The sequence below is a fragment of the Capsella rubella genome, unplaced genomic scaffold (genome assembly GCF_000375325.1).
Source record: "Capsella rubella cultivar Monte Gargano unplaced genomic scaffold, Caprub1_0 scaffold_7, whole genome shotgun sequence".
Taxonomy (NCBI): domain Eukaryota; kingdom Viridiplantae; phylum Streptophyta; class Magnoliopsida; order Brassicales; family Brassicaceae; genus Capsella; species Capsella rubella.
Genome location: NW_006238917.1, coordinates 1,792,610 through 1,894,578, shown reverse-complemented (window position 1 = coordinate 1,894,578; position 101,969 = coordinate 1,792,610). Strand labels below are relative to the sequence as shown.

Genomic DNA, 101,969 nt, shown 5'->3' with positions numbered 1-101,969 from the left:
GATAAAAAGAAAAAGCTTCTACAACTTTAGATTTAGTGATAAGTTTTCAACCAACAACTTTAGATTTAGTGTTAGTTTCCATTTTAAAACATTCATTGTAACGAGACCAGATGAATCTTATTCACTGTATGTCAATAGATTCAATGGGCCTATCTGCAAGATATTCATTCCCTTGAAAACTCTATATGTATAAATATTATACCGTCGGGAATGAAAATAAATGTTTATACGAACGGTTATAATGTTTATACTGGTACGTTTTAATGTAATAAATGATACGGGAAATGCGAACAAAAAAGCCCAATTACTCAAGAGAACATATGTAGTAGTCATGCTTTACCTGAAATCCAAAACAATAGATAGATCATCTTAATTATATATAATTGTCATGCAAAAATCATACTATATGACAAATGTCCAAAATCTTAATGATGTTAGGTGCAGAATATAAGAAGAGCCTGTTGATTCAGAGGTAAAGGATATTTTGAGAAAGTTACTTTGGTCCCCTACCAAACTTCAATAAGTCAATTGATTGTTATATTTTGGGGAAAGAGTGAGGAAGTAAATACGATATAGTAGTACTACTTGAAGTGTTTCTAAATGAAAAATGTCGAAGTAACTTTTTAAAAAGGAATACATTTAACAGTACTTTGCTAAACATTAAATTGAATGCATTGTGACGTCGTCCTCTTCTTCTTCTTGTCCCTATCATCCTTCTTTTTATTTCCTCACTTTCTTTAGCTTATCAAGTTAGGCACGTTCAAGCTCAAACACCATTTTATTTGCCCTTTCTACATAACATTATCCTTTTTATTTTTGTTTGGGCAAAACATTATCGTTTTGTTCTCTCTCTCTTTCTTTGGCTTATAATGAAGTTACAATTTTTATTTTTATTTAATGCACTTTTACGCTCTATTATGCTTCATTTGTATCAAAGTAAAATTATTTACTGCTTTTTGGGCATATACTTTGTCAATGTTGTGGTTTTGTTGTAATGATAATAGCATAGATTATTCTCCTTGACCCTGACTTATTTTATGTACCAAACGGTACTTAAGTTTCAGCTTTTTAAGTTAAATGACAGTCTGACAGATTAGTTTCTTTTTATATATATAAAACTTTGCTTAAAAATGTTTTTCGCATTTCACCGTAATTGATGATGATTTGGCTGGAAAATACAGAGAAGGGAAACGTCAATATCGCAGACCAAAAAAGAAAGAAGAAAACGTCAATCAATTGAGTAAGATGAGTCATCTTTTTTTTGTAAAGCATAAAACATAATGAAAATATCACCTTTAGGCATATTCCGGAGATTCTAATAAGTGTTGTGCTTATGATATTAATTGGGTTACAGTTTTCATATGTATGTAACGTTGGTAAAAACTAAAAAAAGTTGAGTTCTTGTTAAGGTAACGGTTCAATTTAAGGAACGACTCTTATTCAACAATATTTGATATATTCAATGCATGTGTAACTCTATTATAATAGACAGATAAGTTCTGATTTATTTATACCTAAAACGCGATCGTAGATGTCAGTGATAGATTAATTAGGAGGTAATACATAGTAGTTAATAACGGATATATATATATATATATATATATGTGTGTGAGTTCATGAGTGTCAGAAGAAATCTAATACTAGTATAATCCATACAACTATTTTTATTCCTCTGCTATATGTTTTAGTGGGTTTGGAATAAAGTTGTGGTAAGTAAATTAAATATATTTATTGTGTTATTACTTATTGTTGTGATGGCCATTACTGGAAGTGGACTGATGAGTTTAGGGTTTATAGGAAAGAATACGGCACAGAATAATTGGGCGACGACAGGTGACATGTGACACACATTTCACTGGCTATTAAAAGGCTATACACATGCTTTATTTATTTATTTTATACCTCCTATTTTTTTTTTATGTATAATAAGTGTGTATATCATAATATATAGTCTTAATTTGGTCTACGACGTATACTAGTTTCTTTGTCATTTTTATGCATGCATTACAACATCAAGATTTCAACAAGGAAGTTTCGAGTTTTTTATATATCGTTCTTTTCTTAATTGACATTAGTTAAGAATTGATGTAGCTAGCTAAGATTAAACTATAATTGATGCCTGTTGCTATCTTTTTTATATAAAAATTATTCTATTTAAAGGAACTTGACAATGTTTCTTTATAAATTTGAGTCTGAATTTGTAGGATTTTGATTATTATAGTTTCCTTATTTTCCAAAATTTAATTTAATTTTTTTTTTCACTCATGGAATATTTATTTGTCTGGTGGTTCGACAAAACTTTCATGTGCTATGACTTTGGGGTGTCTTATGTTTTCGATAAAAAGAACCTTTAAGAAGGAAAAAAGAGAAAATACAAGTGTTGTGAATTATAAGGGAAATGTTTCCATTGCTGCGAATGTTTGGGTGGCTTGATGTGATCGACGACTGCAAGAAACTCTCTCCTAGCTACTATATACATATGATAATAGTGGATGAGCTAATTTTTGCTTTTCAATAACAATCACTGAATATTTACTATTCCTAGAACATATATATCTTTTGCTTTTACACACACAACATATGGAAACACTTGTAAAGTTATATATTGTGGCATCGTACTGGTTAAAGTATTTTGGTAAAATGTGAACATGTTTTCCATTTTTTTTTTTTTTTGAGGGAACTCTTTTGTTGTTGTTGAGTTTTGGGTTTTGGGCATCTAATGAGTTTGAAATGAAAGTATTTACTAGTCATGCTCTGGTGAAACTTTCACTTGGGATTGAAGTGAGGCAATATAAAAAGTCTTTGAACCATTCTTCTATCACACTTGGTCCAATGGTCTTCAAGTTGTGAGATTACACCAAAAGTCCAAGCTTTAAATTTGATAGAGAAACCACAGAGGTGTGACCACTAACCCACTTAGGTTTCTCATAAATAACTTTTGCAAATCTATATATGTATCACGTATGAATGAGTCTCTTCTCTTTAGTCTTTATACTAATTAAAGCCGCAATATATCACATGGCAAGTCCAAATTATTAAAAAAAATTCCCATTTATTCAATGCCTTCCCATTCTTGCGAATATTGTATTCGACATTACAAGAAAAACAATGGTCAAGGAAAAACAAAATACATTACGAGAAACGATAAAAGGCAGTGTATTATAAAGCTACAGTAAACTATATTTTTAAATAAACGGTTTAAAAACCGAGGAGTATATTCTCGTAAAGTTAACTAATAGAAAAGTTTCGTTTTTATCTGTAAAGAAAACAAAAATAAAATAAAAAAAAACAGAAATTTCAACTCGAAAGAATGGGTTTGACTTTTTTTGTGTTCCTCCTTGAAACCAAAGATTCTTCCGGTCAAACCTTTAAATCTCTCTGCTTATTTTTTTTTTTGGCATTAGCCATTAGGTAGTAATCACTTATTAATAAAAATCATAAAATTAGGTTGCGAAAGTATGGAAAGGTTTAAATATTTATGTGAAGTTAGGTCAAAATGTAAAAAAAGAGAATATAATAGAAAGCAACTGTTCTCTCCCAATATCTAATTAAGAAAGTTATATATATATTAAAGAAAAATAATGACTGGTCTGATCTGATTGTGAAGACTGAAGAGCATTCATTGGATTTTTTTATCTTCTTTTCTCCGCCACTAGAGTTATAGATCACTACTTGGTTCATCATGCCACTTATATATTTCCACGTGTCTGTATTTTTTTTTTTTTTTTTGTTTCTACTCTATTATTGAAATTCTTATTCCTCCTACGTTCGACTTTCAAGTTGATGAGAGAAACAATACAAAAGATCTGAAAAGGTTCTAAACAGAACAAACGTACCTTTGACAATTTGGCATTTGTGTGTTGTGAGATTTATCAATAATGCATGCATGCCTAGTCTTTTTACTTTATATGGATGGAGTACTCAGTTTTTTTTTTTTACCTACTGGTATATATAGTAAATTCATATTTGTTTTATTGTGGAATTCTAATTTCTTGGTCCATAGTCTAGTCGGATTTGTTTAGGATCGTGTTGGTGGCTAATGAATTTCCAGCCAAATGATGTTGGCATACTCGAATTCAAAACCAACAACATTTACTTTTATCTTTTGTACTGTTGGTTGAGCTACTCGTACAGTACTTAAGTTGTTAACTTAACGAATTTTGATCGGAAATATGTTAAAACCATTGCAAAAGATCAAACACTAAACCAAAAAAAGAACCATTCTAACTAAGAACTTTATTCAACTGATGTTTTTTTTTTGCTTACATAATTCTTTCTATATAATCTCCAAATTTACTTTTGTTGATGAATAAGTGATAAAATTTTTTTCACAAGAACAGAAAAGCTGTTGCAAAAACTTTTCAAGGCATCCACTGATCCAGCTAGCATCCACGATTTTGTGTGATGAGTATAACTAATTAAGGAACAACTATATAAACATTTCGCTGATAAAATCAAGAACCAATGAGTGTATAAAATAATGTCTACTAGAGTAACATCACATGTTACAGATAAGGTCGTTTGTTTATGTATTTAACGGATAGGATTATATGAATAACGCACAAAAAAACTTAGTAACTTATATGTAAAAATTTCGCATCCACTTGTAATACACTGTAGAGGTTTTATAATGCATATGATATATATTAAACTAAAATATGGAAGAAACTATATAAAAAATAACAATTTTGAATAAAATGTAACTAATATTTACATATAAAACGGACCGTTTATAAATTGGTTGAAGTAATCGGGGTATCTGTCGAGGTAGGCCAGAAACAATTTGGGGAGAACACAGAATGTGAATTGTGGTTTCGAGGTTTCATGTTATTATTTCTTCTTCCATTATTTAAAACTGTACTATAGTATCAGTGGAATAAAATCAATGAAAATATTATACGAAAAGACATAGACAAGACAACCTAAATGATGATCAACGACCTAACCCTATGATTAGAGTCCACACAAATAAATTTCTTCCTCTATATAATTGCTTTACACTTTACAGATTTTGATTTGTTAAACATGATCGTACCATCCCAATATATGTGTGTATGAGTGTATCTCTACTAACGCGATATTAGCCACTAGCATATCCTTAGATAGTATTCGTGCAATGAAAAAGATTTTAGTGTATACTGGTATTGACAATAGGTCGTCTATGATTTAAGATACTGATTTAACAACTCAAAACACCTTTTACAAACACTTATTACTTCTGATCTTAAAAGCGATTTTGCTAGTCTAGATAAGAAGGTGAGAGCAAATTTCAACCATAGATAATGAATGATCTTGTTCCACTTGCTAGGTTCTCAAGTTACATTGGGACTTAAGACTTGCATTTATTTGATATTTACTATTCGTTTACCAAAAGCTTTCTCTCTTTATTCACACATTAACAAGAACCAATAAATTAGAGAAAGACTTTAAGATGAAGAAAAAATAGTAACAGGAAGCTCACAGCCCTAGCTTCTAACAAAAGTTAAAAGAAAAAACAGAGATGGTTCGTAAAAGGAATCTCGTTATCTTTTCACCAGTTGGTTTCTCTTCAAGGCAACAAAGAATCTCTCTGGGTACCTCAAGCTACATTTACATTACAATAATCTTCTTTAATTACAGAAAGAACCATTTGAAGAACAGAGCAACAACGAAGCTCACAGTATGGATGCAAATGCAGTTTTAAAGTAGTCTTGAATCTTATTAACACACCACAAGGTCAGAACTCAAAAGTAAATGTCTGATTGCTTGGATTGCGCCTTTAGATCCTTTAGTTTCTTCAATATGTTGCTGAAGTAATCCTGCAAGTACTTCTCTAGCGTCACCATATCCTTCTGATCCACACCTAGTAGACTATTAGTCTCGGTCATAGGAGCAGAGAACACCGTGTCACTCGAGAGAACCTAAATGTGCCCGTGTCACATATATGTTAGAAGCGTTGATTTCAGTTTATCTGACAAGCTACTATGAAACTAAAAGCATCATCGTTAGGTGATAAATGCCGAATTTTACCTCTGAGAAGGCCAGTCTATCCGCGACATCATTTGTCCATTGGAAGAACCGAGTTAACTGCCGTGTGACTCTCAATACAGAAACTGGAACGGTTGTTACATTTGCATCTTGCCCAGCAAGTCTCTCGCATAGTGTTATCACCTGACAAGACAATAGGGTAGTGAAAAAAGGATATGCTTTAGTAACAATTCTCTATTTATTTCATACAAAAGAGGCGGTAACTATGGCCCTGCTTACTTCTTGGGTTGTCCATGCACGAGGGCCAGCAAAAGTTAGAAGCTTTCCGTTGATTTTCTCATTGCGTAAAGCAATAAGTGTCAGCCTAGCAATATCCTGTTATAGCATGAGGAACATGTTTAAACATTTTGTGTGCTTCACTAACATTTTGACACAAAGAAATGAATTACAACTACATTGTCCACACACCTGTGTATCCATGTAAGCAACACGAGTTGGTGCATCTGTTCCCCAAACCGATTTTTCCTCAAGAATTGGAACTGCATACTGCCCAATAAGACCCTGCATACGCATAGTATATACTCTGGATTAGACATCAATCAGCCATTACCCTCAGTTTCAGGAGTTAAAAAGGCACAAGAGATAGATAAAGGGAGAGAGAGGCTTACTTGCATGAAACCGCATAACCGGATGGTGATGTGGTTTAAACCAGAATCCTGAAGAAACTTCTCAGTACAATACTTAATCTCCATGAGAGGAACCTCAGGATGCTTATCGCAATTGTGGATTGAGTAGAAGACATATTTCTGAATCCCCATTGCCTTTGCACATTGTATCAGAGCAACTTTTCCTTCCCAATCTACCTAAACCGAACACACATAAATTTCCAATCACATTGGAACCCTCAATATATATATCTGTCTAGCAAACTTGCATAACTAAATTCACCAATCAAAATTGAATCTTTAACAAACAAAAAAAGAAGAAGCATACCGTCTTGATGGGTTCTTCGGGACGTCCGGTTGCACAATCAATAACAGTGTGGACACCGACCAAAGTCGCCGGAATTGTCTCCGGTTTACTAAGATCCGCCTACACCACACAAAACTCCGGTATAATTCTCTCTTGGACAAAAATAAATAAAGGAGAGGATGTGAATACGTACGTTGACGACGGTGGCGCCCCAATCACGGAGGAAATCGGCGGGAGCTGGTCTAGGTCGGACCAAGCACCTAACGTCATACCCTTCATCTAAAGCTCGGCGGACGATTTGTCTTCCCAAAGTTCCGGTGGCTCCAACCACCAAGATACTCGTGGGTCGGACAGGTGTCCCCGGAGCAAGATTAACCGCTGCAGCACTGCATGTAATCGGGACTACCGTTGATAGTTTCCGGTTAAGGGACGAGGATGAGGAAGATGGGAAGCTCGGAATCGAATTGTCCGGAGTGAGAGAACGTCGGCAAGAGAGACGCTCGGAAGAGTTATGATGGTTGAGAGTGCCACGTGTAACAAGCTGAGCGGGGAGCCTGAGAGAAGCCATCATTACCAGTGTGGAAGACAAGAGAAGAGAAGAGAAGAGAGGAGGACAAGTGAGAGAGATAGGAGAGACGACAGTTGATGTGTGTTTGGCCACGTCAGCTCCTGGATTGGCTTTCATTTGTTGCCACGGAATTAATTATATCCAGCTGTAAAGTCAATCTGGGCTTGATGTCCAAAACTATAGAAGTCAATTTGGGCCTGTTAAAACTAATAGGCCGGTACGTGAGCTATTATTGTTTTTACATGGAAACCCTAATGTAATAATACGTCAACGCAGGAGCAAGATGATGAAGCACACGCAAACAATTTTCGCAAAGGTGAGCACTTTGATTTTTCATTCATCTTCTGGAATTACAAAACCATTTTAGAAAAAAACGTTTGCATATCCCGCGTACAGCGGTTTAGATTTGAAATGAGGAAAGCCGCCAACAAAGGTAGCAACATAAATTTATTTAGAACATGTTCTTTTTTCTTATCGAAATATTCGACGACTAAAAGAATATTAAAACTCGAGGTACAAAACCAGATAAACGGTGTGCATTGAATTGGATCATACCCCATATTTTGGCAAACACACAAAATCTGTAGCAGGAATTTGATGATTTATGCAGACAAGGAACACGTAATTTGTCAAAGTCAGTCTAGTTTTGCAATGACCGCATCAACTACCTCTTGAGTCGTGCTTGTTCCACCAAGATCTTTCGTCCGGCACTTTCCTTCAGCGATGACTTTTTTCACTGCTGTTTCAAGCCGGTCAGCAAATGACGGAAACTGAAGGTGTCTAAGCATCATCGCTGATGAGAGAAGCAATGCCACTGGGTTTGCTTTGTTTTCCAATACTATCTTGTCTTTCCCAACATTACCTGCTGATGCACCTTGCTCAAATACTGCATGGTCAGCCCCAACATTTCCTGTTTTTTTTTGTATTTAATGTCGCAGATTTAGAATAATTCTTTATCCAGTAATGTATAGCTAGAGGGCGTAATGAGATAATCAATACAGGACGTATTTACCTCCAGGCATGACTCCTGTGCCTCCAGCAATACCAGCAGCAGTGTTTGCAACTAAATTCCCATAGAGATTGGGTGTTACCTGCAAAGGATTTTATAAATTGCCGTTATCAAAGGGGAAAAAAAACTAAAGGAAACTAGTACATACAGTAATGAGAGAGAACATAACAATTAACAAGATAATGTTAATAGCAACAGTGAAAGCTACTGCCATACGGAACAATAGTTAATGCGAGTCGAAGTTAAGTTCAGCATCCAGCACTTGTATATTCATGCTCAGTTGGAGCTTATCTAAAACATAGAGCTAGAAGCGATATAAAGGTAGCTATACTAGCAAACCAAGACAACATAAACAAACAAACAGGTTGTTTAATTAGCCGAGAATTCCGTGCTAGATACATTTAGCTTTGTCCCCAACTTATTTTCAGCAGAGTAAATTAGTAATTATATAAATAGACAAGGCCACATAAGTACACTTTAACAGATTCCCGGAAAGCCTGATATGCAAATGACGAGAATAGTTAATTAGAATGTGGCAATACAGTACCAGTCCATTCCAATATGCAAATGGGGCAATTAAGTAGTATACGAGAACACAACATCAGAGAATATCATAAATTGCCAGTGGATAGCTGAGAAAATTCTTATGTATATAACTCCGAAACATACCATGACATCGAATTGCTCTGGTTTCGCTACAAGTTGCATACAGCAGTTATCAACAATGATTTCATTGTAGGTGATGCTCGGATATTTTTTAGCAACCTCCCGACAAGATTCCAAGAACAAACCATCCGCAAGTTTCATGATGTTAGCCTTATGCACCGCTGTAACTTTCTTCCTGTTGTTCAGGTAGGCATACTCAAAAGCATACTTTGCAATACGCTCCGAACAGAACTTCGTGATCACCTAGCAGAAGAATAGGATCAGAACAATCACGCATAATATTAAAAAAAACCACTTGCAAACAAAGGTGATAAGCAACACGTATCTGCAAATATACACGAAACGTATACTCACACAATAGTGATAAGCAACTAGCTTAGAGAAACCGCACTAAGAGGATCATGTTTAAGAAGATGGTAAGTAACCAAGAATTAGGAATAACTTTCCATCATAGCCAGCTAGTCCATAATCATCAAATTAGGTATAAAATGTTCATCCATCATGGTCTTATTTTCAACTAGATGGATCATGTCAAATTAATCTTAAAGAACATGTCAGATCAATCTAATTTGATGAAATATACCAAAGTTAACCTAAAACGCTAATCTCCAAGCTCAGATTCCACAAAATTCAGATTAAAAACCCATATATCTTAAGGCCATAATCCAAAAGAAGGCTAAACTAAGAACAAAAATCGGAATTCTCACCTTAAGACTCTCAACAACACCAGGAACAACCTCATGCTCAAGCCCCGCATACTCACCTTCAGTGTTCTCTCTGATGACAACGATATCGACATTTTCATGGCGAGTAGGTAAACCAGGCAAATTGAAACAGTTGACCAGAGACGCAAAGAGGTCAAGCTCTTTCCTAAGCTGGACGTTAAGCGAACTCACACCACCACCAACAGGAGTCTTAAGCCCACCTTTCAAACAAACCTTGTTCTTCCTTATGGACTCCATCACTTCCGGAGGCATACGGCTCATTTCTCCGTGAACATCGTACTTCTCGAAGAAGATCGGCGCGTGCATCGCTTCCATCACCTGCTCCACGGCGTTCGTCACCAAAGGACCAATTCCATCTCCAGGAATCAGCGTCACCGCTCGTGGTGCTCCGTCACCGGGTCTAGGCATGTAAGTCACGGATCGGGTCTGGATACCAGATCCATTCGCGTTTCTAGCGAGATTCTTGAGGAGAGTTAGCGATCGGCGAGACATCTTTGCTCTGCAATTTTGGGTTTGAATCTAAAAAAAAAAGGATTTGATCGACAGAGAAGAAGAAGAAGAAGAAGATTCGCCCTTTGGCCTTTGGGAGCTGGAGGCGGACGAAAAGCGTTTATTGTTAAAATTTAGGTATTTACACAATTCGCCCAAACATCTTAATCTCATTATGATATTTCCATAAAATAATTTTATATTTGCTTCTTAGACCATATTTACAAAACCGTCAATTTAGCTATTTATACAACTGTCCCCATTAGTTTTATATTTGCTTATTCTCACCTCAGTTATTTACAAAAATTGTACCAAGCGTATTTAATCAGGTGTGAACATAAGATAGCATTTGTAAAATTATCACTTGCACCCTCGTATCTTTTGGTTAAAGAAGACGAAGAATCGGGGATTGGCAAATGGCAAGTGTTAGACTCCCTTGGTCATCGTTTTGCTTTCTTGTCCAGTTGAAAAAGAAACAAGTCTTTTTATCTTCTCATAGTCGTCTCAGTAGACAGTAGTCCCCAAAAAATGGAATCTTCTTGACAATGCCTTTTACTGAATTGGTGCTGAAGTGGACCACTTGGACTTTTCTACATGACATTTTTACCAAATGTTACGAATCAGGTACTTAGTCTAATACTCTTGGATTGACATTACCACACTCTCATGTAGAAGAAGACGATATAGCCTCATTTTATACAATGTTTGTGGTGAAAGTATTTGCAAAAGGATAGTGTTTGAAGTTAAAGTGGTAGGAATAATAGATGCAGGATCAATATCTTCCTTTACATTCCTCTCTGAACGAGCATGTGCAAGAAGCCAAGAACAAGAACAAAACCAATACAATAACCGTTTGTCTGCAGGCTTTCTTGTTTCCTTCAAAAATAAGGGTTTTAAGTACAGAACAGAGATACTCTGTTAGAATTTAGAAACTTGGAGGACCACTAGATGGTTTTGATATGACTATCATTGCCTGAACAAGTAAAACGTCTATAACCTATTCTTACTTTCAAACTGGGCGTAGTGTTTATTTTCGTGTTTCTTTCTGATTGCTAACTCCCAACACACAAGTTTTTCTGGACACACAGCGTCCTATAACTAGACATATGTTACCCATTTGTTTCTTGCTATGGCTGCAATGTTTGTGCATAGATAACTTTTGATCTTAAAAGCAACTAAATTCTTACTGAGACGTATATAAGTTAGTGTCCTACCACTATAAATCTTTCTAGAGCCTCTCTTGATGCCCCCAAAAGGCACTCTCCTAGTTTTCACCTTTTCCTAATGAGCTTTAAATCTGGAATTTTCTTGTAGCTGAAGAAGGGAAGAGGGAACTGCAAGACTGAAGTTTGATATTTTATGCATAATTTAGAAAGAAAGCAAATGCAAGTGAAGATATTTCAATTTGACATACTTGCAGAGCTTAGTAGAATCCAGATGACAAATGATGTACAGACAATAAAAAATACATACATATAAGCATGTTTCTGGTACGCATCGCCTTATTATACAAAAAATCTGCTAAGCCGATGCAGGAAACCAGTCCACTACTGCTGCTTGCAAAATGGGTATGATCCAGGGCACTGAAAATATGTTTACAAACGATGCCCATTGCTATAAAATGGTGAGTAATACTTTTCTAACACACTAGTAAATTAGTTGGGTCTCTTGGTCTTTTTTTTTTTTTTCTTTTTCTTTTGCAGGTACAACCTTATACCTGTTTGATTGATTGATTACTTATAACGAAGGACCAAGAGCGATGCTACCGAAAGAACCTCCCATCTTCCCTTGAGAAGCTTCATGAACGCTGATCTTGATCGTGCGGCTCTGTGATGATCTATAAATGTCGATACATTCCTCAAGATCCGCTTCACATGTCAGAAGAACCCATTCCTTGTCATCATCCAGGTACTTAAGATCAAAGGGTGCAATATTATCTATGTTAAAACGCCTAGCAATCTCATGCTGCAACTCTCTGAACCCCCAAGTAGGGAGCAAGGTAAACCGTACTTTAGCCTCGCCAAATGTGGCTTTCACTTTAGAGGCCCCTTCAGCCTTCAACTTCCGGGTACTACTCTCCGGTAACCGAGGTAAGTTTTCGAAAAGAGGATGCTCACTGAATGTTTTGTGGCTCAGGGTTCTAGAGAGGGACTTTGTTTCCTCCTGATTCATGGTATGCAGTCTTACCTCACTACGAGCTCTCTTCAAGATTGCGCTAGCATTTTCAGCCATCAGAGTGGTTACTGTATTTGAGGTATTTCCAGTGTTGGTACTTTGATTAGCTCCAGTTGAACAACATGTGCTTGAACCAGAGCTGTGACTACAAGATGATGATGGAGGTGACCTTGGAGCTGCAGTAGTTACCTGTGCTGAAACACCGTTCTCAGTCTGAGCAGTTAAATTCCTTGACTGGTCAGTATTCTTGAATGAAGTGCCAGTACCAGACATATGTGGGGAGCTCAATTCTGGGAAACTTGTATAGAATGAATCAAGTTGAATAGAGCCTTGAACACCTTGAACAGAGTCTATAACAAGTTGGAGTTTCTTTAATGAATGCCCCACTTTCTTGATCTTCCGAGAAGGCCATCGTGTTATCCCATGTTGCCTGCATATTCTTTTTAAGGTTGTTGGACAGACTGCAACATAAGAATGAAACTGTGTGAGCCATCACTATCAGAGAAGTTGATCAAATGAACATAATAACAAGAAGTTTTCTTACCACCAATGCTCTTGGCTGCATCTTTGAGGCTTCCTGCAAAGTATTGTCGAAGAACTTGCAAACCAATTGTCTTTTCTGTTTTTGTTCTTCTCTTCTCACCTGGTCTTCTACTGCCTAATAATGTCTGCCCCACACCAAAGGAAGCTGATTCAAAACTTGGATCCATGTCGATTCTGAGTCCTGAATTTGACACCTTCTGAAACTGCTCAGCTTCTGAAAGAAAGTTATTGTGGCCTGATCCAATCTGATTGTTATCCCATCCAGAGGTGAGCATGAATTCTTCTTTTGGCTCTTCTTTCTGGTACTCCCAAGAAAGAGACACGCCTTTACCTTTCTCGTTAGCCTTGATCATGTGTGAGATCCATGAAGAGTCTTCTTGAGAAATTTCTTCCAAAGGCAAAGGTTTCATATTCTCTCCGGTTTGTGCATTAATAAGTGGGGTTTCTGCAAATACTACTTCCTCTCTAACGGGAAACACCACTTCTAGCTCTAGTTCTTTATCAATGACAAGATTTAAGCTCCTGAAATCTTGCTGCAGGGTCACAGACAGAGACTTGAGCATGTCTTGTTGCGCTTCGGTGTGAAGGCAAGTTTTTGGAAAGAAAAACTCCAACACAAATTCAACGGAACCATTGAATTTGCTTTTCAATGGGACTGCTAAAGCAGCATGTAGACCAGAGATCTTAGCATGGTGTGCAAGAGGATAGTTGGTCTTGCTAAAAGTGATTACTTCAGGCACGAAAAACAGTTTGGTTGCCTTGAATGCCTTTCCCACAATACCTTCCCCTTGAAGCAGATGGTGTTCAGAACATGCCTCTAGAAAATTACGACTCTGATGATCAGGGACAATGCAAGCATCATCTACAGTTGAAACACACTCTGAGAAGTTCTCATCAGAATGCCGGGATCCAACTTTTCCTTGCCGAGCACACGGTGCCCACGTTAAAGCCAGAGGCAGATCATATAATCTGCAGACCCATGTCAAAAACTCTGATACCTCAGGTAATGCTGCATAGTAGAATTCATTATAGACCTGCAGAAACTGAAACAAAAGGGAATATGATATTTAGCAACAAGAGTTCAAAGTTTCTGTGTGTTGAAATGTAAAAGTTTTGGTTTATGGGACCATTTTGACACACCTCTCTGCTTGGAGATTTCAAGTTTCTTGAACTCCTTAGATTAACAGACTACAAAAAACAAGAAACCTCTTTAGGCTACAATACACAAACAAAACTTCTCATTGAAGGATCTGGGATTAAATAATAGAAAAAAATAGGTAATCCAAGTTGGTTAAACATGTAACTGGATGATTTAGAGACATCAAGGGAAGAGAAAAACCTCGAGGGCTTTACATATATTGTCCAGCTCTGGCCTGTAATTCATCTTCTGAGTTGTTGTAACAATCTCAACAACACCCAAACAAGTCCCACTACCTCTTTCAAATACAGGAAGGGCTAATGATCCACGAACATCACATTTCTCTGCTTCTTTGATGCGCGGATACTCTTCGCTTCTAAAGAACCGCACATCAGGTGTCCACTCTGGTAATTTCCTAAGAAAAACACGGCCAGGGAGACCCACAGACTCAGTAGAATCCTCATCAGCTGGGAAATTATAAGCTACTGAAACATCTCTGTATCTTTTAAGACTTGAGTATTTCGGGTTGAAGAAGTGTGGCTGCTCCAAAGTGGTGAGAAAGTTCTTGCCTTCCTGTTGAATTGGAACCCATATCTGTATGAGGAAGTCTTTATCTTGCACTGCCTCGTCAAGTCCCTTTATAGCTTGTACTAATCTATCTTTCACTGATGAAGAAGGGCCTTGACTTGTTCTTGGAGCAATCCAATATCTTCTTCCTCCCTCAGTTTCTTCAAGGAGAAACTTCTCTGCTTGAGCAGAACTCATGGCTGCAGACTGGTCAAAAGGTGCCTGATTCATCGGCTGATTGGAGAGATCCTCGATCTTGAGAAAGCCCGGTGCTATTGGAGGAAACTTTTTCCCTGTTTCTTCATTGGAGATATGATCTTGTGAAGTGTTCCCAGCAAATTGATAGCCATAAAGGAAAGAGTTGTTGTTGTTGTTGTCATTCATAGTGGTAGAATCAGAAACTTGTTGTCCCATAGTCTGCTTCAAGCTCTTACCATCTGTAGTCTCAAGCCAACATCCATCATAGAAGAGTTCCTCCATGAAATCCATATCCATAGCCGTTTCAGAGAATGCACCAAAGCTAGAATTGGGTAAGAAACTGCCATCTCCACCACCACCTTCCATATCAAAAAATAAACTTCTTCTTTGTTTTAAAAAGTTTTTCAACCCCAAGACTCGTATCCACCAAAGGCTACAAAAACCCTCAAAAATTGTTCAGTGACTTGTTCTGCGGTGTTGGTACTTCATGAACCAGCAAGACCAAGCGTCTTTGAAGTCCCCTTAAGGTTCTTTTCCTCGTTGTCTACATAACCGATCTGCAAAGTTTGCAGAAACATGATCAAAAATAACCAAACAAGAAGAAGAGAGAAGAGAAGAAACAAGATAAGAGCAAAGAACTCAGTCTTTTGTCAACTGCAAGATCAAAAGTGCATTTCAAACATGTATATAAAAGAATTTAAGAAGAGATGTGAGATCATAAGAGAGGCTATAAAAAAAAATAAAAATAAAAGCTATAGAGAGTTGACTTGAAAGGAGGATTCATCAAGTACTAACATCAGCTTCAAGTACAATATTCCCCAATGGACATGGAAACGCTCCAAGAGGGCCAATTATTGAAACAATTACAAAGAAATTTCAAGCTGACAATAAATGCCACACACAAGAAGTAAAAGAAAAGAAAAGATAATAGAATTATATAAATTAAGAATCTGATGCTTCATGACATCAGTTTCCGAAGAACAAAAAAATCTTCTGATGCTCTCTCCATAAACAACACAAGTATCCAAAGAACAAAACAATCTTCCGACAAAAACCCAGAAATAGTTAGTAACTAGTCTATACACAACCCCACAGAAACACACACACAAAAGTAGCTTACTTTATCAAGATTCCTCGAGCAAGTAGAGAGAATTTCAGGGAAAAAAAACAAGAAATTGACTTTGGGGTTACAAAAACTCAGAAAGAAGTAAGAGTTACAACAAATAAGCTGACAGATTTAAGTAGTGCTCTGGTTTTGTTTTCAGTTATTAAGAGGTTTGTTTGTTCGGTCTCTGTTTATTGGTACACATAAATGATAGAAAAGATTCTGAGAAAAATGGAAAAAGGAAAAAAAAAAAAGACTCCTTTTGCTCTCTCTCAAATAGATGATATTATCATCACCACTTCTTTTTTATCTCTCTCTTTCTCTTTCTCTTTCTGGAGGAGGACACACAGAGACACAGCACAAGTAGGTCGATGGAAGGGTTAGTAATAATAATTTAAATTCTCACCATGTGGGCGTGCAGAATCTTTCCCAAGGAACTAAGTGGACCCTCTTTTTTTTACCATCCAATTAGATCTCTCTACTGTTTTCTCTAAAATCTCCACTCTTTCGTTTTCTTATAAATATATATATATATAAGAAAATAAGATCTTTTGTCTCCTCTGTTTTCTTCTGCAAAAAGATGTAAAAATAGAGATGAAGGAAGAAGAGAGAAAGAAAGAGAGGGTGTTGAAGTTATGGTTTATAAAAAGAGCTGTTGTTTGTTGTGTTGTAGTGGTGGTGTTAAATTTTGTTTCTCTTATTAATGATGATATGTAGTTGGTGATGTGTTTCTTATGGCCTATTTGTTTTGAGATTCGTCCAAAACATATAGTGATTAGTTTATAATTAATGAATTGATTACGTAAGCCGAAATGTGTACTTTGTTCTGTTTGATTGGTTAAAACAGCTTGTTGATCTCTGTATCTCAATATTGGAAGAGGGAGAAAGATTCTTTGCACAAGACAATGTCTGTCAGTTTTCATTTATTATTTTGACCTTCAAGATTCTTTCTTTTAAAACCTTCCCTTCCTATTTCTCTCACTCAAACAATCATCCCCTTTCTGACCTCAGCCCTAGTTTTCCTTTTTTTAAAACCATAAATTGTTTGCTTGATTAATGTTTGTTAAAAGTTTGAATTTTTCTTAAACGCCCTTTAGTATATATAATTATAATTATAAGAAGACATATATATAGATGTGTATGTGTGTATTATGCACATAAACATAGACTGATAAGATGCAAATTAAACTAATCAGCCAATCGTTAGTTAATTACTCTTCTTCTTTAAGATTGAGTTTTGTATTGATTTCAGTACAAAAGAGGTTTCTTTATATATTCATTAAAATTGTTTAACTTTAATGCTTTTCTGAAAGTTAATTTCTTGCTTTCAAATGGCATCCATGTGAGCTCGATTCATATATGGAAGAAGAGACGGACACAAGTTTTTTTTCCTTAATTCCTTTCGAACTATAATACAATGATTCCTTCACTAGCTAATTCGCCTAATTATAATTGTTATTTTTTTATGATCAAAAGTTTTGTCACGCTAATTGATCATAGCAAACTTTTTATAAACTATATATAATGATTTACGTACTTTCCATTTTTCATGATGGCTTTAAAAGTGAAAATCATCTATAGAAATTACTTGAATTATTGAAGTTCAACAACAAATTGTTGATATATTTGACCAAAACAGTTAGTTTGGGATTGAAATATCGTGAATTTTTACAGTGACAAAGAAATTTGTATATATGTGTATTGTACGGTGATAAAGGAATTTGTTACAGATGTATATAGTTCAATCACATAGTTATATCTTATATGTGTTCATACGTACGTTGCAACATATATAAATGTGAAACGTATTTCTCTTGTTAGTTCATCACTGATCTTAAATCATTTTCATATATGTTTTTAAATTTTAATAATATTTATAAAAATCATGTGTAGACAAACCCATGATCAAAAACATCGATGACAAGTCTGTCTACTGTTATATTGGGGACTGCCTCGAATGCCTAATAGTGTGGTTGGTTAGTGGTTACTCACATGAGTTCTTGGTCTTACTTAACAGGATATTTCTTCTTTGCGCTTGCTAATTTCCTCAGTTTGATCAGTTACTAATTAAACACAAAACTTTATAGCAATCGACAATTTGATCGGTTGAGATCATTAATTAAAGATAATATTTTTCTTAATATTTGAAAACGTTATATTATCTTTGTTTGTGCGGTAGCTAGGCATTGGATTCTTCTACTATAAATAAGAGGAAAAGTATTAATCCTTGCAAACACACACGTACAGATAATATATGACAAGATATCATGTTGAAACAAATTAATATGAAAAGAGAGCTCAAACTTGAAGCATCGATGTAAGCGATCGTGCTAATAATGATACGATTTCCATATTAGAATACTCGTGTGGTGATTGGTGAAGAAAGCATTTTGTTTTAGAACTTTAAAAAGAGATATATTGTTTATAGTGTAAGAAGCACAACTACAATAATTTTTTATTTTTTTCCGATAGATATGTAGATTAAAGATTAGTGAAAGTTTTAGAAATCATACGGTACTTATAGAGGAAAAAGGAAATTTAAGAACGAAACTACGAGATGAGTTTTCTCACTAATTTACCTCAATATGATATCCAAAAATATGATAAATGTCCTCTGGAATATATATATTTGTTTATTAGAACTTTGATATGCTTTTAAAGAAGTGCTGTTAAAACTTCTTTTTTTTTTTAAAACTAATAATAATAACTTCAAAGTTGCTCTTAAGTTATATGCATATGAAAATAAAGTCATAAGTTTTTACATTTTGATTACCAATGTGCGAGTTCAACATGAATCGTTGAGAATTTCAATGTACCGATCCAAGTCCAAGATATACGGCAAATCCAACATCCAATCCAGTCTTTAACACATGCTCTACTCAGTTCTTATATAAACATAGTAAATTATATAATTAAAGTATAATCTAAAACTAATATCCAAAGGGGTCAGGCTTTGAGAGAGGGGTGGGGGGGAGAGAGTTGGGTTAAGTAGTTAAGCCACTTTGCTCCAAAAAGTAAGGATCAAACGGCTCTCAGTGATCTGAGGAGCCATCGTCCCTTCCTCATCGTCCGATCCCCGACTCGCCGCGTCTTAAGACATCACTAAACAAATGGTTTCATTATTTCATTGTAATCGGCTCTTTTATGTACTTTTAATCTTCCATTACTTTCCTTATATTTCCTAAAGACTCAGTTGGAATCCATGTGGGTTTGTGATAACTTATCAGTTTTATCGTATACACACAATTTATTTAATTATTTAGTTTGCAAATTATACGATATATATTGTCGTGCACGAAATATCTCTCTATTTTTATTTATATAAAAACAGAACGAACCATTTGTTTCACTGCAATACTTTGTCTGAATCCGGCAGGCCCTACACATGTCGCTTTTCTGGAAACAATAATTCCATTCCTTAATTACAAGATTAAACCTATAGCTCTCCTTAATTATTAGCTAGACTTTCATATTATAACAAATATCAAAATCATGAGTGTCATGTAGTTCGTATGTTTATGTGTATGTGTATGTACGTCTAGGAAAATTAGCTAGTGGTGGAAAAACTCTCTCAAGGCAAATGTTAATTAGTAAGTAAACTACTTTACTAATATATTATCTCATTTGTATGTACTTGCATAAATAAACTAAGGATATATTAGATATAATATACTTTTTCTCTGAAGCAAAGCCCGCGATAATGGAAGGTGATGTCACACTGTTTAATGACTTTTTAAATGAAAGCCAAAGTGATTAAATATTATTGTTTGTCGCCACCCATTGCGGCATCACACTAGAAGTTAAATTACATAATTGTTAATATACTAACAATTTGCTATTTTTGATTTTAGAATTATAGTTTGATTAGGTGTAAAGCCTGGATTAAAAGATAGATTAATCTCCTTCCAAGAATCCACTGAATATATTTTGATTACCCTAAAAATAATTAGGATGCAATTTTTAATTTTTTTTTACTCAATTAGGGTGCAATTATATTTGCATATAAATTATTAGTTCTCTCTATGTTTTTTTTCTCTATAAAAGAATCACGATGACGTGCTTCCCACATACATATAGTTAAACCTAGCTAGCTATACGGTGTGACTTTTTTTTACTTGACTATATGTTGTATTGGCTGGTTTCTAATCTCAACCTTTACTACTTATTTTTTTCTTTCTATTACGAATCTGAATTTTAATTAACAAGTTACAATTTACAGTACATAAAGACATATATATATATATATATGCTTGGTCAAATATATATATATATTGTAATAGTGTTTATCATTTCGTTTTTAATTTCTGTTTAATCTATATATAGTAATAAAATAAAAACAACATCGTATTGCAGAATCGCCAAGCATCAGCAATCAGGAATTGTCAAAATTCGTTCATTTATGTATATGTTTTGTTGGATCTATCTGACATTTTCTTATGACGTCAACCCAATTAATAAATATATATGTATTTAAGTTGTAGTTTCTGACTAAATATAATAAAATTTATGTGGGAAAAACAAACAAGAAATATATCATCTTCGTTTGTCAAAGCCAAATCTTATTTTGTATCAGCTAGAGAGTACTAAACAAACTGAATATGCTAAACTAAAAATATAGGTCGATTTGTCTATCTTATGAAATGTTGTTAGTACTTTCTAATTTATTCTGACATTCTATAGCTAAAATACGTCATAATAAAATTAAATTTGAGCATGTTGGGAAAAAGAAACTATAATTTGGAGCATAGAATATATATATAGTTCACCATATATATTTGGACGATGGAGTGCTAATTTGAGATACAAAGAACGTGTGGGGAGATTAATCGGTCAACTTCAGCATACGTAAGCCTTCATATCTACCATTTTTTAAAACATACATAAATAAATCAAACTAACATATAAAACTATTTTATTTGATGCAGATATACATATATATATTTTTATCAACATGTTGCAGATGTAGACATATGAAATTAATCGTAATTTACGTGAACAGATTTATTTCCATATTTCTCACGCGCGTATGACAAACACGAGCCAAGTAGAATCAATCAAGAAACAAGAGCTAGAGAGATTCATATTTGATATTTGCGAACAAGTTTTTTTTTTTTTTCAAAACAAAAAGGTTTGATAAATTTTGCATTTTTACATACAATATAATATGTTTTAATAGAAATTTAAAGAAAATAGCAGAAGCAGATTCTCTTTGTTGTTTTTGATGTGAATATAGATATATACCTAAAAAGCATCGCTGTAAACGATAAGTACTAATGTTATTAAAAAGAGTTCGTAGTTGAATATTCGTGAAGGTTGTGTGTCGCACTATTTTGATAAATGTTTGAAAGTACAATTGATAAAATACTTGTTTAATAGACTCGAGAAGATTAATTGCAAAACTGTCTCGGATTAGGGTTCGTGCATGTTGTAATTAGTTCCGCGTGCTTACCTATATTGCATCTGAATCTTCAGATTAGTATTACTTTTTTAAAGATTCAATCTTATAATTTATACTTTATGTTAAAGGCTAGCTGGTGAAAACAAAGGTTATCTTAGAAATAAGTAAGACTAAGATTCTTTTAGCAGAATAAGATCTAATCCATATATATGATAGAATGGGTAAGAATAGTCATTAAAATATAGAATGGTTGGAGTGTTGGAGATCGTGGTGAGTTTGAGATCAAGTCAAACAATGTAATTTGGCAAAAACATGATACTACCAATTTTAAGCTGCGGCTTAACATTTAGGTTAGTTAGTGACAGGATCTCAACAAGTTTCTTTTGAGATAAACTCTGTTTTAGTACTGTGTGGTTAGATATACGTTTGAAACTTCTTTTACATTTTGACGACACACAATTTTGTATTTTTGGTTTTCCACCATAAAATATTTTAAAAAATCCACTATTTTGCGATCGTCACAGTTATATTAACTCAATGCTTTGTTACTATAGGTCAAAATTAGAAACTTATACAATTTAATTACATGTAAGAAGCTACACCAAAATATTCAAACTAACAATTTGAAAACTTGTTACAATATACAAAAATATCAGTTTTTACATTTTGAAAGCGAAAAGCTAAACATTTATTATTAAGCATATATATATATATATATATATACACCAATATCCTAAATACATTAATACATACCATCAAATCACAACACTAACCAGTTAGAAGCAAGCATCTAATATAATTACAGCGCAGATATTACATATATACTAATTAAAGTCTTAACCTAAGATCCAAAGAACACTCTAATGTGTCTGAAATAGAAAGATCATGTATTGTAGCAGGAACATTCAGATCCAAAGCACCTCCATTTATCGGCTCCTCTTCCCTTTCCCAGTGACATCTCATGTGACCTCCTAAAGCCTGACCACTAGAGAACACTCTAAAACAGATATTACACTTGTGGTTCCCTGAAAACGTAACGATCTTTCCCTGATGATCTTGATGATCACTAGAAGTAGTACTCGTCGTCATAGGATCATCGGTTACGTTTGTAATTGCGAAACATCCTTTAACGTTCTTATGACTTGCTCTGTGTCCTCCTAAAGCCTGATGTGATCCAAACCTTTCTTACATACTCCACACTCGAACCGCTCACTACTCGATGACGATGGTGTGCCACTAGACAGCAATAAGAGACAAGAAGCAACTTCATGATCTTCCTCGGACATAAATGAGACCCAATCTGGTGATCTCTGGCTTAGTGGTTTTGATGAAGCCGCGGTGGTGGGGCTGCGGTAGTTAGGAGGAGGATTGATGCCACGCCATTGACGCTCAGGGTGACATCTCATGTGACCAAAGAGGGCTTTCAAAGACCAGAACTGTCTGCCACATTCGGTACACGGACGCGTGATTTTGGCGGCATTAGGGTCTGGTTTTTTTGTGTATCTTGGTTTTAATGCGGATTTTGGTGAAAAACTAGGGGATGAAGCAACGGTTTTGGTGCGTTTCTTCTTAGGACTGTGATCGTAACTTGGGGATAAAGCAAACCGGAGATTTGGATTAGGGTTGCTTGCATTGGAAGGATGAAGTGGAATGTGAAAGTTGGGATCATAAAAGGAATTGTTGTTAGTCATCGTGATCACGTAGAGAAACTGATCGGAGAAAAAGAAAAAAAAAAAAGTAGGAGTCAGAGAATGGACTTGCTTAAGTAGAAGTAGAAGTAGAAGAAGGAGACGGTTACGTAGGAAAGAAGTTATGGAGGAACATGGAGACAGTTAACTTCAGTTGAGGAACAGAGCGGTTTACTATGTAAGGAATAGTTTGAAAACCACGTTTTTTATGTGTCAGTTTTGTTTTATTCTTGGCCCAAATATATCTAATGGGCCTTATAATACTAAAGTCCATTTTCTCAAGTAAACAATAAAAAAAATAAAGATCTGAGTGGAAATTGAGCTTCCAATTACCCAATTTCGGTGGAGCTTCCACATAGCGAAAAAGCAAATTTCCACTCTCCCATGATACAACAACACTATGGAATGGAATATTATAGTAAATTTTATTAGGATTTGTTGCCTAGTTTTTTTTTTGGATTTTATAACCAACAATAGATCCATTTAATAAATACAAAAAAGCCTTGATTTTTCTTCATCCTGCGTTTTTGTTTTCTAAAACCATATAAATGACAACAACTTTGCTTCTTTTTATAATTAATAAATGTGTCTCTCTTTTTTTGGTAACAAGGTTTAAACTTTAAAGGTTGTTTATATAGTACAAGTGTACAACAAAACAATATTGGAAGGGCCAATTGTTATTTTTTTGGGTATATGAAAGTTACAAATAAAAAGAATAAGTCCAAACAACATATTTGGAGATATATCAGTATGTGGAACATGGGAAGATGGATATTTTAAATTGTGGAATACCTGAAGCAAAGGATATTCGTAATATACGTATCAAATACCACAAAATCTATTTTGTATATCACTTTTCCAAAAAAAAAAAAAAAGAACAATAACATAAAAGGAGAGTCATTGGATCATGGATTTATAACGGAATCCAAAAATACAAGTATACAATATTGATTAAATAATCAAAAAGTATAATCAAACAACTCCATGACGCAAAAGATATATAGATTAATGATTTCATTAGCCAATAAAAGATTAAATCAAATAGTAATCAAGTTCTCTCATCATCTTCTTTCTCCTCTTTCCTTTTTCCTTTGGCTGGGAACAGAAAGGGTCACTTCGTACAGCTTGCAAACACAAAACATAAAGTTTTCATTTTTCACTGTAAACAAAAACAGAAACTTTAGATTTTCACATAGTTATTGAGATTATGTCTCATTATCGATGTCGACGAGACCACAATCATTGTTTAGTTTAGTCTATCTAGTTTCCTTCTTTAAAAAAAAAAAACCGTTCTCAGCCTGTAAATGTGCCTACTGCATGAATTTCACTTGGAAGTAATCAAATCTCACCAAAAAAGCTCAACACTTTTCCCAAATCTTCAAGCATACCCATGATTTCACTTTTATCAATTTAACTCCGTTTTTGTGTGTTTGTTGGAGACCCACACCCACTCGTTCTTCCCTTTTTTTATAATATATGTAGTCAGTCCTCTCTTGCTTGTTCCTCATGCCTTTGGTTTTCCTACGCTGACGAATCTGCTTTTCTAAAAGGATGGTTTTGATTTTGGTCTTGTTTTGGGTTTTAGCATCTTTCTGCCACTAGTTTCTTGCCTTTTGCTGTCTTCTCAATGTTTGAGGTAAGGGTTTAATCCTCGTGACACTTTACAGTTCTGGTAGAAAGCTACTTCCTTTACTCATCTTTCATATTTGTTTGTTTCTTAAAGAAGTTTCTAGCTTTCTCTTCTTATGTTACTCTTTGCTGTGACATAAAAGTATAAGTATCCCATTTTGTTTCGGTTGAACTGCCTCACAAATTATCTCATTTTGTGACTTTAATGGTTTGATCACAAGTTTCTGTCTGATGTTGTTTGTATCAGGATCTGATTAAGCTAAAGCAATGTTTTTGGTTTTGGTTCTATTAAGCTCCATTTTTCCTATTGGTGATGGAGCTTCAAGGCCTCGTAATGTTGATGTTGGAGCCATCTTCAGTTTAGGCACTTTACATGGTGAAGTTACAAAAATTGCCATGAAAGCTGCTGAGGATGATGTAAATTCTGATCCTAGCTTCCTTGGTGGATCGAAATTGCGTATAATGACCTATGATGCCAAGCGCAATGGATTCCTCACCATCATGGGAGGTGAAATAAAGTGATCTTTTTTCATTTAATATTGTTTTGAAACTTCTTAACTTTAACATATCCTTGTGTTGGTTTCATTTCACAGCATTGCAGTTCATGGAGACTGACGCTGTGGCTATAATTGGTCCTCAGACATCAATCATGGCTCATGTACTGTCTCATCTTGCTAATGAGCTTAATGTGCCTATGTTGTCATTCTTAGCTTTAGACCCTAGCCTCTCGCCGCTCCAGTTCCCGTTCTTTGTACAAACAGCACCTAGCGATCTCTTTCTGATGCGTGCCATTGCAGAAATGATAAGTTACTACGGTTGGTCAGATGTGATTGCATTGTACAACGACGATGATAGCAGTAGAAACGGTATAACAGCTTTAGGCGATGAGCTTGAAGGAAGGCGCTGCAAAATTTCATACAAGGCTGTGCTTCCTTTAGATGTGGTGATTACAAGTCCTCGTGAGATCATAGATGAGTTGGTTAAGATTCAAGGGATGGAATCTCGGGTAATCATTGTGAATACTTTCCCTAAAACAGGTAAGATGATCTTTGAGGAAGCCAAGAAGCTTGGCATGTTGGAAAAAGGCTATGTTTGGATAGCTACAACTTGGTTAACTTCTTTGTTAGATTCTGGTAACCCGTTACCTCCCAAGAATACTGAGTCTTTTAGAGGAGTGCTCAGTCTCCGTATTCACACGCCAAATTCAAGAAAGAAAAGAGATTTTGTAGCACGGTGGAACAAGTTGAGTAATGGGACTGTTGGGTTAGACGTATATGGACTCTATGCTTATGATACCGTCTGGATCATTGCTCGAGCTGTTAAGTCACTTCTAGATAGCGGAGCTAATATCTCCTTCTCTAGCGACCCAAAGTTAACCAGCATGACGGGAGAAGGGTCACTGAATCTAGGTGCATTGAGCATATTTGATCAAGGATCACAATTTCGTGATTATATTGTGAATACAAAGATGTCTGGTCTTACAGGTCAAATACAGTTTCTGCCTGACAGATCAATGATACAGCCTGCATATGACATCATAAACGTGGTTGATGAAGGGGTTAGGCAGATAGGGTATTGGTCTAATCATTCTGGGCTCTCTATTATACCTCCAGAGTCACTATACAAGAAGCCTTCAAATCGTTCAAGCTCAAACCAACATCTCAACAATGTGACTTGGCCTGGTGGAACTTCTGTGACGCCACGTGGATGGGTTTTCCCTAACAACGGGAGAAGACTGAGAATTGGCGTACCCGACAGAGCAAGCTTCAAGGACTTTGTGTCAAGAGTGGATGGAAGCAACAAAGTGCACGGGTATGCCATTGATGTTTTTGAAGCTGCTGTAAAAATGATTTCTTATCCAGTTCCTCATGAGTTCATCCTTTTTGGAGACGGTCACAAGAACCCAAACTTCAATGAATTTGTCAACAATGTCACTACCGGAGTGAGTAAAAGAATCATGAAAATATCATTTGCTTACAAAACATTGTCGAAACTGATTATGAGTTGTTCATTTTTGCTTTCAGGTATTTGATGCTGTTGTAGGAGACATAGCCATTGTTACAAAACGAACAAGAATTGTGGATTTCACTCAGCCATACATAGAATCAGGACTTGTCGTGGTTGCTCCTGTCACAAAGCTAAATGATACTCCGTGGGCATTCTTACGCCCTTTTACACCTCCAATGTGGGCTGTTACAGCCGCCTTTTTCGTCATTGTTGGATCAGTAATATGGATTCTTGAACATAGAATCAATGATGAGTTTCGCGGACCTCCAAGAAAACAAATTGTTACAATTCTCTGGTTAGTAAACTGTCACTGAAGATGCATATAATCGATATGTTGACATATAACATAACATATTTAAAGACCACACAAGCTATTTTTATTTTTGCAGGTTCAGCTTCTCGACCATGTTTTTCTCCCACAGTAAGTTACATCTAAAAATTGCAGCTAAGTTACTACAGTACATGTGATGATGTCCCTAAAATCTTTATGCAACTAAACTTGCAGGAGAGAATACAGTGAGCACACTGGGTCGTCTTGTGCTGCTGATCTGGCTTTTTGTGGTATTGATCATAACGTCAAGCTACACAGCAAGTCTTACATCGATTCTTACAGTGCAACAGCTGAACTCACCGATCAAAGGAGTTGACACACTCATCAGCAGCAGTGGACGAGTTGGGTTTCAGGTAGGTTCTTATGCTGAAAACTACATGATTGATGAGCTTAACATCGCCAGATCCCGACTTGTACCACTCGGCTCCCCAAAAGAATACGCTACAGCTCTTCAAAACGGAACTGTTGCTGCAATTGTCGATGAACGCCCTTACGTTGATCTCTTCCTCTCGGAATTCTGCGGATTTGCCATTAGAGGCCAAGAATTCACCAGAAGCGGCTGGGGTTTTGTGAGTACCTTTCATTTGAATCTCTGAATCTTTTTCTTTCTTTCTGGACTCGTTTGAACATTAACTTGATCATCTTCATTGCATTTTTTGTTTGTTAAAAGGCATTCCCGAGAGACTCTCCATTAGCAGTTGACATGTCAACCGCTATCTTAGGTCTATCAGAGACCGGACAGCTTCAAAAGATCCATGACAAGTGGCTGTCAAGATCCAACTGCAGTAACCTCAATGGTTCAGAGTCAGATGAGGATTCAGAACAGCTTAAACTCCGTAGCTTCTGGGGATTATTCCTAGTGTGTGGGATAGCTTGTTTTATCGCTCTCACTATCTACTTCTTCAAGATAGTCCGAGACTTTTGCCGCCACAGCAAGCCTGAGGAAGAAGCTGCTGCTACTTTACCTTCACCAGAAAGTTCGCGTTCTAAAACATTGCAGACGTTTCTAGCTTATTTCGATGAAAAAGAAGAGGATTCCAAGAGAAGGTTGAAGCGTAAACGAAACGATGATCATTCTGTAAGGCCTCCCAGACCAGTATGACAGATCCATGATTAATCAAGCCATTTTCTTCAGGCATGAAAGATGAAGAAATTGCATATACATACCTCATACATATTGCAGTAGAATGGAGATTTTGATTATAAGTATTATACTTCAATTATAAGCCTTGAAGTATACGGAACATTGTTAACCTCTGGAAATTGAAGTATACACACTTGTAAAACAAAGTTGTACTTATCATATCATCTTGAACAAGAAATTAATTACGTTGTCTTCCAATTGCGTTGCGTACCAATTGAGAAATTGTAAAATCTACAAGTGCCAATCCGGTTTAATTTCTGAACCGAACTGTATCCATTATTCGCACGATTTTCACACTCACTACTCACTAGATAAGTAGATTTTGAACATTTCATAAACCCTAACAAAGAAACATTAACAATTAGGTTAATCACATTGTTCATCTTGGTCTCTTGTTATTGTTGTATTGTGATTAGAAAGGTTTTGCTTGAGTTCCATCAATGGCGACCATATGTTTTCAATCTCCTTCAAAACCCTTTTACAATTTCCACTCAAAAACCAAAATTTCATCGCCGTTAATCACTAAAGTCTCGATCTTTAAACCCAGAGCCTCCGTACAATCACAAGGCCTTGACATCGCCACCGAGCCAGAACCAATTTTCACCTCCGTCAAGACTTTTGCTCCAGCGACTGTTGCGAATCTAGGTCCAGGCTTTGATTTCTTAGGATGCGCCGTCGACGGTCTCGGTGACCACGTCACTCTCCACGTGGATCCCTCTGTCCGTAGCGGAGAGATCTCAATCTCTGAAATCACCGGGACAACTACTGAACTCAGCTTTGATCCACGCCGTAACTGCGCCGGAATTGCAGCTATGGCGGCGATGAAGATGCTTGGGATCAAATCTGTTGGTTTATCGTTAGCTTTGCATAAAGGTCTTCCTTTAGGGAGTGGTTTAGGTTCTAGTGCGGCTAGCGCCGCCGCAGCAGCTGTGGCGGTTAATGAACTATTTGGCCGGAAATTAGGAAACAACGAGCTTGTTCTCGCCGGATTAGAATCGGAAGCGAAAGTTTCAGGCTTTCACGCTGATAACATTGCGCCGGCGATTATGGGTGGATTCGTTTTGATCAGAAGCTACGAGCCGCTTGATTTAAAACCTTTGAGATTCCCATTAGAGAAAGATCTCTTCTTTGTTCTCGTTAGCCCTGATTTTGAAGCTCCAACTAAGAAAATGAGGGCAGCATTAGCCAAAGAGATTCCAATGGCTGACCATGTTTGGAACAATAGCCAAGCAGCGGCGTTGGTTGCGGCGGTTTTGGAAGGTGACGTGGCGAGTCTGGGGAAGGCGCTTTCGTCGGATAAAGTTGTGGAGCCGAAGAGAGCACCATTGATTCCGGGAATGGAAGCTGTGAAGAAAGCTGCTCTAGAAGCTGGAGCATTTGGTTGCACCATTAGTGGAGCTGGTCCAACGGCGGTTGCGGTTATCGACACGGCAGAGAAAGGTTACGAGATCGGAGATAAAATGGTAGAAGCATTCTTGGAATTCGGAAACTTGAAGTCTATTGCTTCGGTGAAAAAACTTGACAAAATTGGAGCTAGACTTATCAAAAGCATGTAATTTTCCGAGTTTCAAGGATTTGCTCTGTGGGATTCTTCTGCAAATGGTAAATGATAATAAAGAGATTCGTAATTGAAAGTTTGAAACTTTTTTTTTTGTTCTCCCCACACGAGGAAGAAAGCGAGAGAGAGCGAAATGATTATTACTGCACAAAGTAATAAAGGACAACAACAAATCCACATGAACATGGAAACATTACACAAACTTGACCTCAAGTCTTTCAGATTTTAGTTTCTCAGTCGAGTTTAGCAGCTTCAGCTTGTCTAGCTCCAACAGAGAAGAACTCAGTGATTACTTCAAGTGGCATGCCTTTAGTTTCAGGGACTTTCATAAACACAAAGACCCATGAGATGCAACAGACGATTGCGTACATTCCAAACACACCAGCAAGTCCAATGGATTTAAGAAGCACAGGGAGACTGTAGGTGACGATAATGTCACAAATCCAGAAGGTGAGTGCACAAATAGCGATGCAGATTCCGCGGACTCGAGTTGGAAAGATCTCTGAACAAAGGATGTTTGGAGCAGGACCAAAACCCATCACGAAGAAACAGAAGTAAAGAACGACGCTTACGGTTGATAAGACTGCGTGCACAATGCTGTTCATGTGAACTAGATTTGAGATTACTAATACCAATAGAGATGCTATCAAGATTGGTATCGTGGTGAGAAGCAAGGTCCTGCAGAAAATAAAAAAAAGGAAAGGACATTACGTAACACATTTTAGCTTGTTTTGTTTTGTTTTGTGTATTGTAAAATACTATGAATCAGTAACAAAGGAAGTTTAAGTTTAATCACCTTCGACCTGAGAGATCCATGAGTCTCATTGCAACAGCTATTGCAGGTAACATCACAAAGGTTGTCAATGCACTTATAAGTAAGGATGCAGAGGAAGAACTAATCCCCATGTTTGATAGTAAAATCCCGACACCCGCCTGCTCGAGGATTTGAGGTGTGTAGTAAAGAACTCCATTGATGCCTGAGAACTGCCTTTCCAAAAAGACACAGAAAAACATAAAGTTACCATAAACTGCATAATTTTCTTATATGATTCACTAATCTTGATGTCTCTATCTAGATTACCTGCTGAAGTATTTGAAGTCCGACTCCTACAACTAGCGCACGTTTGACTCCAGGATCATGAAGATCATGCCAAATCGACCCTTTAGCTGTTTCCGACGGATGTACCATAGCAGGACCAATTGTATGTTCTTTGAGAAGGTCTTTGGAATAAAGAGCTGGTTGGCTAACCAAAGCAGACGCTTGTACAAACTCTGCCTCACCAGTTCCATCACCTCCAGGCAATGAAACAATTGAGCCACGTCGAGATCCTGGGAAACCTTCTTGATGCAAGTATATTCGCTTAAATCCACCTTCTTTTTGTCCTGATTCATCTTCTCTTTCAGTCCATTTCCATGCCACTTGCCATCCACCTCCAATCCCCAAACTACCCGCTCCTTCCCCCTGAGCTCCCTGCACTTGACTCCCATGTCTGAAGGTAGAAAGAGTTCCATGGGCAGTAGTGTGAGGCATGTCTTTCTCCATGCTTGTCGTTTGACGTGAGATCAAAGGAGAATGAAGATCATCATCAGAATCATCTCCATGGTCGGATGGATAATCCTCACCTTCTCCAACAAGATTCTCTTCATCCCAATCTTCATGTCTTGGTTGATTCCCTCCCACACTGAACATACTCCCAAAATGAGGAAACAAGGCACTCCTCATGCTTCCAGTTTCCGGCATCTTCTCGTGAACGCTCCCAAACAGTGTGACAAGAGGATCAATTAATGAGCCTTGTCTCCTGCTCATTGTGCTTCCATGACGAGATAATACACTCACAGTGCTTCCTCCTTTGACTGGCCTAGCAACCCAACTCAGGCCTTCTTCTGCACCATACAACTTAATTTGATCCTTATCCACAGCTATATCCTGATCATCAGTGACTTCATCGGCAGGACCGATTATATATTCCTCTATGGTTGTTTCACCTCCAATTCCAAGACCCTCAACCAACAAAGCCATCTCACCTAATCATTGCCACATAAGAACATTCAATAAAAAAGTAATTTCTTCACTGAAAGAATAAGAGGTAGAATGATCTAAAGACTAACCAGACACATCTTCCCGACCACGTAGTCTCTGCAGTACCCGCTTTGCTTCAAGCATTCGACCTTTGCTTACGAGCCACCTGGGGGACTCAGGCAAGAAGAAGACTGTGAGGAAGAAAAAGATAAGGGAAGGGGCGAAAAGGACACCAAGCATCAGTCTCCAGCTAGGTGATGGCATCAACGACATTCCGAAAACCATACAGTAAGATAAGAACATCCCTCCAGAACCAGTGAACTGTGGAAGCGTATTCAACAGACCCCTTATCTCAGGAGGTGCAGTCTCGGATATATATATAGGAACAAGTGTGACCACAAGACCAACCCCAAATCCATCTAACAACCTTCCTAAGAGCAACACGTAAACGTTCGGAGACCATAGCATTACTAGAGAACCAACAAAGTAGAGAATTGAGGACAATATTAGCATGGGACGGCGACCAAGCCAATCAGCTACGCCTCCAGAGCATGTTGTAATCAGAGTAGCACCAATAAGTGACATCGCCACAATTAGACCTTCCACTGATGGATTACTCTCCAAATTAAATTCCTTTTTTATGTACAACACAGCTCCTGCAGAGTCCAAAAGAAAGCTTAAAATCCATCACACAAGCAAAAGAGATCAGCTATAAGGATGATACAGAATCTGTGAATTGTATCAAATACCCTTCAAAAATCATTTCTTTCTCGATCCTGAAATTTCATAAACAGAGTTAAGGATTTAGAGCATAAGGAACAAATCAGTCACCTGCAATTGTGGCGTTATCCCATCCTTGTAACAAGTTGCCAACAGCAGCAGCAACAGCAACAAGCACCGCTCCACTCATAACTCCGTCTCAATCTTTTTCAAGAACTCTGAAGCGAATTTCGAAAAACAGAGTCACTGATCAACGCTGCGTGAGACAAAACCCACCTGAAAAATGAAAATCAGACACAAACACAAGTGAGCTAAAAGATAAACAGAGAGATAACACCAAAAAGCATGACCAAAGACTATAACAAACCAATTGAAACAAACCCATTAGGTGACGTAAAAGACACATACCCAAAGAGGTTCTGGAAAAAACAGAGGTAAATAATCCCCAGATGTAAAAAAAATCGAAACTTTGAATAAAATTTGACTACTTTTTATCTCTTGTTCCAAGTAGAAGAGAGAGAAGAGGAGAGAAAGCAAGAAAGCGCGAGAGAATATGATATATAGAGAGATGAAAACTAGGGTTTGCAACTTGGAATTGGAGGCAGAGTGAATAAGCCACTATCAGTGAGCCGCTGCTTCAATGGCGTCACTACGCAATCAAAAAGCATTTTTTTTTCTTTTCTCTTTTGGTTTAAATTAGAAAAGAAAACGAAAGCAAGATTTCGAAATAACCGTGAGAATATAAAAAGGATTACTTTTATTTTGCGAAAGGACTGTGAACAGAGAGAAGCCTATGGGATTAGTGACACCTGCCTCTTTGCTCCTGTCCTCTCACAGCACGTATGTGTGTATATGCTCTCTCGTGTTTGCGTACAGAGTTTTTTTCCAGAGAGTTAACACTCAGCGCCAATAAAAAATCTATAAATTTGTGATCTTTTCGATTTGGGTCCACGAGTTTGTAACATCATTCACTCACCGTTCAAATTTCTCGAAAGGTTGTTCTTTTTACCATATTGGGTTGGCGCATTCAAGAAGTAAAGGTCAAAATTTTAAGTTAGGGTATTTTTTGGACTTTTTTATTAAATCATACATAATCCAGACTTCTAAATAAGTTATAGGATTATAATTGTGTTTTATATAAACCTAATAAACCCATTATAGTAATTAAATATCTGATATAATTAGAATTAAATATAGCTGATTAATTTAAAATTTGGGGTTTGATATAAGAAAATTGAAATACTATTTAGTAGTTTTGTAATCCATTGCTAACTGATATACAATTTGATTAATTAATAAATTAAACTCTACAAGATTAGCTTGTTTATCTAATTAGTCGAATCAGTTTAACATATTATGTAAATATATCTTTGTGTTTTTAATATTCTTTCAATGATCTTGGCATGCAAGAGGTAAATATAAAAATATGAAATTAGGGCATCAGTTTTTAGGTAAAAGGATATAAATTTGGACTTCTTATGTCGGCATAATTGGGGAAAAGGATTGGTACTTTGTTTTGTAAATATGAAAGAAATATAGGATTGACTTCTGAAATCTTAGATTCATTGGGACTATAAGAGGGAAAAAAAAAACTAGAGATAAAATATCTGATTTTATGTAAGCAGCATATATAACTTGAGTTTTTAGCTGAAAATAAAGTTATAGGTAAAGTAAAAGTTTAGTTTGTTTACATCCGGAAAGCATCTACAAATCATTTCAACTTTGCATAATTAATCAAGAAAGAAAGAAAAAAAAAATGCAATAATGGAGAATATTGTCCAAACACAATGAGACACTTTAAACTTTAGTTAATCGTGAGTCGTATTCGAATGTTACAATGTAATGATTAGTTTATTTCTTCAAATTACTATAATCTTTTTCCCTTACAGATTAAAAGGAAAGAAAAAGAAGGCATATATTTTGATTCGTATGATTTTTTGTTTTGTTTTGTTTTAACAATAAATATTTTGATTCGTAAATTCGTTTTTTAAAATATACAAATTCGTTGTGTACGTTTGCATCTGTAGATTGGTTTAATAATAACTCATCATATTTTTAGATTTTTTCTTTCCGGAAATGAAAGTAGTATTACTGTATAACACGGAAACAGAATCTTGTAAAAAAGTTTATCGGCATGTGAATGCGAATATAAATAAAGATTCTTGTCCACATCATCAAAACTAATCATCATGTTTGCTTCTTATAAAATTCCGTAGAATGGGGAGAAACGGACCATTTCACTGATGTTTGTCACTGGTTAAGATATTTCTCTTGGGACAGGAGGAACAGTCTTTAGTACTGTTTTAAAGGACTAATACGGAAAAGTGAACAAAATAATAATAACGTTTTATGTTTTGTGTATGTGAAAACGAACTCAAAACCAAAGTTCGAGATTCAAGAAATCATCTAGCGAGAGAGTTTGCTAAGAAATCTGTCAGGAAAATGATAAATGTCCCAAAATATGTTTTTGCCTGTGTGAAGGTCTCATTGTGTGGATGTCTCATTGTGATCAATCCGAGTTTTTTTTTGTTTTTTGTTTTCTTTCTTGTAGGAACTGAAAGTAACGATATCGGGCCTGAACAATACAAGTGATACGGCATTGGGGGTGTGAGTTTGAATATTGGGCCAGATCAGTCGATAAAAATAGGCCCAAAATAGATTTTTTTGTTAATGACCCTGGTTTTACGGTCTTTTGATGTTTCTTCTCTGATTACTCACAAGTTTCCAAGTTCTTGGAAGTATTAATTTTGCATGAATGCATTTAGGATACACTTACTTGTGTATTCAATCATATAAAATCCTTCACTCAACTGGGGATTGTGACATTGTGTTATGATGCTTATATGCATGGGAAAAGTCAAATCTATCAGGTCATGTTAGTCAGTGACGTCATAATTGATATTAATTTTATTTAAAATCTGCATAACATTATTTTGAGAAAAAAGTCTCAAGAGTTTACTGTTCCTAGGACATTCCCTTGAATGAATTGAATTAAATCTTCTCGTATTAGAATATAACCATTAATTACAAATTATCTTGACACCATATACTGTATAGATTAGATGAATCGAAGCTTCCTACTGTTTAGATGAAATAAAACATGTTTGGTGCTATATCTTTTACATGTTACAAGTATATATAGTCGAGGAAAGCAAATGAACACAATAGTTAAATTATAAAATGATACTAAAATCGTATCCAACATTATAGTTTTTTTTTCCCCCTCTATAATATGGTGCACCACTCCAATAAAATCAGATGAATTATTGGCAACATAACAAAAACAACAAGAAAGCATGATTGTGTTTGTGAAGGTCAATGCCCAATGGTCATCGACTTACAATCGAATATTCAAAAAATAATAATATTCTCTCTCATATCAAAAGAGAAAGAACTGGTTTTTGAATTTTAATAATGCAAAAGTGAAGAAGGTGAGAGGAAACCACAGAGTTGGAGAGAGTCAGAGAGGTGTAGCTGGTGAGCACTAATGAAGAAGGACCTTTCTTCGCTCAATCGCCGCCGTAAAATAAAGCCATCACATTCTCATCCAACGAATCTTATTTATCCGACCAAACCAAACTAAAACAACAACAAAAAAATCTATTCTTTTTTTTTCTTTTTATATATAAAAGTTTACTTCAATCTCGAAATAAATCGTTTTTAATAATAGTATAAAATATTGTAGCTTTCCCTTCTTGTTCGACTCTCTTTTGTCTCCCAAAATTTACTTTCTCTTTTTTAAGTCAGATTCCTAATCCATTCTTTCTTTCGGTCTTCTTCTTCTATTTCGCCGTTCTGAGAGTACCTTACTACTACTGGTAAACTAGATCCTCTCTCACCTTTTTTATGCTTTTTAGCTTTATTTCATTCTCTGTTTTGTGATTCTTATCAAAGATCCATTGAAGAAACTTCTTAGCTATTTTCTTGTTTGTCTTTTTGGTTAGTTTGACTATTTTGATCTGATGTGGGTTTTTTGTTTTCCTTACTTGTGATTGTTGAAGTTCGTTGTTTAGCTTCTGGGATTTGGTCTGCTTGTGACAGTGTTTTGAATATATTTTATTATTATTTATGAACAGTTCCCTTGGATGAAGAACAGAAAGTGAAAGTTGCAGTCTTTAAACTAGGATTTGGTCAATTCCCATTGTTTCATGGGCAATTCATGCCGTGGATCTTTCAAGGACAAAATCCACCAAGGCAATAACAATAAGCCTGAAGATAGTAACTCTAAAACCTCTACTACCAACGTTTCTTCTAATTCCGACCATTCTCCGACCAACAACGCTGCTGAAACCATTGCTCAAGAATTCTCCAAAGAAGTAGCTCACAAGAAAGACAACAGCAAAAATCCAGCTCTTCTTATTCCTTTAAGAGAACCAATCATGAGGCGTAACCCGGACAATCAAGCTTACTATGTTCTTGGTCATAAGACACCAAACATTCGTGATTTCTACACGCTTAGCCGTAAGCTAGGACAAGGTCAATTTGGAACGACTTATCTATGTACAGAAGTTTCAACGGGCATTGACTACGCTTGTAAGTCAATATCCAAGAGGAAGTTGATCTCCAAGGACGATGTTGAGGATGTTAGGAGGGAGATTCAGATAATGCACCACTTAGCTGGTCACGGTAATATCGTGACGATTAAAGGAGCTTATGAGGACTCTTTGTATGTTCACATTGTGATGGAGCTCTGTGCTGGAGGTGAATTGTTTGATAGGATTATTCAGAGAGGGCATTATAGTGAGAGGAAAGCTGCTGAGCTGACTAAGATCATTGTCGGGGTTGTTGAAGCGTGTCATTCGCTTGGTGTTATGCATAGAGACTTAAAGCCTGAGAATTTCTTGTTGGTTAATAAGGATGATGATTTCTCCCTCAAGGCTATTGATTTTGGACTATCTATCTTTTTCAAACCAGGTATAATGTTTGTACCTGATTAGAGAATCTTATGAAACCAAAGAACATACTTTTATAGTGTGGTTCTGATCTGCTTTATTTTGATCTATCTTCATGTGATTTTCAGGTCAAATATTCACTGATGTTGTTGGAAGTCCTTATTATGTTGCTCCTGAGGTTTTGCTCAAACGTTATGGGCCTGAAGCTGATGTGTGGACTGCTGGTGTTATATTGTATATATTGCTAAGCGGAGTCCCGCCTTTCTGGGCAGGTAAATTCTGATTGACGTTTGGCATGTAAGCCCGTTTCTTAGTCATTTAGACAGTAGTAGTCACCTGAGATATGTTTTGTTTTGTCTTATTTGAATCAGAAACACAACAAGGGATATTTGATGCTGTGTTGAAAGGATATATAGACTTTGAGTCAGACCCGTGGCCTGTGATATCCGACAGTGCTAAAGACTTGATCCGCAGAATGTTATGTTCCAAGCCTGCAGAACGTTTGACCGCTCATGAAGTCTTGCGTATGTATTCACATGAATGGTTACTTATTGCAACAACCAAACAGCATCAGACTTATATGTTCTTGTTTTTTGCAGGTCATCCATGGATTTGCGAGAATGGTGTTGCACCAGATAGAGCACTTGATCCGGCTGTTCTGTCCCGTCTCAAACAGTTCTCTGCAATGAATAAACTAAAGAAGATGGCTTTGAAGGTGGGTAAATTTTTTGCATATAAACCCCATATCTTCTACTGTGGTCACTATTTTCACTTTTAATGAAACTGTTTGTGTTTTGGGGTCATCAGGTTATAGCTGAGAGCCTCTCAGAAGAAGAGATTGCTGGTTTAAGAGAAATGTTTCAAGCAATGGATACTGATAATAGCGGTGCAATCACATTTGATGAACTCAAAGCTGGGCTGAGAAAATATGGGTCTACCTTGAAAGACACAGAGATCCATGATCTTATGGACGCGGTAAAAAATCTAACCTTGCTTTGGTAAATACATTGACAATGAAGTACAGTACGTTCTAACGCTGAGCTCTAATATTGACCAGGCTGATGTGGACAACAGTGGGACAATAGATTACAGCGAGTTCATTGCAGCGACTATCCATCTCAACAAACTGGAGAGGGAAGAGCATCTTGTCGCTGCGTTTCAATACTTTGACAAAGACGGTAGCGGTTACATAACAATCGATGAGCTGCAACAAGCATGTGTTGAACATGGCATGGCTGATGTTTTCCTTGAAGACATCATTAATGAAGTTGATCAAAACAATGTAAGCTTATATTAACTCTGTTCCACAATTCTCTCTAGGCTAATGTCGAAGTATCATCTCATAACTGGTTTTTATGTTGGTCCGAACAGGATGGAAAGATTGATTATGGTGAGTTTGTGGAGATGATGCAAAAGGGAAATGCTGGTGTTGGAAGAAGAACGATGAGAAATAGTCTAAACATTAGCATGAGAGACGCGTAGAGAACCTGCTTGTGCGATTGAGACTTGGTAAATGTTCTTACTCATGGGATCAACAATCTCAATGCTCGGTTGCTCCCCACGTAAAAGGAGAGAAAAAGAAGAAGACCAAACTGGATTCATCGGTTCGAGCTAATGTTTAACGACTGTGTTATTAATTATCAAGTAGCTTTGGAGGTTTTATTCTTTTCCTTTTTGTTGTCTGTATGTTTGGTTTTTGTTTATTATGGCCATTGTTGAAGTTAGTGAGCTTTGTTCATCATCTTCAATTGTGTAACTTTGTTCACTCTTTGTATTTGAAAAAACAAGAAAAAATGTCTTTGTACGTTGTGTGATTTCTAAGCATATTTACTTTGGAAAACTCTTCTTCTTTCTAGACGACCACGACCCTTCATCAATCTCAGACTACACAACTCTGATTTTGAAATAAACATATTTATATGAAAACAAGCATCTGCCTATGATGTGGAAGATGATGATTGATGAGCTAGCGAGTCTCAATCATGCAATCAAAGTGCTCTTTTCTAAGTAATCTGTATTAATTAAAACTCAAAGGCTGTTCGAACACAATCATTCATTGGCCACAATCTGTAATTTTTGGAACATTATACCAAAAACTATTTTAATATCATTTACATTAACATATTTTCTGGCAGTCCTCATATTCTCACATGCTTTGTAACGCCGCAACCTTTAACATAAACTATTTATATTAATTTATTTTTGGTCTCATTTTTAATTTTATCATACTTGAGTTAGTTAGTGTTAACCTCTTCTTGATAGTTTGAACTTTGAAGGTAATTGAAACAAAATACGATCATTTTTGGGGTCAGATCACCAAGTTCTTTTTGATATATAAAGTAATCCACCCTGAAGATGAAATCCAAGTTTAGTTATAAATTATAATGAGAGCAATAAATAAGAATTCGCCACCGACGATACTGCTGCCACCGACAAATGTTATGTCGGCCACACACGTTCTCAGTTTAATGGAACCGAACCGAAGTTTCGTTAGTACCACCATGTCTTCTTTTTTTAACCATACTCGTTGAAAAAACCCACAAACTGGGGGAAAATATTTTGGTGAAACAGTTTATGATTAAATGTTTGAACCTAGTTAGTTAACTTTATAAAATTCTTGCTCTTGTTCTCATTGTTATAATTATCATCACCGTCATCAATTATCATTTGTGATCAATGTGAAGATATGGAATAATACAGCAAAATTTCATATATGGCGCGTAAAAAAAATAACGGATTTCTATATATAATTGCATGGTTATTAAAATACAAAATACAACTGCACATAGCACAAACATGAAAATAAAAATAAATAAATTGATTAATGATCTAGGCAAAATACAACATTCAAATTTAGAAATATAATACTCCATTGCGTAAAATGTAAAGAAGAAGAAGAAGAAGAAGTGACAAATCACAAAATCTCAAACCCCATGTGAAGCAAGCTTCAAGAATCAAGAATCATATATGTTTATCGTTGACGCTTGTATTTGCAAGAAAGAGGAAGAGAATCAGAGGAAGAAGAACCCATGAGGTTACGGATCTGAGACCGGAGCTTGAAGAAGACGTGCATTATACTTCCTCTGTTTTGAGAACCAATAGATTTAATTTCGTCTTTGTTAAGCTCAAGATCTCTGATGAATATAGGTTTTCTTGACAGGATCCACGACCATCCCCATTCCCACCATTCTTTCACAGAGCTCCCTGCTTGCTCTCCCATGGCCGAGACAGATTTGGATCTCGGGAACCTAGCTGCTATCGCCGCTGGTTGGTTTGAAAGGTTTAGGGAGAGAGAAGAGAGACGACGGCGGATGAGACCAGGCTCATCTTCAGCGGTGGAGGAGCTAGGGCGTTGAGAAACGGGGAGAGAAGTGGGTTTACGAATCTGGAGAGTCTCCATCATTGAACTCATTGCTTTGTTGAGTTGTTCTTCTTCCTAAGGAAAGAGAGAGATTGAAGAAGAAGAAGAAGAAGAATGTGAATGTGAGAGAGATAGATTAGTGAGCACAGCTCTAACACAGGCTGGGTTTTTATTCCATTTTTATTTTGTAGGCTCCATTTACTTTTATGCCCAGCCAATCACATTTCGTTTTTTTTTAATATATAACAATTGTATTTTTATGTTTATTGTTGTTTTGTATATTGTATAGTTTACTTGTTTTGTGTATGTATGCATCTAAAAAAATAGATATACATTGTTTTCAGGTAGGGTTCCATTCCATCAAAATTCACAAAACACAAATAAAATTAGGTTTTTTTTCTTTGTAATTGCACCACCCACTGGCAAACAAATTTCATGTTGAAAAAAACAAAAATCAAATCACCTTCAAACAATAACATAATATTTGTGAGAAGAGCCCAGACGAGACAACCAGGTATTGTCTTGGACTAAGGCCCAATGGATATTAAGCCCAACATAGAATATTAAGCACTTTTTTCCTTTTTCTTACATTTAATTGTCCAAAATTTCCATTTTTTTTTTTTTAAAGCTGGAGTTTGGAGTATGTATTGTTGGGAGTAGAGATCACAGAGATCTGAGAGACTGAATACAATGGAGTACCGGAAAATCAAAGATGAGGTGAGTCGTTGCTTCTGTCCACTTCTTCTTTCTTTCGATTTCAATTTAGGGTTTTTACTCTCTTTAATGCTCGATTTTGTTCTGAGCTTCAGGACGATCATGGCGTCTCTTCTGATATCGAGAGTGTGAAAGGGAAAACTCATACGGGTGAGTTTTTTTTTTTTTTTTTGTCTTCTTCTATCTTCTCTCAATCTTTACTTTTTTTTTTTGGTTTGTGTTCGTTTAGTGTGCTCATTGGTGTTTTGATTTGTCAGTTGCTTCGAGTAACATTGCTATGGCTACTCTTGGGGTTGGATCCAGTGAACGGATCAACTGGAAACGAAAGTAAGCTTGATTAATTTCAAAATAATATAATCCCGAAATTATGGAAATTCTTCTCTCGTTTTTAATTTAATGTGTTGAGGCAGGGGCGTAGTGACCTGTGCACTGACGGTTCTGACGAGTTCTCAAGCGATACTCATCGTGTGGTCCAAACGAGCCGGCAAGTATGAGTATAGTGTTACAACCGCCAACTTTTTGGTGAGTTTGATCATTTTATTACTCTGTATTGTGAAATTTTAGTTGTGTGGTTTATTATCTCTGAATCATAATAGTCTTCTATTAGGCTGAAATAGTGATTTTTGTTTACTCTTTGGTGGACATCAGGTTGAGACTCTGAAATGTGCGTTATCTCTCCTTGCATTGACAAGAATATGGAAAAACGAAGGTGTTACTGACGACAACAGGTAGGAACTGGTTCAATTAGTTTCCTTTATAATTCTTTGGTCGAACTGGTTCCATGTATCTCTTTGAACATGACTTTATTTCCTTACTGATACCCAAAACCTGTCTTTTAATCAGGTTAAGCACGACATATGACGAAGTTAAAGTCTTTCCTATTCCTGCAGCATTGTATCTTTTCAAGAATTTGTTACAGGTTCCTGATTTTTTGTGGCTTAGCTCGATCTTTGTAACCTATGTTGTTCATGTTAATATGTTTCTTACTACTTGTGGTGTCACCTTTTATGTGGCAGTACTATATTTTTGCATACGTAGACGCCCCAGGCTATCAGATATTGAAGAACTTGAACATCATAAGTACCGGTGTCTTGTACAGAATTATACTGAAGAAAAAGTAGGTTTTTACTCAAATTGAAATGGATTTCTTACCTTCTAATGAATATTTGTTCTGGAAATCCATATGCTATCCGTTTTCTAGTCCCATCAATTAAATTAAGTGTGAACAGCCTCTTTTTTAATCAATTTGCATACTATATCTTCTCTAACAGGTTGAGCGAGATTCAGTGGGCGGGATTCATTTTATTGTGTTGCGGATGCACTACTGCTCAGTTGAATTCAAAGTAAATGTGCCACTTGATTTTTGTACCCCTTGATTTTCTTCTGAATGCTAGCTTCACCGATTCTTGCATATGATGCATAACATAAGATAGTTCATTTCCTGTTCAGTTGGTCTTAGGCTTGCTCTGCGAACTTTCAGGTCTCTACTGATCTTATTTAAACATGGTCTCATATCTGAAATTGCTTTTGCAGTTCTGATCGTGTTCTTCAGACATCTCTACCTGGCTGGATTATGGCAATTGTAAGCTGTTAGCCACCTTTGCATGCTAATATCAACTCAGGGTTGTGAAGCTCTTTCATGCCCACACCAATTGATATAATCTTTTATTTTCGTTTCTAGGTCATGGCTCTTTTAAGTGGTTTTGCTGGAGTCTACACAGAGGTGGGATATTAGGACTCTTAAAATACTCAAACTGATTTGTTTATTTTCTTTGTGTATATGTTAACACTAATTAGTGTAATTTACTTTGTTATTCAAAACAGTATAATTGGGTCATTCCATTGATAACTTATGATTTATAAAGCTTATAAAGGTTTTGCTTTCCATCTTGGCAGGCCATTATAAAAAAACGACCTTCGAGGAATATAAATGTACAGAATTTCTGGCTATATGTCTTTGGGATGGCTTTCAACGCAATTGCTATAGTGATCCAGGATTTCGATGCTGTTGCAAATAAGTAAATCCAAATTCTTCTTGTCTATTTCCTTTCAGATTTGCTAGAAATTAGTACACGTGCGATTGTGTCTCCATTGAGAATTCCTCTCTCTTTATATACTTCTTCTCTCTTTATTTACTACTTCTCTATAGTCTTGTTGTTGTAGAGCTCATTATCTTTTACTGGCAGAGTTATTATACTGTTATGTCGCATCTGGTCTGGTATTGAATGTGTGATGTTTTCCATTTTCAGGGGATTCTTCCATGGTTACTCATTCATCACAGTACTCATGATTCTTAACCATGCTCTCAGGTAAAAGCTACTTTAGAGGCCAGACTCCTTAATTCTTACTGTAAGTTCAGGAAGTTAACAGATTAAAATATTATTTTATTGGTTATTTTGCAGTGGCATTGCTGTGTCAATGGTGATGAAATATGCAGATAATATTGTAAAGGTAGTGAATTTGCTAATGCATATTCAGTTCTCAGCAGGTTCCCCTTAATAGTCACTATTGCACATGTGGTTTAACTTTATCAATTGGTACGTAGGTTTATTCGACATCAGTGGCAATGCTTCTCACCGCGGTTGTCTCTGTATTCCTCTTCAATTTCCATCTTTCCCTTGCATTCTTCTTGGGCTCAACGTAAGTTAACCACCATATTTCCCTTTTACTGGTATAATCATCTCAATTTTTGATATCAAAAGTAGCCACCAACATTCATGCACATAAGAGCCAATGATTGCGTAAAAGGTTTCTTTAAAATGCATTACTGTGTTTGCACTTTGCAGGGTCGTCTCTGTTTCAGTATATTTGCATTCCGCAGGGAAGCTACGATAGTAAAGATCTGGAAACTTACATCTACCGAGGAAATTGCCATTATTCTAGTATAGAGATAAAGCTTTTGAACGACTACGATTTTGTTTTTCGTGTAGGTATATTCACAATTGTGCTTCTGTATTGATTTTTTTTCCTATTCTCACCTGTTTGTACGAAACCAAAAAATTATCAAGAATAGTAAAGATTCAGAAATTTAAGCCTATACATAACTTTGTTTTATAGATTCCCCCTCCACATAATTTAATAATCATTAACAGTCTGAAAGTGAAGCTGTTTTGTTGAAAATTTCACGCTTAGAACAAAAGGCTTAACCAAAAATGATCCAACCGTGAAGACTCAGAGACCGGCGTACTTGGTTTTAAAAAAAATTAATCATTGTCTTTGCTTCAAAGCCAATGCTAAGAGACTTTGTCTTCTCTCCCACTTGTATATAAGCTCTATTCCTCTACTCTCTTTCTCACCATCTCTTCTTCTTCTTCTTCCTCTTCTCTCAGTGGACAGATTCAGCTATGGCTTTCTCGGCACCATCACTTACAAAATTCTCTCTTTTGGTCGCCATTTCAGCATCAGCTCTCCTCTGTTCTGCTCTTGCCCGTGATTTCTCCATCGTTGGATACACACCGGAGCATTTGACATCAACTGAAAATCTTCTAGAGCTCTTTGAAGCATGGATGTCAGAACACAGCAAGGCTTACAAAAGCGTGGAGGAGAAGGTGCACAGGTTCGAGGTGTTCAGGGAGAACCTGATGCATATAGACCAGAGGAACAATGAGATCAGCAGTTACTGGCTAGGTTTGAACGAGTTTGCGGATTTGTCCCATGAAGAGTTCAAGGGAAAATATCTAGGACTCGCAAAGCCGCAGTTCTCTAGAAAGAGACAGCCCTCTGCTAACTTCAGGTACAGAGACATCAGTGACTTGCCTAAATCCGTAGACTGGAGGAAGAAAGGCGCTGTGACTCCTGTCAAGGACCAGGGTCAATGTGGTAACATTTCTCTCTTTTACCTTTCTTGGCCCCAAAGTTGAACAGAATAGAACCTAGAGATTGGAATAGGTATTTAAAAATGATCTTACTTTAATGTTGCAGGTAGCTGTTGGGCATTTTCAACAGTTGCAGCTGTCGAGGGGATCAACCAGATCACGACAGGGAACCTAAGTTCGCTTTCCGAGCAAGAACTCATAGACTGTGACACAACTTTCAACAGTGGGTGCAATGGAGGTCTCATGGACTATGCATTCCAGTACATAATTTCAACAGGTGGTCTCCACAAAGAAGACGATTACCCTTATCTCATGGAAGAAGGAATTTGCCAAGAGCAGAAAGTAACAAAACGCTAGACAAAAACATGAATCAAAACTCATACTGTGATACATATTAATTATAGACACTGATCATTCATGAATCTTACACAGGAGGATGTCGAACGTGTGACTATCAGCGGCTATGAGGATGTCCCAGAAAACGATGAAAGTCTAGTAAAAGCATTAGCTCATCAGCCAGTCAGTGTGGCTATTGAGGCTTCAGGAAGAGACTTTCAATTCTACAAAGGGGTATATATACATATAACAGACAGTTCTGATAGATAAACTTTTTTCTATGTATTCCAATCTTGTTGCATTCTCTCAAAAACCCATTTGGGGATTGGTGTTATTTTTACAGGGAGTGTTTAATGGAAGATGTGGAACAGACCTAGACCACGGTGTAGCAGCGGTTGGATACGGTTCATCAAAAGGATCAGACTATGTTATTGTTAAGAACTCATGGGGACCAAGATGGGGGGAGAAAGGGTTTATTAGGATGAAGAGAAACACTGGTAAACCAGAGGGACTCTGCGGAATCAACAAGATGGCCTCATATCCCACCAAGACTAAGTGATTGATTCATCTTCTGTTGCTGCATCCTACGTTTCTTTTTCTTTTTATCTTTCAATGCATTTCCATTTTACCCGCTTAAAGCACATCTTATTGTATTGATGATGAATGTGAGATTTTAAAATAATATTGTGAGATTTCTCCTTACCTGATTTCTAACAACGTTATATGACACTTTCAAATTGTAGACAGAGAATACTGATTTCGTAAGTGTGATTTATCGTTGATTGTGATGGTAAATTAAACAATGAAATTGGACCATGTTCTCAGATATGTAACTTTCAAACACAAAGGACCAATCAGAAAGATTAGTGCTTTGCGTATTTTAAACGATGAATGTCGAAAGAGTTATCAATTCTTAGATCTTAATGCAGACAGAGTAGAATTTTGATCTCTAAGTTACAAAGCCTAAGAGCTGTTTTATATGACATGATAAAAATGATTGGACGGTTCAGTAAAAATGAAGTTGTGAAATACTATAATTAATTCTGCACTTCATTGTATTTGATGACACAGTCATAAAGCCGTCCTCCGAGAAATTGTGCTACTTCTGGATGCTTCACCTGCATAACAAAAGAATAGACTTAATGAGGAAGAATCAAGAAACCCCATAACTCTTTCTCTATGTAACACTATGAAACTCTAAGCTAATTACCATTCCAATCTTGAGGGAATCACACTTGAACTGAGCATAAAGGTTTGTCTCTATCCCACGGCCCTGTCCAGAACAGTCAAGGAGTCAGTTTGTTGGAACCTGCTAAGACTAGATAACACATATTTCGCCACCTTCATAGGATTAAAGGTCTTACCATGCCTTCTAAGATGACCAAGTCTGCATCGGTTGAAAGGTATGCAACCTCCTGTGAAACTCTAGCAAGATCAATAACCTGCAACAGTTATAGGAGAAGAGAATTTAACAATTGGAATGGATAAAACAGGACTTGGTGCCTTGGTGGTACTAAAAGTCCATTCTTCTTCTGAGAGATTTTAAATACCATACCGGTAAGTCGTTCCCTGAATTTGCAATAAGAAGATTTGAAGTATCAACACCCATCAATTGTCCACTTTCGTCCTTCAGCTGGTAAATTAAGACTGTCAGGGTTGAGTTTCTTTAATCTGTAATGGACAGGAGTACCCGAATGATTCTATTCATCACCTTAGACAAGATCTCTGCAAGCTCGATATAAGTTACATCGTTGATAGATGGAAGCTCATTAGCAGCCAACACAACCTTCAAAAGGGAAGTACAGAGCAGGAACAAAAAACTTAGAACATACTTAATTAACAATTTCTCACAATCAGAAAGCCAAACCAGAGAACAATAAGGCCTTTAGGACATGGAAGCACCTGCATTCCTCGACGTAGCATTTCTCTAGCAAAAGGCAAGATACCCAAAATTATGTCTGCACCAGAATTATCGACAAATATAACTGCCTGTCATGAAAAGGAGACATAAAACAAATCAGTATGTCCTGCGATCATACTCTTTTAAGTCATGATAAAGTATTTAAACAGAGAAAACAGAGTGAAGTTAAAGAACTGACCTTCTTCCAAGGCTTTTTGACCCATCTAGCTTGAAAGTTATCCAAGTCATCAATAACCCATGGTCGTGGAACTAAGTTTTGGCAACTAGCCAAAAATGACATCCCGTCTTTTGAGAAAACCTCAGCAAGCTTCAATATGGGGAAACGAAATACAAAATCCCTTCATTAAGATACTCAACAAAAGAGAGGTGATAAAAGCACCAGTGCATGAAGATAAAGAGATCATATACCTGTGCAGAACCCAGATCAAAGATGTTTCCAGCAAATATCCCTCTTACCAGATTCTCTATGCGCTTTCCTTCATCTTCAATAGCATCACTTAGACGGACAACTTCAGGAAATAATGATATAGCCTTAGCATTCTCCTCATCCTAAATGAACTTGCCGTATCAGAAAAGGGCACAAGAGAAACTACGGTTTACGAGAAAAGCACTTTTCAAGAAAACCATACCTTAACTTTCTTGAATATGTCTCTAAATCCTAGTTCTCTTAGTATTAGCTCACGGATTCTGCAGAGAAGCTGCAAAAAAAAACCACAAACTAATCCATGAACAACAAAGCTATCTTAACTTAGCAAGGAGAAAGCGTTTTAAAACTTACAATGCAATCTGGTGGACCACCATGGCTCTCTGGATCTTTCTTCAAGTCCTCAAGAATCCCCGCATACCTTGAGAGAAATTAAATGCACATTGAATGCTCTTGAGCGAAAGAGTGGTTTTTTTTTAGCAACTATGAAAACACATGCGAGGCAACAAGCTATAATAGTACACACACACACAAAAAAAAAAAAACCTTTTGGCAAATTTTTCAGCTCGAACAGGAGCATCTGGAACGGTTGTATCGCTCTCCGCACGTTCCCTGAAAAATTCAAACAAAGCAGCTATCGAACACTGAAGTTTAAGTTTCTTATATGAATCAGGGATATCGTTAAACCAAAATTGAACAGATTGATCGGAGCTCTACGGGGGAAAACGGATAAATACATGTATCAGCTGAAGGATAAAATCCAAAATCCGAGCTATTTGAGAGGTATATGAGCTTCTTAGAACACAAAAATCAGAGCTTGACTTAACCCATGAACAGAAATGTAAAACAGAATCAAAAGCTCAAAGAGAGAGAGAGAGATGCGAACTTGAAAGAAGGGATGGAGTTGGAGAAGAGATCGATCCAAGAGATCTCAGTGGGAGTAGCCTTTCTGGGATTATCAGAAGGGAATCGATAAGGAATGGTGCAAGCCCTGTAGTTGGATTCTATCGGAGTCGGTAACAGTGGCAACGCAACCATCTCGGAGTCGCTCTCCATATCTCTCGTTCGTCGATCGATGCTCACCAAAGCAAAAGTGTACGTAGGAACGTGTCTTGTGAGAGAGATATATCGGAATCTTCCCAAATGAAAGCAAGCAGATTCCTTCACGATGAGCGACGATGACACACCTGTGTGTGTGTGGTGGGCGCTCGCATGTTTATGCCTTTACCTTTTGGTGTTTTATATGTTTTGTTTAGTGTTGTGGGTTATTTCGGTTTACTTCGGTTTAGTTATCTCAATTTCATGGGTCGAGACGTCGAGTCTTGTTAATAAACAAATTTAACAACACAAAGTCACAAACTTAAAATCTTAACAACAACAACAAAACACAAAGATTAATAAAATCACTAACAACACATGATTTAAAGAAGTTTTAAAATAACAAAGCATGTAATCAACATAAACTCATCGCCATCTTCCATCTTCATCATCCGGTAGACCACCAAATCTCATTTCCCCGTTTGGCACACATATGCTGGGACTGATCTACATCCATCTCGAACACTGCATGGTCTGATTGCCATTGGCTGGATTCAAACGGTCGTTGATTTGCTGGTATCATGAGTTACACATATAACATAAGAGGAACAAACATCTAATTTTGAGAATGGGCTTATCGAGTTATTTTTTCCTCTTTTATAAACACCAATTCTATTGCCCCTATGCTTGGTAGAATCATTAAAAAAATTTGCAAACAAGTGAAAGGAATGTGGAAGAGTGTTGGAGGAATCGAGGACTATGTCGTTTTACAAAGTTGAGGAAACGTGGATGAAGGAACTCGATGAGGAAGAATACTGCGATCGAGAATGATCATGAATCAATGCTTTCAAATATAGAATAAGTAAATGTTTCTAGAAGTCTTTAATTTGTTGGTTTTAGGTTCCTTTGATCATATTAAGACGACTAGGTCTAATTTGGAGGATTGATACAAGTTAAAACGTTACATCTACCTTTCATCACCATTTGGGTTTATCCAAGCAAATTCAGTTTACTTGCTTTGAAAACGTCCACTTATGTATACAAAATTAATGCAACGTACCAATCAAATACCATTGATATTGTATGTTTATCATAAAATAATTTTGTAGAAAAGGCGAGATATATCGATTATATTTATCTTTCTTAAAAAAAAAAAGCATATATATTGCGATGTCCTTACGGTTTCACATTGTAAACAAAAGAGAATATTGCAAGAAACATCAATATCTATCATTGTTAAGAGAGGTCAAGAGGTCGTCGTGTTTGGCGTTTGGACACCAGTATAGTTGGATTAAACCCACAATAATCTATGGTTTGATAACAAAAAAAAAAAAAAAAACCAAAATAATCATTTGACTAATTGGTACTTATACAAGTCGGATTAATTTTAGTCGCAGAAGTGAATTGATTGATAAGTTATAACCACCTAAAAGATATACTATAAATCGGAGAACTCTTGACCAAAATTAAACCCAAGTGTTAAAATGACTGACTAATTAATTAGAATTATATATATTTTGGTGAATATACAGTAAAAAATCAGAGAGGGAAGTAATTAAAGAAATCTTTAGTTACGACTACTCGATTACTCATCATACTGTTACGTAAAAAAAGTCATACAGAACAGCTAAAGAAATTTATAATGCAATTAAATTTCGAAGATTACGTTTCATCGAAAGTCAAATTTGATTAAAAACCATTATTATTATTTTCCGACGTGAGTAACCATATTATTATACATGTTAATACGTATATAGTATATAGTAGTATATTCAGACATGCCCATTGGGAGGTGGGAGATGAGTGGGTTAATTAGCACAAAACCGAATCACACACGCCTTTCTGTACCACGTTATTTACACGCGCTCTCCCTCTTCAGCAGGGAAGCTTTTACCGATTCAGCAAAAATCAAGAAGCTATATATATAAATGCCACACTTCACGAAATTGAAACGTACGTTCAAAGCTTCTCTCTCTCTTTCTCCTTTCCGATATGAACTAAATTTAAAACTTTCCGTTTAGTTTTTCCGGCGATGTCGACGTCACAAACTCTCGGCGGCGCAACCCGCTGTGGCCGGATCATAGGTCCGTCATTAGACAAGATCATAAAAAACGCGGCGTGGCGTAAACACACGTACCTCGTGTCCTCTTGTAAATCCGTTCTCGACAAGCTCGAATCTCTCCCCGACGACTTCCACGATCCTTCCTCCGTCGTCTCCGGCCTCGCCGCTTCAGACGCAGATTCCGTTCTCCAGCCTTTCCTCTTGTCTCTCGACACAGCTTATTCGAAAGTCGTCGAGCCATCTCTGGATTGCGCTTTCAAGCTCTTCTCTCTCTCGATCCTCCGCGGCGAGATCCAATCCTCTAAACAAGATTCGATCCTCTTCAAACTCGTCAACGCCGTCTCCAAAGTCGGTGCTATAGCCGAGGAACCGATTCAGCTCGCTGTTCTCCGAGTTCTCCTCGCTGCAGTTAGATCCCCAGGTGTCTTGATCCGTGGTGATTGCTTGTTACACGTTGTCAAGACTTGTTACAACATTTACCTCGGTGGCTTGAGCGGCAAGACACAGATCTGTGCTAAATCGGTGTTAGCTCAGATGATGCTCGTCATCTTCACAAGATCCGAGGAGGATTCGCTTGATGTTTCTGTCAAAACCATATATGTCAACGAGCTGTTAACCTTCACGGACAAGAGTGTTAATGAAGGAAGCTCTGTTTATTTCTGCCAAGGGTTTGTGAATGAAGTCATGGCTGCAGGACAAGGAAGTCCTTTTCCTCCTCCTGATGTGATTGAGATTCTTTTGCAAAATCCTGAGACTGAAACCGTTATGACTCCGGATTCACCTTCGTTTCGAGGCTACGTAACAAACGGAGAAGGTGATTCAGAGACAGGTGACATGAGTAAGATGAGACAGGACGCTTTTCTTCTGTTCAAGAACTTGTGTAAATTGTCTATGAGGTTTTCGTCCAAGGAGAACAATGATGATCAGATCATGGTCAGGGGTAAGACTTTGTCTTTGGAGTTGCTCAAAGTCATTATTGACAATGGTGGTTCTGTCTGGCGCTCCAATGACAGCTTCATCAATGCGGTTAAGCAATACTTATGCTTATCACTACTGAAGAACAGTGCGGTGTCAATCATGTCGATATTTCAATTGCAATGTGCTATCTTCATGAGCTTGTTATCAAAGCTTAGATCAGTCTTGAAAGCCGAAATCGGCATTTTCTTTCCGATGATTGTTCTTCGCGTGCTTGAGAACGTTCTCCAGCCTAGTTACTTGCAGAAGATGACTGTTCTCAACTTGCTAGATAAAATGTCGCAAGATCCGCAGCTGATTGTGGATATCTTTGTGAACTACGACTGCGATGTGGACTCTTCCAACATACTTGAAAGGTATTATTAGATTAGTCTAAGAAACTGTCACAAAATTGTTGCATAGCTCGTTAAGAGTAAATGTAATGTATTAAAGCTCTTATAATTCCATCAGATACTTGCAGGATTGTCAACGGTCTTCTCAAAACTGCTCTAGGACCACCGACGGGATCATCAACAACGCTGTCTCCAGCGCAAGATAGCACATTCAGGAATGATTCAGTCAAATGTTTGGTTAACATAGCCAAGGCAATGGGAAATTGGATGGACCAGCAGTTGAAAGTGAGTGAGACGGTTTGGCCTAAGGGATCACAAGTTTATGCTTCTATGGACAGTAATGCAGGTCAGATTGGTGAACTAGAAGGAACTATATCTGACTGTGATTCACAGCCAGATACAACTAATCCAGAAGCTTATGATGCTTCTATGCTTGAGCAACGAAGGGCTTACAAAATTGAACTGCAGGTTTAGTATTTGCAAGTCCTTTAGTTTGTTATTATATCTGAGTTTATGCATATATATTGCTTTTTTTTACTGAGATATAGTTCTTGGTAAATTGCAGAAAGGTATCTCTCTATTCAATAGGAAGCCATCGAAAGGTATTGAATTTCTCATAAACAGCAAGAAAATAGGCAACTCACCTGAGGAAGTAGCTTCCTTTCTGATGAAGACAGCAGGGCTAAATGGAACCGTGATTGGTGATTATCTTGGTGAAAGAGAAGAACTTGCACTCAAAGTTATGCATGCATATGTCGACTCCTTTAACTTTGCAAAGAAGGATTTTGTCGAAGCAATAAGATTCTTCCTACGCGGCTTTAGGCTACCTGGAGAAGCACAGAAAATCGACAGAATTATGGAGAAGTTTGCAGAACACTACTGGAAATGCAACCCTGGTTCTTTTACTAGTGCAGACACTGCTTATGTTCTTGCATACTCTGTGATAATGCTCAACACAGATGCACACAATAACATGGTTAAGGACAAGGTATGTGCTTCTTTTCTTTTGATATTCATCAAGCAGATAGTTTTTTGCTTTGGAACTAATGTTTGATGCCATAAGAAGTGTAAAGTCTGTTAATTCCCCTGTTTCTGAGACTGTAGATATATAGAAATGGTCTGAACTATTCTGATGCCTTGTGTATATATTTAATGGCTGTTTAGATGACGAAAGCTGATTTCATCCGCAACAATCGGGGAATAGATGACGGGAAAGACTTACCTGAAGAGTACTTAGGCTCTCTATATGATCGAGTTGTGAAAGAAGAAATCAAGATGAACTCTGATACTTTAGCCCCACAAAGCAAGCAGGTGAATGGATTGAATAAACTGTTGGGCTTAGATGGCATCCTAAATCTGGTTTCTTGGATGCAACCAGATGAGAAACCTCATGGTGCCAGTGGACGTCTTATAAGGGATATTCAGGAACAGTTCCAAGCTAAGCCGGAGAAATCAGAGTAAGCATTATTGTTATACCAGCTTTATGTGTCGTAGTGTTATTTGTTTCTCACTTTTTAAGTAAGATTCAGAATTCTTGACTCAATATTTGTGATGTTCTTGGTCTGCAGGTCTGTTTATCATACTATTACAGATATTTCGATCTTGAGATTCATACTTGAGGTCTCTTGGGGACCGATGCTAGCTGCATTTAGTGTTACTCTTGACCAGAGTGATGATAGACTGGCAACATCTCTTTGCTTACAAGGCTTCAGATATGCGGTTCACGTCACTGCAGTTATGGGAATGCAAACTCAGAGAGATGCTTTTGTAACTTCCATGGCCAAGTTCACCAATCTTCATTGTGCTGCAGATATGAAGCAGAAAAATGTTGATGCTGTAAAAGTAAGTCCCTTGTTTTATATCTCATCCTATCTAAATATATTTGTGTTTTTGTATATATCACTAACTGATTAGATAACCAAACTGTCCCATTGTATGCAGGCCATAATAACAATAGCCATAGAAGATGGTAACCATCTACATGGTTCTTGGGAGCATATATTAACTTGTCTTTCTCGTATTGAACATCTGCAACTCCTAGGAGAAGTATCTCCATCAGAGACACGTTACATCCCACCAAAGAAAGCTGAGGTAGACGAAAAAAAAGCTTTGGGATTTCCGAATTTAAAGAAACGTGGATCTTTTCAGAATCCATCTGTTATGGCTGTTGTTAGGGGAGGTTCTTATGATAGTACTTCACTTGTGAAAAGTGTTCCCAAACTAGTAACTCCAGAGCAGATCAAAAGCTTCATTGCCAATTTGAATCTGCTTGATCAAATAGGCAATTTTGAGTTGAACCATGTCTATGCTAATAGCCAAAGGTTGAACAGTGAAGCTATAGTTTCTTTTGTGAAAGCACTATGCAAAGTGTCCATGTCAGAACTTCAGTCCCCAACAGATCCTCGTGTCTTCAGCCTCACGAAACTAGTGGAAACAGCGTAAATTACAATTATATAATCTTATTATACTAATTCCACTGCTCTTCTTTGTCACTTTCTGATCAACTGTTTTATTTTCCTGTGGCGGCAGGCATTATAACATGAACCGTATCCGACTAGTTTGGTCCCGGATATGGAACGTTCTCTCTGATTTCTTCGTATCAGTTGGCTTGTCAGAGAATCTCTCTGTTGCTATATTTGTGATGGACTCGCTTCGTCAGCTTTCCATGAAGTTCTTGGAACGTGAGGAGCTAGCAAACTACCATTTCCAGCATGAGTTTCTTCGACCATTCGCCATTGTTATGCAGAAAAGCAGTTCCGCAGAGATTAGAGAGCTTATAGTCCGATGTGTGTCTCAAATGGTACTTAGTCGAGTTAGTAATGTGAAGTCTGGTTGGAAAAATGTCTTCACAGTAAGTAACGCACTCACATTTCTTAATCCAATATTCATCTTTTGAAAAATGTTATCTCATGATCTTGTTGGTTTAGGTTTTTACTACTGCAGCGGTTGATGAGAGGAAGAACATTGTACTTTTGGCTTTTGAGACAATGGAGAAAATCGTGCGGGATCATTTTCATTGTATAACCGAAACAGAGATAACAGTATACGCAGACTGCATTAGATGTCTCATCACCTTCACAAACAGTAAGTTTGAAGGTGACATTGGCTTCAACACCATAGAGTTTCTTCGTTTCTGCGCTTCAAAACTTGCAGAGGGAGGACTTGTCTTGAATGAGAAAATCAAGAACAATACTATCTCTGCGTTAAAGGAAGATTCGTCGGATACACATAGTTTTACAGACCTGGATGAACAAGTATCCTATTGGGTTCCTCTGCTTGCAGGTTACAACCAAATCTGGCTTCTATGCTTAACACTCTAAGTTGTATCCTCTGTTTTACTAAATGATTTGAGTATTTTTATCTGTTCAGGTTTATCTAAGCAAGCCTCAGATCCGAGACCAGCAATTCGAAAGTGTTCAATAGAAGTATTCTTCAATATTTTGATGGATCATGGTCATCTTTTTACAAGACCCTTTTGGACTGGAATCTTTAGTTCTATCATTCTCCCGGTTTTTAACAACATACGTAGTAAAACTGATATGCTCTTCGAAGAAAGTGTTGATTCACCATCCTCGGCTTCTCTAGAAAATGAAGAACCCACATGGGACTCTGAGACATCTACACTTGCATTGCAGCTTCTTGTTGATCTACTCGTTAACTTCTTCAGCTCTGTGAGGTCTCAGCTTCCAGGCGTTTTGTCAATCCTCATAGGGTTCATAAAGAGTCCATTTCAAGGCTCTACAGGCTCCGGAATCTCTGTGTTGCTTCGTTTGGCTGATGGATTAGCTGGTAACGTCTCTGAAGATGAATGGACAGAGATTTTCTTGGCTCTCAAGGAAGCAGCCTCTCTTACTTTCGCGGGTTTTATGAAAGTCTTGAGAACAATGGATGATATAGAAGATTTTGAAACAGTCTCTGGTCAAAGCGTAAACAAAGATGATCTCGATGATGACAGTCTTCACATCATGTCGTATGTTGTATCCAGGACAAAGAAACACATTGATGTACTGTCTCAAATCGTCGAGGTCCCCTCTCTCTCCTCCTCTGTTTCTTTCTTTTCAAAGCCTGTTACTCTGTTTTTGACTTCTCTGTTTCTTTTGCAGGTTGTGAGTGATTTATACAGAAAAAATCAATTCTCACTGCCCGCATCACACGTGGATATCCTCGCAGACATTTTCTCGTGCATCGCGTCTCACGCGCAGCAACTCAACACAGACACAGTCCTTCGCAGGAAGTTCAAGAGAGCATGCTCAGTTCTAAACCTAACAGAGCCTCAACTACTTAACTTCGAGAACGAGTCTAACAAATCCTACATGACGTTCCTTCAAGACATGGTCACTTGCAATCCGAACGTATCCAAAGAACTCGATCTCGAGTCTCGTCTAGTCAGTGAATGCGCAAAGGTTGTGAAGATCTACCTTAAATGCACAGATCATCAACAACAACAAAAACATAAAAGACAAGTCCTATGGATTCTTCCGATGGAATCAGATCGTGTAGAAGAAGCGACAGCGAGAACTTCGCTGCTGGTTTCGTCACTCGAAGCTTTATGTTCATTAGAAGCAGAGTCTTTGAAAAGACACGTGTCCAGCTTCTTCCCTTTGTTGGTGGATCTTGTGAGGACTGAGCACTGCTCTCCACAAGTTCCGTATGTCTTAAGCAATGTTTTGAAATCATGTATTGGTCCTATTTTGGCTTAGTCCCTTGCTTGCGGTATAAGTTTGAAAAATATCCACTAATCTGTGTTTCGTCCACATTTTTTTGGGGATTTGGCTGTCTACCAGAATAAATTTTGGCCATACTTTAAATGAAATTTTACGTTGGGTAACTTTAAAGAATAGTACTTACACGAAAAAGACTGGTATATCATACATATATAAACTGACTATATAGTTAAATTCTCATCTAACCGATGCACAATAAATCTAAAAAATAATGCAATGCATCTAACATAGTGTAAGCTGCAAAAACACTGTTAAAGCGATTTTTATCAAACAAACAAAAAGTAACAATGTTAAAGGGATAAATTTTATTAGTCTTATTCACTACGATATAATTTTATTTTATTTATTTTGGGTTAAAGTCATTTTATATATTTGGTTCATACAAGTAGACAACTTAATCTGGAGTCAACAAAAATAGAGCAAAAGAATAAATCAACTCAGTTTATAAACAAATGAGATTAGCTGTTGACAGTCCAACTATTGATATTATATAACAAATAAGCGCTATACTTAGTGATTTCTTACTTGGTCACAAAAACAAACTTCATGAAACAGCTAAAACGAAAAACAAATTTACTTAAAATAGAAAGTTAGATACTACGAATACACTTGTATATATATTCTCTCAAAAGAATTCACAAATTCATATTCCCTTCAAAACAAAAACGAAAAAAAAAAAGAAAAAAAAAAAGAAGAAAAACAATTGTTCAAGTAAGAAAATGGGTGCAAAGGGAATAAACGAGAGAGTGGTGATATTGATGATAGTGGTTTGTATGTTGATGAACGCAACATGGTGCTTAAACGGTGAGGAGATATCTTTAAAGAAGTCGACACATGGCTACGCATTGGATATATATCATTGCATCAAACATTGTGTCGTTAACAAATGCATGCCTAAGCTTCATGATCAGATCTTTTGCACGAAGATGTGCCACTACCATTGTACTCAACCTCGCGAGTATTTCATTTCTGCCTATCTCAACCACAAAACTGCTTCTTCTCCTTGATCTCTGATTATTCCAAAGATTATATGAATCTATATATATTGTATATGATATATTTTATATATTTATTCAAGCGTATTATATATGTGCCATTGAAATCTTATGTTGAGGCTAAGCTTATAATGAGATTATATGATGATTTTGCTATTCTTTGATGAAACTGATAACAAGTATTTGATTGATGAGCATTTTGCTTTCCAAGCATGAGCCGTAGAAATCGAAGTAGTACACTGGCAAGCATGTGCACAAAATATATATATATTCTCAGCTTCCTTTGTTTGTTGTAGTAACACAAAACAGATCCTTTCTGTAAAGTTAAGCAAATATTAATATTTTAAAAACATTGCAAAATATTAAAGTGAAGACATGCTGTTGAGTGGCTCGAGAAATGTAAAAGGTGTAAATTAAATCAAGAAAAGAAGGAAGAAAGCAAAAAATGCTCATCATGTGAAATCCACCACTCTTTTCACTTATAACAGCCAATGGTGAAGCCCCATTTCTCTTCCTCTACTCATTACAAACACAAATTGTTTTCTAAGCTTTGCTCCTCCGATCACTTCATCACCACTCAAAAGAAAATATTCGAAAATTATCCGTAAGTGTTTCTACATCAGCATGCATGGTTAACTAGGAAAAAGTACCAATATAATCTCCAATTCAGATGAATACTATTACTCCAGGTCTGCAAAATGTTGCAACTTTTTGTAACATATTACCACTTTTATGATGTTAATCTTTAAAACACCATTACTAGAGTTTTTGAGAGATACACAAAAGAGAGAGAATGATAAGGTCAAATTGAAACCGCGTAATTATTTCAGCGACAATAGTTTTTCATAACTAAAGAAAGGGCCAGGGAAGCTAATTGAAACTCTGTAAAGCACAACAAACAAACAGTCTCTCCCTCTATTAACTTACACTGTCGAAGTTTCTAAAAACCAAATTTATTCGTCGACCTCAATGATCAATCTGGTGCGATAGTTTTTTTTTTCTCAATGATCGATCATGTAAGCCTACATGATTATACATGCAATTTGAGAGGATCAGCCACGTGACCGTTAATTTTACACTTAAATATACCCAAAACGTGTAACTTATACTTAACTTTACCCACCCACTACAATATTAATCCATAAATATTTAACACTTGTTCTCTTGCGACTATAGATTCAACGAAGGATAAGAAAAATATAACTAGTACCCAAACATTCAAAATAGTTTATATATTTCTTGTTGGTCCACTTTCCATTAGCTTCTATTATTTCATTCAAGATTGTATATAATTATTTACTCTTTTTTTTTCTCTAAATGATCAATCATACAATCAATTGTCATAAAGATTACTTTTTTTTATATTTTTTATTCAAAATACTTGGTTCTTCTCATGTCAACACATATCTTAGACTAATGGTGGTAAGAGCAAAAAAGTATTTAAAAGCTCGGATCAAAATTTTGTTAAAAATACTAAAACGTAATAGTTGAACTTGAAATGCAAAAGAGGACAATCCTTATGTTATTACCGACAAAAAACAAAAACAAAAAAAAGTTAGGTCGGTTGGTTCTTGAAATCAAACAGCAAAACTTGACTTTGGTATAACACACAAATTTACCATTCGATTCCTTTTTCTCTTTTGCTTTGAAAGAAGAGAACAACAAAGAGATCTACAATCATCATATCATATCACCAAACCATCCCTTCACCGTCACAAAAGGCCTCTCCTTTAGTTTCTCTATCTATCTCCGTATATCTCCTTCCCCAGATTCCTTCTTTTGTCTCCCACAGAATCCATCAGTCCCTTCTTCAGTCGTCAACATCTTCATTTTCCTAATTTTTGTTTTCTTTGCTTTACTCGAGGAAAAGCCACTACACCAACCCTCTTATATGTGACATATACTATATGATATTTTGTACAATATATAATCTAATATATGCACATCTATTATAAATTTAGAAGAGGGCTGTGATTAAATAACGTTTTGATGCTCTTGCTTTACTTCTTTCTCTCCTTTGTTTCATTCCATTAACATGAAGATCTAGATCTGGGGTCCAGACAAATTTCACCGACCCTCTTTCACACTTCTCTCTCTTTTTACTATTTCATTCAGTAGGGTTTTGTTCTCTCTTGTCGTCTTGTTGTTTTGTCTGTAGCATTAATGTCAGTTTAATCAAACTCAGTCTCTGAAACACTCTCAGTGACAACAATCCACTTCATCACTAAGTTTTCTGTCGACTTTGTCTTTGTCTCTCTCAACAACAGAACAAATCCAAACACAGTTTCTTGTTTTCGTTAGCAATGTCTGGTTATGTGCACCCTCTTCTAGGGCAAGAACTGCATCTACAGAGACCTGAAGATTCCAGAAGCCCACCTGACCAAAATAACATGGAACTTAACAGATCTGAAGCTGACGAAGCAAAGGCCGAGACCACTCCAACCGGTGGGGCAACTAGCTCAGCCACCGCCTCTGGCTCTTCCTCCGGACGCCGTCCACGTGGCCGTCCTGCTGGTTCCAAAAACAAACCCAAACCACCGACGATTGTAACCAGGGATAGTCCCAACGTCCTTAGATCTCATGTTCTTGAAGTCACATCCGGTTCGGACATCTCCGAGGCTGTCTCTACCTATGCAACTCGTCGCGGCTGCGGGGTTTGCATTATAAGCGGCACCGGTGCGGTCACTAACGTCACGATACGCCAACCGGCAGCTCCGGCGGGTGGAGGTGTGATTACTCTGCATGGTAGGTTTGAGATACTGTCTTTGACCGGGACTGCGCTTCCGCCGCCTGCGCCACCGGGAGCAGGAGGTTTGACGGTGTATCTAGCCGGGGGTCAAGGACAAGTTGTAGGAGGGAATGTGGCTGGTTCGTTGATTGCTTCGGGTCCGGTAGTGTTGATGGCTGCCTCTTTTGCAAACGCAGTTTATGATCGGTTACCAATTGAAGAGGAAGAGACTCCGCCGCCGAGAACAACCGGGGTGCAGCCGGCGGCATCTCAGTCGTCGGAGGTTACGGGTGGTGCGGGCCAAGCGTGTGATTCAAGCCTCGGAGGTAGAAACGGAGGAGGAGTCGCTTTCTACAATCTTGGAATGAATATGAACAATTTTCAATTCTCAGGGGGAGATATCTTCGGTATGAGCGGCGGTGGAGATGGTGGAGGTGGCGGTGTTACCAGACCCGCGTTTTAGCGTTTGGGCGTTTTGGTGACACTTTTTTTGTGCGTTTGTAGCTATAGCGGTTACGTGGAATGCGAATATTAGGGTTTCTTTTGTTTTCTTTAATCTTTGGTGTGTGAAAAACGAAAACGAAGCCTTCAGTTTCCTTTTTTTTATGTTTGTTTATGATGAATAGAATCGGTAAGTTTTGTAAAAGGAAGACATTATTGTATTGTATGATTGCTTGGACTATACAAGTTAAAACATGTTCAGGTGAATAAAATATAAGGTGAAGAATGTGGAGTAAATGAATTTAAATTCGTCAATTGATGTTTCTATATATTAAGGCCTTAAACTGAATCTTGCGATTATTGTCATTACACGTTCTATCTAATTTGAGTGTATTCAACAAAAGTGTGTAAGAATTCCAAATTTAATTAATTGATCATATCATAAAACTGAACATCCACTGTCTGGCAAAGAAGGGGAAAGAATATTTTGGGAGAAGAACAAAAACCCTAATTTCTATGATGTCAACTTGAAAACACATTGAAACTTGAGGAAAACAAAATTAAAGAAAATAAAGAAATGAAAAGCCTGCATGCAAAGAATATGCCTAGCCCTCTCCAAGTCCAAGGTATGGTGTAGCTTCTACCAAATAGTAGGTTACGTGAAATGTTTCTGTGTTCAAAACTTCATAATTGTCCATTGGTCGCTGTTCTATATACGCTAACGCCAGTTCTAGTTCTTTTCTTTGTTGATATTTTCTGATATAACTACCAATTGAAATTTCATATACTTTTATTTTCTTTTCAAAAAAGGCCATCATATATCATTTGAGCTTTTCGATGGATATATTAATTTGTTCGTCAACTATTGTGTAGATTTGAACATTGTGGTGATGTATGCGGTGACAATACTAACACAAACTGTATTGAATTACGTGTTTATGTTAAATAGTTTCTATAAATAGAATTTTTGATGATATTGATATTCATGAACAAAGAATAACAAGTTTTACTTCTTCTATTCACATAAGAAATAAAGCTATTTGGTACAACACTAAGCAGTAGCCAATGAAAATCAGCAATCCAGTAAAAGATTGTATAAAATAGATTTGTTAAAATTCGATTTAGAACACGATTAAAATTAAGAAGAAAAAAAAAAACTCATCTCTGTGACATCAAGTTATATTTAAATGAACAAAGGTATAGTTTTTCTAATCAATCATCAAAATCGGAAAATGCGAAAGTCGCAAATCGCAATAATGGAACAAAATGATTAGAGGAAAACTGTAAGCTCACAAAGTCGGATCGGCATTGCATGGAGATCCGACCCGTAACGCAACCCGTTTTTTTAAAATAAATGTGTAAAATGACTATTATACCTCTACCACTCTCATCTGTTTGACAGTTTTGAGCAAAGAAAAAACAAAGCATTTTGGTTTTGGCTGTGAGAGGCGAGAGGGGATCATCTCAGGCAGATTCTTCTGCTACAGATTTGTTTACGTCGTGAGCTACGAAACCATGGTAACAATCTCTACAACACAAGTGATTCTACCTTCGATTCTATGTGTTTATGATCCTTCTTTTGCATTTGAATTTCGCATTTCCTTTTAATCTATACATTTCGGTTAATTAGTTTGATCCGATTACCTTTGGTGTATAGAAATTTGCTGGCGCCTTTATGTAATTTGATAATGTTAGCTTCTGGGGTTGATTTGATCCTTCTAATTACTGCAATGGCTGTTCATAGCTTTGTTTCCCTTTCGTTGGATCTCTTCTTCTTTTTTTTTTTTTTTTGTGTTCACCATGTTAGTTGTCGTTTTCACAATTGTGTGTATGTGATGCTACAAATGGTGATGTCTGTGTTGACCCACATGGTCTCTTAATCGCTTGGCTTTCTCATTTCAGCTTCCTTGTTGTTGATTCACAAGTAATCCTCCTCATGGTCTTTTTTTTGGGTGATTTTGAGTATGGTTTCAGATTCATTTTGTGCTTCTTGTTAGCCGGCAAGGAAAGGTAAGGCTCACCAAATGGTATTCTCCTTATGCACAGAAGGAAAGATCTAAGGTGTGGATACCAAAATCATCAGAGCTTAATACCATGTTATACATTTGATCTTACATGGGAAACATTATATGGATAGGTTATACGAGAACTCAGTGGGGTGATTCTGAATCGAGGCCCCAAGCTTTGCAATTTTGTTGAATGGAGAGGATACAAAGTTGTTTACAAAAGATATGCAAGTCTGTATTTCTGCATGTGCATTGATCAGGAGGATAACGAGTTAGAAGTCCTCGAGATCATTCATCACTATGTTGAGATTCTCGATCGCTATTTTGGAAGTGTGAGTAGAAAACCAGCACCTGGAACCTCTACTTCCACTTTTAGTATCTTTTACCTTACCGGAACATCTAGAATTTCATCATAACTTATTTTACATATGACCTTCAGGTGTGTGAACTCGATTTGATTTTTAACTTCCACAAGGTAATAACATACTAGAAACACTCCAGGACTTTGTCGTTCGACAATTGATTCACTAGTCTCTGCATCTTTTTTTATCTTGATGACGACACATTCTGGATTTTCATAGGCATATTACATATTGGATGAGCTCTTGATTGCGGGGGAGCTTCAAGAGTCTAGCAAGAAAACAGTAGCCAGGATTATATCCGCCCAGGTACTGACTTCTCTGCTTAAGTTATTGACATGACAAAAGTAATCTATAACTGTTTTCTTGACAAATGACAATCTGTCTCTGTTTTGATGTTGAAGGATCAACTGGTCGAGGTTGCAAAAGAGGAGGCCAGTTCGATAAGTAATATAATTGCTCAGGCTACTAAGTAGTTCTTTCATCATCTGTGAACTCTTTGCAGTTAAAGCATGTTCCCTGTGTACTGCTACAGAAAATGTTTTAGATTTTTTTCCAACTTTCCTCCTGTGGAATTTTTCATCTTGAAGTAACTTTGATAGAACATGTATGTTTTGATTTGGGTCATAAACAACTAAACAAATAATAATATAGATCGGTTTGTAACCTTTGTCATGTTTTCAAATTCCATTCTTTTATTGTGAAGCGACATTTACTACTATCTCAGACCAATCTTATTTGCACATATTTTCTAGTCTAAGAATTATGGAACAGCGGTAGATAAATAGCCTTGCTCGACCAATGAAGCAATGCAGTCATCAAACATCTCTTCAAGGGACTTGAACTTGAACCCGAGACTCTGTATCTTCGAGGTGTTAAAGTTGTAATGCAGCCTATTTAGTTTCTCAAACCTGAAAGTTTCAAAGAGAATATCATCTTCTGTGATTTTCAAAAATTTATAAGACTTAATAAAGATATTAGTTTATAAAGGTTAGAGTCAGACCTCATGGGGATAGGCAGTGATGGGTAACGAGTGGATAAGAAGGAAACTAGTTCCTCTAGACTGATGACATCAGAGCTGCAAATGTATCTGCCTTGAGCTGCTTCATGTTCAAAAACAAGTATGTGCGTTCGTGCAACATCATCGATATGAACATACCCCATTTGTCCATGCCATTGGAACTTCTCTGTTTCTCCTGTTGTGTTGAATGACAAGTTATATAAGCTATTGAAACAGATGGATATTGGACCCCAAAAAACAAGTCCTGTTATCTTGCTTAGAGAACTGACGACACAGAGAGTACCTTTCAGTAATCCAAGGACATCGGAAGCTGTAGAACATAGATCAGGAGGAAGACTGGGTCCAACGAGGAAGGATGGTAGAACAGTGACAAGGTCCATACTATTTTCTTCACAGAATTTCCATGCAGCTTGCTCAGCTAATGTCTTTGATAAGGCATACCAGACCTTTGTTCCCATGTTGTATCAAATTGTGAAATGCATTACACAAACTGTTAGATAATATGATTTTTTTTTGTTGAGCAAGATCTTATTCACATTTGGGTAAGCTAGAAGACATTGTGATTTTTGTTCTTCGCTAATACATAAAAAAGGCTATTCAAACTATACCTGGAAACGCTTGCAGAGTTCTATAGAAGTCCAAACTGATTCATCAAGAGGAATATTGGGATCAAAATCATCTCTGATTCTGACAGTTGAAGAGGATGAGGTGAGAACCACACGCTTCAGGGACTGATTCTTCCTGCATGATCTCAGTACATTCAGGGTTCCCTCTATAGCTGGTCTCAAGATCTCATCCTATCAGATCAAAAGAAGGAAAGAGCCTTAGAGAACAGATAATCTAGTCAAAGATACACAAAGCATACTACGACCAGAAATAAAAAAAAGTTGTAGTGGCATGCCTCTGGATTAGAGGTAGGTTTGAGGACAGGAGAAGCAGTATGGAAAACTCCTTGGCATCCCATTATGGCGTTATCAAAACTTCCATCTTCCATTAAATCAGCCTTCACCAAGTGTAGTCTCTCTTTTGCCCCTTCCAACTTCCAAAGGTGAGCAAGTTTCTTCTCATTTCCTGTCAAAACAGGAAAACTAACCGAGTAATGATAGGTACCGAAATGGAGTAAAACAAGGAAAGAAGAAGGATAGAAAAACCTGGATCTCTGACTGTTCCAATAACTTCATATCCGTCAAGGAGAAGTCTTTTCACAAGCCAAGAAGCCAAGAATCCTGAAGCCCCAGTAACACAGACTTTTCCCTTTGCTTGATCCATTTTCCGGTATCAACAGAGCCACACCCGAATGATTATATAGCAAAAGTGTATGCAGGCGTGTTCAGAGGGTACTAGCTATACCATGCTGGAGGTAAGTATAGATTAGGTAGGTCATTCAACCCATGTGGGGTTGCTTCTTCTTTACCTAACTGGTTTTAGGACGGTTTTTTAACTAACACAATGGCCTGACTACTGTTTTCTCTAGGGATTTTCTTGGAGAAAAATCTCCATATAATTAGACATCAACATGCTTTATCATATTGAGACTCCAGAGATAAGGCATTTCAATGTTGGATTTCAAGAAAACCCAGTATTTATCAATATACAAAATAGTGGACAAGGAAACCCGTATAATTGTTGAAACTGTCAGTCTTCAAGTAGTCAAAACTTTCTCAATATGATATAAGCCAGAAAGCAATTTACAAAATAGACAAATATTGAGTAACGAATCTGTAAAAAATAAGATGCAAATGGTAACGAATCACCTGAGCACAGTATCTTTGGTCTCAGAAAATTTCTGAACTTTTCTCAGAACTACGTTCCATATTTCATTCCCTTTGAATTGCTCAACACCTTTAGTGGGATGTGGGAGTTTCCACAACTTCAAACAACAGATGGAGAAGACAAACATCGATGCTGCCCCAGCCGACTGTCTCCCCAGATTTCTTGATACAAAGAACAAATATTGGCCCTGAGCCTCACAGAAGGAATAGATTGACATCACCCTAGTTAGCTCAAGAAGAGTTACAAATCAAGCCCGTTTATGGATACAACGAATTGACGAGGAACATTCTGGTTGCTAGAGCCCTGCCAGGTCAATCAATAGAAAAAGTTAAGAAAAACTACAATCATATCCAGTGCAGTACATAGCAAAAGCACAGAAACGTTCAAATGAATTGGCTTCTCACTCCATTCCTTATATAAGAAGATAAATAGTTGCACGTAAAACTTCTTTAACTAATTTAACTTCAACTACATCAAATATTGGAAACCTGGCAGCCCAAGTTATAGTAATACCGACTCTCTACACACTCTTGCCATATGGAAGACTGAGTTAGTCAGTTAGGTTCATTGAAAAAATATATGAAAAGGTTATCTTGAGATACAGTTAAACTGAGGAAAGATAGATGCAGGCATACCTTTGCGTTAGAGTGATACATTCTCTATCTAGGACCCCAACAGGGTGTATTCTGCGAGCATCAATGCTGCCTGAAACGACTGCAACATGAGAAATTTCATGCTTGTTCATGATTGTTTGGGCAGCGAGAAGATCCATATCAGGTGTAACAGTCCACGGCACTTTACATTTTCCTCCACTCATCGAACATATGTCGTTAACAAATGTATCCTACGGAATGTTTCAATTATTTGATCAGTTACCACAACAATAGTTAGTTCAGAGGTTTGAGGCAAGAGCAGACTATTCAAATTCCATACTTTGGGTCTTTTGTTTCCTTCTTTTCTTGCTTTGCTGAATTCCTGAATGTCTGAAAGTGTAAGCAGACCAAGAAAAATGTTGTCAGGATCAACAATCATGGCACAAGATTGTTTCTCTATCAGCATACGAGTTAACGCCTCTTCCAAAGAAGTGCTCATCATAACTGTGGCAAATTTTGTTCGCATTGCTTCTGAAACAAAGATACTCTTCGGTAGCTCCTCAGATTGGATTAGTGAATCATCAATGCAAAGAGAACTTTCAACTTCACAAAGGTTATTTGTTGATGACTCATCATCAGATGACGTCAGAGACTGTACAGTTTCTTCCTGGTTCTTTCTTTTCCTAGTTTCTTTTGCCTCTCTAGTTTCTTGTCTCTTTGACTGTCCAGATGTAATCCATGAAGACACGCCTACAGCTCCCAGTAGAGGTAACACTATACGATAATCCTGTGTAAGTTCAAATAGCAGTAGTACCGCTGTAAGAGGAACTTGACAAACCCCCGCAAGTGTAGCAGCCATTCCAACCTGTAACACAATGAGAGGAACATGATCATTGGAAAATTATCAGCTGCAAAAATTGTAGCATAAATTTTTCGTTTCTCTGTTCAAAGTTTTGGAAGGTAACCAATCTAATCGACTCTGAAATTGAGATAAGTTTGAAACATTGACCACATAAGAACAGTACCAGACCATAAGCTTGTGGAGATGCCACTTCCAGGATAGACAGATTGAATCCAGGGTTTTGAGCCAAAGCAAGTCCAATAAATTTTCCATAGGCCATTCCTGCTGCCCCGCCAATAAAGAGAGAAGGAGCATAGTATCCACCAACAAGTCCAGAAGCCCGACACCATGCGGTCGCAGCTATCTTGACCGCTACCAGCTGAAGCAAAAGATCAGCTGAAAGTCCCTTCACAAATGGACGTTTCTCCAACAAAATATCCACGTTCTGGAAACCCCAATATAAGACCTCAGGGTATACCAAAGCTATGATACCAACAGTTAGGCCACCCATTACTGGGAATACAGCCTTTGGTATCCCAGCATCCTTGTTAAGACTGTCAACAGCTGATGTCATGGATGATGTACATCGAGATAATGCCAACGAGACCAGGCCACACAGGGCGCCCAATAAAAGATAGAGTGGGAGCTCTGCAAATCAGTTAACAGCTCTCATAAGTTTGGTTTCTGGTTCCACCAGCTATGCAAAATTTTCCACCAAGAAAAGCATGAAAGGAAGAGGTAGAAAGCATAAGGATTTAAATCGTAGATTACCTCCAGGAGAACGGAAGTCATAGTCAGGAACTTTAAACGCAGGTTCAGAGCCAAGACCGATCTCCGAAACCACAGATGCAGTAACAGCACTAAGAATAACCATTGAAGTTGTATTTGGAAGTGATGCTGATGAATCACTTGATGAAGAAGGCCACAAAACGGATTCAACTGCAAAGAAGCATCCAGCAACAGCTGCATTGAACCCTGTAGCAAAACATAGTCGACTAACTTACATCATAACAGAAACATAACTAATCTGAATCATATAGCCATCCAAGATAGAAGAATAGTTCTCACAAAACTCATACGCAAGAACCAAAAATAGCAAATATCGTAATGTATTCATGGAAGATGAACAAACCAGAGGAAATTCCAGAAGCTGAGCCAGCAGCAACAAGAGAGAGCCCAGTCTGAGGACTTTTATTGAATAGAGAATTTACTCCTTTTGCGATTGATGCGCCAATTTCAACACTAGGACCTTCCGGGCCCAGAGAATTTCCAGTCCCAAGCGTCACACATGCAGCAACAGTCTTAAGTATAGGACGCAACACTGCCTTTACGCGATCGAGACTTCCATCAGAATCTCCGGCGGACTCTCCAGCAGCTTCCCGGAGCTGATTGAGCACGCTCACCACCAAACCGCCTATAGTAGGAACAAGAATGACACGCAGCCAATTGGTACCGATCGGTGCCTCTCTAAGCCACGAAGCTCCTCGATCAGGGATCCCATCCCAGGAGAAGTCTCGAAGCAAGTGAACACAGTTATTAAAGAGAACCACACTGACTCCGGTGAGAACACCAACCAAACACGCCGACGCTATTGATAGCTCCTGCGAAGGCTGTTGATCGAATCCAACTTCATCCTGATCAACCTGCTGCTTCGCCGCCGGTAAACGTGGGAAAATTCTGCCGCCGATATCGATGGAGGAAGGTGACGGAAACGGTGAGAGGAAGACATTGAATTGAGAAGGAGCGTAGGTTTTCCGAACCAGAGAGAGTCTCCGGCAAGAGACGGGCGATCGGAGAGCAGCACAGAGTGAAGGCGTGGCTGCCATGAACGGCTGCTTCCGTGAAGTGACGCGTGTTTATCCATTAACGGATAATTCAATTCTTAACGTCATTACTCATTACTGAGAAAAATATCATAAATCTGACGTGGCTCAGCTTATTACGTCCAGTTCACATTCGAAAACGTGGGCTTGGGCCTTGAATTAAACCAGATTACTTGGGCCTTTAATATTATATTTACCAGTAAACCTCCCCCCGCTTTTACCTTTTAGGTTCAAACTTCAATGTAAGCAGTGGCTGTTGTGCGTCGTCGTCTTCTCAAATCCAATCCAGCTGATAAATAAATATATAAATTCTCAGTCGTCATATTAAAAAAAAAAAAAAAGAAAAGATTATCTGTATTTGTCGAGTTTTCTGTGCGCTTGCCACCACAACATTGTCTTCTCGGGTAGATTTCTGCTTCTTCTTCGTTTTACTAATCTCTCTCTCTTTCTGATAGGTCTCCTTCGATTTCTTTTATCTTCTTCTTTTTTTCTCGTTGTATCTTGTCTACTCAGTTTCCATACTTTTTTTGCTGAATCAAATTTGTGTTTTTTTTAGGGTTTTAGTCATATTTAATGGCTTCCAATTCAGAGAAAAATCCTCCTCCACCTTCAGGTAATGTTTCATTCTTACCCAGTGTTTTTTTTCTCATATCTCCTTTCTCTTTACAATCTGATCGGCGATGTCGAATCGTTTCTAGTCAGATGTGGTGATTGGTTCATTGTTTTATCTTTGAGATTAGAGAATTGTAATTTTGTTTACTGCAGATGAGAAAGCCCAATCGACGGAGGACAATAAGACTTCTATACCTGAATCAGCTTCTGGGAGTGCACCTGCACCAGCTATTCCTGGCATTCCTGGCTTGAATTTCAATGCTTTTGATTTTTCTAATATGGCTGGTATCCTCAATGTAAGTGTGCCCTTTGTGTTGTAGCTCAATTTTAAAAGTTTTTAAAATTGGCCAGTTTTTTTTATTGATGGGTTTTGGTGGTGTTTGGTTTTAGGATCCAAGCATCAGAGAAATGGCTGAGCAAATAGCGAAAGATCCTGCATTCAACCAGTTGGCTGAGCAGCTTCAGAGATCCATTCCTAACGCAGCTCAGGAAGGTGGTTTCCCTAACTTTGATCCACAACAGTATGTCAACACAATGCAACAGGTTATGCATAACCCTGAGTTTAAGACAATGGCCGAGCGACTTGGAAACGCCTTAGTGCAGGTTAGAATTTTACAGAGTTTTCCTTTTAGATTTTCTTCTCTTAGTTTGGTTCATCGAGGCGTGGTTTTGAATGAATCTCTGTGTTTGTCTGTTTATTTTGTTTTTTTAATTTTGCCTATAGGATCCACAAATGTCTCCCTTTCTGGATGCTTTCTCTAATCCTGAAACAGCAGAGCACTTTACTGAGCGTATGGCACGGATGAAAGAAGATCCTGAGTTGAAACCTATACTAGATGAGATTGATGCTGGTGGCCCTTCTGCCATGATGAAGTGAGTGATACAAACTTCTTTCAATGTTTTCTGTAGATATTGTAAAACTTGTTTTTGCTTATGGAGAAAGAATTGTTTTATGGTATTAGGTACTGGAATGATCCAGATGTGTTGAAAAAGCTGGGGGAAGCAATGGGTATGCCTGTTGCTGGCTTGCCAGACCAGACTACTTCAGCTGAACCTGAGGCAGCAGAAGAAGGTGAAGAAGAAGAGTCTATTGTTCATCAGACTGCCAGTCTTGGTGATGTCGAGGTTAGACTGCTTTCTACTTTGTTAAACGTTTATATGCTTAACCATCTGGGAATTATCATTTATGTGTTACTCGAGGAATTAGGTGGAACAGGCAGAAGTGTTTTTTGTCCATTTTCTCACTCTGTACAAATTTGTTTTATTGAACTCTTTATTGCATTTGATTTGTTGATTCAATCAGGGTTTAAAAGCTGCCTTGGCATCTGGTGGTAACAAAGATGAAGAAGATTCTGAGGGAAGGACTGCATTGCATTTTGCTTGTGGATACGGCGAGGTATGCAAGTCTTTTATCACTTCAGGGCAATTAAATATTTAAAGTAGCTGCCTTTCTTTTTTTCACTAGTTGAAGTTAAGAATCTTTATCATTATTCGTGGGTACTCATGAATAAAATGATAAGTATCATTATTCATGGGTACTCCTACGAGTTTCATGACACAATGATTTGAATTGGCTATGACTTGCATACTTACCAATTTTTTTTTGCTTATAATTTATTGGATTGAACTGAGTTTGACTCTATTGAGCCCTTTCCACAGTTGAAATGTGCTCAAGTCCTTATCGATGCTGGAGCTAGTGTTAACGCGGTTGATAAAAACAAGAACACACCTTTGCATTATGCTGCTGGTTACGGGAGAAAAGAGTGTGTAAGCCTTCTCCTAGAGAATGGTGCTGCAGTGTAAGTCTCACAGCACAATAGATTATAGAGAAATAACTGTATTAAACACTGTTTCACGGCTTTAGTTATATATATGGTTTATGTGTGTGTGGTCGCAGGACTCTGCAAAACCTAGACGAGAAGACACCCATTGATGTAGCCAAGCTCAACAGCCAGCTGGAGGTGGTGAAGCTGCTTGAGAAGGATGCTTTCCTTTGAGTTTCTGGTTAAAGGAAGCTCTAAGCTCATGTTATCTTTGAGAGATTTGTCTTTTGTGTGCCCTGAACCAGTTTCAAAAGCTGTTGTATACTTCTTTTTCTTATTTATTCATGTTTTATTAGGTTTTAACTCTCCTTCAAAATCTTTCTCTTATGTTGTTTTGATTTCCATTCAAAATCAATAAAGAAAGAAATAGCAATCGATGGTATGGCTGGTTATTTTGCTGAAGTTATCTTCTTCTTTTGATTTTGCTCGTCACCTATTGTTTGAATCAAGAATCATCTTGGTTGGAAGATATGTAAGTTAACAACTTGATCTCCAAGTGATTCTATTCTTGTGTTACTGTGTAATCGTCCAAAATTCCCAATACCCTCCCAACTCCCAAGCTTTACATATTTATGTAAGGTCCAAAATTTATCCAAATCTCTAATAACAAAAGTCTCATATTAACACAAATAAACATAAAATTATTTTACACAACATAACAAAGGAGAAAAAGTTTTTAATATATCGAAGGTCTTGTCTTGTCTCGTTCCCGATGAATAGTTTTATGAGTCGTTCAAGGATTTTAAAGAGTCTGATTAGCAGAGCACGAAGCTTTGCACGGCCTGGAGTTAGATCCACTCTTTCTCAGCCGCAGCCGCAGCCGCCGTCTCTAGCCTCCGCGCTTTCTTCATCCGCCATCATGAATGGCCTCGAAACTCACAACACAAGGCTCTGTATCGTAGGCAGTGGTCCAGCGGCTCACACGGCGGCAATTTACGCGGCGAGGGCGGAACTTAAACCTCTTCTCTTCGAAGGATGGATGGCTAACGACATCGCTCCGGGAGGCCAGTTAACAACCACCACAGACGTCGAGAACTTCCCCGGATTCCCAGAAGGTATTCTCGGAGCAGAGCTCACTGACAAATTCCGTCAACAATCGGAGCGATTCGGTACTAAGATTTTCACAGAGACGGTGACAAAAGTCGATTTCTCTTCGAAACCGCTTAAGCTATACACAGATTCAAGAACCGTTCTAGCTGACGCTGTGATCCTCGCTACTGGAGCTGTGGCTAAGCGGCTTAACTTCGTTGGATCTGGTGAAGGTTCTGAAGGTTTCTGGAACCGTGGGATCTCAGCTTGTGCTGTTTGCGACGGAGCTGCTCCGATTTTCCGTAACAAACCTCTTGCGGTGATCGGTGGAGGCGATTCAGCAATGGAAGAAGCCAACTTTCTCACTAAATATGGATCAAAAGTGTTTATAATCCATAGGAGAGATGCTTTTAGGGCGTCTAAGATTATGCAGCATAGAGCTTTGTCCAACCCTAAGATTGATGTGATTTGGAATTCTTTGGTTGTGGAAGCTTATGGGGATGGAGAAAGAGATGTGCTTGGAGGATTGAAAGTGAAGAATGTGGTTACTGGAGATGTCTCTGATTTGAAAGTTTCTGGATTGTTCTTTGCTATTGGTCATGAGCCAGCTACTAAGTTCTTGGATGGTGGTGTTGAGTTGGATTCAGATGGTTATGTTGTGACGAAGCCTGGTACCACACAGACTAGTGTTCCCGGAGTTTTTGCTGCCGGTGATGTTCAGGACAAGAAGTATAGGCAGGCGATCACTGCTGCAGGAACTGGTTAGTTCTCTACTTTCTCATTTAGCTTTTTATTCTCACAGGTTGCAACAGTGATTCTAAAAGAATTTGTTTTTTTCTAGCTTAGAACTACTTCAATTTGTGTGCAATCTCTGTTTTTGGAACGATCTTTTCAAAAAAAGATCTTGCGGTCTAGTTGCTTCTATATCATGTGGTTCAATTGACAAATTGATGCTAGGCAAGGTTTTTTGTGTTGGAGATATAGTCTTCCTTGAGTGTGTTGTTCCATTGCTTAGTAGAGTTCTTTGATTCTTGTAAGTAACAGTCTTTAAGACTTGACAATTCTCACGATTTTCAAACAAAATGACAACTTGGTTTGATTGATTGTGTAGGGTGCATGGCAGCTTTGGATGCAGAGCATTACTTGCAAGAGATAGGATCTCAGCAAGGTAAGAGTGATTGAGGAATATAATCAGAATGCTCGGTCATTGAGCTAATTTCTGATCCCTGATGGATAGATTGGACCATAATATGAGATTTGATCTTTAGCATAGAAGAAAGTTAAAGGAGATTGATTTGTTTATTCTTCAATATTGCAGTTGGAAATGAGTACGGATATTGTTCAAAGTTGTAGCTCTAATTCTGAAACTAGCTACGACAAAATCCCCAAAGATTTGATTTTTCAGTGATGCCTTCACGTTCATGTATACAGTGAAAGTGAATATGACCTATCCATGTAGTCAGAAATCTATAAGACATGTCTGATCTTGAAGCCTAGTAGTCATTACGACGCGTACAGCTTCTAGAGGCTTTAGAAGTTTATGGTCAGAGGAAACGACGGCTTAGAAAGCTTTAGAAGTTTGATGTTAGAAAAGAGAGAAATGACGACTTCTTCCTTAAGTTAAATAGTCTATCTTTCCCAAAAATAGTCTCCACAAAGCCAAATATTCTTCGAACAATTCGTAAATTTAAAAACTGCATGAATGTGAAACTTGAATGCCGATTTTCTCAAAATTGATGTAGTCGATAAGATTGGACTATTATATGCCTTGAATAATAAATGGTAGTTTTGAAAAAGAAAAAAAGAAAGAAAGTAGAATTAAATCTCTACTTTATCTTCTTTTCTTTTTGTGTCGGCAGTTTATTTTGGTTATTTGCTTTTTGTTTGAGTTTGACTTTAGGGATACGTATTAAACTTTCGTTTTGGAATCAACGATATAGGTTTAAAGAGTTTATAAAGTTGATTACAGAAAGAGTCGTACTTTCTGGGAATGTATTGTGAACATAATCTTTGGCTTTAGATATATAAAGCTCGAATATTTGTTTTCGGGTTTAACAGTTATAACGTTCGTAATTATGTAATTATTGTTTTTGTTTTTTTGTAAATGTGTATTTTCAGAAATACTCTTATGAAAAAAGAAATGTGCGTGTTCCCATTTTTTAAACATTACAAAAAAATATTGAAACTTAATCGATCGACTAGTATAGTTTATAAGAAAATTTGCTTAAAGAATGGAAAAAGTCAACTAGAAAGAAGAAAATTGAATATCAACCTATGAGGTACGTAGAATACTTGAGAGTTGCGAGTATACACAAAAAGAAAATAGTTTTTAAACACCACAGAGATAATATATAGTTTCTAATGCATCCATTGACTGATTCTTGAAACTCATTTTTATTGACATGTACTACTGTTATGTATTTTACTTTAGCCACTTGCATAAAATATATAAACAAAGAAAGGCCCAGCGGTCTGTTATGGTCGTTGGCTTTCCTTTTCTTTTCTTTGGGTTGTTAGTTTTTATCGGTATTGTATCATCTCATGTTTATCTCATGTTGCTTACTATACAGTATACATTCTCATAATATACACTCTCTTTACGTCTTTTCCATGATTACGAGTAACAGAAGACCTGTTAAAGGGACTAAAACACACAGCGATGATCATGAATGGATCAGAAGATTTTCTGAATACACACTGACACTCTACTAAATTCCTCTACTAAATTGTTTATTTCTTCCGTATAAAGAATTTGTACTGTTAGAAATATTTTATAACCTTGAATTGATTATTAATTATTAAGAGAAATACAAATATAAAAAGATATCTAAATTCGTTCCTTGTAAAAAAATTATCCCTTTAACAAAATAGTTTAATTTATAAATGAAATTATAGATGAGAAAATGCAACCCGAATATAATAACCTTCATGAGAGAGTCTTTCTCCCAGATAAGCAAATACATAAGACATTACACAAGTCGGGGGCCATGAATGTGACAGCTGGATACAGGTTAAAGGACAACACATCATCGACCTTCTACCCGACACGTGTCCCCTCTCACACATGGCGTTTTCTTCTCCCTTTTTTATTTCTTTGTCAAAATTGTTTGTTTTTTTTTCTTGTCTTTTTATATCTTGCTTTGTACATAATTACTGTTTAGGAACAATGCCATTACAAATACTAGTATTGTATTATTATTTCACAAAAAGAAGACTATACTATTTGATTATATTCACTTTATACATACATATAGGAGAAATATATTAGTATAGAAAATCATTTTTGATCTTCTACTTCTCATTCTCATGGACATAATTAATGGGCCTTTTGATATTAATATTTGAGGATCCCTATAACATTCCAACTTCCAAGTTAACAATTTGCTTATTTTCACCAGTATAAATAACGGTAACGAAACTATATTCTATATTTTATATTCGTAGAGAAAACTGGAAATAGGCATTGATCTCCGCAGAACCTATTGCTCCATAAATAATATGTTTTCAACTCTTTTTCGAAAAATGGTAATAGTTTTGATCATCTCCATAAATACGGTCAAAATACGAAGAAAATACGATAAAAAGAAAGTACAGGGAGAAAATGGGAATAACGTGATATACTAATCCACAGATAAGCAATAGGTCACCATCTCACGGTTCACGTTATTTCCGTCGCATTTTTTATTTATAAAACCTATCCTCTAATGATAATGTTAATTAACTTTTAACATATTTTCTTGTCTTTAAAATTTTAAACAAGGAAACTAAAAGATACTACTAAGTAATTATAATTATTATAGTTTCATTAGTGACAAATGACAATATATTAAAATCTAAAAGAAAAAAGGTAATCAATTATTTCTTGAAGAACTGATGAGGAAGCACAGAAGAAGAAGAAGAAGAAGAAGCATAACAAAAAAAAATTAACAGAGGGATAGATATAATACAGAGAGACAGAGAGTGATGGAAACAGCTGTATTTATTATGAGCAGAAACAATAACCTCTGGGTTTCTACTTAAACTCCTCTCTCTCTATCTTTATATCTCTTACTTCCAAAACCGTCACTTTTGATTCTGAGTTTTAGCCTACAACAACAACAAAAAGGTTTCTTTTTTTTTCTCCTTTAATCTTCTCTCGTTTCTTCCAAATTCGTAAATGGATTTGATGCAAATGGATAAGCGTTTGGATTCTACGGAGCAAGTTGTTGAAGAAATCATGAGAATTCACAGATCTCTTCCACCGAGACCAGGAATCGACGAAGTTGAAGCTGCCAAGGGTTTGGTTGACAACGTTGACAAAGAAGATCAGTCTTGTTTCGAAGCCATTGCTAAACAGAGGAAAGGCTCTGAAGTTCCCGCTGAGCTTTTCATGGTCTTGCAAGATATGAAGAGAGGTTTTCTTCACTTTCGTAGCAAAGAGCAGAAAAGAGAAGCTTTGAAGCTTCTCGATCTGGAGGCTACTCACGCTTTCTTCGACGATTTGATTCAGAGAGCTTCTAATTGCATTGCTTCTCCTTCTTCCTCTAATGGCTCTGTTCCCTCTCGTCCTCCTCCCGCTCCGACTCCGGCTCCGGCTCCGAGGACGCCTTCTCCGTCAAGTTTGTATTTTTCTGAGAAACCCCCTGTTCGCCCCAAAGAGATGGTTTCAAGAGACGACAGCTTCGTCTCAAAGACTAAACCTTCTCTCTACACTGATGCCTTTGCAGCGCCTCGAAAACCTCAGATTATGGATTCGACACTTACCGCCGGAAAATTCGCCGGTGAGTCAGAGCAACCCTTCTCTTCTCTTGATTCCATTGATTTTAAGCTCTATGTTATTCAATTGGTACTCGAACTTAGGATTGATTCTTCAGATATGGAAAAGCGTTGGAACTGGAATTGTTCAAAAGTTTAAACCTTTAGATAGAGCTGAGCAACAGGAATTGCAATAGATTGTGTTAGTAACTGAAGTGTGAATGAATCATTTGTTATGTGTAGGCAATGATGGAGACAAGCTGAGTTTGATAAAACTTGCTAGCTTGATCGAGGTATCAGCTAAGAAAGCTACTCAAGAGCTTAATCTACAGAACAAGTTAACCGATCAAGTCGAGTGGCTTCCGGATTCTATTGGCAAGTTATCGAGTCTCATTTCCCTTGATTTGTCTGAGAATCACATTGTGGTATTGCCAAACACCATAGGAGGACTTTCTTCATTGACGAAGCTCGATTTGCATTCAAACAGAATTGGTCAGCTTCCTGAGTCCATAGGAGAATTGTTGAACTTGGTTTACCTCAATCTTGGTAGCAACCAGTTATCATCTTTGCCTTCAGCATTTAGCAGATTGTTGAGACTCGAGGAGCTTGATTTGAGCTGTAACAACCTCCCGATTCTCCCTGAATCTGTCGGTTCTCTTGTGAGTCTAAAGAAGCTCGACGTTGAGACAAATGATATTGAAGAGATCCCACATTCTATCGGTGGGTGTTCTTCGCTGAAAGAACTCCGTGCAGATTATAACAAACTCAAGGCTCTTCCAGAAGCTATTGGGAAGATTACTACGCTGGAGGTCTTGTCTGTCCGTTACAATAACATCCGGCAGTTACCTACAACAATGTCTTCTTTAGCTAACCTCAAAGAGCTGGATGCGAGTTTCAATGAGCTGGAGTCAGTGCCAGAGAGTTTGTGTTTTGCCACTACGCTTGTGAAGCTGAATATTGGAAACAATTTCGCTGACATGATATCGCTTCCGAGATCGATAGGCAACCTTGAGATGCTTGAAGAGCTTGATATAAGCAATAATCAGATCCGTGTTCTACCCGACTCCTTCAAAATGCTTACGAAGTTGCGTGTTTTTCGTGCTCAGGAGAATCCATTACAAGTTCCTCCTCGTGATATAGCTGAAAAGGGTCCTCAGGTTCTCATTCTTTATCACTCTAGTTTTTTTCTTTTCAAAATGTGTCTATATTATAAATGGTATATTCACTCGCTGATGGTTCATACTTACAGGCCGTTGTTCAATACATGAATGATCTTGTGGAGACGAGAAACGTGAAATCTCAAATGGTTAAGCCGAAGAAGAGCTGGGTGCAGAGGTGCTTCTTTTCCAAGTCCAACAAGAGAAAACAGAGCAGCATGGAGATCGTCTAAATCAACTGATAATGTCTCTGACCCTTAAATCAGGTAACACTTTAGATGCCCAAACTAAAAAAAAAAATCAAGATTCACGCTTTGCGTTATACAAATAACAAAAACACCTGTTTTGTCTTTCCCTCTCATTATTCAGGTAATTCTGTTAATGCTGTTGACAGCACAAGTGGCAGACAAATCCAGCTACCTTCACACGACAATGCAAAGAGAGAGAGAGAGAGAGAGAGAGAGAGAGAGAGAGAAGCATTGATTTGCATTGCAACTCCAAGTACCGTAGATGTTTCACTATTCATTCTTTGTTTCTTTCTTCACTATTCACATGTATCATTGTTTCATTCATGTATTTCCTCCACATGTCTGTTCTTTCTTTCCCCGGTTATGGCCGAACCCATAGAGCCCATCCCAAAAGAGAACCGAACCATGTCCCTCATGTTCTTTTATTACCACTCCACTTGATGTTCAGAAGTGTATCGTCTCAGGTTTCGTTTCTTTGGTTTGAAACTTAAGACTCTGGCACCTAAAAGTTTCTGTGTGTAATGGATAGAGATGTGATGTGATTGCTGTGATGCTTAGAGGAGAGACATGACATTGAGTTGGCCATGAACGTGGTTTTGTCTAGAGAGTAAATTGGTTAATTAATACTCTTGCCTTGTAATAATGCAGCTTGTTTCTTCTTTTTTTTTGTCTATGTATGTATAATCGTCACGAGACATGGTCTTTCTTTTATGTGTGTTATCATATCAGTATACATGTGACTTCACATGTGAACCAATGAATGAAGCAAAAGCTTTGTTTCATCATTTGAAACCACGTATTATTTTCTCATCGTTCTGTGGATAAGTAGTCTCTCTGGATGTGTAAAACAGCAGGCCCATACAGAGTGTGTATTAGTCTGGATCTGGGCTTTGTAAATATATCGAGGCACAAAAGTTCCATTAACACAAGTACGCACGCACGAGACATTATTTCTTTTCTTTCCTTGCAGTTGAAACCCTCTGGACGAAGCCGCGTGTTACCTAAAACCCGGTTTAAATTCAGGTTCATAATTCCAGTTCCAAACCACACGCAGGTTTGGCACAACTTGACTCAATTGGTTTTGTGATTGGAGATTATGAGTCTTACGTTCAACAGCATACAGTGTAGCCCTGGGCGTTCGGGGGCCCGTTCGGGTTCGGGCCGGGCTTTTCGGGATTTCGGGTTTTCGGGTTTGGACTTCTAAAGCCCAGTCGGGTATACATATATTTTCGGGCGGGTTCGGGTTCGGGTCGGGTTTTTCGGGTTCGGGTTCGGTTTTATTTCGGGTTCGAAATAACCGTAGTAACCAATAAAATTTTAAACAAAAAACAGAAATTTCAATGTAATCTCACCAAAATCATCATCCAAATAGAAGCAAATAGTAGATAAGTAGCATTGAAGTTTAGGAACGTTAAAGAGAAAAAACAAAAGATAAAAACGAAGCGACAAATGACAATACGTCCATGAACGTTTTAAGAAAAAAAAGACTTCAAATCAGAACAACTACATGTCCACATTCAATCATCTTTAGCTCTTTCCTCCATGCCTCCATCCTCAAGTTCAAGTTCCTGTTTTTTTGCGATGTTTAATAAATCATAACCAAAAGTCAGAAATGTAACAACTAACAAGTCCATGAGCAATAATTGAACTTATATTACCTTCATACATTGTTGCATTGGAGTTTAATCGCCTATTATGAAAGGAATTTCAAACTCTGTAAAGTGGTGAAACAAGAAAAATGTGAATAAACATGTATAAAGAAACTTCAAAAAAATATAAAAACATAAATGTACCTTTCTCAAGCTTCTCATCGTATTCTATGTCAGCAAGTATTTGTGAAATTGTAAGCACTTTTGTGACAATGAAATATCTTGTTTCATCCACTGGTCTAAACACATCAAAACCTCCACCATATAATGAGTTAGAGAACTCCTTGCTGGCGATATGATTCTTCCACTCGTGCTGAATGCACTCTCAGATGCAACCGATGACACTTGGACTGCAAGTACGTCACGAGCTATCTCTGCTAAAATTGGATATTTGTGGGCATTCACCTTCCACCAAGACAGTACATCATACTCCATTCCATGCATCACATCTGGAGTCTCACAACTTTCCTTTAGATACACATCCAGCTCATCCGTCGATACTTTAACTCCTTTCTCATTCTGCATCTCTGTAAATCTAGATTCCACCTTTCTTCTTTTACGACTAGAAACCAGGTCGAGATCGTCATCCCATCTTTCAGTTGACTGCTCTTGATTGCAGTGAGATGTCTGAGAAAACTGACAGTTTCAGAGGTTGTAGCCGTACCCAATCGTAAACTGTATTCATCAAACAAAGAACGGAGAATATCTTTCACTGATGTTTGCATTTCCTTATTCTCTACAGTTTCTTTCCCAAATAGATCATCAAAACACAACTCAGCAAACTTCATCTTCTTTCTAGGATCAAACACAGTGGCCACAATCAACATTTTATTCATATTTTTCAGGCCCTCCCAGTACTTATCAAACTTCTTTAACATATCAGTTGCATTTTTCTTCAATTCTTGATCAAAACTGTAACTCAGTTCTCTTAGACTTGTGCAAATGTCCACAATCTCACCATAACACTTGAATGAATTCACAGAAGTAGAACCTGAAACAACTAATGTTGACTCGTAGAAAATTGCAAGAAATTTTTCTAACCTTTCAACTTTTGACCAATCAAGCATCTCAGGAGGTCCAATTTTCTTGTTTCCTTTATCAAGCTCCAAAAAATAATCGTTGTATGGCTTATCCTCTGCATACATCTTCTGAAATGCCGCTTTAAACTTAATCGCCTTTGTCAACATTAAATATGTTGAATTCCAACGAGTTTTTACATCCATTGGCAAGCTACCTCTTTTAATTCTAGCAGCATCAACTTTCAGATCAAATGAATTTAGCCTATTCGTAGTGGATCTAACATACGTGACAGCATTACGTATTGCAGCCACACTGTCACTCACATCAGTCAATCCATCATTCACAATCAAATTAAGAATGTGGGCATTGCATCTCATATGTAAGAATTCTCCACTTAACACTAAAGAATCATGAGATATTTCAGCAAAACTCTTCTCAAAATTTCTCAAAGCTAAACTATTGGATGTTGCATTGTCAACCGTGACACAGAAAACTTTCTTTATTCCCCACTCAGCTAAGCATTCTAGAAGAACATTTGATATAGTCTGACCTTTGTGATCTGTTACGGATTTAAACCCAATGATAAGCTTCTTCAACCGCCAGTGTGTATCAATGTAATGTGCTGTGATGACCATATAACTAGCACCTGCAAATAACATTACACAACCGGTTTTACCAGCCTATGTTAACCGCCAATATAACAACCAATGTTAACTAGCAGTTTCTCATTCTTACCTGTTGGGGAAGCCACCCAAATGTCTGTGGTGAGTGAGACTCTTTGCTTGTTACTCAAGAACAATTCCTTTAAAGCTGCTTTCCTCTTCACATACATCTCAACTATGTTTCTTGTTGATGTCCTTCTTGAATGAGGTTGGTACAAGTTACACTGGTATGAAAGACAAAAAAGAGGTCATATACCTAAAGAAAGAACTATATTTTTCTAATGATAAAGCAAAGAAGAGATAAAGAGCTAACCATGCTACAGAAGTTCTTAAAAGCCTCACTTTCAATGAAAGACAATGGCAACTCTCCTATCACAAGCATCATATCACAAGCTTCATCGAAAACAGCTTTAGAAACTCTTGCATCCTTCAGACCTCCTTCTTGATTAATCTGTTTTTGTTGTTGTGTATTGTCTTGACTACCATCCAGCCATGCTAAGTAAGCCTTACATGTTTTCAAATGCCTCTTTAGATGTGAAGTCCCTGACTTGGTAGGGCATGATAAATTATGTTGGCAATAGTGACAGAAACAAAAATCACGATTGTCTTTATGTTTTGTGAAATGATCCCATACATCAGCCCTCTCGCCTTGCTCCTTTTCTTTTTTTGGTTGAGAAGTAGCTCCACTTGGATCATCTGGTGCTTTTTGTTTGCCAGAATCCGCTGTTTCGTTGTCGAGTCCCTCACCATTTGGAAATGATGATGAATCCATCTGAAACAAAAAAATAACCCATTGTTAAATAAACTAAAAAACATAACATCAAACATGTGACCAACGTAACAATAGTCTACGACAACATAACATACGTAATATTCTACAAGAACATAATTAACCCAATATTCTAAAAGACTTTCCTCCACAATAACATAACCAACATAACAAACACGAGTAAGCAAACGTATATTATTACTTCCATAAACTTAAAGAATTTGTCAATTTCAAAATAATAATACGATGACATGTGGTGTGATGCGATGCATTGTTTATATTCCAAGTTCTCAAATATGGAGTCACGTTATAATACTACACAACTTGATGATTCACATAAATCAAAAGTCAACACTATTTTTTTACATTAAAGAAATGTGGAGTCACGTTACGGAGTTCGTTGATTATCACAATTCACAACTTAACAATGACTCATTAGAATATTCAAAACACATAGTAATGTATATAATATACGCTATAGATTCCAAAGAGACAAAGGCTATTTTCTTATGACACAGCTCTCTCCACTCAAAATATTTTCATAGCTTTTTAAGAAACTAAAGGACATAAATATTGCTATAAAAAATCAGCTAAACTGCAGATTTGATGACGCTTGTGCTTTAATTTTTGTACAAAGAGACTCACAAGCCAGCGTACTATGAACATGGACCAGTACCATTGTTATTAGTGAGAAGAGACTTGCTAGAGATAGAAACAAGAAGAAACTAACCCGAGAATAATTTCTGGAAATCTCAGAGGAAGGAGTTTTTCTATGATGAAATTGGGAGCTTTGGATAATTGGTGAATCCACTTTGTTGTTGGGATAATTAGGGTTTTGATTTTGAGTATAAAAAGAACGTATATCGTCTCTTCCTATTCTCCTGGATTTTAGGTAACGAAGAAAATTATTTTTGGGAATGAAATATACATACACATATATGAATATGATTTAAATTATATATAATCGGGTTTTCGGGTATTGATCGGGTTTTCGGGTTTACCCGAACCCGAACCCGCACCCTAAATTTTTAAAAACTAAACCCGTTCGGGTATAATCCTATATCGGGTTCGGGTTCGGTACGGGCCTAACGGGCCGGGTCGGGTATGGGCTTCGGGCCTCGGGCTTTTTGCCCAGGCCTACATCCTAGGTAGGAATTAACCATTTTGGAATCTCAAGACCAAAACTTTTCTAGTATTAATCAATAATCATAGGTCCCCCGAAACAGCAAAGAAACCATTACGAAATAATCCATTAATTAAAGAAGAGAGTTATTCAAAAAGGAATGAAGAACCAAAGAAAAAAACAAAGAAGACGTTTGAGTTTCTTTCACCCTTTGATATGCAAGTTGTTCATTTGTGCATCTACATTTTCCATTGTCTTTACATTCATCCATGGATGTTCCAAGCACTGTTGCGCAGTTGGTCGTTTCTCTGGCGCAAACTCCAGTATCGGAGTCAGAAACTCGGCAAACTCCTTTGCTTCTGCTTCTGGAAGCTTGTATTTATCCATCAGTAAGCGATCAAGTGGCCAATATTTCAACCGCCGGATCCTTTTTAAATCCCCGTGTCTGTCAAAATAGTCTTTCGATCTCGCTCCTCCAATCGCAATCTGCTCAATCAAGTATATCAGAAGAAGACTACCGAGAAAACAGAGCTGGAAAACAAAACAACAAATACCTTTCGAGGCATCTTTCCTAGGAGTTCCATCATAAGAGCCAGGTGATCCTATATTCAAAACCAGATAACAAAAACGTATTAAAAATTCAGGAAAAATTATGGAGAAGCAAAATCTTGAGGTTAGATTTAGATCTTACCTCGTCTTCTCCATAACCATTCCCTTCTTTAGGAGCAAATAGCATATCTCCTGTGACAAGCTCAAAAGCCGTACAACCAAAAGACCACATATCAACCGAGAAAGAGTATCCTGACTTTAGTATTACTTCAGGAGCTCGATACTGTCTCGTTTGTATCTCTTCTGCAAACTGTTTATCAGCCCAACAAGCGTTACCAAAGTCAACCACTTTGCATCTCATATCAATCCCATCAAGGCTTCTTTCCCTCTTGGATGATGATTCTTCACCCGTAGCACCCACCATTGAAACTCTTCTCTCTGATATTTTAGCAACCGCTCTTTTCGCTCTCCTCTTTAGCTTCTTCTCAATCAGATTCATTGTGGATCCGCCACCGTTTGCGTTTCCCTCTGGCTTTTCTAGTAATGGGGTTAGTCCAGATCTAACAGGATCTTTGGCAGGGTCGATGGTGGAACAAAGAAGAATGTTTTCAGGTTTTAAGTCGGAGTGAATCATACCGAGCTCGCGGTGCAAATAATCTAAACCAGTCAGTATACATCTGCAAATCTCCCGGACATTATTCAGTTTTAGACCTTTGTAACGGTTGTATCTGATTAAACGGAGCAAGCTATCGCCAAGAAACTCAAGCACCATGCACAAATGCTGTCCGTTTGGCCCAATATGCTTAAAATGGTCGATAAGACGAACAACACATTTGGAATTGGCGAGATCTCCATCAGCAGCAGCTGAAAGAAATTCGATTTCGTGAAGTGCAGCTTGAGCAAATTGTTGTGCGCTCTTCTGAATCTTCAAAGCAACATAGCTCTACAAAAGAAGAAGACAAACACATACCAAAGCAAAACATTCTTAGGATATACTTAACATCACCGTTATCTTCCTATGATTAAAAAGATACTTGAACCATTTAATAAGCAATCCTTTTTGAGCAAACAAATCCGGTAAAATGGTTAGCTAGAGAGTAGTCCAGTGCCAAATCTAGAGTTATAATCTACAATTTCTAAACCAGAATCATCATCTGATGAAGCAAGGATCTTGCACCAAAATCTATAGCACTTACAAAAGTAACAGAAGCGTATTGTATATAAAGGATGAGTTTTTAGCTTTGAACAGTGTCATTTGAATGTGATTCGATCTCGATTTGTCACAGATAAAACTCTCAGATGAGAAAAAAATAAAGAGAACAAAGCCCAGATGAAAAAATATTGAAACCAATGATGAATAGACGCTTGATGTTCACAGTTTGTAGAAATCACAATCAGGCATTACGACCAAAGCAACAAAAAAATAGAAGCAGGGCAAAAGAAGAGAGATGCGTACAGAGGTGCGAGTATCGTAGGCAAGCCAAACGGTGGAGAATTGACCCCAACCGAGCTTTCTCTGAGCGATGTAACGACCACCAGAAAATGGATCGCCGATCCTGACGGCGTGATAACCACCTTTCCGGTAAGCATCGTAACCCTCTTCTTCTCCTTCTGATCCGGAAGAAGATGAACACGACATATCAATCTAATCTCTAAAGACGTACGTGTCTGAACTCTGAACTCTCCCAAAGGGTTGATTTTTGATCGTCAAAATTGGATCTTTGCAAGGACCCAACAAGACAAAGAGCTTCCCTTTCTTAGAACAGAGAGAGAGAGAAAGAGAGAAAGACAAAGAGAGGAATGGCACTCAGATTGCGTGTGGCCCTGAAACGTAAGACCCTCTCCACTTTTCGCTCTTTCCTGTGATTTTTTTTAATCAATGAGGTTGCTTCAGATTTTCCCGATTTAAACTTCTTTTTTTTTGTCCATTTCTCTATATTGCCCTTTCAAAGGAGGGTGGAGGATGGAGAGTTGTTGAGCTATTTCTCCCTCCGGTCAGGTCTCTGTCTTTTTTCCCTCTCAAGGGCCAAGTCAATGTGTTTCCTCGACCACAGCATTCGAGATAGCGACGAAATTTCAAAATCAACGGATGCTATTGAGTCAAGCTAGACTTCATCGAGCAGCGTGATCAGTCGTCATAAGCGTGGGACTCGATTACAGACTCCACACGATCATATATCAGTGTGATAAGTTCTCCCATGAAACAAAAGTGCAGTACTTGATTCTCCAAACATACAACTACAAAGCTCTTACACTTAAAACATATCGCAGAAGCAGATATAAGAAACGCAATTCAAAAGTTCTCAGTTTTGTAAATTGAGATTGATGTCTCTTTACTAACATCTTACTTGTGTCATGCCATTTCAGAACACCCCATTGCTCCTTCGAATTACTCAACTTTAAGCACACAAAAATATCCTGACTTAACCGAGAATAGCTGAAACAATAATCAAAAACTTCCTCCATGAGAACAAAATCTGATCTATTTAAGTTAAAAGGAACGAACTTTAGATCACTCTGCCTATTATTAACGATCCAAATTCAACAGCCACAACAACAACACAATCTCTCTGCACTTTCCAAATTATTCAATTGATCAATGTTGAAGAACAAACTGACTACCACTCAATTCCTGATTGAAAAGCTTTGAAGCTCATTTTATCTATTGAAACAAACAAAACAATGGAATTAACCAAAACACAGAACAATCTCTGAAAAATACATGTTTCCCAAGAGCACATTTGATTCAACTCTTTTCATCAAAAACCCCTAAATCATTCCAAATCATGAACGATCTTGATACCCATAGAATTAGCAGTGCCAATGATAGATTTGCAAATCGACTCCAACGGCATATACTGACAAAACGGATCCGTCTGCTTCACCTTCGCGATCTCGTACACGTGTCTCACCGAAAGCGTCGTCACCGTCAAATGACCCGGACGAGTGCTCCCTTTGTCGACTCCGGCTGCTTTCTTGATGTACCACGACACAGTCGGAGACTTGACGGTGAATTCGAAAGAGTTGTCCTTGAAGGCCGTGATCGTCACGGCCATCGGAGTGTCTGGTTTGTACTTTTGTGTCCGAGCGTTGAAGTCTTTGCAGAAAGCCATCAGGTTAAGCCTGTACTGACCTAGCGCCGGGCCTACCGGTGGTGCTGGCCTTGCGCCTCCCGCCGGAACGGTTAGCCTGATCGTCGCCGCCACTGGTCGCCGTGTTAAGATCTCCTTCGCAGCCGCCATTGTTGGTGATCGTGATGAGAGAGAGAGAGAGCTTCCACGGTTCTTCGAGGGTTTTGGTGACAAGGGGAAGATATTGGGCCTCCGCTTCACATTTAGGCCTTCTTTTTCAGCCCATTAGATCTGAGTTTAGTATTCTTATTTACCTTTTGCTTTGGAATTGTGTTGTTTTGGACCATTGATGTGATCCGAATAATCAATCAATAGTTACATGACAAAACAATTTAGAATTAACAAAGAGTGTTAAAACGGCACTAGCAAATTGGGTTTGTGACGCCATGCATATCTATATTAAAAAAAAAAATTGATGTTTCAGTTACATGAGCATGACCCAAAAGTCAAAACAAGTTTGCGCACCGACATGATATATTGGGATATTGCTCTTGCGCTATAATCATGGACACATATAGAACACGTAACACACAAGCATGACTTTGACTCGTTTATTGCTGTGCAACATATATATATATATAATTCAACTCTTAAAACTGATCGTATGTAATGTATGGGGCTTTTAGCCTTTATCTTTGTTTTTGTCAACCTATTCGTTACTTCGGCCAAAGTCCAAAACTCCCAATTGCTCTATCACTTTTGAATTCAACACATTTGATAGAATAAGATACATGTCTGATTAGCTGGAAACGCATGGACTATCTATAGTACATGTCACAATATAAACTTACTTTAATTGGTGCGGGTACTTGCACTTTGAACAGAACATAAAGTGTTGTAATGATTATAAATCTATGATAATGGAATATATAAATGTCTTTTCCCAGTTTTGTGTACACATGATCTACTTTTAATATTCATATGTTTAAGTTTTCATCATAAAAATTACGAATAAAAATGAAAAATGATTTGGTTAAAGGCTAAGAATCTATAAATAATCTTGTGTCAAAAAAAAAAAAAGAAACAAGAAACGTATATAAAGTGAAAACATCTAAAGCTGGCTTTATCCAAAACTATAGATTATTGACTCTCTAAAGTCTAAACCTGCATCTGAGTATACGATTGATGCTTCTAAATTTCAATTATTTGTTTTTTTATACATGGCATGATTAATGCATCAAGTCTCAATTACTGATGGTTTTCTTCTGCGTTATATTTGTTTCCCGGTGTGCTAAAATTATTGAATTATTGGGTTAAATAACTTGGTTTGCTTTTCACCTTTTTAGGTTCCATATAAGACGTTAAGACTCACATCACACCAAAAACCATATATTCCATTCCGATTGCAGTTTCATTTTCAAAGTTGTTTATTCTTGTCTTCTTGCCCAGCAAAAAAATAATTAATTAATTAAACTATTTGTGTTTAGGCTAACAATCTAGTCTCTCGTAAGTTCCATCCATCTTCTTTCTCTATATCATAAGACCGATGATCTTTCACCTGTGTATATAGCTTTTTTCTAAGTATAGAAACGAAGTTTATTTTGGATCGTTGGTTAAGGTTTGATTGATATTGGTAAAATTTGGTTTGGTTCGACTTTTTTTTACAGTTAAAAAAGAACCGCCAAATAGAAAATATCTCAGAGAGTCTAGAAACACCAAAACTTTATAATAGACACAGGTGGACAAGTGTTACCTGCCGTTAATACTTAAATACTATAGTGTAAAATAGTTTATACTACCCTTGTGTGTGAGGACACGTAGACCCATTTCAAAGATTCTGTAAAATTGATAGTTATCAAGATCCCACCTACATCTTAGACAAAATCTATTTATATTGTACAAATCTAAAAGAAAATATTTAAAGATTGTCGTTTCTAATTAAAGAGTTTTGCCAACTATGCAAAACCTAAAAGAAATTGGGTGTATTTCCAAGAGTTGAGCAACTATAAATTTATAGTACGTTGGACAATATTATTTAGGCCTGTTTCTTTAACCCTTTGATGCCACTCCTCCAATTTTTGCATAGAAAACATTCTCTAGAATGTGAAGATAAACACTGAAAGAAAACTAAAAAGATTATATTGCAAGAACTTGGAAGCTCATAGAATCCAAAACTTTACAGCATCACCTGTCAACAAAACCATATTCTCTCGCTCTTTTTTTAACTAGTAGTTTTTTTTTTGTCTTTGTATCGTGAAGGGATCTTTTTCCAGACTATGTCCCAAAAAAAAAAAGTATGAAGAGAATTAATGAAAAAGAGTCTAACAGAAGTAGGTTTAGGTAAAAAAGTAAATTAATTAAACTTACATCTTTTTGATAATGATTTCGTCAAACATAACCTAAAAAGAGAGAACCCACACCTAACCTATCTTTTTATATGCTTAGGTTTTCTAATAATATACGACTATTCTGATCCATCATCTTCGTTGTTGTCAAAAAATATATGATGATATTTTTTTTAGGTTATATTAATATATATATATATATATATATATATATATCTATATATATACATAAAAGAAAAAAAATTTAACAAAACGATAGTATCTTATCGAAAAATCTCTACCGTCCAACAAAGGCCTAAAAAAAAGCGTTTCAAACGAGATCATCTTGTTTTTCTTGTCGTCGAATTTTTTATATTTATTTAATCTCCATAAATATTATTTGAGAACACATTTTTATCGCAAAAGCAATATAAAAAATAATTATATGGATATTTATTTGATTAACAATGTAAAATATGTTATTGTGATAAATTAAAAATTATGTGATAAAAAGCTTAGGTTATTATGTTTAATTTGTAATATATATCATGAATAAATAATTCTGTTCTATACAACCTAATAAACAAAATTTTGTTCGATAATGTTATTATTATCAATTAACTTATACATTTCATATTTAAATATTTTGCAAACATTTAGCAAACATCGAGCAAATGATAATATCTTACTTTATCATTAGTATTGTTAATCAACTTGATCTCATAAATTTAATTGTTAACCAATCTGAACAAATATTATTGTTTGCTAAATGTTTATTCGTATGCTTTTTAGTTCTTATGTTTACTAAATATTTGTTAAATGTTAACTCGCTAATTTAATTGTTAGCAAACGTTTATCATTATCAACTAATCAACAAGACAAATTAAATTTTTTACTTGAATTAAAAGATTGAAATATGTATATTTCTTTATAGTAAAGAACAAAAAAAAAAAGACTGTATAACTTTATGGGATACTAGCAGTTGTTCGCGCGGGTGGTTTATAATTTTGTTTCGTTGATTTTTTATTCATATTGTGATATTTTATTATTATTTTTAATTGATTTTCAAAAATATTATAATTATTTTATCTTTAATTATTATCTTTCAATACTCAAATTTGGATTAAAAGCATTTGATTCAATTTGTGAAATATCATTTTTTTCTTTTTGATCATGTTATAAACTAATATTTCACTTTCATTTTATTTTTCCTCTTTATAATTTTATACATACAATTACATAAATGTTGTTTTAGTCTACCATAAATTAAAATTTTACATCCATTCTAAAACTCAGTAACATATTTAAAATATTAAATTATGATCAATTTAAAATGAAAGTTGAATTATATTATTACCACTAATAAAAAAATAAAGTATTGTTTTTCTTATTTTAACATTTCATTTTTTTACATAATTTATTTTATTTATATAAACTTTCTATTAATTAAATAAGTAACATAAATATGCACTAAATGAATGTTTTAAATTTATTTTAATGTTTAAACAAAAATGTGGATTAAATGGATGATTAGGTGACATCATGAGAAGAGAGAAAAAGCTAACTTTAGACTCTAAATCTAATAATTTGTCTACGGAAAGTTATAAAACTTAGGTGTTCTCTTTCATACAACCTTTTCAGCCGATATTAACATGACATGGAATTAAATAAACCCTTACTTAATAATAATAATAATAATAATAATGATATCTGCAAATTGGGACATATCTTTTTTTTTTTTCTAATATATAAGTAGAGATGTGTATGTGTGTCTCTATTATATAAAACTTGGATCAGATTCTTCTTCCTCTCTTTCTTTAAACAAACAACAACAACAAAGTTTCACATTTTCCTCTCTCTTCAGACAAGAACTCGAACAACTCTTAATCAAAACATAACAAAATGACTCGCTCCTCTAGATTCCTTGGTACGGCGTCGCCGCCACCGCCGGAAGAAATCCTCGCCGCCGAAACTGACATGGTTGTCATCTTGTCTGCTCTTCTCTGCGCTCTCATATGCGTCGCCGGTTTAGCCGCCGTAGCTCGCTGCGCTTGGCTAAGACGTCTCACTGGCGTTAATTCCGCAGCCATCAGAGAATCTCCGCCGCCCAACAAAGGCCTCAAGAAAAAGGTCATTGAAGCTCTCCCGAAATCCACATACACCGCCTCCCCCTCTGCCTCTGCCTCTGCATCTACGGCCGCCGCAGCAGAAGACTCGTCCACGGAGTGTGCCATTTGCATAGCGGAGTTCGCCGAGGGAGAAGAGATCAGAATCCTACCGGTGTGTAGTCACGCGTTCCACGTGGCGTGCATAGACAAGTGGTTGACTTCAAGGTCGTCGTGTCCTTCTTGTCGTCGGGTTTTGGTTCCGGTGAAGTGTGATAGGTGTGGACACCATGCTTCCACGGCGGAGACTCAGATCAAAGATCAACAACAACCTCTTCCTCATCACCAACATCCTTCACAGTTCACTTCCGCCATTATTCCTGCTTTTCTTCCTTGAAAAGTTCACTTTCTTTTCTTTTTCCCTTTTTTTTTTATAAATTTGCTAAAACAAAAGGAAAATATCGGCACGATTAAAGTAAAGTATTAATTAATTAGGGAAATTAGTGATCTTTTTAGTTATATGTTTTCGATATTTCTCCTCTGTAAGACTGTTAATCCACGGTTCTGCAATTAATCAAATATGAAAACTCTAGTTTTTATTTATTAGTCTGTATTTATTGATTGGACAACCCTAAGCATTAAGAAATGGGTCGGTCATGTGATCCCATTTGAGAAGGAAATCCCAACAAAAAAAAAACAATTTATTTTATATAAAAAATAGAAACTGAAAAGTATATATTTCCTCAATTTCCTTTTAATATTTGGAAATCGCTAGAGATAAATTGGGCGTTTTATATTTTTTCGACAGTCGACACATTAATAAATAAATAAAATTGGTTAGAGAAGTTTATTACTTTTCTTTATTAAAAAGGCAACAAAAGTGCAAGTGTGTAATAATATATAACTAGCAATTGAATGATTAGGAAGATTGGCACACTGTAACTGTAAGTCCGACTTAGTAGTATAAGTTCTTCTGGTTTTGTTTTCGTGTCTAGTGGATCGTAATATTTAACTATAGTTACAACAAGATTACTGTTGTTATATACAAATCGAAATAAAATAAAACAATACTAGTAATCATGATAAATGTGTGTGTGTGTGTGTATTATAATATTTCAGTCTTTGATAAGTCAAAGAAAGCATGTATCTTCTTCTCCTTTTACCCGCAAGAAAGCAAGTATGACTCGGTCTCATTTTCATCCATCCAACCATATCCCAATTATACTATGCATGATCTATGCGTTGTTTCATATATGTTATATATATACATATTTTGTTTCCTCAGAAATAATTGTGAGGATGATATTCCTAATTAAGAAATGGGTGTTAATACTCTTAGCAAATTTATATGAAAAAAAACATTATGAAAATGAAGTATATGTTAGGTCACTTTCATCATTATAGCAGTTCAATTTATCTTCTTACATTTATCACTTATGGTTATCACCTATTTCATTAGCGGCTTATTTAAAAATTAGTTTTTTTTTTTTTGGTTTATTTGTAATGCAAGTTGGATTGGAGTCTTGGACAAACTTATGAAACAAACATTTCTAAATGAGATTTAACAAAATATCTCAAAGTATCTAAAAAAAAGTACTCCCATGCTAAAAAAAACTTAAGATTTGAGGATGTTGGGTCCTTTTTCACCATTATAGTAATCCATTTATTTTGGTTTAGTTGTATACTTATAGTGAGATTTTACAAACATTTTATGGATTATTTAACAAAATATCTCAAAAATATCTGTGAAGTACTATGAGTCCATGATAAACAAACATAAATCTGACGACAATTAATTACGTTAGGTCGCTTTTCACCATTATAGCAATTCCATTGTTTTGGCCTAAATGTATAATTTCATTTTAATCTATAATTATATATTCAAAAACGTAGTTATGGACGTTTTCTAGAAATGGATACTTGTGTTCTACTCTACACTAATTTCGAGCTGAGATATCGATATTTTTAAAACAAATTCATTCATTTTTCAGTATTAATTTTCTTATAAGTTCTGATCTAGACCATCGAATACTACTATTTATCATTATGTTCAAAATACATTCTATCAAATTTGAAGTATTGGGAATAAATTGAAAATAAAGTGAAAAAGGTGGAGAAAGAGGAGGAATAATAGAAGGGGGGAAACGAAAAACGTACGCGTACCACCAAACATAGAGACAGAAACACATACACACTAGAAACGCATGACAAGCCCAAACTCCAATTCCAATTCCAATTCCAAGTATCATCATCTCATCCTCTCTTCCACCTTTCAGTTTCACTTAATGGAATCTTATGCCTTATCTCCTTTTTTCCTCTCTCTATCGATATGTTTGTTTATTAAATTTGCACCCACGAGGCAACAAAAGTGAATTAGCCTAAACTTTTCTTCTTTTTAACTTCGCTTTTTTATCATTTTTTCGTCTTCTCAAAACTAGCTCTCAAGGGTTTTTTTCTATATATCACAATTCAACTCTTTCTTTGTATCTTCTTTTTTTTTAAAACCTAACGTATGATCAGTTTCTTCGATAGACATCCCACTAATAGCATGCAGGACGAGTCCATGATTTTGATTTTGATTTTCAGTTTCTTCGATATATAAACAACTTGTAGTTACCATGGAGTTTATTACAACCTTTTGGAATTATTGCACGCTTGGATATGTAAAAGAAAGCTTATCTAAATGAAGAGGGTAATATGACTTATGAGGAAAAACAAGTGAGAACACTGTAAAAGTTGATAAGACGAGTTTTTCTTTCCCATTTCTTGATTTTTAGTTAGCTTCAAACTCAAGTAGCTAGATAGCTAGTCCTTCAGCACTACTACACTTTTTCCTTTAAATAAACGTAAAAAAACACATTATCATTTAGCTTTATTGGCGTATAATTTAATATAATGTGTATATAGTGTAAAGTGAAATTTTTGCTTTCAAGCATATTTTCTTCCTCGATGATGATGATCATTTCTGGAATATATCCCTATATTTATTATATATCTTAATCAATTAAATAACTTAAGAAGAATAACATAAAGCTAGATAGAGAGGGTGGTCCGAGGTTTTTTAAATCTAAATATTAATTAATTTAAATGTATATCATATAAATAGATATGTGTACATATCATCATTTCATTTCATTTCACTATAGCCCTATAGGGTACTTTTCTCCTAACTATCTTTCTTTTTATGCCCATATAGTCTCTCAATAAAGTGATATATATTTCAAAGATTCAATTCAATCCTTCATCTCTTAGATGACTTAACAACCTACATTCCTAACCTTTTCCTCCCTAATTCTTTTCAACGTTCACATTATATATTCGTATGTATATGTCCCTTTTCTATTTACTACCACTTTTTACCAACCCTCATCATCGCAAGTTGGGCCAATCCTATACGCAGACCTTTTCACTATGTTACGTCCTCTTCTTTCATAAAAAGCTACAAATCAAGTTTGGAATATGTCAAACATACAAAAGAAAAAAGTTTGGAGTCTGTTTCATAACGAAGTTAGAAGATGAACCGACGAGATTTGGATTCAAAACGATTTCTATCACTGTAGGCATGGAGAGAGATAGAAGGGTGAGTTAAACTTATAGCCACAGATAAATAAAAAATTAAAAGTATAGCATCAATAATAAAAAAACTAGTTCTCTCACCTTATCTCTTATAAGATTACGAAATTGCCCCTACGTTAGCTGTTGATTTAATAAATTGATTCTGATTCCTAACTATACTGGCAAAGATACGAACAACTCCAGCATTTAATGATGTTGATGATATCTACAAATATATACAATATCAATCTGTTTAGTTGATATCATTCTGTTTAGTCGATAAGTCCGTATGACAATTAGTATTCTACTGAGGTAACAAGTGTTGTCTTATAAATAAAAAATTGGTATTAAATACAACAAAGTATTCACTAATTACACACTTGACTTTCTAGAATAGTATATATACATAAACATAACAATTTGGATAGTGGATAAGAAAAACATTAGAAGACTACGTATTTGTTATCAGGTAAAAGAGGCGAGTTATATGATCATGATCATCATAGGGTTGACACCTTGTCCATCTTTTCATGAGAAGTGCAATATAACCTAACATATACTAACATTATGCACTGTTGATGATAGAATTCGATAACAATGTTCATCAGTGATTAATAGCATTCGCGATAACTTATTTTTAAACATGTTAAATAATCTGTTATCATAGTAATTTACATATTATCCGTTAAATTAATATTTATTGCTATAAAAATGGAAATTAATATTTTCTGACATTATATATCAAGAAACTGTTTCTTTCCCCTACGACTACACTGTTTAGAAATACAATTTATCACCAAAAAGCAATAAAAACAAGGATGTATATGAATATATAATAAATAATTTAACTACATAACTATACGTTTATCGAATAACATATAAGTTATAGCGGTAACATAAGATTTACTATAAATAATTTAACTAGATAACTATGCATTTATCAGATAACTTATAAGCAGTAAATGAAACTTACGTCACGATCTGTAGATAAGAAACAAGAACCATAAGACTCACTCAATTCACATGCAGAGAAACATGAATTACATATCGGCAAGGATCTGGGTTAATCAAATCAAATCAAATCTGATGAACTATCCTAAAACCCTGATAAACACAAGATCCACATCAAGAACACAAAAAGTGTAATTCAATTAGAAAAAAAAACTTGAACAAAAGCTTTGATCTTTGAATTGGAAGAACAGTACAATACAGATCAAACTTAGCAACAAAAAAAGACACTTCAAATCCTTAGATTTGGTACACATATTAAATGGAATGAGAATTTGTTGGGTCATCTAAACAAAACAAAAAAATATCAATCGAAGAAGATGACGATAACATCAAAAATAGAAAACACGACGGTGGGTAACGGCGGCGCCACCGGTTGATTTGATGATCGAAAGAGATACAATTGCAACGATGGAAGCCATTGAAATCGATGGAGAGAGAGAGAGAGAGAGAGAGAGAGAGAGAGAGAGAGAGAAGAGTTAGAGATGATGATATTAAAAGTTTTTGAATGATGATAGGGTTAAATGGTCAGAAATAATGAGAACTAAATAAAAAAACATCAATGACAAATACTTAATAAAGCAGTCAACCAAGTTCATCACTTACAATTTCCCAAGATAGAAACCAAAAATACCCAATTAATCCAATAAAATTTTACTCTTTGTTGTTTAGCAAAAATCTAAAAAAGCGACAATGGCCAGATGGTTTTAACTTTCAGACCACATGTGACGTGCAGCATGACTGAGCAGCAGCTTTTGTCTTTAGAGCTTTTGTTGCGTATACTGTTTCTCATTCTGTGTCACACGATCTATATCACCACGTGGAGATCTACACGTGACACCCTGTATCCAATCGTTGATTCCACAATTTTACATTTTCTTATCTCTTTTCTTTCTTTGTAATACTTAACTTAGTATATAAAATTACAACCAATTGTTTCTAAACCAAAAGAAATAAAAAACATACTAGTTTAATTCAACAAAAAGTACATCACTTTTATTACATTTCATCCTCGTCTATGAATCCAAAATAATCAAACCTTCCTGATTTACACAACTGTAATGGCAAATAAAGTGTATTATTATGTATATATTTAACAATATATAACATAAATCTCAAACACATCCAAAAAAGGAAACAGCAATCTGATTCTTATACTGAAAATGGCAATGCTGACCCATCTCTTGAAGAAAAAAAGAGCCATTTTTCTTCTCTAGACAAGACAGTAGTAGTCACTATGACCGTACGGCTTTGTTCTGTTTCGCACATTCTGGAGCCTTCAGGTCCTGGCATTTCCAAGAGGACGATCCTGGGATGACGCCGTCCTCCTGCGGCTGAGCCACCGGTAATGGAGTTGACGTGGAGGGAGTTCCGTTTTCTTGATTTCTAGAATTACAAATGCTCAAAGGAAGCTTCTTTAGCTTCACTCTTCCTCTTCTTCTACTCAATGAGCTGCTTTCCTCCCCCGCTTTCTCCTTCATCAGTGTTGAATTCGCTTCTTCGTCCCTGTTTGATCTAGCTATCTCTAACCCTTCATAGGAGCTGTCTGAATCCACGACTCCGGCAATGTCTTTCATGGAGCCGGTTACTATAATACTACTACTCCCACCTTCAACTACGTTCTTGTTCTTCTTATGCTTCTTGTATCTCTGTCCATTCTCCTCGAAATCCGAGTACGTTCTCAAGACTCTAGGATACGAGTCTATAGCCCGATGCAATCTACGTGCTAAATCGTCTTCCTCGCCTCTTAGCTTTCCCTTGGAATACAAAAGCTCGACGGGGACATGTTTCTTCTGCTTGTTCTTCTTAGGAGACCTCTCCTTGCAATCAGGTGTAGCTTCTTTAGGGAAAGAATCAACCAATTCCAGTGCCCTCTTAGCCGCAGCAATCGCCTTTGAGGAAATCAAGGCCTTCTCGTTGGCGATCGCCCTCGCCACCTTTGCAGCTTTAACCGCTAAAGCAGCTGCGGATCTTGTCGCCTCAACGAGCTCTTCCGGTGACTGATTCTGGTCATTGTTGAAACGGGAAGCTAACAAGTTGTCTAGATGGGTCTGAACATCGGTTGAAGCAGAGGAAGATCCGTTTGAGTTTGAAGTAGAGGAAGAAGAAGCGAAATCACAAGGAGAAGATCCATTGGCGTTGGAGTTTAGTTTCTTGAATCCAGCAAGTAACCTCTTTCGAGGAGGGAGATGTGAATCGGAATCGAGCTGATTCGTGTCACACGGATTCATCTCCATTTATATAAAACCCAAATCTGAGAAACAAGAAGACAGATTTAGTGTCTTAATTTCGGATAACAAATGGATCAGAATTCGAATTATGAATGAGATCAGATCGATGGAAACCAAATCAGAGTAAACACATTTGCTGATTAAGATTACAGAAGTTATAAACCAATTCTCTGTTTCCTTAAAGATCGATACTTTTTTTTTTTTTTTTAAATATCAAACATGGTTATAGGAATACTCAAAACTCAATTTCAAAATCACACAATTTTAACAAGACAATTTAAGCAGAAAAATCTTGACATGAACACAGCTGATAACTCGATGATCATAACTCATAAGGTGTGATCGATGAGAAAACGAATTACGTAGCAATGAAAAGAACAAAATCATGAATCAAAACAGATAAAACAAAATTAGAAAACAGAGTAATAATACAAAAGAGACAAGACAAGCAAATTTGATATTACCTCGGCGTTTCTTTACAGTTTTGAAATGACCGCAGTTATAATAAGTTATCCTATCATCTCAGTTTCTCTGGAAATGAAAGGTACAGGAAGATGGAAGAAGAAGATGAGAGAGTTTAGGAGAGAAAGAAAATTAGGGTTTGCAGAGAGAAAGGTGGAGGAGGAGGATGAAGAAGACAAGAGAATTTTGTTCCATTTTCATTTTTATATGGAAACCCTACAAACAAAAAAATCCGACTCTTTTTATTTCTCTTTTTCTTTTTTAATTTTTATCACATGATTTTGTAATTTTGATTGACAATTTTTTTTTAATTACAGTTATCTCTTATTATTACATGTTATTACATGACAACAACAACCTCAAACGAGCTGGTCATGCTTTCCGTTATTATTACATTTCCTCCGCCTAACTATAATAACGGCCGTCATTTATTTCCCTTCTATTTTCCTTCACGGAGTTAATTTCATATTTTCCCTACATAAATAATTAGAATCCATATAATCGCTTGGAGAGATTTACCAATATTATATGACGTGGTTGAGAAATAATGGTGGATGGATATCAAAGCAACGTGGTCGATCCAAGATCTTAATTACTTCGGAGAGAAACCAAAAAGAAAAGAAAAGAATCGACAAAACAATTAATCTGATAGATTAATGATCATTAGAGAGTCCCTACTAGTGAAAATTAATTTTTGTTTGGCGGAGTTGCATATATATAGTCAACTTCACCATCCCACTTGCCGTGCCATTTCATTCTCCAAAAAAAAAGGGTTAATGAAATCATTTTGTACAAAGAAACTATTCGAATTATTACCCCTTACGTAATTATCAGCAATCTCTCGTGTCTTGACCAAAAAAAAAAAAAAAAAAAACAAAGATCATCAACAAGAGGAAATACGTTAGATCTCAGTTAAAATCAAAAACATTTGAACTTTTAAAATCAGTTTAAAGAAAAAAATAGTTTACATAGTAAAATTAATGATATTTGGAAACCATTAACATTGTTGATTAGAGATCATGAATCTTAGCCTCTTCCTTTGGTTGCTAGGTTGTCTATTGAGATAACTACCAAAAAAAAAGGTTGTCTATTGAGCACATTGTTGTTGTTTATGAAGTTTCTCCTCGAGTCAGAGGGATTTGTTCAGTTTTCAATATTTTCTTCTTTAAGCAATCCGGTTTAGTGTGTTCCCATATGGAATGAAATCGTTTATTGAGAATTCGGTTTCGATAATCGTCTTTTATTTGTTTTATAAATTACACAAACCGCTGTCGTTTTAGCAAACCCTAACCCCCAATTTCTTTATTTTCCCTCCAGTTCCCGTTGAGAGCGAGAGCGAGAGCGAGAGATGATGGTGCGAAAGGCGATGGCGGATGCCTCTTTTTCTCAGTTTCATATCTAATGGCCATAAGTAGCTTCGCAATCTCCAATAACTGATACCCGCGTCTATTGCTTCTTGAAATTTTGGGTTTAGGGTTTTTGTTTCCCGGTGTTTCTCAGTCGGGATAATTCGGAGATGAAGACGATCAAGCCTTTGCCCGAAGGTGTTCGTCACTCCATGCGTTCTGGGATTATCATGTTCGACATCACGAGGGTCGTGGAGGAACTCGTGTTCAATAGCCTCGATGCTGGTGCGACCAAGGTCCGCTAAAATCAGATTCCCCCTCTGCGTCGATTTCTTCAACTTTCTATCTACAACATGAATTTTGGAATTCTTCTGATTGATTTCTCTGTTTTCAGGTGTCAATATTCGTGGGTGTTGTTTCGTGCTCTGTGAAGGTTGTGGATGATGGTGAGTAATAGCTCCACAATGATTATTTTTGACTAATGACTGTGTCCTAATTTGGCAATGTTTTTACTGATTTTGGTTTTCAGGATCAGGCGTTTCCAGAGATGATTTAGTTTTGTTGGGGGAGAGATATGGTTAGTTGTACCTATCTTTTATGTTAGATGCTCTGCTAAAGGCCACTTCTGAGTTTTCGGTTTTTGAGAAACTTATCATCAGCAATCTTCCAAAACAGCTAGTTCAAAGTTTCACGATTTGGAG

General features: G+C 36.7%; 26 protein-coding genes and 1 long non-coding RNA gene across 33 annotated transcripts in view; 13 read left to right on the top strand and 14 right to left on the bottom strand.

Moving 5' to 3' along the window:
* Positions 1 to 5,501: 5,501 nt before the first annotated feature.
* LOC17880383 (uncharacterized protein ycf39) lies at positions 5,502 to 7,580 on the bottom strand. Its single transcript, XM_006283710.2, has 7 exons — positions 7,133 to 7,580; positions 6,961 to 7,059; positions 6,636 to 6,830; positions 6,436 to 6,528; positions 6,247 to 6,342; positions 6,010 to 6,150; positions 5,502 to 5,900 (listed from the first exon to the last, which is right to left on the bottom strand). Exons 1-7 carry the CDS (start codon positions 7,508 to 7,510, stop codon positions 5,724 to 5,726), a joined length of 1,179 nt encoding a protein of 392 aa, XP_006283772.2. The 5' UTR covers positions 7,511 to 7,580; the 3' UTR covers positions 5,502 to 5,723.
* A 339-nt stretch (positions 7,581 to 7,919) lies between these two features.
* On the bottom strand, positions 7,920 to 10,491 carry LOC17879711 (isocitrate dehydrogenase [NAD] regulatory subunit 1, mitochondrial). The gene is made up of 4 exons (XM_006283906.2): positions 9,890 to 10,491; positions 9,186 to 9,425; positions 8,520 to 8,598; positions 7,920 to 8,417 (listed from the first exon to the last, which is right to left on the bottom strand). Exons 1-4 carry the CDS (start codon positions 10,397 to 10,399, stop codon positions 8,143 to 8,145), a joined length of 1,104 nt encoding a protein of 367 aa, XP_006283968.1. The 5' UTR covers positions 10,400 to 10,491; the 3' UTR covers positions 7,920 to 8,142.
* Positions 10,492 to 11,780: 1,289 nt separating this feature from the next.
* LOC17879660 (protein NLP2) lies at positions 11,781 to 16,619 on the bottom strand. 3 transcript variants are annotated; one of them, XM_023779109.1, is made up of 5 exons: positions 16,529 to 16,619; positions 14,454 to 15,574; positions 14,255 to 14,302; positions 13,116 to 14,157; positions 11,781 to 13,032 (listed from the first exon to the last, which is right to left on the bottom strand). In XM_023779109.1, exons 2-5 carry the CDS (start codon positions 15,381 to 15,383, stop codon positions 12,134 to 12,136), a joined length of 2,919 nt encoding a protein of 972 aa, XP_023634877.1. In that variant the 5' UTR covers positions 15,384 to 15,574; positions 16,529 to 16,619; the 3' UTR covers positions 11,781 to 12,133. The 3 variants fall into 3 exon arrangements, with proteins under 3 accessions (XP_023634877.1, XP_006283076.1, XP_006283077.1); XM_006283014.2 differs by lacking the exon at positions 16,529 to 16,619 and adding an exon at positions 16,138 to 16,457; XM_006283015.2 differs by lacking the exon at positions 16,529 to 16,619 and adding an exon at positions 15,813 to 16,129.
* Positions 16,620 to 22,348: 5,729 nt separating this feature from the next.
* On the bottom strand, positions 22,349 to 23,211 carry LOC17880770 (zinc finger protein ZAT3). The gene is given in 2 exon segments (XM_023778948.1): positions 22,349 to 22,701; positions 22,704 to 23,211. Coding segments are annotated over 2 exon segments (861 nt in total).
* Positions 23,212 to 24,763: 1,552 nt separating this feature from the next.
* On the top strand, positions 24,764 to 28,517 carry LOC17878093 (glutamate receptor 3.2). The gene is made up of 7 exons (XM_023778947.1): positions 24,764 to 24,844; positions 25,085 to 25,345; positions 25,431 to 26,779; positions 26,862 to 27,139; positions 27,234 to 27,265; positions 27,350 to 27,744; positions 27,846 to 28,517. The coding sequence occupies exons 2-7, from the start codon at positions 25,105 to 25,107 to the stop codon at positions 28,275 to 28,277; spliced, it is 2,727 nt and encodes a 908-aa protein (XP_023634715.1). The 5' UTR covers positions 24,764 to 24,844; positions 25,085 to 25,104; the 3' UTR covers positions 28,278 to 28,517.
* A 167-nt stretch (positions 28,518 to 28,684) lies between these two features.
* Positions 28,685 to 29,963, top strand: LOC17879878 (homoserine kinase). Its single transcript, XM_006284993.2, has one exon. It carries the CDS (start codon positions 28,760 to 28,762, stop codon positions 29,873 to 29,875), a length of 1,116 nt encoding a protein of 371 aa, XP_006285055.1. The 5' UTR covers positions 28,685 to 28,759; the 3' UTR covers positions 29,876 to 29,963.
* A 34-nt stretch (positions 29,964 to 29,997) lies between these two features.
* Positions 29,998 to 33,451, bottom strand: LOC17880962 (monosaccharide-sensing protein 2). 2 transcript variants are annotated; one of them, XM_006283131.2, is made up of 6 exons: positions 33,373 to 33,451; positions 32,729 to 32,893; positions 31,987 to 32,553; positions 30,959 to 31,902; positions 30,674 to 30,861; positions 29,998 to 30,555 (listed from the first exon to the last, which is right to left on the bottom strand). In XM_006283131.2, exons 2-6 carry the CDS (start codon positions 32,805 to 32,807, stop codon positions 30,111 to 30,113), a joined length of 2,223 nt encoding a protein of 740 aa, XP_006283193.1. In that variant the 5' UTR covers positions 32,808 to 32,893; positions 33,373 to 33,451; the 3' UTR covers positions 29,998 to 30,110. The 2 variants fall into 2 exon arrangements, with proteins under 2 accessions (XP_006283193.1, XP_006283194.1); XM_006283132.2 differs by lacking the exon at positions 33,373 to 33,451 and adding an exon at positions 33,026 to 33,195.
* Positions 33,452 to 36,310: 2,859 nt separating this feature from the next.
* Positions 36,311 to 39,349, top strand: LOC17880742 (calcium-dependent protein kinase 5). The gene is made up of 8 exons (XM_006283382.2): positions 36,311 to 36,435; positions 36,694 to 37,531; positions 37,638 to 37,781; positions 37,881 to 38,033; positions 38,109 to 38,224; positions 38,317 to 38,484; positions 38,567 to 38,791; positions 38,881 to 39,349. Exons 2-8 carry the CDS (start codon positions 36,766 to 36,768, stop codon positions 38,989 to 38,991), a joined length of 1,683 nt encoding a protein of 560 aa, XP_006283444.1. The 5' UTR covers positions 36,311 to 36,435; positions 36,694 to 36,765; the 3' UTR covers positions 38,992 to 39,349.
* A 957-nt stretch (positions 39,350 to 40,306) lies between these two features.
* Positions 40,307 to 41,032, bottom strand: LOC17878517. The gene has a single exon (XM_006284640.2). The coding sequence runs from the start codon at positions 40,919 to 40,921 to the stop codon at positions 40,481 to 40,483; it is 441 nt and encodes a 146-aa protein (XP_006284702.1). The 5' UTR covers positions 40,922 to 41,032; the 3' UTR covers positions 40,307 to 40,480.
* A 456-nt stretch (positions 41,033 to 41,488) lies between these two features.
* LOC17877870 (CMP-sialic acid transporter 4) lies at positions 41,489 to 44,640 on the top strand. Its single transcript, XM_006286130.2, has 15 exons — positions 41,489 to 41,587; positions 41,680 to 41,734; positions 41,842 to 41,911; positions 41,995 to 42,106; positions 42,233 to 42,312; positions 42,428 to 42,503; positions 42,601 to 42,701; positions 42,856 to 42,927; positions 43,118 to 43,166; positions 43,266 to 43,307; positions 43,481 to 43,602; positions 43,834 to 43,893; positions 43,987 to 44,035; positions 44,130 to 44,224; positions 44,371 to 44,640. The coding sequence occupies exons 1-15, from the start codon at positions 41,561 to 41,563 to the stop codon at positions 44,417 to 44,419; spliced, it is 1,059 nt and encodes a 352-aa protein (XP_006286192.1). The 5' UTR covers positions 41,489 to 41,560; the 3' UTR covers positions 44,420 to 44,640.
* Positions 44,641 to 44,909: 269 nt separating this feature from the next.
* LOC17879995 (cysteine protease XCP1) lies at positions 44,910 to 46,464 on the top strand. Its single transcript, XM_006283953.2, has 4 exons — positions 44,910 to 45,403; positions 45,506 to 45,741; positions 45,832 to 45,969; positions 46,079 to 46,464. Exons 1-4 carry the CDS (start codon positions 44,929 to 44,931, stop codon positions 46,292 to 46,294), a joined length of 1,065 nt encoding a protein of 354 aa, XP_006284015.1. The 5' UTR covers positions 44,910 to 44,928; the 3' UTR covers positions 46,295 to 46,464.
* Positions 46,465 to 46,589: 125 nt separating this feature from the next.
* On the bottom strand, positions 46,590 to 49,286 carry LOC17877836 (uncharacterized protein At2g17340). The gene is made up of 12 exons (XM_006283909.2): positions 48,967 to 49,286; positions 48,627 to 48,692; positions 48,435 to 48,501; positions 48,286 to 48,354; positions 48,065 to 48,205; positions 47,835 to 47,963; positions 47,638 to 47,724; positions 47,447 to 47,521; positions 47,291 to 47,368; positions 47,100 to 47,177; positions 46,946 to 47,008; positions 46,590 to 46,853 (listed from the first exon to the last, which is right to left on the bottom strand). Exons 1-12 carry the CDS (start codon positions 49,134 to 49,136, stop codon positions 46,773 to 46,775), a joined length of 1,104 nt encoding a protein of 367 aa, XP_006283971.1. The 5' UTR covers positions 49,137 to 49,286; the 3' UTR covers positions 46,590 to 46,772.
* A 1,842-nt stretch (positions 49,287 to 51,128) lies between these two features.
* Positions 51,129 to 57,325, top strand: LOC17880014 (brefeldin A-inhibited guanine nucleotide-exchange protein 4). Of its 2 annotated transcripts, none has more exons than XM_006282932.2 (10): positions 51,129 to 52,511; positions 52,616 to 52,955; positions 53,053 to 53,475; positions 53,652 to 53,944; positions 54,056 to 54,329; positions 54,429 to 54,925; positions 55,017 to 55,338; positions 55,415 to 55,769; positions 55,857 to 56,512; positions 56,591 to 57,325. In XM_006282932.2, exons 1-10 carry the CDS (start codon positions 51,151 to 51,153, stop codon positions 57,185 to 57,187), a joined length of 5,118 nt encoding a protein of 1,705 aa, XP_006282994.1. In that variant the 5' UTR covers positions 51,129 to 51,150; the 3' UTR covers positions 57,188 to 57,325. The 2 variants fall into 2 exon arrangements, with proteins under 2 accessions (XP_006282994.1, XP_023635276.1); XM_023779508.1 differs by having other exon boundaries at positions 52,451 to 52,511; positions 52,606 to 52,955.
* A 2,842-nt stretch (positions 57,326 to 60,167) lies between these two features.
* Positions 60,168 to 61,580, top strand: LOC17880069 (AT-hook motif nuclear-localized protein 25). Its single transcript, XM_006282898.2, has one exon. It carries the CDS (start codon positions 60,510 to 60,512, stop codon positions 61,395 to 61,397), a length of 888 nt encoding a protein of 295 aa, XP_006282960.1. The 5' UTR covers positions 60,168 to 60,509; the 3' UTR covers positions 61,398 to 61,580.
* A 1,194-nt stretch (positions 61,581 to 62,774) lies between these two features.
* LOC17878130 (AP-1 complex subunit sigma-2) lies at positions 62,775 to 64,408 on the top strand. Its single transcript, XM_006284488.2, has 6 exons — positions 62,775 to 62,893; positions 63,350 to 63,436; positions 63,513 to 63,713; positions 63,821 to 63,856; positions 63,963 to 64,049; positions 64,145 to 64,408. Exons 1-6 carry the CDS (start codon positions 62,891 to 62,893, stop codon positions 64,214 to 64,216), a joined length of 486 nt encoding a protein of 161 aa, XP_006284550.2. The 5' UTR covers positions 62,775 to 62,890; the 3' UTR covers positions 64,217 to 64,408.
* On the bottom strand, positions 64,373 to 66,514 carry LOC17878228 (tetraketide alpha-pyrone reductase 1). Its single transcript, XM_023777942.1, has 6 exons — positions 65,913 to 66,514; positions 65,663 to 65,832; positions 65,370 to 65,558; positions 65,045 to 65,207; positions 64,744 to 64,936; positions 64,373 to 64,651 (listed from the first exon to the last, which is right to left on the bottom strand). The coding sequence occupies exons 1-6, from the start codon at positions 66,028 to 66,030 to the stop codon at positions 64,504 to 64,506; spliced, it is 981 nt and encodes a 326-aa protein (XP_023633710.1). The 5' UTR covers positions 66,031 to 66,514; the 3' UTR covers positions 64,373 to 64,503.
* A 146-nt stretch (positions 66,515 to 66,660) lies between these two features.
* LOC17878920 (chloride channel protein CLC-e) lies at positions 66,661 to 69,919 on the bottom strand. The gene is made up of 6 exons (XM_006285615.2): positions 69,101 to 69,919; positions 68,740 to 68,943; positions 68,153 to 68,616; positions 67,468 to 67,992; positions 67,170 to 67,378; positions 66,661 to 66,837 (listed from the first exon to the last, which is right to left on the bottom strand). Exons 1-6 carry the CDS (start codon positions 69,792 to 69,794, stop codon positions 66,792 to 66,794), a joined length of 2,142 nt encoding a protein of 713 aa, XP_006285677.1. The 5' UTR covers positions 69,795 to 69,919; the 3' UTR covers positions 66,661 to 66,791.
* A 186-nt stretch (positions 69,920 to 70,105) lies between these two features.
* On the top strand, positions 70,106 to 72,628 carry LOC17879933 (ankyrin repeat domain-containing protein 2A). Of its 3 annotated transcripts, none has more exons than XM_023778160.1 (9): positions 70,106 to 70,195; positions 70,348 to 70,404; positions 70,557 to 70,699; positions 70,794 to 71,006; positions 71,128 to 71,276; positions 71,366 to 71,528; positions 71,707 to 71,799; positions 72,063 to 72,202; positions 72,301 to 72,628. In XM_023778160.1, exons 2-9 carry the CDS (start codon positions 70,365 to 70,367, stop codon positions 72,398 to 72,400), a joined length of 1,041 nt encoding a protein of 346 aa, XP_023633928.1. In that variant the 5' UTR covers positions 70,106 to 70,195; positions 70,348 to 70,364; the 3' UTR covers positions 72,401 to 72,628. The 3 variants fall into 3 exon arrangements, with proteins under 3 accessions (XP_023633928.1, XP_006284044.1, XP_023633927.1); XM_006283982.2 differs by having other exon boundaries at positions 70,180 to 70,246; XM_023778159.1 differs by lacking the exon at positions 70,106 to 70,195 and having other exon boundaries at positions 70,276 to 70,404.
* Positions 72,629 to 72,908: 280 nt separating this feature from the next.
* On the top strand, positions 72,909 to 74,659 carry LOC17877665 (thioredoxin reductase 1, mitochondrial). Its single transcript, XM_006282559.2, has 2 exons — positions 72,909 to 74,016; positions 74,367 to 74,659. Exons 1-2 carry the CDS (start codon positions 72,939 to 72,941, stop codon positions 74,435 to 74,437), a joined length of 1,149 nt encoding a protein of 382 aa, XP_006282621.2. The 5' UTR covers positions 72,909 to 72,938; the 3' UTR covers positions 74,438 to 74,659.
* Positions 74,660 to 77,131: 2,472 nt separating this feature from the next.
* LOC17877451 (plant intracellular Ras-group-related LRR protein 4) lies at positions 77,132 to 79,746 on the top strand. The gene is made up of 4 exons (XM_006283405.2): positions 77,132 to 78,015; positions 78,233 to 79,146; positions 79,239 to 79,412; positions 79,516 to 79,746. The coding sequence occupies exons 1-3, from the start codon at positions 77,412 to 77,414 to the stop codon at positions 79,377 to 79,379; spliced, it is 1,659 nt and encodes a 552-aa protein (XP_006283467.1). The 5' UTR covers positions 77,132 to 77,411; the 3' UTR covers positions 79,380 to 79,412; positions 79,516 to 79,746.
* A 921-nt stretch (positions 79,747 to 80,667) lies between these two features.
* Positions 80,668 to 82,163, bottom strand: LOC111829711. Its single transcript, XR_002833070.1, has 3 exons — positions 81,188 to 82,163; positions 81,053 to 81,108; positions 80,668 to 80,962 (listed from the first exon to the last, which is right to left on the bottom strand). It is a non-coding gene; the product is annotated as an uncharacterized LOC111829711 (long non-coding RNA).
* Positions 82,164 to 84,718: 2,555 nt separating this feature from the next.
* LOC17880329 (probable serine/threonine-protein kinase sky1) lies at positions 84,719 to 87,047 on the bottom strand. The gene is made up of 4 exons (XM_006282551.2): positions 86,623 to 87,047; positions 85,309 to 86,109; positions 85,172 to 85,219; positions 84,719 to 85,103 (listed from the first exon to the last, which is right to left on the bottom strand). Exons 1-4 carry the CDS (start codon positions 86,803 to 86,805, stop codon positions 84,822 to 84,824), a joined length of 1,314 nt encoding a protein of 437 aa, XP_006282613.1. The 5' UTR covers positions 86,806 to 87,047; the 3' UTR covers positions 84,719 to 84,821.
* A 674-nt stretch (positions 87,048 to 87,721) lies between these two features.
* LOC17878723 (54S ribosomal protein L19, mitochondrial) lies at positions 87,722 to 88,440 on the bottom strand. Its single transcript, XM_023778387.1, has one exon. The coding sequence runs from the start codon at positions 88,406 to 88,408 to the stop codon at positions 87,941 to 87,943; it is 468 nt and encodes a 155-aa protein (XP_023634155.1). The 5' UTR covers positions 88,409 to 88,440; the 3' UTR covers positions 87,722 to 87,940.
* A 3,919-nt stretch (positions 88,441 to 92,359) lies between these two features.
* LOC17877417 (probable E3 ubiquitin-protein ligase ATL45) lies at positions 92,360 to 93,269 on the top strand. The gene has a single exon (XM_006285255.2). It carries the CDS (start codon positions 92,464 to 92,466, stop codon positions 93,061 to 93,063), a length of 600 nt encoding a protein of 199 aa, XP_006285317.1. The 5' UTR covers positions 92,360 to 92,463; the 3' UTR covers positions 93,064 to 93,269.
* A 4,981-nt stretch (positions 93,270 to 98,250) lies between these two features.
* LOC17879166 lies at positions 98,251 to 100,078 on the bottom strand. Its single transcript, XM_006284020.2, has 2 exons — positions 99,925 to 100,078; positions 98,251 to 99,483 (listed from the first exon to the last, which is right to left on the bottom strand). The coding sequence occupies exon 2, from the start codon at positions 99,464 to 99,466 to the stop codon at positions 98,465 to 98,467; it is 1,002 nt and encodes a 333-aa protein (XP_006284082.1). The 5' UTR covers positions 99,467 to 99,483; positions 99,925 to 100,078; the 3' UTR covers positions 98,251 to 98,464.
* A 1,020-nt stretch (positions 100,079 to 101,098) lies between these two features.
* Positions 101,099 to 101,338, bottom strand: LOC111829520. Its single transcript, XM_023778711.1, is given in 2 exon segments — positions 101,099 to 101,224; positions 101,226 to 101,338. Coding segments are annotated over 2 exon segments (186 nt in total). The 5' UTR covers positions 101,319 to 101,338; the 3' UTR covers positions 101,099 to 101,131.
* The window catches only part of LOC17880328 (DNA mismatch repair protein MLH3), a 6,323-nt gene continuing 5,683 nt past the window's right edge, over positions 101,330 to 101,969 (top strand). The window contains exons 1-4 of the mRNA XM_023778710.1: positions 101,330 to 101,564; positions 101,663 to 101,714; positions 101,798 to 101,845; positions 101,944 to 101,969. The exon at positions 101,944 to 101,969 is cut by the window's right edge and continues 120 nt beyond it. Coding sequence (XP_023634478.1) covers positions 101,439 to 101,564; positions 101,663 to 101,714; positions 101,798 to 101,845; positions 101,944 to 101,969 — 252 coding nt within the window. The 5' untranslated portion in view covers positions 101,330 to 101,438. The remainder of the gene's footprint in view (positions 101,565 to 101,662; positions 101,715 to 101,797; positions 101,846 to 101,943) is intronic.

What these genes read in the sequence shown, in the direction of transcription:
- LOC17879711 (XM_006283906.2), bottom strand. Translation starts at nt 10,399, where the DNA reads ATGTCTCGCCGATCGCTAACTCTCCTCAAGAATCTCGCTAGAAACGCG. An exon ending in CAGAGCAATTCGATGTCATG is followed by an intron (nt 8,599 to 9,185) that starts GTATGTTTCGGA and finishes AATCCTTTGCAG; the next exon opens with GTAACACCCAATCTCTATGG. An exon ending in CACAGGAGTCATGCCTGGAG is followed by an intron (nt 8,418 to 8,519) that starts GTAAATACGTCC and finishes AAAAAAAAACAG; the next exon opens with GAAATGTTGGGGCTGACCAT.
- LOC17877870 (XM_006286130.2), top strand. Translation starts at nt 41,561, where the DNA reads ATGGAGTACCGGAAAATCAAAGATGAG. An exon ending in TTACAACCGCCAACTTTTTG is followed by an intron (nt 42,107 to 42,232) that starts GTGAGTTTGATC and finishes GGTGGACATCAG; the next exon opens with GTTGAGACTCTGAAATGTGC. An exon ending in ACTGCTCAGTTGAATTCAAA is followed by an intron (nt 42,928 to 43,117) that starts GTAAATGTGCCA and finishes TTGCTTTTGCAG; the next exon opens with TTCTGATCGTGTTCTTCAGA.
- LOC17877417 (XM_006285255.2), top strand. Translation starts at nt 92,464, where the DNA reads ATGACTCGCTCCTCTAGATTCCTTGGTACGGCGTCGCCGCCACCGCCG.
- LOC17878228 (XM_023777942.1), bottom strand. Translation starts at nt 66,030, where the DNA reads ATGGATCAAGCAAAGGGAAAAGTCTGTGTTACTGGGGCTTCAGGATTC. An exon ending in TGTCCTTGGATTACTGAAAG is followed by an intron (nt 64,937 to 65,044) that starts GTACTCTCTGTG and finishes TCAACACAACAG; the next exon opens with GAGAAACAGAGAAGTTCCAA. An exon ending in TCACTGCCTATCCCCATGAG is followed by an intron (nt 64,652 to 64,743) that starts GTCTGACTCTAA and finishes TGAAACTTTCAG; the next exon opens with GTTTGAGAAACTAAATAGGC.
- LOC17880962 (XM_006283131.2), bottom strand. Translation starts at nt 32,807, where the DNA reads ATGAGTGGAGCGGTGCTTGTTGCTGTTGCTGCTGCTGTTGGCAACTTG. An exon ending in GGATAACGCCACAATTGCAG is followed by an intron (nt 32,554 to 32,728) that starts GTGACTGATTTG and finishes TGGACTCTGCAG; the next exon opens with GAGCTGTGTTGTACATAAAA. An exon ending in GACTTCAAATACTTCAGCAG is followed by an intron (nt 30,862 to 30,958) that starts GTAATCTAGATA and finishes TTGGAAAGGCAG; the next exon opens with TTCTCAGGCATCAATGGAGT.
- LOC17879933 (XM_023778160.1), top strand. Translation starts at nt 70,365, where the DNA reads ATGGCTTCCAATTCAGAGAAAAATCCTCCTCCACCTTCAG. An exon ending in TTGGAAACGCCTTAGTGCAG is followed by an intron (nt 71,007 to 71,127) that starts GTTAGAATTTTA and finishes TTTTGCCTATAG; the next exon opens with GATCCACAAATGTCTCCCTT. An exon ending in TTGCTTGTGGATACGGCGAG is followed by an intron (nt 71,800 to 72,062) that starts GTATGCAAGTCT and finishes CCCTTTCCACAG; the next exon opens with TTGAAATGTGCTCAAGTCCT.
- LOC17879878 (XM_006284993.2), top strand. Translation starts at nt 28,760, where the DNA reads ATGGCGACCATATGTTTTCAATCTCCTTCAAAACCCTTTTACAATTTC.
- LOC17879660 (XM_023779109.1), bottom strand. Translation starts at nt 15,383, where the DNA reads ATGGAAGGTGGTGGTGGAGATGGCAGTTTCTTACCCAATTCTAGCTTT. An exon ending in ATATATGTAAAGCCCTCGAG is followed by an intron (nt 14,303 to 14,453) that starts GTTTTTCTCTTC and finishes TGTTTTTTGTAG; the next exon opens with TCTGTTAATCTAAGGAGTTC. An exon ending in TGAAATCTCCAAGCAGAGAG is followed by an intron (nt 14,158 to 14,254) that starts GTGTGTCAAAAT and finishes CTTTTGTTTCAG; the next exon opens with TTTCTGCAGGTCTATAATGA.
- LOC17878517 (XM_006284640.2), bottom strand. Translation starts at nt 40,921, where the DNA reads ATGAGTTCAATGATGGAGACTCTCCAGATTCGTAAACCCACTTCTCTC.
- LOC17879166 (XM_006284020.2), bottom strand. Translation starts at nt 99,466, where the DNA reads ATGGAGATGAATCCGTGTGACACGAATCAGCTCGATTCCGATTCACAT.
- LOC17877451 (XM_006283405.2), top strand. Translation starts at nt 77,412, where the DNA reads ATGGATTTGATGCAAATGGATAAGCGTTTGGATTCTACGGAGCAAGTT. An exon ending in TACCGCCGGAAAATTCGCCG is followed by an intron (nt 78,016 to 78,232) that starts GTGAGTCAGAGC and finishes TGTTATGTGTAG; the next exon opens with GCAATGATGGAGACAAGCTG. An exon ending in TAGCTGAAAAGGGTCCTCAG is followed by an intron (nt 79,147 to 79,238) that starts GTTCTCATTCTT and finishes TCATACTTACAG; the next exon opens with GCCGTTGTTCAATACATGAA.
- LOC17877836 (XM_006283909.2), bottom strand. Translation starts at nt 49,136, where the DNA reads ATGGAGAGCGACTCCGAGATGGTTGCGTTGCCACTGTTACCGACTCCG. An exon ending in GTGGTCCACCAGATTGCATT is followed by an intron (nt 48,355 to 48,434) that starts GTAAGTTTTAAA and finishes TTTTTTTTGCAG; the next exon opens with CTTCTCTGCAGAATCCGTGA. An exon ending in TTGCAGAGATCTTGTCTAAG is followed by an intron (nt 47,369 to 47,446) that starts GTGATGAATAGA and finishes TTAATTTACCAG; the next exon opens with CTGAAGGACGAAAGTGGACA.
- LOC17880014 (XM_006282932.2), top strand. Translation starts at nt 51,151, where the DNA reads ATGTCGACGTCACAAACTCTCGGCGGCGCAACCCGCTGTGGCCGGATC. An exon ending in TCTTCCAACATACTTGAAAG is followed by an intron (nt 52,512 to 52,615) that starts GTATTATTAGAT and finishes AGATACTTGCAG; the next exon opens with GATTGTCAACGGTCTTCTCA. An exon ending in ATAACATGGTTAAGGACAAG is followed by an intron (nt 53,476 to 53,651) that starts GTATGTGCTTCT and finishes ATGGCTGTTTAG; the next exon opens with ATGACGAAAGCTGATTTCAT.
- LOC17878130 (XM_006284488.2), top strand. An exon ending in TCGATCGCTATTTTGGAAGT is followed by an intron (nt 63,714 to 63,820) that starts GTGAGTAGAAAA and finishes TATGACCTTCAG; the next exon opens with GTGTGTGAACTCGATTTGAT. An exon ending in CCAGGATTATATCCGCCCAG is followed by an intron (nt 64,050 to 64,144) that starts GTACTGACTTCT and finishes TTGATGTTGAAG; the next exon opens with GATCAACTGGTCGAGGTTGC.
- LOC17880069 (XM_006282898.2), top strand. Translation starts at nt 60,510, where the DNA reads ATGTCTGGTTATGTGCACCCTCTTCTAGGGCAAGAACTGCATCTACAG.
- LOC17878723 (XM_023778387.1), bottom strand. Translation starts at nt 88,408, where the DNA reads ATGGCGGCTGCGAAGGAGATCTTAACACGGCGACCAGTGGCGGCGACG.
- LOC17878920 (XM_006285615.2), bottom strand. Translation starts at nt 69,794, where the DNA reads ATGGCAGCCACGCCTTCACTCTGTGCTGCTCTCCGATCGCCCGTCTCT. An exon ending in TGACTTCCGTTCTCCTGGAG is followed by an intron (nt 68,617 to 68,739) that starts GTAATCTACGAT and finishes ACTGATTTGCAG; the next exon opens with AGCTCCCACTCTATCTTTTA. An exon ending in AAGGAAACAAAAGACCCAAA is followed by an intron (nt 67,379 to 67,467) that starts GTATGGAATTTG and finishes AACATTCCGTAG; the next exon opens with GATACATTTGTTAACGACAT.
- LOC17877665 (XM_006282559.2), top strand. Translation starts at nt 72,939, where the DNA reads ATGAATAGTTTTATGAGTCGTTCAAGGATTTTAAAGAGTCTGATTAGC. An exon ending in GATCACTGCTGCAGGAACTG is followed by an intron (nt 74,017 to 74,366) that starts GTTAGTTCTCTA and finishes TTGATTGTGTAG; the next exon opens with GGTGCATGGCAGCTTTGGAT.
- LOC17880329 (XM_006282551.2), bottom strand. Translation starts at nt 86,805, where the DNA reads ATGTCGTGTTCATCTTCTTCCGGATCAGAAGGAGAAGAAGAGGGTTAC. An exon ending in CCTACGATACTCGCACCTCT is followed by an intron (nt 86,110 to 86,622) that starts GTACGCATCTCT and finishes CTTCTTTTGTAG; the next exon opens with AGCTATGTTGCTTTGAAGAT. An exon ending in TAGGAAAGATGCCTCGAAAG is followed by an intron (nt 85,104 to 85,171) that starts GTATTTGTTGTT and finishes TTGATTGAGCAG; the next exon opens with ATTGCGATTGGAGGAGCGAG.
- LOC17880742 (XM_006283382.2), top strand. Translation starts at nt 36,766, where the DNA reads ATGGGCAATTCATGCCGTGGATCTTTCAAGGACAAAATCCACCAAGGC. An exon ending in AGTCCCGCCTTTCTGGGCAG is followed by an intron (nt 37,782 to 37,880) that starts GTAAATTCTGAT and finishes TATTTGAATCAG; the next exon opens with AAACACAACAAGGGATATTT. An exon ending in TCCATGATCTTATGGACGCG is followed by an intron (nt 38,485 to 38,566) that starts GTAAAAAATCTA and finishes AATATTGACCAG; the next exon opens with GCTGATGTGGACAACAGTGG.
- LOC17880383 (XM_006283710.2), bottom strand. Translation starts at nt 7,510, where the DNA reads ATGATGGCTTCTCTCAGGCTCCCCGCTCAGCTTGTTACACGTGGCACT. An exon ending in TTGCTTACATGGATACACAG is followed by an intron (nt 6,343 to 6,435) that starts GTGTGTGGACAA and finishes ATGCTATAACAG; the next exon opens with GATATTGCTAGGCTGACACT. An exon ending in ATAGACTGGCCTTCTCAGAG is followed by an intron (nt 5,901 to 6,009) that starts GTAAAATTCGGC and finishes GGGCACATTTAG; the next exon opens with GTTCTCTCGAGTGACACGGT.
- LOC17879995 (XM_006283953.2), top strand. Translation starts at nt 44,929, where the DNA reads ATGGCTTTCTCGGCACCATCACTTACAAAATTCTCTCTTTTGGTCGCC. An exon ending in CAAGGACCAGGGTCAATGTG is followed by an intron (nt 45,404 to 45,505) that starts GTAACATTTCTC and finishes TTAATGTTGCAG; the next exon opens with GTAGCTGTTGGGCATTTTCA. An exon ending in GAATTTGCCAAGAGCAGAAA is followed by an intron (nt 45,742 to 45,831) that starts GTAACAAAACGC and finishes AATCTTACACAG; the next exon opens with GAGGATGTCGAACGTGTGAC.
- LOC17878093 (XM_023778947.1), top strand. Translation starts at nt 25,105, where the DNA reads ATGTTTTTGGTTTTGGTTCTATTAAGCTCCATTTTTCCTATTGGTGAT. An exon ending in TCAACAATGTCACTACCGGA is followed by an intron (nt 26,780 to 26,861) that starts GTGAGTAAAAGA and finishes TTTTGCTTTCAG; the next exon opens with GTATTTGATGCTGTTGTAGG. An exon ending in GACCATGTTTTTCTCCCACA is followed by an intron (nt 27,266 to 27,349) that starts GTAAGTTACATC and finishes CTAAACTTGCAG; the next exon opens with GAGAGAATACAGTGAGCACA.